The 144179-nt window shown below is 39.8% G+C and overlaps 1 pseudogene; it reads left to right on the forward strand.

Moving 5' to 3' along the window:
• Positions 1-36312: 36312 nt before the first annotated feature.
• On the forward strand, positions 36313-91944 carry LOC149258817 (bax inhibitor 1-like; annotated as a pseudogene).
• Positions 91945-144179: the final 52235 nt, after the last annotated feature.

The following is a 144179-nucleotide window of genomic DNA, read 5'->3' on the forward strand; positions in this document are numbered from 1 at the left end:
AAAGATAACCCAACAAGGTGGGGCTTGGTGGATGTTTGGTTGGAAGGTGGGGTGATGGGGCCCCATCAAGGAGGGGTCTCCTGTCAAGGTGGGCCGAAGGCTCAAGGCTCAAGGTGGGATGAAGGCTCAAGGTTGGTCAAAGGCTCAAGGCTCAAGGTGGGGCCCTATCTTACTATACGATGCAGGCTCAAGGAGGGGCCCATATTACTATATGATGCATGGTCAAATCTAGGCATATCGCTCGGCTCGATCCCTATGTTATCACTCGGCCCAGCCACTGCATAAATATTTCAGATCTGGCTAAAGCCATTGTTACGAGATTTTTACGATGTGTTAATTTGTTTTAAATATAAAAGGAAATCCACAAAACAAGCGGGATTTCAGGAGGACCCAAAGGCGGTAAGTGGTTTGGGCTAGGCTCCGGATGAGCCCATACAATGGCTACCACGTGTCCAGGCTGAGGATAGAGAAAACTACCCTTATCGGGTGGTTAACCCCCGTACGAAAGGGTCACCCAAAATGAACCACCACCATTGGATCTAGATCTCTCAGATCAACGGTGGGGATGCGAGACACGATTTAAAAGGCGGGGCTGAAGGAATATAAGGCAGAGTTCATAGTTTTAAAGTCTGATAGACATGTTTGGGCAGATTTTACAGGCTTTCTGTGTATTTTCCTGTGTAAGCAGAGAATGGTCGTTTCAGGGATTTCAAAGGCCCGATTCACTCATCCATTGCAGAACAGGTGGTCACCTCCCCAAAAGGCGTTATGCCATGATTTCTAACACTTAGAAGAGGGATTTGAGTGGACAAAGGCTGGAAGACAGAGAGCCCGAAAGGGAAAATGAATAGGCAGCGCCGATTTGGCTTAAAAGCCATGAATGTCAGAAACAACAGGGTTGTTGGTTGCTAAGGTTGTTGTTGGGGTTTTGTTGCTGAAAGTGAAGCCAAAGCAGGAAGCTAAGGTGAAACAAAGCTGAAAGAGGCAGCACAAAAGGAAAAAGAATAGTCAAGGGAGTCACTTGGAAGTCAAGTGAAAAGCCAAGAGAGTTGTAAATTGATAGAGAGCAGAAAGGAGCCAGAGTCAGAGCCGAAGAGCCAGAGTTAGAGCCAAGATCCAGAACCAAGAACCAAGAGCCAGAGCCAAGAGCCAGAGCTTCAAGAGCTAGGGGATTAAATGGTTTTTGCACGCACTATTTCTGTGTAAAACATCAGGAGTTGAGCCAAGAGCTTGTAAAAAGGACTTATACCATAATCCCAAAGAGCCTAGTTGAGTTGACTAGAGCTCACGGAGATGTAGCCCAAGAGTTGTGGGTGAACTCCTAATTAAATTTTTGTTTCTATGTGATTGTTTATTGCTACATTATTTACTGTTATATGTATTTATAAATCAGTTTTAGCACATTAATTTACAACACCTTAACAATTTAAAAACAAATACCAGCATACACCTATATTTTCAAGCATTTCTTAATTCCGCATTGGTTAATCAATAAGACTTGGAAATATTTAAAGCTTTGGATGTGGGAGAGGTTCTTGTAAATTAGACAAGAAGCCTAAGAGCCCCATTTTCAGATCAGCGACAGGCCAACCATGTGACTATTTCTCTAATTGCACCTCCGATAGAAAAACCTTCTGATCCTCCACGGAAGGTTAAATTTCCTTGTAAGTTGTGCAAGGGTGACCATTTCCTTCGAGATTGTCCTGGTATTACAAGGATCTTACAAGTATGGTCTCGAGATATGATTCGACCATCCTTATCGACCTCTGAAGATCATGTCAATGTTACACCTTCATTAAGAAGAAAGGAAAGATTAGATTCCCCTGTAGGTTATGTGAAGGCGAACATCTTCTTCACCTTTGTCCTCTCATAAAGCTTCCATACTTTTGGAAAACCTTATGGCTTCTTGCCCCCATCTCCCTATTGGTTATCAGAAAATTTTTTTTGACCCTCCTCTGGTTGGTGCAGAGATTGACTTAGATTCATCCCTTACCGACCCTACTCTTACTGAACTTGACCCTCTAGTGTCTGTTCCCGACCAACCATTGGTTAAAAAGAGTGTCGACTTGGTTTCGCCACCAGTTGTTCACTATGTTCTAGAAGAGCATAATGATCATACTGCTCATGTTATTCTCATCTCGTCAAATTCTCCTGAATCAAAGAGTTACCCTCCTATACCAGCTGATTGAGAGAGTCCTTCTCCGATTCCTGCAGAGCATGGGGGTGATCGTACAATACCCCTACCAAGTAGTTCTGTCGTTTCCTTCGATTGGGGTCTCTTGACTGCTTTCCACCTCCCATCTTATGTGCCTTTTCAAATCATAGTACATGCCTACAATATGGCAGTACTTGGCACTCTAGTGGATGAGGGTGCATCTGTTAGCCTCATGTCTTCCACTACTTGGCAAGCTTTGGGCTTCCCACATCTTGTGCCTATCACCCAGAATCTGTTGGCTTTTGATGGAGGAACCAGTTAACCCTTAGGGATCCTTCCAAAGTTTCCTATTACTTTGGGAGGCAAAACCGTCTATATAGACGTGATGGTCATCCAAGGTGTGTTAGATTTCAATCTTCTCCTTGGACGTGACTATATTTATGTCATGGGAGCTCTTGTTTCTTTGCTTTTCTGTGTGTTTTGTTTTCCACATGATGGAAGAATTGTGACTATTGATCAATTGTCGCTCATTAGTCACCAGATACCTCCTTTGCAATCATCGTCCCCTATCGGCTCTTGCTTGCAAGCAGTACCTTCCCTACCATGGGTCAATTATGTGGCTACCCATTCCGTCTCTGCATCTGTTGATAATCACATAGATGGTCTTGTACATCATGTACTAGGGGCATTGGAACCCAATCTGTTGTTGGTGCCCCATGACATGTATTCCTCCCAGAGCATGGTTCTTCCATCTAGCGAAGACCTCTTGGGAGTCATGTTCTCGTATGGCCCACGAACAGTTTTTTTAAGGAGAGTTCCTTTTTCTTGTGTCAACCTCGTTAAAAAATGGAGCAAGAGGCGGAGCATAATTCCTTCTCTTGTGTCAAGCTCGTTAAAAAAATGAAACAAGGGTCTTGAGGAGAGTTCTTGATCTTGTGTCAACCTCGCTAAAAACGAAACAAATGTCTCGAGGATAGTTCTTTCACTGTGTCAACCTTGTTAAAAAAATGAAACAACTCCCTTTTCCCAATCGATTCTTTGATTGAAATCTTGTAAAATCCCAATCGAGTCTTTCCTGGATCTTGAAAGTGAACCTTCATTACATCCACCTAGTTTAATGCAATGAAGCTTGGGGGGCATGTGCCTCAATTGAATCATTATGTTGGGGGCATGCAAAACTTATTCAAGCATAGTTTTTCGTTTCAAGCTTGTGTAAACATGAAACCGAATCCAAGCAGAGTTCTCCATGGTTCGAGCTTGTGTAAAAATGAACCCATGCGCTGATGCACCTTTTTGGCTTGGTGTGTAAGCAATTTCTCGCTTATTGTGTTCTTTTGCCTCTTATGTAGATATCTGAAACCATAATTTTCTAAGGTTGTCTTTATGTGTTCGCTTACTGGAAAGGAATTTTGATTATATCACATATCGACACATTCCTAGAAGACTAAATACATTAACTAATGCATTAGAAAACCATGTATTAGATAGACATTTGTGCAATTTATAAAAATCATAAGCAATCATTCAAACACAATAAGTAGATACAGTAAAACATAGATAGGTATATATCATGTGTTCTGCACCGTGGCGCCCAAAAATATATATATGTCCAAAAAATATATGTGTGTTTAGTTACATCGCGAGATACATGTCTCTCAAAATCTGCAGAAAACGAAACCTAGAAGTCTATTATGCATTATGCTCTCTGTAGCAGACTACTGCCCGCACCACGCATCTAAGCAGCTGGTGCATCCTGTTCGACACCCTCGCAGTATGTTGCTAGTACTGCTTAGGAATCTCCTTGAATCTTGCATAGTCTGGGATTCCCTCAGTTAAGCCCTCTAGGTTACAAGCTATCTCGTCCTCGGCCTCTCCACTCGGAGGTGGTAAGTCAATCTCGTTGTCAACCCTTAGGGCGATAGGAGATAGACCTACAGGTCTCTCAGGCCCAACATCTGCAAAGATTGAACATAATAATTAGGACATATATATTTAAAAGCTCAAAAAATTGCAAAAGCTTTGTTGGTCAAGCTAAATATCTTACCTCTCTCATTCCACTGTTCACCAGGAGGAAGCAACATGTCCGGATCACCCCTGAAGTCCATCCCAGCATATGGCCAATCCTCAACTATAACTTGTTGACGGTTCATCCACTCAACAAATTCTGGACCCCATGATATAAGCTGGCCACTGCCACCTTGCGGCATCACGAGAGCCCAACAAGTAATCTGTGTCTGTCGTGGTCCTGGACATACCACCATTACATCCCGTCTCTGGAGGATTGGTACTCGTTCCAGCATGAGAAGTACTAAGATTGAACTGTAGCCGAACTATTTCATCTCGCCCCGATGGTACTTGGTCAGTTGTCTCTTCATATTGAGAGACACATCTTCTGCCCAATTAAACATGGTAGGATTCAAACAGTCTTGGGCTAGCCGTAGTTGAGTCTTAGTTGCCTCATGCTAGGCTTGGGAGCCAACTGCTCTGGTAATGTTGAACAACAATACCCGCAGTGACAAATCACTAACAGTGGCAATTTGTAGATTTCCACTTGTTGGTGATTTCCATGCTCCTAGGGGGTGCACTCTTGCAATAAGTGTGTCCAAAGAGTCTCCAGTAACCCAAGTTCCCATCATGCGAGGCATCTCCCCTCTCCGTGACAACCCAATAAAAAAGTAGATATTCGTGGCATTGAACTCAATTTCTTGACCACAGATTATGAATTTGCCTTCTGTCGGATTCCATACTCAGATCAAGTACTCTAAGAGATCCAATTGTGCTCTTAGAATTGGTGTCAAGAAGAATTTTAACAACCCACAATTTCATAGGATGTTCAAATAATGAGGATCTGCCACTCCCATCACATCATCATTGTCATGAGTACGTTCTTTCCGTACAAAATCCATTTCTTGTCCCTGCATGCACAAATATACCTTTTCCAAATGCCATCCATCCATTTTCATCCTTTGAAACTGATTATAAATGAAAATATTTTGGTTCTGGCGCTCGTCGCAACTATTTTTAAAATAGCTGCGACGAGCTGATTTTCATAGTGTAAAAACTTTCGGGTCGTCGCAGGTGTACATCAATCTCTTGCGACATTCCTGTTTTCGCACAGTGTAAATTTCTCAGTCGTTGCAATCCCGAGAGAGAAACTTGCGACGATCGAGGCAGATTTTTAATCCAAAAAATCGCTCTAAACCATGGTTCAAAACATGAAATTGAATCCTATTTTGGCATAAAAACATAGGTAAGGCTATGGAATTTACCTGGAAGTAGCGTGACGAGCAATGGATCCCTGAGCCTCCTAGAATCGGTTGCCAAATTTCACGAGGTATGCAATGGTAGAAGTTTTTTTTACCATAGTCAAAACACAAGTAAATAGATTTTTTACCAAAGTGTTCCTTTTATAAACTTTTTTTCAAAACTTAGGGTTTTCATTAGGGTTTTGAATTAGGGTTTTGATCTATATTCACATATTTTTGTGAGACAGATCTTATGCTTGAGTTTTCTTGTGCAGCGACAGGTGTTTCGAACACTGGCAATGATCGATCTATGAATTATATACTCAGTAAATACCGAAAAGTCCTTTTTGAGTCAACTTTAAGCTCTTTTCTGACTCTTGAAATGTGAAAAGATTACTGAGCCATTGTCGTTTCAAGCTCGTTAATGGTTGTGAAATGTCATGTATCTAGTACGTTTTTTACTTTTTCAGACTGGAGGCACTATTTTCGAAAATTACTTCTTGACTAAAATGGTCAAGCAGTTCTCTCAAGTATTGTTTTTTACCTTTTCGGGCTCAAGAGACACAAACATACGAAAAGGGCCCATCTGGAGTTTTCTTTTCCGTGTCTTTTCAAACTCTCTAAGTATGAAAAAGACTCTGAGTTTTACCTATGTTGGACTTGTTAAACCCTGACGACATTGGACTCGTCGCCATGATGAGACTCGAGCTTCTCCTCCCTAGGGCTCATTAAAATTTCACTAGGTTCGATTTGTCCGAAGGACAAACTTATATTGCAAGAATATGATATCCCCTTCAAGATTGTGTTTCAAAAATAGTTGGGGTACTCACCAGTAATGGTGGGGGAAAATTTGGAACTATTCTATTGATTACCTATGGTAGCGTGTCGCTCTTGAACATCGACACTTTTTTGCTTCTCACCGGGTTTCGAATATCCTCACTTCGTCATTGGCCTTCCGAGATTTGGGTTCTTCATTTTGCCTCATTCTATTCGATCCCTGTTGTCTCTGCATGACCTTCGATCTCTTGGTACCAAAATGCTGCTGCATTCCAGAGTCGTGTTGCTGATATGTTCAAGAGCTTAATCCTTCTACAGTTTGCACCCTTACATACTTCTTTGATTCTTTGTTTCATCCATCTTCATCTTGTTCCTTTGTCTCGCATCATTGATGTGGGAAATATTATGGCCCTCCTACGACGGATCACTTCCTGTCAACATCAACTCATTATCTAGGAAGTTGATCTAAAGATTCCTTTCAGGTACCTTGGAGCTTGCATGCCTCAATGGCAAGTTCTTCGTATTCAACGGCAGGCTTGCATCATTGGTCTTCGATCAGGTGATTTCACAAGTGTTCGACTTAGATCATTCTTCACACTTTGTGGATTGTACTAGTAGTACGTTGAGAACCATTAACATTACTGGTGGTTTCTCTAGCGCTTGTTAACGGTTCACATCATTGGCCGGTAATCAAGCGATTTTCTAGTGTGGTTGACTTCAACACATTTATTTCCATATTAGAAATTGTACGATGGACAGGTCGGGATTTAAGACCTTCGGCTCAGATTACACAAGTCCAAGTTGCGTGGATTATTTATACATGACTCTTTTGATTGGATGGTTGTGACCATACCTGAGTCTTTCTGGATGGTTGTGACCATGCCTATGTTTTCATATGGTATTTTTGACTGGATGGTTGCATCCATACCACAGAATAGTTCTATTTGTCTTTTGGATGGCTACGCCCTTACCTCGACTACGTGTACTTCTTTCACTATCAGAGATATCAGTTGTACTTGTGTCTACAGGTTCTCCATGATGGTGTTTCGGTTTAGTTATGGTTTTGTAAAGCATTTCACCCCTCCCACACTCTCGGCCTTCATGCTTTAGGGGGCATCTGTTACACAGTATTTTGTCACCGACTTCGCATCCCATGATCCTGGATAGAGTCGGTCCCTGAATGACATCTGCTCTTTGTCATATACCAAAATATGTGTCCAAATCTTCCATATTACTCAAGAATATTGCCTAAGCTCATTAATCCTGAAGTTGACCCCTTTTTACCCATGTTTCAAAATTGTCGTAGGTCATCAGTATCTTGCCTGCAATGATAGCCCAAAATGAACTAATGCCTTGTGATGTCATCTCTGAGTCTCAGTGTTTACCCATGACAACCCAGATATGGCGAATTAGTTCAAACACAATACTTATGGGCAGTTCTAGAGCTGGTTATTGGGTCAAAGAATTTCGCCTCTCCTCATTTGAGATGGTGGTTCCACCTTTTGAGTAACCTCCCATGAAGATAAGCTTCCTTTCCCATCATTTATGGACGCTCCTCCTCTTATAAAAGCATCCTCCATGACTATGATTAGCTAGTTCTTAGTTAGCTAGTTCTTGGTATGTTGGATTGATAGCTTATAGTTTGGATTGCTGATAGCCTAGCAATAACTTTTGAGGTATGAGAATAGCCTTTCATGTTGTGGATTGATAGTGTGAAATGGTTTTGTAAGAAGGAAGCCTTGTTGTGATTGCCTTAGTTTCATACTTGTGCTTTTGGGTGAGAGAGAGTCATCAGTATTTCTGGGAGACCTTTGAGAGTGAATGCTTATGGAGACATACTGATTGGACCCTTCAAGGAAGCTTGCGACGTCAAGGCGTGGTTGTAAGCTTTACTATTGTTTATATTAATACAATCAATGGTTATTTCCTATATCATGTATGAAATGTATGTTGATAGCTTATGGTTCCTTGACTCTATAAGTAGATAGTTCGTTGTTGTGCTCTATTATGTGTTTTGTCATTTTCATATGTTGTTTCAGGTGAATCATTCATTAAGGAGAAGAAAGTGATAGTTGAAGCGACGTGACAAAGACTTCATCAAACACCGGTATAAGGTAGGCCTCTTTAATGATAACTATTTAAGGAATTAGCTATTTTCTTTTTCTTGTTGTGACTAGACCCACTCTAGGGCTAAAAGGGTTGTCTCTATCCATAGAGGGAACTTATCTGCATCACAATCCTTCTTTGTGGCCTTGTTCAATTCCCTATAATTGACACAAATCCTTCACTTCCCATTTTTCTTGGGCACTAACACTAAAGGAGAGACCCACTCACTGTCAGAGATAGGGTAAATGAACCCCACATCTAACAGTTTCTGCAGTTCTTCTTTGACTATGTCTTTGAGGGCTAGATTCATTCTCCTTTGTGGTTGCCTTATTGGCTTGCAACCTTCCTTGATGTATATGTGGTGAGTACACATTGAGGGGTGTACTCCCTTCATTTCCTTGTAGTTCCAAGCAAAGGCTTCTAGGTTCTCCCTCAACAAGTTGCATATTTGTTCCTCCTCTGAAGTAGAGAAAGATGGATTAATATTGAAGGTCTTATCTGGCCCAAATTCTATGGTTTTTACTCGGAGTTGGTTGGAATCGGCCAAGCATAAGTCAATTTGATGATTGTTTAGTGTTTCTTTTACTTCTACTTCTAGGGGTAATGAACTAGGAGTTGGACTTTGGAGCAGGTGTTCAATTAAATCATCATCATCTTGTTGTCCTCCTCCTATGATGGCTTCCAAAGTATACGGTTCGATAGAATAAAGGTCATCTTCTTCCTCCTCCTCCTCCAACCATAAAGGTAAGTCCTGTTCTAGGGAGGGTTGAGCAGGAGGGTATAGGACTAATTGTTTGGAAATATTCCCATTCTTAATGGTCATATTCCTAGATCTGCAGCTAATGTAGGCATCAATTGTGGCCAACCATGGCTTCCCAAGGATGAGAGGGTAATCGGTAAGCTTAGCCTTGGGCTGGAGAACAAGGAAATTTGTAGGGTACTCCTAGGAATCAATGGAGAACATCACATCCTCCACAATTCCATCAGGGGTGACTATGGAATGATCTGCAAGTTGCGGCACTGTTGAGGTCTTCCTTAATGACCCTTGGAGGTTAATCTTGAGCATGGTGTCCTTTTTCATCACATTAATGGCGGCCCCAAGATCAATCAGAGTGTGTGGGACAATGGTTCCATTGATGTGGACATCAACTACTAGGCTTCCAGGGTCTAAGTATTTTGGACATATTGCCTTCCCCAACATTAAGTCAAATAACTACCCAACGACATTAATGGTAGGGGCATCACTTTTTCTTCTTCCTGGATGCTTAAAACGCTCCTCCTTAATCAATTTATTATAAATAGGCACATATTTGATTGCCTAGAGAAGAGGGATCTTTACACATAGGTTTTCCAATTCTCCCAGAAGTTCAGTTTCTTCTGGGGTAGGTTGGTGTGGTTGGGCTAATCTTTCAGGAAAGGGTGGATTTTCTATAAGGTTGCTTTCCTTTTTCTCTTCCTCAACCTCCTTATGTGGAGAGGGAGGTTGGTTATCTAGGATAATTCTCCCAGATCTCAGGTTGATCTCCTGAATTTCAACAAAATAAGCTATGTATGATGTCTCTCCACCATATGTTTGTTGAGCCTACCTATTGTTTGGGTTTGGATTTGGCTAGGCAGGCATCTCGGGTTTCCTAGGTGGAGCATAGTGCAGGACTTGTGGTTGGGTAGGGGATGGAGGAAATAGAGTTAGAACATTATTGAATTGGGGCCTCCACCCCTGGGGTGGGGTATTCCACTGATGTTGTGGCTGATTGTAGGTTTGAAATGACTGGCTGACTGGCTGGGAATGATATTGAGATGCATAGGCCCAAGGAGGGGGTGTAGGCCAGGAAGGATGAGCAGGGGTCCCCAAGAAGGTGTAGTTGTGGTTTGTTTTGGTCTGTAATATGCATGGGATGATCCTTGCATACCCTATTAGAATGGCGTAGGCCCAGGAATTCTCCTTTCGTTAATGTAGCAAAGCTGCTCAGTGACCCCTTCAGCTCCTTGGTATACAGCTTTGAGTCTAGGTAAGGAAGGGCACTTGTCTATGGATTGGTCTTCTTCACAAACTGAGCAAACCTCAATACAATTTAATGGGCATTCATTCCTAGGATGCCTTTTGGTGCACTTAGGATAGAAGATGGCCAAGGCTCTCTCTTCTTCCTCTTCCTTCCTTCTGATATTAATGGTATCCAATTGCAAGGCAAGGATTTAGCGCATCTCACTTTTGAATTCCTCCAGCGTATTTCCAATTTCACCCTTGATGGATGAGTTGGAAGACGAGGTACTGGCCATAGGTTGACTACCTCTACCCTTGTTTCTGTTTTCCCTAGAATGGTTTCTAAAGACAGTCTTGACGTCATCATAAGGTAGTTGGTAGATATCTCCTCCTGATAACATGTGTAAGGTGTCTACGACATCTTCCCTTATTCCTCTAATTAGGACCATCATTAGTGACTCAGGGTCAAGTGTGCACCTGGCCCTTTTGTAACTGAGCTGGAATCTTTCTTCATAGTCTTCTAGGGATTCATCGTGGCCTATGGTCATCTTGAAAATATCATCCTTGGTGTCCTTTGACCTACAGTAGTCCCTATATTTGTTGTTAAAGGCCTGCTACATCTGAGCCCAAGTTGTTATGCTATCTCTAGGTAAACCCATGAACCAGCGCAATGCCGCCTCCTTGAGGGTAGATGGAAACAGTTTCAACTTCTGCACATCATCTGTGTAGTCATAGGTTCGGAAGACAATGGAAAACTCAAATAGAAAAGTGTCAGGGCCTCTGTGGTCAAGCCATGGAAATGAGGTAGAGCAGAGGGGCTTATGTTCTTCATTTTAGTGTCCCAATTTCTTTCCCTGATGGGGAAGACACTCCCAATTCTCCCTGTATCTCCTACGTCATTTAAGTGTTCAGCCATTGGTTCAGTAGGAATGGGTTCTTCCTCTTCTTCTTCCCCTATAGGTTCCTCAAATATATCAGGTTGCTCACTTAAAGGGGCTTCCAATTCACCGTCAGTGAAGAAGAAAGAAGGTTGACTATTGGATGAGGTGGGGGTATTTGGCAAGAATTTTCCTGAATTATCCCTAATCCTAAAAGGCATGAAAGGAAATGTTTTTGGGTTTTTGTGAGATTTTATTTAAAGCTGGAAAGTACTCTGCAGAAAGGGAATTGTTGATTAAATGAAAGACAACTAGCAAAATGGAAACTACTTGCAGAATGAAATTGCTGAATTGAATGAAAACCACTAACAAAAGGAAACTACTTGCTGAATTGAAACTGCTGAATAAAAGACTATTGACAGAAAGAGAACTACTTACTAAATTGAAATTCTATTTGCAGGAAAGGAAACTAGATTAACTTACAGAATGGAAAGGAAAGCAGATAAATGACAAAATGAAAGAAAGAAACTAGATTACTTTTGCAGAAATAAACTAATGGAAGAAAGTTGGAAACTAGAAAATAGAAGAAAAGAGCAGTAACCACTACTACTCCGACACCTCCCTGGCAACGGCATGAAAAAGTGATGAGCCTAGGTATTGCAGTAGGAATGCTACAACTCTTAGGGCTACCAGCTTTACTTCTCAACCCGAGGTTCTTACAAACTTGGAGGTGACTGTGATACATACACAAGTAGAAGTGAAGGTACTTCTTGTTGTCACTACTCATCTGGAAAGAGACCCTAGGGGTTCCAAGCCAGAATTCTATAGGGTCATAAGAATCTTGATTTTGATGGAAGGAGAGCAAACCTAGTCTAGGGGAGAGATAATCTACTGCAGAAATGAAGAAAGAAACATGCAATGTTGAACTCATACCAGACCCTAGCTAACCAATTAAACACTATGTGAAGGTGAAAGCAAATGGAACTAAACCAAGTCTGTGTTTAAGTGAAGAAATCAATCAGAGGTCAAACTAGTGAAAAGAGGATTTGAAGGAGCAATAGCGCATGAGGACCGTTGGATCAGGCAGGCGAAAGGTAAATGAACGGACGAGATCGGATTGCAGGAAGGTACATAGGTAGATGGGCAAACATGGCCAACTAACAGGCTAGACGGTTAAGATTATATTGCTGAGGCAATCAATAGATGGATGGCAGAGATCAGCCAATCCAATTGGAGATCGGGTGAAGCGACAGACGTCAGATCAAAGGATAGATCGACGGTGGAGATGGAAGCGGGTAAAAGAAAACGTACAAAAATGACGAGTGGGTTTGGAGGGCGGTAAGCGGGATATCGTGTGCCCTTCAAGTTGTAAGAAGTTTTTGGGAATTTCATGCAATTAGCATCCCTCACCGACACATAGCACAGGATATCACTCATATTGTGTGCCCTCAGCCCGATAAAGGTCAGACGAAAATCTATGCGATATTGCGCGAAGGCTGTCAGATCTAGCAAAGCAGATCTACGGCAGAGATGTGGCCAAGCAGGTTGGTGAGCGGGTGTGCGATAACCGTCGGATCTCACAAGGTAGATCGATGGTGGGGATTTAAAGGGTGAAAAGTGGATTGGGCAGTGATTGGTCAGTTTTGCATGTGAAAGGCGATCGACGGTTAAAAACCATTTGAACGTGGATGAACATATTTTGCTAAGATTTTCATGTTGTAGGAGAATGAAAGGGGTATGCGAGTGAGGTCTGATGACAGAAAGAGAGCGAACGAGTAGATGACCATTAGAGGAATAGAGCAATATGAAATGACTTTAGTGCCTGGATTAAACGACAAACCCTCTGTGAAAACCAAAACCCTATGTTTTTGGGGTTGTTGCAAGGTTTCTTCCTCACATCATGGTCCTAGAGGGAGGAGGGGAGGTCAAGACACCTATGAGAAACCTTGTGGATATTTTCTTTGTCAACTTACTGATTAAATGAAAGCATAAATGGAACAAATTGAAACACAACCAATCTGCCCTGCACTACTGTAATGAAACTACAACTACTCAGCAAATGAACAGAAAACAGGAAGCCACTTCAGTAAATGAATAGGAAAGCCATGAATTTGTGTTGAACCACTGTGATGAACATGCATCTACTTAACCAAATGAATAATCAAACCATGCATCTATGCTAGTGCTATAATGGAAATGAACTACTTGAGTAAATGAACAGAAAGCAGGATTCTATGCTAGAATACAATACAAGAAAGAGGAGCTTTGGCTGCTAGGGTCGGGCCCTAACCCAAGATCTTTAGCCCTCTGAGTTAACTCAGTGTTGGCTCAAATCAAAACTCATCTTCATTATCAAAGAACATTGTATTACATCAAATTGTTACAAGTCAAAAGGTCTAAATACTTGCTAACTGACTGACTGGCTATTGGTTAACTTAAAAAACTGAGGTCCTGTAATTCCTCTCTCTTGTCCCATTTGAGTTTTTACAAAGGTATTTTACCATCGTTCCTTGCTTTTACCTTTTATACCTGCGTTTCCTTTGCTTTTATCCTGTATTCCTGCATTACATGCACATTAGACCACAAAGCAAAATATCCAACTCTAACTCAACCCATAAGAAAAATATAATCAAAAGTATGCAATAAGTTGTGAGAATATTTGGTTTGGCTAAGCTAGGAGGTGATTTCAGGCCAATTAAGGCCCATATAATTACTCAATGATGAGACTCATCACCCACCCACCCCCCATGATAGAACATAAAAAGTGAATAGATATAGGTGATATTTGCTTAAATAGATTAATTATGAATAAATGACAAATAGAGATAAATGAAATAGAATATAAAGCAATTGCCCGCCCAACCACCCTATATCAAAGAAAATTAAAAATATTGATGCATGAGCATTATTACGTATAATAATTCCTTTATGGTCTCACCCAAAAGTCATTCGTAAGGCGTGAGCGAATGCTACTGAGCTCTTAAAGGAGCTAGTTCACGTAGAACCCCTTCCGGTGAGTTTAGTAGGTTGTAGTCGGAACAAACCTTCTGAGTCAAGACGGTTTCTTAATTCTGTCGTCAAATAGATATGTGAGAATCTCTAATGAAGTGAGATGAATGGTTATTCAGCTAGGCAAAATAAGCCTTAATATGGAAAAAAGGACCTGTCCGCTAAGTCCACATGCCAATCATACCAGTCATTGCAATAAATAAGCTCTAGTCATTGAAGTAGATAGTCATATAGTAGCTAGTAATCATAGCCAATCATAGCCCATAAGCAACAGTCAGAGCCAGTCTCTTAGCAGCCATACCACAATAAGCACCATACATAACAACCATCGGTACACAATTGAAAATTCCGTGGCTGGTACTGAGTGAATAGATGTGCGAGATCCAATTTGATAATGCGGAATCTTTTGGGAAGGGAAGAACATTTGATTTATCGATTCATTTTTTGATTTTTGAGTATGTTTCCCGAAACAACAACACTGATGATTGATTTATCACCTACCAGGTTCAGCCCAGGCAACAAGTTGAGTTCGAAAAGATTCTAGAAAACCTCACCCTCGACTACTAATGGGGAGTCCCTCCACGTCCTCGATCTCCTAGCATTTGATCGAGTGGATAAATCCCCTTATGATTTTACGCTTTTATTTAACAAAATCTAATTTTAATAGGGTCGGATAGGACCAACCTATTTAGGGTACTTAAAGTGCTTCTTTATTACTAATAATTGTTGGCATCTCATGATGTTTCTATATGATTGGTTGTAGGAATCGATTGCTTCGAGTTTTAGCACCTTTATGCTTGTTGGGAGAAGAACCGAGGGCTAGTCGAGCTAAATAAATTGAGGTTGGGAGAACTTAAAGATGGGGATGGATGAAAAGATGGCTCACTAGCTGGAGGGTGGACTATTTAGAACACTAGCTAGATGGATGTGTAGGTGGCTGGGGGCAAGGCACGATACACGAAATGACCTCATACGGGTGGGGTGGACGCTTCAATCATAGAATGCTGTGCTTTTATTTATACTTCAATGCTTATATACTTTGCGCCCAGTCAATGTGCCTTTTTTTATTGAGTTGATTGACGAGGAGTTAGATTAGGAGTCTTCAGCCAACCGAGAGAGGAGGAGTTGGACGAGGAGTTGGAGGAAGGAGTGTTTGATCAGTCTTCCCCAAAGAGCCACAAACAGACTGGGAAGGGCTAAACAAACATTCACCAGAAGCCTAGAAAGAGATAAACCTCAGGGAGAGGAGCTAGGTAGTTTCGTTCATGCATATTAGGTTGAGCCAGCCACGCAGGTCTGATAATGCCATTTCACGAAGGTTAAGTAGCCGGTACTTCTCAGGTATGCTTTGAAAGGGTCTGCTGGCTCATTGGCGGCATTACTTTCAAAGGTCTCTACTTTCACAATTTACTTCGTTCCAGCCAATAAGGCCTTTCAAATTCATTAAGGGCCAAGAAAATAAGGAGAAAGGGTCGGTATTCACTCTTACTAACCTGGGTAATCCAACTACTATTGTTCACTAGGATAGATCCGTGCTCTTATACAAGAGCACATCGATAACACAACTCTAAGTTCTCCTACCATCCCCACGTCAAGATTCCAGCTATTGGATTAGTTGGATGTGCGACTTGAGAGAGCGATAAAGAAAGGGCTCATGTTTTCAATCTCAGGGTGCTCACCCTTACGAATCGGAACAGGGCGAACCGATGATCAACCCATCCATCCATATAGGTAGGCCATCCTTCCTTATGGATGGGTCTGTCTAGTGGAACATCTACTCAGAGTGGAACTACCCATCCACTGAAGGGTAGGATTAAGGCACGCCACTCTACTGGTAAGGATTCCCATATAGGCCTTCCTTATGTATGGGTCTGTCTAGTGGAATGTTTACTAAGATCTCATGAGTTGAGGCAACAATGAACGTATTTCCCACGAAACTACGATCTATAATCTAATTTCCCTAATTGGTTGGGATCTGAGAATGAGTAATGTCAATTTCCAATGGACTACTACTTGTTTGTAAGTGACCAATCTTGCCTGGACAAAGTGGATGGAATGGACCATGTATTACCCATCCTTGCCATGCAATCCAATGCATTCTCTTGTTATTGTGACAGAACAATCCTTATCGTGAATGGCCAAATGGACCCTCCCTTATTATATGAATCCTCCATTGCACCAATAATTTCATTCCCTGGACCCTGGCCCTGGTCTCTATGAATCCTTATGATAATGATGCCCAACCGCGGGTCATGTTAATGACACATTAGAGAATCGTATTGAAAGGGCTTAGACTAACCTACCTTATGTATGTCCCCAACTAACAAAATATCCCCAACCTACCAATGAATCCTGTACAGGGCCAATCCCAGCATCCTTAATTGCGCCCTTAAACAAACATTTGAGGGGTAATAGCAAAGGATTGAGGCATAGCTTGGGAGCTAGTGAAACCGATAGCTCTTGCGTATATAGATTTTATGATTCAACTAAATGAAAGGTTGTAATAATATAGCGTCTCATATAGTGAAAAAAATTGGCATCTGTAGCATTGTTGAATAGGAAGCATATTTATTGCCCCACCACCCATAAGTAGGGAGGGGAAGGAAAGAACTCCCATAGATCCCCAGGATCAGTGTCTGAACATCCCATTCAATCGAGTTCCTGTACCATTCTTTCTGTATGGTTGGTGTGGTAAGTTACTAGCCATATGAAGGCCCATGGCCACTTGAAGGATCCACAGGCAGAAGGATGGAGAAGGCTTCCTTCTCATCTAGGATCTCCCTTCCAGTGATGGATCAAGCTCCCCTTAACTTAGTGAAAGTTAAACCCGCATCGTCTTTCTGGCTAGATGGCATGTTTGAATGTATAGGGTTCTTTCTGATCCTATCATTCCTCTCTTTGGACAAAGACAATTTCAAGTCAATCTTTCCCCAGCCAGGGTCAGTCAGACGGGAAGGAGAGGATCCATTGCCAGCTACGGGTAGGTTCTCGGTAGGTGTTAGGTGGGCCCAAGTCTAATCGCAGTGATTGGACCTGACTTGAAAAGCTCATTCCTCCCTAAATGGATAGTCTATATGGGAAGGAAATCCCCAGGGTCCTAATGGGGAATAAACTAGTGGGATGGCCCTTGAGTTATTGGTATAGTGTAGTTTTGCACCATTCATTCTATCTTTTTGGATGCTTTTACCTGTTTTTGTTGATGATGTCGCTGCAACTAAACCTTCAACACAAAGGTCACTCCAACTGTCCAACGTTTCGAATGGCCACACCAATTACTTTATCTACTGTGCATACCAATAGGTAAAATCGGGCTAACCAACATCCATCGATAACATGCATCAGATAATAGCATCTATCACATTTTCATCTTGTTGGGGGTACCTTACACGCAAATCATAGGAGGATAGTTGCTACGTTATGGGAGCCCAACCTTGAACTTCCACTAAGATACTCTGGGGAGCCATAGTAGGGAAATGATCAGGGCAACAAGATATCATGTGCTTTCAAGGATTATAGGACGAGAAAAAAGGATCCTTCTCAACCTGATCAGACATCAAGAGAAGCTTTTGTACTAGCTTCCCTATTGGAGGGTACATACCTAATATCAAAACTCTTCCTTCACTTTAGAATTTCCCAGTCGCTTACTAAGAAAGTCACCGGGCATCCTACCTTCCTGACCTTCTAGCTCTTTTCCCCAGACCAATAGCGTATGTTTCCTTTCTTTTTAGTCAATTTAGTCGATCCAGCTTGGGCTGCTTACATGCTCGTCAGTAATATGATGGATGATTACCACCCTAATAGCTAATGAAGGTTAACCCGAACCCGCATATGTGTTTTTTGCTTCTTTTGCATCTATTGTATCACTCCCAGTCAAAATAGCTTATCGTAAAGTAGCAGCACATCATACATAAATAAGTGGGTCTTTAGCAGCTCTGTGCTTAGAGATTTGGCATTGCCTTTCTGTCCTTAGGTTGGGTGAGCTACTTCTGATACATAATTTCGCTACTTCCTCATTCGTTGGGGAGCTGTAAACCAGCTAAATGTCAAAGCAAGCCATCAAACAATCCATCCTTGTTCTTCGAATGAAATTACTAAACTGTACATTTCATTGTACTTGCCTCCTCCCATAGAACCACTATCCTTCACTGTAAAATAGGTAGGTGTGACGTTGGCCCACATCTCTATGATTGGGATTACTCTCTCCTCTCTCACCCACTAACTCTGCCCACACCCACTCATCTCTGGCTGGCCGGCCCTATTCTCTGTAACGATGGGAAACTTGGATGGAATGTGTGAGTTTGGGTAGTGGGTGCTGCTAAGGATCACCTTCTCGGTCAGTAGCATCAGAAGAAGATTAATTTCTCAATCTATTAAACTCAATCGATCTTATGTATTAGGAACACGGCTTACTCAATCGATATGCTCCATATGTAAACAGCATCAACATGGCTCAACCTCATCACTTCTGGTGGGGACATGGGAAACATAATCAATCCCATTCAGTGGATCGATGGGGTCCTTCACCTCTCTCACGTATGGATCAAAAGGGTCCTTCTCTTTCCCATATGGCAACCCTTGTGGTCACAATCGATATGTCTATGACTGGCAATGATCAACTATGATCTATGGCTCTGACTGGCATATGAAGCTCAAATTGTGAATCAATGTATGTAATGCTTCATTCATCATTGCATCCATTCCCGGTAGGAACCGATGTTCCGTAGTGTTAAGGGTCAGCGGAGGTAGTCACATTTTCCCGTTTAGTCTGTGTTGACAAGGGGGGTGTCAAGGTCCCCCTGTAGTTAATTTTGGCAGGGCCCCAAGCTAGTCCATATCAATCAGCTTTGTTCATAATTCCCCCACCCCCTTCATTAGGTGCTAATCGATATATCCAGCCAGCCATTTGTTTTAACGTTTCAAATTGCCCTTATTCTTCGATTGCATAATGACATATATAATGAGATATATCTTTCTTTGTCTATGATATTAGAAAATATTATGAATTTCCTTTCATTCGGGGAAATGAAGTCCTTGAAGTGGAGTGGGGTTTCAAGGTGGCACCATCTAGGACCCAATACGCCACACCTAGAGATCTGGGAATTTCAATACTTTCGAGTGCCCTTGTCATACAAGCAAGACCAGTTGTACCACGTCTTTCAATGGGGTCAATTAAGTAAGTAAAGGTTGCATTTCAAATCCAACCATACCAACAAGAAACGTCAGTGGTACCATGCCTTTTAATTGGATCAATTCACTACTGAAAGGTAGCCACCAGATCAAAAAAGCCAAAGAAGAGAAGAGATAAGGCCGGCCAGGTTCTGGAATGTTAATTGACTAATCGCTCACGTGTGACCAAAGACGCCAAACATCCAAGAAAAAATTCATTTATTATAAGCTAGTTACCTATACCTACAAGCTAATCTAGTTACCCAAGCTAGTAGAAATAGTTCAAGTATGTTCCCCACTTCCAAATGGTTCCTTTGAAGCGATATATTGATGCTTCCCAAGCTACGTCAAGAGTGATGAGTCTCATCATTGAGTAATTATATGGGCCTTAATTGGCCTTAATTCACCTCCTATCTTAGTCAAACCAACTATTCTCACAACTTATTGCATACTTTTGATTATATTTTGCTTATGAGTTGAGATAGAGTTGGATATTTTTCTTTGTGGTCTAATGTACATGTAATATAGGGATAAAAGGTAAAAGCAAGGAACTATGGTAAAGGACCTTGGTAAAAACTTGGATGAGATAAGGGAGAGGAATTACGGGAGGTAAATCCTCTTCATTTACTGCATCCATTTGAATATCCCTCCATCAGCTAAAAGTACACACAACCAAATTAGGAGTACTAAATGACAGCCAAGCAAGTGGAAGTACGAGCAGCCTCCCTACTAGAAGGCAGCCGAGCTAGTGAAAGTGAAAGGATAAGTTATCATTAAGTTGGGAGTTGTACCTCCCTAATTTTGAGGTAAATCGTTGAGACTTCAGATGTATAAATAGAGAGGCTTAAGACCTCAGTTTTTTAGCTAGTTTTTTAGGCAGTTAACCAATAGTCAGTTAGTCAGCTAGGTAGTCACCAGTCAGTCAGTTAGCAAGTATTCGAACCTTTTGACTTGTAATAGTTTGATGTAATATAGTGTTCTTTGATAATGAATATGAGTCTTGATTTGAGCCACCACTGAGTTAACTCAGAGGGCTAAAGCTCTTGGGTTAGGGACCAACCCTAGCAGCCAAAGCTCCTCTTTCTTGTATTGTATTCTAGCATAGAATCCTTCTTCCTGTTCATTAACTTAAGTATTTCATTTCCATTACAACAGTAGCATAGATGCATGGTTTGATTGTTCATTTGGTTAAATAGATGCATTTTCATTACAATGGTTCAAAACATATTTCTGGTTTCCTGTTCATTGACTTAAGTAGTTCTTGTTTTCCATTCATTTGCTTGAATAGTTGCAGTTTCATTACAGTGGTCCAAAACATAGTAGTTGTGTTTCAGTATGTTCCATTCATGCTTTCATCTAAGCAGTAGGTTGGCAAAGAAAAATATCCACAAGGTTTCTCACAGGTGTCTCGGCCTCACCCCCCCCTCTAGGACTATGGTGTGAGGAAGAAACCCTGCAACAACCCCAAAAACACAAGGTTTTGGTTTTCATTGGGTTTGTCATTTAAACAGTCACTGAGTTCATTACATTGTCACTCTGTTCCTCTCATAATTATCCACCCCTTCACTCTCTCTTTCTGTCATTTAGACCTCCACCCTCTTCCCAGATCTCTCATGCTGTCAATCTCCTTCAACCTAGAATGCACATCGAGAGTTTTTAATTCATGTTTAAAAGTTTTTAATGGTAAAATGCCTTTCACAAGCCAAATCGTACAATCATCGCGTAAATCCACTTTTCGTGTTTGACTTTCTGCCTTTAAATCCCCGCCGTCGATCTACCTTGTCTGATCCGATGGTTAACGCGCACCCGCTCACCAACCTGCTCGGTCACCTCTCCACCATAGATCTGCTTTGCTAGATCCGACGACCTTTGTGCCATATCGCGTGGATTTCTATCTGAACGTTATCGGGCTGAGATCATGTGAGATGGGCAGTTTCCTCGTGCTATGTGTCAGCCGAGGAGGCTAGTCGCGTGAATTTTCAAAATACAACTTATAGTTTTGAGGGCACGTGAGATACATCTTACTGCCCTCCAAACCTGCTCATCCTATCCACACTTTTCTTTTTGCGCGCTAACCTCCACTGTCAATCTACCCTGCAAGATTTGATGGTTGTCACATCACCCGATTGCTTTATTGCCTTGAACTCTCCACCGTCAATATGTCTTTTGATCCGATGGCTGTTGCTTCACCCAATTTCCACTTGGTTTGGCATATCTCCATCGTTCATTTGTTGATTGCCTCCGTGATATAATCCCAACCGTCCACCCTGTTAGTCCTCCATGTCTGCCCATTTTCCTATGTACCCTCCTATTGTCTAAGCTCAACCGTTCATCTACCCTTCACCCACCTGATCCAATGATCCGCATGCGTTATTGCTTCCCCACGTCCTCTTTTCACCATATTTATTTCTGACCCTTCTTTCGCTTAGACACAGACCTAGCCTAGTTTCCATTGTTCAACCCTTAGCTTAGTTTCGATGCTTTTTGCTTCTGCAACTTAGATAGTAGCAATAGGTTAGTGTTAATCTCTGATTCTGCTTAGCATAGTTGTGTAATTGGTTACCTAGGGTTTGGTGTGAGTTAGGCTTGCATGTTGTTTTCTCCATTTCTACAATAGAATAGCTCTCCCCTAGACTAGGTTTTCTATCCTTCCATCAAATCAAGCTTCTTCTGACCCTATAGAAGTCTGGCTTGGAACCCCTTGGGTCTGTTGCCAGATGAGCAGTGACAACAGGCAATACCTTCACTTATACTTGTGTATATAGCACAGTCACCTCCAATTTTGTACGAACCCCGGGTTGATAAGTAAACCTGGTAGCCCTAGGAGTTGCATCATTCTTGCTGCAATACCTAGGCTCATCACTTTCTGGCACCGTTGCCGAGGAGGTGTCAAAGTAGTAGTGATTATTACTCTTTTCTTCTATTTTCTAGTTTCCAACTTTCTTCCATTAGTTTATTTCTGCAAAAGTAATCTAGTTTCCTTCTTTCATTTTGTCATTTATCTACTTCCTTTCCATTCTGCAAGTTAATCTAGTTTCCTTCCCTGCAAATAGAATTTCAATTTAGTAAGTAGTTCTGTTTCTGTCAGTAGTCTTTCATTCAACAATTTCAATTTAGCAAGTAGTTTCCTTTTGTTAGTGGTTTTAATTCAATTCAGCAATTTCATTTTGCAAGTAGTTTCCATTCTAATTAGTTTCTTTCCACTTAATCAGTAATTTCCTTTCTACGGAGTACTTTCCAGCTTTAAATAAAATCTCACGAAAACCCAAAAACATTTCCTTTCATACCTCGTAGGATTAGGTATACTTCAAGAAAATTCTTGCCAAACACCCCCAACTCATCCAACAGTCAACCTCCTTTCTTCTTCACTGATGGTGAATTGGAAGCCCCTTTGGTTAAGCAAACTAACATATTTGAAGAACCTATAGGGGAAGAAGAAGAGGAAGAACCCATTCGTATTGAGCCAATGGTTGAACACTTGAATGACAGAGGAGATAGAGGGAGAATTGCAAGTGTCTTCCCCATTAGAGAAACCAATGGGGAACTTAAATGAAGAACATAAGCCCCTCTGCTTTACTTCATTTCCATCGCTTGACCACAGAAGACCCTGACACTTTCCTATTTGTGTTATGAAACTAGCTCACAAAAAGATATAAAAGATAGATCAACACCTTAGAAATAAGCCTCTTTGAGGGGGAAACCTCCTTTACATTACACAAATGAACAATTCTTGGATGATACAAATGACAAGACCTTCTTTCTTTATATAGGAGTCTAAGGGGTCATAAAATAATCAAAGCTGACATAACAATAATAATGTAAGGGCACAATAATAACAATAGTGGGCTTCTATCTGACACAATAATAACAATATGGGGACTGCATGGGCACAAAAATATAATAAGGGGGTTGTACTAATAACAATAAGGGGTTAGGAGTGCGCCCGTCAAGCCCCTGCTAGGTCAAGACTACTTACGCGCATCGCCTTCGGCTCTCTGCCATGGCCCCTTCGGAAGCTTCACCGGAGGTGGCTGCTGCTCAATAGTCATTCTCAAATCTGGTTAAGTCCTTACCTCCCTAGAGACCTCGCCCAGCAATCTCCAAGTTCGTGAAGAAGCTCGATGTTTTGCAGGAAGTCAATCTCCCCCCAGCTCTGCCTCGTATGGTTGCTCTTGCACTAGCAGAACGAGGACTCATTGGGAAATTTACTGGGCTCTGGCCATCGCCGAAAACAATTCAAAGATGGGTTGAAAGGAATTGGTCTGATAAAATACAAGGCAAAATCTCCATTCAATTTTGTGGAAAAGGGTACTTCACCTTTCATTTTGAAACTAGAGAAGACAAAGACTTGATATTCAGGAATGGGCCCTATTTCATGGATTCAAGAGGGCTATACCTCAACAAATGGACTCTGGATTTCGATCCCGAGTTGGATATTCTGAGCACTATTCCTGTGTGGGTTCGGCTTCCACATCTCCCTCTCCACTGCTGGGGAGACGAATCAGTCTGAGCTATTGGGAATGTTGTGGGCAGATACATTGATTGCAGTGAAGCAAAAGACAATATGCAGGCTTGTGCCTGCATATGCGTAGAAGTGGATCTTGGAAAAGGACTTCTAGACGCCATCAAGCTCAAGGTGGATGATTGGACCCACATTCAACAATTGGACTACGAACAGATTCCCTTCAAATGCAAGGTATGTCACAAATATGGACATTTTGCTAATCACTGCACTAAACTAGTTGATGTAGAGTATACTTTGCAAGATGAACATTAGGAAATAGTTAAGAAAAAGTTAGCAGCCCCAACCCCCAAGTCAAACCCTGAAGCTGGCTCTGCTCGTAATCCTCCCATTCCATCCTCCTCGTCCCTCTCTCATTCCTCCCTTCCTTCGTTGGACCAGCCCCATCCCCAACCACCTCCTTCATCCTCCAACCCTTTCCATATCCTCACTCCCCCAGAGGATAAGGGCCCCCCCCCCCCGTGGCTCAAATCGATGCCCTTGAATCTCCTCTCCCTCTGATTATCTCCTCCACCCTCCCTCCTGATCCACCCTCAGCTAGAATCACCAGAAGTAACTCAAAGGAGCATGGTGAAACCTTAGACAATCAAAAGAGAAATGGGCCAGGAAGGAAATCCGCCAAGAAGCAGAGAGATGAAAATATCCAGAAGGATATAGCCATGGGCACCCAAAACCCTATAGAGTCCTACATCTTGGGACAAATTGATAAAGATACAGCAAACAAGGAGCAGGGAGGGCGAGCAACTCTCCGCAGCCCCCACATGAAATGATGAAAGTCCTCTCTTGGAATAGTAGGGTACTAGGGAACCGCTCCAAAATAACTGCCTTAAAAGATCTAATAAATCAAAAGAAACTAGGAGTTGTATTAGTTCAAGAAACAAATTAAGGGCAGCAAGAAATGAAAAAAATGATAGCATACCATAAAGAGTACAAAGGCAGCGTTTTTGAATCAAGAGGAGCCTTTGGGGGAGTCACAACTCTTTGGGACCAAAACACTTGGAGTCTCATAGTAGAAACAATCAGCCAACGTTGGATAAAGACTTCTCTGGAGAGCACTACAAATAATCAAAGGATATTCATTTATAAAGTATACGCTCCAAACCATTATAGAGACAAGGAGCAATGATGGGGCACACTCAAAGAAAATATAGATGAAGAAGAAAATAATAACATTATTCTGGTGGGAGATCTAAATCTCATTTTGCACTCCAATGAGAAGCGAGGAGGCTACTTCTCTTCAGATCCATACAGAAACCAGGTGGAGACTATCATGCAGGACCATGACCTTATTGATGTAGTCCCAAAAAACCACAGATTCACTTGGAATAATCGCAGGTTAGGGAAAAACAATATTATGGAAAGGTTGGATAGAATCCTAGTGAATGTTTCACTTCTCTCCACTTTCTCTGCAGCTTATGCCTTCATCCATCCCTCCACAGCTTCAGATCACTACCCCACATCTCTGACTCTTGAAACCCACTGCTCATTGGGACCTATTCCCTTTAAGTACAGTCCTCTATGGAATGATAACTCAATAGTCAAAAGTACTATTCAAAGTAGTTGGCAGCAGCACATAGAAGGAGTGCCAGGTTATATATGGGAAAGAAAAATTAAAAGAGTCAAATGTGCACTAAAGGACTGGGCAAAAAACTGCTACACTGAGCCGGAAAAAAAGAAAAGAGAGACCAAAGCCAAATTGGAGGATCTCCATAGCACAATTGAGGGGCGTGAATTTTAGCAGGAAGATAAAGATAGTGAAGATAAATTGTATTTCCAACTATATCGCATCAATAAAGAAGAAGAGGAGAAATGGAGAATTAAGTCTAGGTAGTTATGGCTGAAAGGAGGAGACAAAAATTCAGCTTTTTTCCATAAGCAAACTACAGCCCAGAAAATTAGGAACAGCATTGCATCTATCATTGATAGAGAAGGAAATCTACAAACCAGCCAAGGTGCTATCAAGCAGGTAGCTTTAGATCATTATAGAGAACTTCTAACAAAAACTAAGGAAGAGGAAGACTATTCAGACCTGTTGCAATACCATCCAAGTGGGATCAGCAAAGAAATCAATGACAACTTGAGTAAGGAGATAGAAGAAGAAGAAATAAGAGGAGCCATTTGGGCTCTCCAACCAGACAAAGCTCTTGGACCAGATGGCTTTCCAATCTGCTTCTACAGAGCTCACTGAGGTATTATTAAAAAGGATCTTATCAAAATGATGAAATGGATCCTGTTAGTGTCGGTATCTTCATCCCTCCGTCAGTGATCAAATTCTCTTGTTGCATTGCATGTTAGGTGTCTCACTCAATCAGTTGCATTCCATTAGGGTCATGGAGCATCTGATGGTAGTGGTTTATTATACATTTTCCCTCATGTTCTTTACCTGCTGACCCATTTTCATTCATCTAGATCATCTGTAGTCATTTTTTGTTTTTAAATCTGCAAAAGTTAGTTTTAGGGTTTTCGATTTCATTAGGTCTAGGGTTTCATCAAAAAGGTCTTCAAAATGCTCAATAATGGTCAGCAGGCACATGAGGAGGTCAAATAAAGTTCCAGTAACAATAAATTCCATAATCACATGCTCAGTGATTGTTTTTTCCTCAAAACCCTGTTTTGAGGAAAAACAGAGTATTCTATGTTTTCATGTGTAAATTTGATGTAATTTTAGTTTTTCATATGAGGAAAAACACAGTATTCTATGTTTTCATGTGTAAATTTGATGTAATTTTAGTTTTTCATATGTAATAACTTAAGTGGCAACCCTGGTCACCTTGCCAAGCTTCATCAACTCCATCACCTGCAAGGCAAACAAAAAGTCAAAGAATTCAGTTCATTAAAGGAAAAAATAAAGCAAATTGCCCAAAAACAGAGTTTTAAAAGCAAGTCAAAGGCAAACATTACAAAGTGGGTTTTTGATAAGTGAAAAATTAAAATCCTTTGTATATAAACCATTTTTCATGTTCAAAGAGCTCATTTGCATCCAAAGGAGAAGGAGGGAACAAGAGAAAGGTCGTGTTGGAGAAAAAGAGCAAAATCGCAACAACTTTGGCAAGTTTCAGGGGCACGGCACATTAGGTTGTGGGCGCGACGCATTCATTTGGCATGGTGCATTGGGCCGCCCTCTATAGTGTAAAATTTACACAGGCGCGGTGCATTGAAGTGGCGTGGTGCATTGGGTTTGTGGCGCGACACACAGGGTTTGGAAACCGATTTTACCCACAAACTCTCCCAAATTGCAAATTTTGCTCAATCCTCAGGTGTTCAAGTAAGTCAAACATTCCTCCATGATCAGTGAATGAGTTTCTCTGTATGTTTATGGTGATTTAATGAGAAAAACTTGAAACCCTACCTCCTTGCAATTTTGGTCAAAAACAATTGCTTAGGGTTTCAAATTGTGTTTTTTGCTGCCAATTCCATTCCTAGCTATCTCTCACTCCCTCACTCCTTCATTCCCTCTTTCACTTTCTCCTTCTCATTACATTTTCATCTACCCACTTCCTAAACCCCATATCCCCAAATTATTAATCCCAAATCCCTAACTCCCACTATCCCAAACCCTAGTTAAAAATTCCCAAACCCTAATTGTTGTCCCAAGAGCCTAAATACTATTCCCTAAACCCCCTATTCCCCAAAAACTTGTCAACAACATTCCCAAAACCCCTCATACACTTTCCCTCCATAGTCCCTCATACATTCTCACCCTTGGCAGCAAAAACCTAAAGATACCATAAAATCTCTTCATACTCATCTAAGAAAACTCAAACATTGGCAAACATGGAGTCAGATTCTTCCTATGACAGAGATGAGGAGACACTCAATGATTCTTCTAGAGAAATGCATGCACCAAGGAGACCTCACAAGGGTGGTAAACATAATCGAGAGGAGCCTACTTCACTTGCCGAGCTGCTGGCCTATCCTCTTGCTGTCACATGATTTCAACACCAATCATATTATCAGTTCTATGAGATGGTAGAGAGAGTCAGGTACCATCATGAGCTGGCTAGATTGTTTGTGCTCCATCTTCATAATGGTCAAGTCACTTTGGCAGGTGTGACATTCACCTTGACACCCGAGACTATTTCTCAAGCAACTGGCATTCCAAATGTCAGTGAGCAGTGGAATAAAAGGCAGTTGATTGACAGAGAGCATTATGAGCCTTACATCAAGGCTGGTTATCAGAGACATGTCAGTAGAGTTTTTCCCTTCAGGTATCTGAAGGACACATATGCTCCCTTGATGAAACTCATAATTAAATATTTCAGCTGTGAGGGCCGATTTTCTCGCCTGTATGCCTATCACATCAGATTGTTGATGCACTTCACTAGGGTGAGAATGATGAATCTCCCCTATTTTATTTGCCAGAACATTGAGAAGATGACCACCTTAGTGCATAGGAAACCTCCTCAGCAGCAGTATAACAACATATATCATTTTGCACTAATCAAAATTGTGGTCTTGCATCAGCTTGGTTTATTGAACATCTCATGGGAGGATTTCATTTCACATGAGGTCTTTACAGGTCCTCAAGTACCCCCAGCAGTTTTTCATGAGGCAGGAGGGCCTTCACATTAGTAGGAGATTCATGAGACACAAATCACTAGTGTGCCTATGTTTGTCACTTACCAAAAGGGCACTAGAAGGTTATTTGCAGCAGCAAAATGAGTACTATCTCCACCCGGGGTGGAAGGGGTCTCGTTTCCTCCATCAGCAGAGCAGGTACAGGACAAGGGCAAGCAGCCATTACATGATGAGGGGCCTTGAGGAGGTCAGGAGGCAGATTTCATCCTCATTCAGGATGATGACACCGATTTGGGCTCACAAAGCTAAAAGCTTAAAGAGATCATTTGGGAGCAGCAAAAGGACATTCATGATTTGTCTCTAAACCTAAAAAAATCCAAGTGGATAATCAAATATCTGGAGCAAATAAATAAATAGCTAGAGGATCATCAAACCATTATGGAGCTACAAAACATACGAGAAAACCGGCAAGCTGCCAAGAGGAGGAAAACCAAGTTTACACCACTTGAACAAGAAATTGATGTTGATCGTGAATCTTGGCTTGAGAGGATAAACTTTCACTTAGAGAAGATGTTGGAGAGGGCCAACAAAGAGAAAAACATGTTGAGGCACATGGCCTTCCACTACTTGGCGAGAAACAAAAGTTGCAAAGCAAGAATCAAGACTTTAAAGGCCAAGTTGAAGAAAGCATCGAGGAAGCGAAAAGAGCAAGATAGACTCCAGATCTTGGCTGAGGCTTCCTTAGCCCAAAAAAGCACTTAATGAAGGACACTTAGCCAAAATTTCAAGAAATTTGGGACACTTTTTGCGATTTTGAAATTTTTGGCCTAAAAAACAAGTTTTTTTGCCTGATGCGTCGCGCCACCTGGCGCGCGCTTTTGCTAGGGAACTCCTTTTGAGGAAAAATCAGAATTTTTGGATTTTTCATGGAAAAATATGAATGCCCACAAATGGCCAAGAAATTTTGACAGGTTTTGAGCTTCCAAAAAGGTCAAAAACACCTCAAAAATGACCTTTTTGCCCTTTTTTGGACACATAGGAAGCAGTGTTGGGAGAACTCAGTTTTGGAGGGGAAAATGGAGTCCAAAATCAGAAACTCCACTTTTTCTGGAAAATAGACAGGTATAGCTTTCCAACAAGCCCACTTGGAGAAAATTTGGTGCACGGGAAGCCTCCAAAATCAGCTGCAAAAAGGCATTATGCATAGGGAAATCAGCACGACGCATAGAAGGAAATTTGCTCATTTTGGTCAAAAAACTCTGTTTTTCGCCTAGTTTCCTCACAGTTTGAATTTCCTCTTTCTAATAGTAAAACTCATGATGTAATTTAATGTGACTTGATGGAATTTGATGTAAGTATGCTAAATTTTCACTCATAGAGGTAGATTCATCCATGAAAAGGTAGTTTGCAATTGAATGAATCAGTTCCCTAGTTTTTAGAGGCAAGCTATTCCGCTGCCTACTTTTTAGTTCTCAGTTTAGACTTTATTGGAACAGCTCCTAAACTTATGAGCTCGACCCCTAGAGGCTAGGATGAGTTTTTTATTACCTGTATCTACTCGTTTTTCAGTCATTAGCAAGGGTTGGACTTCTGGGAAAGCTTGGAGCTTCATTGTATTTTCATTTTTGCTGTTTGGCAAAGCAATAGACCAAGGTTTGCAGCACTTTATGGGATTCTTGTGGCATCTTGATTTAGTATTGTGTTTCCTTCTGTAATTGTAAGTTTACATGTGTTTTATGTATGCCATCATCTCTCCTTGCTTCATCTTAAGTAAAATCAAACAAGGGTAAAGGTAGAATTCATTGATTTGTAGTGCTCTACCCTAGGTTTGTTTAGTTATTTATGTTTTCAACTGTTTGAAGAGGACCCCTGAGACTTTCATGCCCTCTTCAACGCCTCACCAGTCAAAAATCTCTCCATGTCACTCAATTTTAAGTACCAAACCATTTTCCTACCTCGCCCCATAGAGATCTCTGCAAAACTGAGCCTCATTCCTCGGACCCAAATCTGCCTTTCACATTTGAGCCAACAAAACATCATCAAATTCAATCAAAATATTCTGAAAACATACCTAGCCTAAGATCAGTATTCACATCAGTCATCTCAAGCCTCATTGATCATATTTTGCTGAGATTGACAAGGAGAGAGCCCTCTCCCGACCTGGTAGGGCTAGCTACCAAGTTAAGCGTGGTTTGATGTTACCCTAGAATTTTCCTTTCTCAGCCTGAGGTAGATTTAGGCCCTAACAGATTCAGCACAAAGGGAAAATTGGAGGCTATACCAATTCCACCTACCTAGCCCTCATTCCCAAAGAGAATCGCCCCATGACCTTCTCCTGCTTCCGGCCCATTTCTCTTTGCAACTTCTCTTACAAAATCCTCACAAAAATATTAGCTACTTGTCTCAAACCTCTTCTTCCTTCACTCATATCTGAAAACCAAGGTGGATTTCTGGCCAATAGGCACATCTCTTATTTAATCATCCTTGTTCAAGAAGCAATTCATTCCAGTCATTCCATAAAAGAAAAGGGTTCATCCTGAAGCTGGATTTGGCCAACGCTTTTGATAGGGTAAGGCACTCCTTTCTTATCGTTGTCCTTAAGAAAATGGGTTTTGCTAAGCCCCTCCTTGATCTCATCAAAGCCTGTATCATGGGGCCTTGGATTTCCCCCCTTGTCAATGGTAGACCTGGACCTCCCTTTCAATCTTCGAGAGGGCTGAGACAAGGTTTCCCTCTCTCCCCTTACCTATTTATCTTGATGGCAGAATCCTTCAGCAAAGCTTTAGATTACAAGAGATGAACTGGTCTCATCACTGGCATAAAATTCGAGAATGGAGTCAAAAACATAAACCATTCCCAATTTGTGGATGACACTCTATTAATTGGAGGGGAATCTGTCACAATAGCTCGTCGCTTCAAAACTCTTCTGGACAAATATATGAGTTATTCAAGAGGCATGATTAACCATTTAAAAAGCTGCATCTATGGTTGGCATGCAACAGCCCAAACCCTTCATAATATAGCCAATACTTTTGGGGTCCCTTGCAAATTGAATTGGGATTGTTTCACCTATCTGGGAATTCCTGTGAGCATTGGGCCCTTAAAAGAAGAAATCTGGGACATAATTATAGAAAAAATGAAGAGGAAAGTGCAGCAGTGGGGTTCTACATGGCTTAACCCGACATGCCGCCTTGTTCTTCTAAAATCAGGGCTCTCATCTCTTCCACTCTACCAATTCACTCTAATGCAGGCCCCAGCCATATTCCATAATAAAATGGAAAGTATTCTCTGCCATTTTCTCTAGCAAGGGGGGAAAATGAAAAAAATAAGTTCAATCTTGTTAACTGGAAGCAAGTAATTCAAGGCCAGGATTGTGGAGGACTTGGAATCAGATCTCCCAAGCTCTCAAATTTGGCTTTTGGAGGCAAGATCATGTGGAGACTAATCAGCGAGCAACCAACATGGTGGAAAAGAGTTCTAGAAGTCAAATATCTAAGCTGCCCAAGACAGCAACTCTTGGACTGTGAAATACCTACTAGAAATAGTTCAAAAATTTGGAAACTATGCAAAAAAGTAATCCCTTTTTTGGCCCAAAACACCTCCAAAGTCCCTAAGGGAGGCAGTAGTATCAAAATTGGTGCAGAAAAAATTATGGGGAATCAATCTATCAATAGTCAACCAGGTACGGATAAAATCCTTCTCTTTCTTTGCAATAAAGGAATTCATTATCTGGACCAAATCTTGCAATGGGACACCCACTCGCAGATATGGATGGGATGGACCTTTCCACCCATACCCTTAGACCTTAAGGAGAGCTTTGACATCCTTCAAACTCATCTCCATAGCATTTCCCCCATAATAAAAAATGACATCAACAGTTTTCAATGGGATCCTACAGGCTCCAACTACACAATTCAAGCTGGCCACCATTACTTATGTAATAAAGAATATCCTGCTCCTTCTTGGACTCACTAGAAAATTGTCTGGAAATCTGAGGCCATCCCCAAAATCAAATTCTTCATATGGACCCTCTTGAAAGGGAAAATTTTCACTACTGATAATCTGCAAAAGAGAGGTATAGCAGGACCTTCACGATGCCCAAATTGTAAAGAAACAGGAGAAACCATCTAGCATCTCTTTATCACCTGCCCTTTTGCAATTTCCTACTGGAAAGGAATATTTCCCAACGATCATCTTCCATGGAATTCCCAAAACTCCATTGGCGAGGTTCTGAATCTATGGAAGAAGAGTTACCCTTGGCAGCATAAGAAGAACAATATAGCCAAACGGGTTTGGGATGCCCTCCCCTATGCCCTTTTGTGGAAAATCTGGTTGGAAAGGAACTGTATGATCTTCCAAAACAAGGAAACCATCATAAGGCATCTCTGTAGCAAGGCCAAAAGTTTAATGTTAGAAACTATTTCTGCCAAAAATTTGAAGAAATTTGATGTCGCTGACCTCTGTGTTGAGGAAAGGGATTTTATTAGCTATTTGTTAGATAAAAGCAATAGCAATCAAATTGAAAGTAATTCCAACATCCAGTCTAGCGTCCCCAATCATAATTGGAAAATAAGAAACAAAGAAGAAGAATTTTCAAGCTGGCTCCGAGGCAGCAATCTCCATTATCTCTTCTTCGATGGAGCTTCTAAGTCTAAACCAGGAACAATAGGTGTAGGCGGAGACATCCGCAATCCCACTGGTAGCATTATAGCCACTTATGAATGGGGACTGGGCTCGTTATCCAAAAACAGGGCAGAAGCTCTTGCCCTCTATCAAGGTTTAAATCAACTCCAAATTTTTGGAATTAGAAAAGCGCTGATTTTTGGAGACTCTACCACAATCATCATTCTCATGGTTTGCAATTGAAAGGCATCCAATATCTTCCTTCAGCAAACAATTAATAGGTGTCAAACTCTAACCCATCAAAACATGGAACTTAGATTTTTCCATGTGCTCCGCTCTCTCAACAAAGAAGCCAACATGTGTGCCAACAGAGCTTGTTGCAAACCCAAAGGTAATCTTCTCTGCAATAATACAGAATCCCATCATCATCTCCCGTAGTATTTTCCCTCTTCATGAACGGTGGAAACTCATTTGCCCTTCTCCTCCACAGCATCTTCATGGGATTCTCTGACAGACATCTGCATCTCTCTTCTTTTGTCAAATATCTGATTAAGATCTTCTCTCCTCCCATCTATCCTGTCACCCCTTCCACTCTGGCCCAATTGACTCGATTCCTTCACTCTCGTTAATTCCTCCTTCCCTCTCTCGTGATCCCACGCCTCCACTTCTGTGGCCTTCATCTTATAAATTCGAGCATCCCCCCTCAACCTAGTGCTCAGTTTTGTTCACTGGTTTTCGTGATCCTCTACATTTGTTCCCTAACTCCCGTCTTGGCTGGGACCTCGGTCTTCGCTGTCTCCCCAGCTCTCTGCTACTCTCTGCTTCTCCCTCGCCTGCATTTCCCTCTGCTCTCTAATCTGCGCTCTGTCCTCATCCCTTTTTGTGTGGCACCTTCCTTTTTTCTCCCTTTCTTCATCTCAAAAGGATTATCCTCTCAGTTCCTCTGCTCACCAGGATGTTCTCCTTTATAGTCCTTCTTCTTCCTTATCTTCGTCGGCTAGATAGAACTCCTTAAACATTCCAGGTCTTTCTCATCCCAAGCAGAGCACTAAGGCAGCTCCCAGCATCCACGATATGGCAAGATCTGAAGACTGCCTGCATTGTGTTGATCTACAAGTGGAACTGGAACAAATCCACGCGCATCAAAGACTTCTGGACGCCAAAATAGATTCCCATGCTACACTGACCAGTGAGAAATATGAAGCAGATATCAATTTATTTCTACATAGAGTCTCCTCGCTCCAGGAACAATTTAACGATCTGGCCAATAAATGCAATCATGTCCAGGAATCAATCGAAATCCTGAAGTACATGATGGAGAAAAGGAATGCTCCCAGCACCAGTTCTTCAAGCCTTAGGAATGCTGAAGTCGATAGCAAACCAGAAGATTCAACAGCACGCCAGATCAACCATGTTAGCATAGATTAAAGATGTGTTGCAGATATTGCTTACTTTTGTCTCAGTTTGTTAGAAATTTTACATACTCTTGTTTTCCAAAAGACAAAAATGACAGAATAAAAGGGAAATTTTGTCTTCCCAATCATCTCCTAGCTTCGCCTTCGGGTTTAAAACTTTGTATCACAGGAGCTCAGTCTCCCAATATTTTTTTGGAATACAAATAGAAACCAATTATGTGAAAAAAAAAAAAACAATAAGGGGTTACACTAGTAGTATAGGGACCTAACATGCCCCTCTCCTTCATAAAGTGTTGTCCTCAATGCTTGAGTAGTTCTTGATGCTTCTGTATAAAATCTTGTCCTCCCTTGTGGAATCTTCAGTGGATAAGTTCTTCCACTTGATGAGATACTCTGAAATTGATCTATTTTGTAGCTTTTGATTTTTTTGGACACCTAATCCTCTATGGGTTAGTTTTGAAGCTGAATAGACTAAGGAAGTCCAAGAGACCTTGGGATGTGGAACCCAATGGTCACACAATGTACTATAAATGTATATCATTTGTTAATAAAAAATGTACTCTCATGTTTTATCTTTCATATTCTGTTGCTACCATGTGTGTGTTTAACATGGTATCAGAGCGGGCTATCTCTTGCCCTACTCAAATTTGAGCCATTGTTTTGTGGCCTTTGTAGATCTGAGCACTTCTCCTTATTGGTTTTGTGCCTTTCGAAACTGCTTCACTGAAACTTTGGTTCTTCTCTGCTCTGGATTCTCCTTTACCTGAAAATATGGTTGTTCTCTCTCCTACCCAATGGCACAACTAAGCAGCAGTTGTCATCTTCCATAAACACCCCTGCATGAAATTATTTGCTATCCAAGCCATTTCCCTAGGCTACGCCTACTTTAACGCTATGAAATTTGTGCCTACTCCCAGCTCCAGCATTCTCTACCATTGCATAGCTCTGCCATTCTGGATGCTCTCTGACACATTGCTTTGTTGCTGGCATCAGTCGTGGTATTCATTCCATTCTTAGTCTCAATGTTGCGTTTGGTTCCATATTCCACCTGCTCAATTCCGTTATAGTTGAACAAGTCAGGAATAGATACAATCCCTTTCATCCTTACAAACCTACCTCTCCACATATCAAGTATTGCTGCCTTTGTCTTCCCTGTTTGTCAAGATGCCAATTTATTGATAAAAATTTGATCCCCTGGATGACCGCTCCTCTACCTGCAATCTACAACTTTCATCTCCATCTTGATGTGTGCATGCACTGTCCTGGGCTTCCTTGACGCAATTCGAACAGTTGATCTCCGACGGCTGTCGGGGTCACTTGAAAAGACTCAGATCATCGTCCTTGATTGGATTTCCTCGCTTCAAATTGACTGGAACGGCTTGCTTCTTTGATGGATTCTTGCATGATGATTTCAAAATATGATGTCTTAAGCTCGAGAGATTGGACACTGTAATGGCCTTGGGCTCCTTGGGGGAAGCAGCGGCACCTTTGCAGTTTTCCAATGTAGAATCATCGTCACGTTGCTGCGAGGCTGGTTTGCTGGATTCGTAAAGCATGAAATGCAGCTGCAAGCATCCATCTTGGCGATTCACCTTCAAGTATTTGTGAGAGGCAACTTCGATGGCTTTGAGCATGAATCTTCCATCTTACATGCAAGATTTCATGTAGATGGACGGGCTGCTGCAGCTAGAAAGTGAAGGAAGCGACAGAGTGAAAGATCTCAGCATCCAGATGTTCTTTTGCATGTGCGTTGATTTTATTATATATTGAATTCCCTTTATCAATCATTGATTTAAAAGGAGGATATATTTTTGAAGGTCGTGGGAATGAATGGTCGGTAATGTTTCACATATATGATGGGCATATAATATATTAAGGAGAAATATGAAATGCATTGAATGCTGGTGACTTCGTTGAATGCTGGTGACTCTGTTGAATTCTGGTGACTCCACTCCACCGTGCGGCCCTCCGAACAGTCGGCCATCCTCACAGTCCCGTTGCGGTATTGATGTCAATTCATTTTGCATCTTTGTATGTATTAAATCATCGATTTTCATGAGAAACCTCCTTCTAAAGAAAAAACACAACTAACTGGTAAAGGCACTCCATTCTGTGAACTGGGCATAAAGCGAACATGGTAGAATGGTCGAAACAGAGACAATGTGCATTGTTAATTCCTATATAGTTGTTCTAGCCTTTGAAGCTTTGTTTTAAGTGCTTCATTATGTTCATCCTTGAAAATATTTTCCTGTACAAGAGAAGTTTTCTTGTACTTCCTTATGCGTGATCTTTGTACAGACTATCTGTTGGCAATAATCCTCTTGATTCTTTTTATCTCTTGCATTTGGTGCATTTGAAACCAGGCCACAATTTCAACGGTGTTTGAGAAAGTAGTTAGCGATGATGTCCCTCTCTTGAACTAGTTACGAGAGAAGGTACAATATTATTTACCTGATCTTCGTAGATATCAAGCATCATGGAGGCACATCTAAGAGGGACCATAGCTATCATATTGGTTTGAAGATTGGAGTTAGCACCAAAGTTTTTGATGTTGGCATTGATTGCTCCCTATGTGACCTGCATTTGATTCATGTGCAGAATTTGATTTATTACGTTGCTATATTCAACATGAAGTTCCAAATCAATGTTTTGATGAACCAAGTCCTGTCACTGCTCAGATTTCTGTGTTTTACAGTGTGAAGTTCAAGCCTTTTTTAGCACATTTCTTGATGCTTGGGTATAGGCTGAGGTTGCAGTAGGAGCAGGCTAAGATTTTTGGGTGAGTAAGCCCAGAAAGGAGTAGTCTACCTGCAAGAAAAACCTTGTTCTTGAGCGTGTATTAGCTCACTGTTTAGGGAGGAAACACTTCTATTTTGGGTGTGTACATTCAGTTAAGTGACTGTCTAGTGGACTAATTTTCTGTGTGTAAAAAAAAAAAGGTGCATTTTTGGTCATTTGATTGTTTCTACAAATACATTGTTGATTTGATTGTTTGAATAATGGAGAAAAATCATGAATTATTAGAGTTATTAAGCACTCTAATCTTATCTATTGATGGAAGTACAGTTAAAGTCAACAAAAACACTCTCGGAGATATTCAAACATATTTACAACTTGCACAAGATACCATTGAATCTTTGTAGCTTGAATCTTAGCTATAGCAAGAAGAATTACAGCAGTGGAGTCATCTTTCTGAACCTGTTTCTGTTCAGAAGATTGAAACAAACTCCCATAAACAGCAAGACAATAATGTTACAATTGATTCAAATCTAGTGTCAAATAAAGCAATAGTTGTACATGTAGATGCAGAAGTTCAGTCTGCACTTCCCAAGTCGGTCATCAAACCTTGGGAAGATCTTGTCCACAACAAGCACAGAACTGGTCTTGGATATGACAAGGATGTGTCCTTTCACATTCCAGACTACTCAAAACCCATTTAGTTTCAGAGTTCCGGATTCATTCATGACAGTTCACCTCCAGCTGTTCCAGATTCTGCTCCTCTTCCAAAGCAACAGATTGTGAAATGCCAACACTGTGACTGAGTTGGCCATCTGAAAGATCACTGTTTTGATATTCATCCATGTAATCACTGTCACAAAACCAGTCATTCTTCAAACAGATGCTTCAGAAACAAACCTCCTGCATGAACAAAGATTCATCTTGGATGGATTGCTTCTTGGCAATGGGCATCAACAGCCAAGAAGATATTTTAATCACATGTCAGAACTTGTTCAAGAGTATTGAATAGTATTGCAGTTGAGTTTTCTCCATCATCTCACCTTGTATCTAACAGGGGGGGAAATGATGGTCATCTTCAAGCTTCAAAGTCACATCAAGCAAGCCTGAGCCACAACTTGCCACACCAGTTTCAGAGTTGTAGCCAGAGACAAGGATGCCCCTGAGCATGCCCTTCAGTTGGTAATATGGGACACTTCCTCTAGCAGAAGACTTCATCTTCTTTCCAGACTTGGAAGAGTTCCAGGAATTGCATTAAGCATTCCAGAGTTGTTGGTCATCCTTAAACCATCACAGGTTGAGACTTCCCTTTTCAGGTTGAAGTTCTCCTTTTTATGCAGGGTGAGACCTCCCCTTATTGGTTGAAGGTTTCCCTCTTCAAAACATTAGGAGCACTTCCTCTAGTAGAAGACCCGAGCTTCATGACAGACTTGGAAGAGTTCTTGGAACTGCACTAAGCATTCCAGTGTTGGTGGTCATCCTTAAACCACCGCCCTTTATACCAACATTTCAGAGAGCACATTCAGCCTAGTGCTGCCATGCATTTTTTGCGCATTTTGTATTACAATTCTCTTCTTGGACTCATACATAACCCTTCGGATTAAGGGGGGGGGGGGATTTTGGACACCTAATCCTCTATGGGTTAGTGTGCAAGCCGAATAGACTAAGGAAGTCCAAGAGACCTTGGGATGTGGAACCCAACAGTCACATAATGTACTATAAATGTATATCATTTGTTAATAAAAAATGTACTCTCATGTTTTATCTTTCATATTCTGTTGCTACCATGTGTGTGTTTAATAGAATTCTCAATTCTATGACTGCTTCAGGTTCAAATATGACTTTTCCTTCCTTGTCAAGTTCTCGCAATGTTGTTTGAACTGGGATCTTCTGCAACTTTTGAATGAGTTCCCACTCCTTTGGGCATATGGATATATGTAAGGCCTGATGTTTGGAGGAACACTTCATGGAATCAAATGAATAGTATGATCATGATCACAAATAGGTAGGAGGCCTTTGGGAGTCTCAAATACCTTGGAATGATTGTCCAAAACTTTTTGGAGATCTGGAGAAATACATGATTTCAATGTCGAATCCTCTAGTGAACATAATTGTGCAATTACAGCCGATTGTTCTTTATTTAGAAGCTTTGACATGCTGTTAGAGTTGATTATCTTTCCAGGTTTTCCTTCGATACCCCTCAATTCAACTTCCTTTCCTTCCCAAAAAAATTTCAAGAAAATTTCTTGAAAATTAAAAGTTATTGTACCCAAAGATTGTAGCCATTAGACTCCTAGTAAAACATCAGCACCACCCATTGGAATGGAAAGCATTGGGCTATTCAATCCATATTCTCCCATGGATAGCTTGATATTATGGCACTTTCGAGAGCAATTTATGGTTGCTCCACTTGCAACCATCACTTGACACTCCGGTGCTGGATATAGGAAGAAATTAAATTCCTTGGTTATCTTACAATCAATAAAATTATGGGTACTGCTCGAATCAATCAACACTCTTATCTTTTTCTTCTTGATATGTCCTTCTATCTTGATAGTTTTAGGAGTGGTAATTTCTTCCAATGCATTACAATATATGGTTGGATTGATTTCTTGAGACTCAATGTGATCTTTCAATTCTTGAACATTTTTTTCTTGATATGTCCTTCTATATTGATAGTTTGAGGAGTGGTAATTCCGTCCAATGCATTACAAGATATGGTCAGATTCATTTCTTATTTCTCGATGTGATCTTTCACTTCTTGAACCTTTTTCTTCTTGATATGTCCTTCTATCTTGAGAGTTTTAGGAGTAGTAATTCTTTCCAATGCTTTACAAGATATGGTCGGATTCATTTCTTCTTTCTTTGGGGTTTCTTCCTAGTGTATATACTCTTCTTTTGATGTTTCTTGTTCATTTTCTTCCTCCTCTCCACAATCAATGTAAAATAATTTCTTCTCAACACACTTATGACCTTTAATGTATTTGTTATCACAATTGTAACAAAGCCCTTTTTCTCTTTTTTCTTCCAATTGTTGTGGTGTAACCCTTGTAGGTTGTGGAAGGCTAGGAGAAACAACACTTCCATTTTTATAGTTGTGAGGGGTAGACTTCCTTGTTGCCATAATTTTGCTTTCCACTTTGTAACAAAGCACTTTTTCTCTTTTTTCTTCCAATTGTTGTGGTGTTGCTGTAAAGAAGGTATTGCTCTTTGTATCCTCATAATGTGCTATCATTTCCTCCATGAAAATTGACCACGTAACAAGTTGTTTATGAGAACAAAGCCCTTTATACCATAAAAATTGATCTAGTTCTAAATATGAAGATGCAATACATACCTTTTTTAATAGTGGTACACCATGTAGATCAAAATATTGCTCCATCTGTAGTATCCAATTTATTGGATCCTTTCCATCAAACTTCCTCATATCACCTCTTCTTGATTTCAGGAGCTCGATCTTAAAATGACTGTAACTTTGTACTTTCAAATCTCAAAGTTTTGAAATTGTCTCTTGCAGTAGCTCTCTAAGTCCTCTTTCTAACCCCATAAGTTTGATTAGAATTTGTTTCTCCAAGAAATAGTTATGCCCAATCTCCTTAGATGACTTGATTATATAATGTTTCAGTAGAGCGAACTTGTATGGTGTGCCACGTGTCTCTGTTTCAACCTTCATATCTAAAAACAATGCACAGAAAACTAAAGTCTATCCTCTTTTTGTAACTTCTTACGAAAGTTCAATTTGTTGCTCAGAGAGAAAGTTATGACGATTTTCCCAAGGTCACCTATTTAGGATGTAATTCGAGAGTCTGCAAAAACCCTAACTTCCTCAAATCATAATATCCGAAAATATAGCGAGACAAGATCTGAAATTTGGACTCAAGATTCAAAATTATTTCTTCTCAAATGAGTTTCTTCTTTAGCTTCTGAAACTTCGTAGCAAAAGAGTTATAGTGAAAATCTCACGATGACCTATTTTAGTTGAAATTATGGAGCTTGCAAAAACCCTAACTTCCTCAGATCATATCTCCGAAAATATAGCAAGACAAGCTCTAAAATTCAAACCTGAGGTTTAGTGCGAGTACGTCTCAAATGGGTTTTTTTCGCTTCTAAAATGTTGCAGAAAAAAAGTTATAGCGAAAATTCCATGATGACCTATTTGGAGCAGCAACACCCTAGAATCCAAAGCTCTGATACCAAATGCTATGAAATCAGCTCACAAAAAGATAGAAAAGATAGATCAATGCCTTAGAAATAAGCCTCTTTGAGGGGGCAACCTCCTTTACATTACACAAATGAACAATTCTTGGATGATACAAATGACAAGACCTCCTTTCTATATGTAGGAGTCTAAGGGGTCATAATATAATCAAAGCCGACATAACAATAATAATGTAAGGGCACAATAATAACAATAGTGGGTTTCTATGGGACACAATAATAACAATATGGGGACTACATGGGCACAACAATATAAAAAGGGGGTTGTACTAATAACAATAAGGGGTTACACTGGTAGTATAGGGACCTAACAATTTGAGTTTGTTGTTGCCTGCCAAACCTATGACTACACCAATAATGAGCAGAAGTTGAAATTGTTTCCATCTACCCTCAAGGAGGCAGCATTGTGCTGGTTCATGGGTTTACCTGGAGATAGCATAACAACTTGGGCTCAGATGTAGCAGGCCTTTAACAACAAATATAGGGTCTACTGTAGGTCAAAAGACACTAAGGATGAGATTTTTAGGATGACCATAGGCCATGATGAATCCCTAGAAGACTATGAAGAAAGATTCCAGCTCAGTTACAAAAGGGCCAGGTGCACACTTGACCCTGAGTCACTGAAGCTAGTCTTGCTTAGAGGAATAAGGGAGGATATCCTAGACACCTTACATATGTTATCAGGAGGAGATATCTACCAACTACCCTATGAGGACATCAAGACTATCTTTAGAAACCATTCTAGGGCAGCGAGAAACAAGGGTAGAAGTAGTCAACCTATGGCTAGTACATTGTCCTCCAACTCATCCATCAAGGTGAAATTAGAAATATGCTGGAGGACTTCAAAAGTGAGATGCTACAAACCCTTTCCTTACAATTGGATACCATGAATATCAGAAGAAAGCAAGGGGAAGCAGAAAGAGCCCTGACCATCTTTTGTCCTAGATGCACCAGAAGGCATCCTAGGAATGAATTCCCATTAAATTGCATGATTTTTGCTCAGTATGTGAAGAAAACCACTCCACAGACAAGTACCCTTCCTTACCTGGACTCAAAACTGTATACCAAGGAGCTAAAGGGGTCAATGAGCAGCTTTGCTACATCAACTAGAGGAGACCTCCTGGGCCTAGACCATACCCATAGGGTATGCAAGGATCATCCCATGCATATTACAGACCCAACCAAACCACAACTACACCTTGTTGGGGACCCCTTGCTCATCCTTCCTGGGCTACATCCCCTCCCAGGGGTGGAGGCCCCAATTCAACAATGTCCCAACTCTATTGCCTCCATCACCTACCCAACCACAACTCCTACACTTTGCTCCACCTAGGCAACCCCAGATGCTTGCCTAGCCAAATCCAAATCCAAACAATAGGCAAGCCCAACAAACATACTGTGGAGAGATATCATACCCAACTTATGTTGTTGAAATTCAGGAGATCAACCTAAGATCTCGGAAAATTCTCCCAAATAACCAACCTCCCTCTCCACATAAGGAGGTTGGGGGAAAAAGAGAGGAAAGTAACCTTAAAGCAAATCCACCCTTTCCTAAAATATTAGCCCAACCACACCAGCCTACCCCAGAAGAAACTAAACTTCTGGGAGAATTGTAGAATCTATGTGTAAAGATTTCCCTTCTCCAAGCAATCAAAGATGTGCCTATTTATAATAAATTGATTAAGGAGAAGTGCTTTAAGCATCCAGGAAGAAAAAAAAATGGATGCCCCTACCATTAATTTCATTGGGTAGTTACCTGACTTAGTGTTGGGGCAGGGAATATGTCCAAAATACTTAGACCCTGGAAGCCCAGTAGTTGATGTCCACATCAATGGCACCAACGTCACACACACTCTGATTGATCTTGGGGCTACCATTAATGTGATGACCAAGGACACCATGCTCAATCTTAACCTCCAAGGGTCATTAAGGAAGACCACAACAGTGATGCAACTTGCAAACCATTCCACAGTCACCCCTAAGGGAATTGTAGAGGATGTGATGGTCTCCATTGATTCCTGGGAGTACCCAACAGATTTCCTAATTCTCCAGCCCAAGGCTAAGCTTATCAGTTACCCTCTCATCCTTGGGAGGCCATGGTTGGCCACATCTAATGCCTATATTAGCTACAGAGCTGGGAATATGACCATTAAGAATGGGAATATGTCCAAACAATTAGTCCTATATCCTCCTGCTCAACCATCCCTAGAATAGGACTTACCTTTATGGTTGGAGGAGGAGGAAGAAGATGAACTTTATTCTATCGAACTTTATACTTTGGAAGCCATCATAGGAGGAGGACAGCAAGATGAGGATGAATTAATTGAACACCTGCTCCAGAGTCCAACTCCTAATTCATTACCGCTAGAAGAAGAAGTAAAAGAAACACTGAACAATTATGAAGTTGACTTATGCTTGGCTGATTCCAACCCACTCCGAGTCAAAACCATAGAATTTGGGCCAGAGAAAATCTTGAAGATTAACCCATCTCTCTCTACTTCAAAGGAGGAATAGCTATGCAACTTGCTGAGGGAGAAATTAGAAGCCTTTGCTTGGAAATAAAAGGAAATGAAGGGAGTACACCCCTCGGTGTGTACTCACCACATATACATCAAGGAAGGTTGCAAGCCAGTCAGGTAACCACAAAGGAGAATGAAACCATCCCTCAAAGACATAGTCAAAGAAGAACTGCAGAAACTATTAGATGCATAGTTCATTTACCCTATCCCTAACAGTGAGTGGTTCTCTCCTTTAGTGTTAGTGCCCAAGAAAAATGGGAAGTGGAGGATTTTAGCCGATTATAGGGAATTGAACAAGGCCACGAAGAAGGATCACTTTCCCTTACCCTTCATGGACCAAGTGCTAGATGGCCTGGTAGGGAAGAAGTTATTTTCTTTCCTAGATAGATTCAGTGGGTACAACCAAATCCAAATATGCCCAGAAGACTAGGATAAGACCAATTTCACCTGCCCATGGGGTACTTTTGCCTATAGAGTCCTTCCTTTCATCCTGTACAATGCTCTTGCCACTTTCCAAAGAGCAATCCTAAGTATTTTTGCTGAATCAGTTCATGACATTGTGGAGATCTATATGGATGATTTTACACCTTATGGTTGTGATTTCCAAGAGGCCCTAACTAACTTAGGCAAAGTATTACGCAAATGCATTGAGATGAACCTATCCCTCAGTCCAGAAAAATGTGAATTCTTAATGACTGAAGGGACTATGCTAGGTCATTCCATATCTCAGCAAGGACCACAGGTGGACCCAAACAAAGTAACAATCATTCAAAGGGTCTCTTCTCCATAAAAGCATAGAGATGTTAGGATTTTCTTAGGGCTAGCTGGATATTACTGAATATTCATAAAAGACTTCAACAAGCTAGCCTCTCCTTTGTTTGGTTTATTGGCCAAAGATTCTGAATTTATATGGTCAAAGAGTTGTCAAGAGGCCTGAGACATTTTAAAGGGTAAGGTAACCACTGCACCAATCCTTAAAGGCCTAAACTATGCCCTCCCTTTTCACATTCATGCCAATGCCTCACAAAAAGCCATAGGAGCATCCTTAGGAAAGGTAGAAGAGAAATTGCCTTATGCCATCTATTTTACCAGTAAAGACCTGTCAAAGGCCGAGCTAAACTATACTGTGACAGAAAAATAACTCCTCGCTGTTGTGCATTCATTGAACAATTTTAGGCATTACATCACAGGCTATCAGACATTTGTGCATACTGATCATGATGCAATTAAATATTTAATGAAAAAATCATATGTAAATGCTAGAATCATAAGATGGTTACTCTTATTGCAGCAGTTTGATTTAACTATTGTTGATAGGCCTGGTAAAGAAAATGTTGTTTCTGACTTTCTGTCTAGAATGAATCTGCCTTCAGGTGAAGAAGGAATGGTGGATGATTAGTTCCCAAATGAGCATTTGTTTGCTAAGTGCTCCCCCCATGGATTGTTGATATAGCAAACTATCTAGTGTCAGCAAAGTTCCCACCAAACCTGCCCCCTAGAGAGAAGAGCAAGATAATCAGGAAGAGTGTCCCCTTCACCTAGATTGGGGGCAATCTGTTCGAACTTGGTCCAGATCAAATCTTGAGAATATGTGTAAGGAAGAGGAGGTATTTGACATCCTTTTGACCTGTCATCATGGGCCTTGTGGAGGTCACTTTGTAGCAAAAAGGATAGCATTCAAGGTGTTGCAAGTAGGCTATTATTGGCCTACTCTTCATCAGGATGTGAAGAAATATGTTAGTCAGTGTGATCGGTGCCAGAGGATGGGAAAGCTGACTCCAAGGGATGAAATTCCCCTACAGCCTCAAGTGACTTTCGAGCCATTTGACAAGTGGGGCATTGACTTCATTGGGCCTATCAACCCTCCTTCCAAGCAAAAACAACACATCATTGTGTGCACCGATTACTTGACTAAGTGGGCAAAAACCAAAGCAATCAAGGCAGCAACAGAAGAAAAGGTGGTTGAGTTCCTAAGGGAGAACATATTCTACAAATTTGGGTACCCTAGAGAGCTAGTCACATACCAAGGCAACCAGTTCACCTCCAGCATGATTGAAGAACTACTCAAGCATCACAAGATCAAACATAGGACCTCCACTCCTTATCATCCAAAAGCTAATAGGCAAGTGGAGGTGACCAACAGAGCACTGGAGAACATCCTGACCAAGGTAGTGAACAACAGTAGAAAGGACTGGGTTGAGAGACTAGTTGGCTAACTGGGCCTATAATACAACATGGAAGACCACCACTGGATTCACACCCTATGAGCTGGTCTATGGAAAAAAGGCTTTGCTGACCATCGAATTTGACTATAAAACATTGAGGATGGTAGTCCAACTACATCTAGACCTCAATCATGCACAAAAAGAAAGTTTGTTCCATTTGAATGGCCAAGATGAATTCAAAATGTAGGCCCTCCTTCATATAGAGATAGTTCAGCTTCAGAGGAAGATATGGCATGAAAAGCACATTAAGAAGAAGTTGTTTCAAGAAGGAGACTAGGCACTATTATATGATTCAAGGTACAAGGACTTCAAGGCAAGCTAAGAACAAGATGGCTTGGACCATATGTTGTGGGAAGATGCCATGACAATGGTTCAGTGCAGATCAAAACTATAGATTAAGAATCCATTCCATTACTAGTTAATGGACACAGACTGAAAATGTACAAGAGGCCTTCATCTAAAAAAGAGTTCACTAATAGCATCAATAAGACAATGATGATGGTGGAGCAAGTTTCAGCTCCTCCCTCATTAGGTAAATAAATAGAACAAAAAAGGATTGAGGTGAAAACCTCCATGAGGTGCCTGAGTCCCATATTTGGATTGAAAACCTCCATGAGGCGGCACAAGGATGAGAAAAATGGAAAGAAAACGAAGATCCTTGGGTGAAAACCTTCCTTGAGGTGCCCAAGGCAGATACCTAGGGTGAAAACCTCTCTAAGGTAGCCTACATGTTTTTTAAAAATATATATATAAAATAATAAAAGAAAAAAAATGTTTTGCAGGTGGATGAATCAAGGAGCAAAGAGAAGATCAGAAGGGAACCCTACCTCACATGTACTCATCACCTCTGCTCCTTACCATGCATCCCTCCATAAATTCCATTGTTCTTTTCACTTCACTACTTCAATTCAGGGGAAGATTATGTTTTCCACAACATCACCTCATCCATTACCATCATCCCTGCCTTCACACACACTCCTACTCTCTTTGTATAGTAGATTGTAGAAGAGGTAGAAAGGTGACCACATAGAAGCAGTAACAACATCTGATCTGCAGTCAAGAAACCATCAACAGACAGTAGAGGAGGAAGGAGAATGATCATCAGCAGCACCTCTGATCTTTTACACTTGCAGTGTGGCATTAAGGCCACAGGTAAGTATCCTACTCACTAACTCATTTGTATCATGTGATCAAAAGTTGTAAAGGTTAAGAGGTAGTTGGTTTGTAAGTAAAGATGTGGTTAGTTTCCTCTAAAAAGGCTATGACCTCCAAAACCTCAGGATCCCAATAACATGGACAATCTTCAATGACTTACCAGTAGAGGACGACATCAAAACCTTCATCTATGGTGTTAGTCCTTCTGTCACTAAGGAGGTGACAAAACAAGAAACAATAGATTCAAAGCTAGATGGGGAGGAGATGAATACAGAAGAAACTAATACAGAGGGAGATGATGAAGGAGAACACAAAGAAACATGATTCTGAAACAAAAGAGAAGGAAGGAATTGAAACAAAAACAAAAACAAAAAAAGAGTAACAAGAAACAAAAGAGCTAAGTGGCCTCAAGGACAGAGAAGCAGTTGAACAATCAAACCCCATGGCCCTAATCAGCATCTAATTGCAAGTAATCAACGAGTACACATTATGAGTATTTGTTTAGGCTGCTAAAGAAATGATCATATACATGCCTGCTAAAACAGATAATACACTACCACATAGCTTGAAGCATGAGATGTCAGAGAGGCTGCCAGCGCCACTAAGTTGCTTAGAGGATGAGCAACACTTTCAGTAGGGGTGTGATGATGAATCTCATCATTGAGTAATTATATGGGCCTTAACTCTCCTCCTAGCTTAGTCACACCAACTATTCTCACAACTTATTGCATACTTTTGATTATATTTTGCTTATGAGTTGAGTTAGAGTTGGATATTTTTCTTTGTGGTCTAATGTGCATGTAATGTAGGGATAAAATGTAAAAGCAACGAACTATGGTAAAAGACCTTGGTAAAAACTCGGATGAGACAAGGGAGAGGAATTACAGGAGATAAATCCTCCTCATTTACTACCCATCCATTCGAATATCCTCCCATTAGCTAAAAGTACACACATCCAAATCAGGAGTACTAAAAGACAGCCAAGCAAGTGGAAGTACAAGCAGCCTCCCTACTAGAAGGCAGCCAAGCTTGTGAAAGTGAAAGGACAAGTTACCATTAAGTTGGGAGTTGTACCTACCTAATTTTGAGGGAAGTCATTGAAACTTTAGATGTATAAATAGAGAGGCTTATGACCTCAGTTATTTTTAGCTAGTTTTTTAGGCAGTTAACCAATAGTCAGTTAGTTAGCTAGGTAATCACCAGTCAGTCAGTTAGAAAGTATTCAGACCTTTTGACTTGTAACAGTTTGATGTAATACAATTTTCTTTGATAATGAAGATGAGTCTTGATTTGAGCCAGCACTGAGTTAACTCAGAGGGCTGAAGCTCTTGGGTTAGGGCCCAACCCTAACAACCAATGCTCCTCTTTCTTGTATTGTATTCTAGCATAGAATCTTGCTTCTTGTTCATTAACTTAAGTAGTTCATTCCCATTATAGCAATAGCATAGAAGCGTGGTTTGATTGTTCATTTGGTTAAATAGATGCATTTTCATTACAGCCGTTCAGCACAGATTTCTGGTTTCCTGTTCACTGACTTAAGTAGTTTCTTGTTTTCTGTTCATTTGCTTCAATAGTTGCAGTCTCACTACAGTGCTATAGAACAGAGTAGGCGTGTTTCAGTTTGTTCCATTCATGCTTTCATCTAAGCAGTAGGTTGGTAAAGAAAAAGATCCACAAGGTTGCTCACAGGTGTCACGGCCTCACCCCCACCCTTTGGGACTATGGTGTGAGAAATAAACCCTGCAGCAACCACAAAAAGCCAAGGTTCTAGTTTTCACAGGGTTTGTCATTTAAACAGTCACTGAGTTCATTGCATTGTCACTTTGTTCCTCTCAGAATTATCCACCCCTTGACTCTCTCTTTCTGTCATTTAGACCTCCACCCTCTTCCCAGATCTATCATGCTGTCAATGTCCTTTAGCCTAGAACGCATAGCGAGAGCTATTAATTCACATTTAAATGGTTTTACTAGTAAAATTCCTTTCACAAGCCAAATCGTCCAATCATCGCTCAAACCCACTTTTCGCGTTTGACTTTCTGCCTTTTAAATCCCCACCATCGATCTGCTTGTCAGATCCTACAGTTATCGCACACATGCTCACCAACCTTCTCAGTCACCTCTCCACCATAGATCTGGTTTGCTAGATCTGACGGCCTTCACTTCATATAGCATGGATTTCTTTCTGAACGTTATCAAGCTGAGAGCACGTGAGATGGGTGGTTTCCCCGTGCTACGTGTCAGCCAGGGAGGCTAGTCACGTCAATTTTCAAAATACAACTTATGGTTTTGAGGGCATGCGAGATACATCTTACAGCCCTCCAAACCCACTCGTCCTTTCCGTACATTTCTTTTCACACACCAACCTCCACCATCGCTCTACCCTACCAGATCTGATGGTTGTCACATCACCCGATTGCTTTATCGCCTTGAACACTCCACTATCGATCTGTCTTTTGATCTAACGGTTGTCACTTCACCCGATCACCACTTGGCTTGGCCAATCTCCATCATTCCTATGTTGATCACCTCCGCGATATAATCCCAGTCGTCCATCCTGTTAGTCCTCCATATCCACCCATTTGCCTACATACCCTCCTACTATCTGATCTCAACTGTTCATCTACCCTTCACCCGCCTGATCCAATGGTCCTCATGCGTTGCTGCTTCCCCACGTCCTCTTTTCATCATATTGATTTCTGACAATTCTTCTTCTTAGACACAGACCTAGCCTAGTTTCCATTGTTCAACCCTTAGCTTAGTTTCAATGCTTTTTGCTTCTACAACTTAGATATTAGCAGTAGGTTAGTGTTAATCTTTGATTCTGCTTAGCATAGTTATGTAATCAGTTAGCTAGGGTTTGGTGTGAGTTAGGCTTGCATGTTGTTTTCTCCATTTCTACAGTAGAATAGCTCTCCCCTGGACTAGGTTTGCTCTCCTTCCATCAAAATCAAGCTTCTTCCGACCCTATAGAAGTTTGTCTTGGAACCCCTGGGGTCTCTTGCCAAATGAGCAGTGACAATAAGTAGTACCTTCACTTCTACTTGTGTATACAGCACAGTCACCTCCAAGTTTGTATGAACCCCGAGTTGATAAGTAAAGCTGGTAGCCCTAGGAGTTGCATCATTCTTATTGCAATACCTAGGCTCATCAAAGAGCTACTCAATAGTTACATCAATAGCTTTAAAACGTCAATAGTTGTTTTAGATTGTTTTTATGAACAGTGAGGGAAGTATGCCTAGTAGAGGCTCCTATAGCCCAATTTATATAGCGTTATAACCAATTCTATAGCTACCCAGCTTCTAGAGGCGGCTACTTATTTATTCCTTTGAAGTAGTCTATTTTCTTCCTTCGAAGTGCTTCAGTCTTCCTTAGAAGTGCTTCATACCTTTCTCGTTCGGTAACTGGTCCTTTCATCTGGATCCAGAAGTACACTAGTCCATCTTCGTTGATATGAACAAGAATTTTCTTTGTTATTTGCAACTGAGCACTTATTCCACAGAATAAGCATACAACATCTACATTCCCCGAGGCTTGCCAACGAGAGCCAACCAGATGAATGATGTTGACAAGCTAGACCTGTTGGCCTTCTTCTAATCTGAAAGGTCCTACGGCAAATAAAATGACGAAGATCGGGGCTACTAGAAAAATGATTGAGAAGGAAGGTATTTCTTGCTTGTCTGCAGCCCCCCCACCCAATAAGTAAAATAGGAGCGAGGTACTAAGTTTTTTTTCACCCTAACTTTACGTTTGTTAAATACTTGGTATAAAGTAATAGGGCAAGCATAATTACATATATAATGTATAATTACTGGGAGAACAAAGAAAGAAAGTGAAGGATCATATCTGTAGGGTTGGCTTCGCGTGAGAAGGGTTTATAATAACTTGACTGGGTAGGGACCTTACTGGGCAGGATCTTACTTACCGCCCAGCAGCATCCCCACGACGGTAAGACCCCGTGCACTTTGACTTACTATAGTTTCGGAATGACTACCTTGCGGGTAGGTGCGAGGTAGAACTCTAAATTGACGATTCTGCTGGAGGTAGGGGGATACCCACCCCACCCGATATGAAACCAGCATCTATTTTGGTTCTCCGGTCAGCCAGAGGTTATATTTACATTCCGCCCGGATTCGTTCTAGTCATATCGTATTTCCTTTTCGGGACAAGGAGACCAGCCTATTCGGGTATCCAGGCATGGTTTATTCCTCCATCTAAGTATGGGTGTTCCTGGATCTCCGGGCTCATCATATGTATACCTACTGTTGGGCTCGCTCGTTTCTCCGCGTGCTAACTATCCCGCAGCTACCATGATAATAGCTGTACCTACTGGAATAATAAGATTTAGTCGGATCACTACCGGTCGGGTTCGATATTAAACCCAACCCATTTTGGCCTGCTGCAGGGCCCATCTCATCTTTCCGTCCACAATAGGGAGGACTAACCTCCTCACTGGAATGAATAGTCCTGGAAAATCCTAGGCTAGACATTTCTCTTCTTTTCTTTACTCAATCGCTCTTTGAGGGGAAGAAAAGTCTCTTTACCAGGATATCCCCCATCCATTCCCATTCAATGAGCACAAGACACAAGAGCCCTAAGCCTCCCCCTAACCTAGGAATCTTTCTCCAGCAAGAACGTTGCTATCTGTAAGTAATATATTTCTTGTTTCCCTGTTATGCATGTCATTGTTGAGCCTTAGGGTTGTTGGAGGGAGGGAGAATGACAAGCAAGCCACCCTTAGTTGGTTGGTTGATTGGTGTAGTGATAAGGGTGATGCCATTTAGTTTTTGGTCGAGTGGTATTAATGATGACTCTACTTGTTTAAAGGGATTATGGAAATAAATGGGCTAGTAGCCTCTGCGAATGAAGATTCAACAAAATAAGAGTGTGATCGATGCGATATTGTTCGAGTCCATGAGAGAGATGAGGAAGAGGCCTTGAGGAATGTACTTTCTTGTTTGGAATGGGATTGATTTTTTAGTACCCGTCAAGTGTGGTGTCGGTTGATCCCTTACCTCCATCTATGAAATTGATCCAGGTGGATGTTGGTGGCCACCCACCTATCCCACTTGGACCCCCACAACTGTCTCTGTTAGTTTTTCAGTTTCCTTATTTGTAGCACAATTTACTATTTTTAGCAGCTTTTCGGGTCTTGAACTTCCGGAGCCATTTTGAGGCCCTAAACAATGTTTTTTGGGAAATCTAGGAGCAACATGTGGTGAAAAACCATGTTGGTCTTTCAAAATTTGTAGTCCTTAGATAGATCTTTCTAACGAGCTATTGTGCATGTCAAAAGGAGATCGTATGCCAAAGTTACGACCTTGGGAATTTGATGTACCAATTTACCCGAAACGGGGCCCATAATTTGGCGTTTCATCTTCTAGGGTTTGGTTTTTGGATGTTTAGAGTTTTCCATTGTTTCTCAACAATAAATAGGCCTTCGAGCCTCATTTTAACACAGTTCAGAGGCATGTAGCCGCCACATCTCTTCTCAGAGGTAAGCTAGCATCGCCCTAGCTAGTTTATTTCCATTTCTGTTTTTAAGCATATTTCAATATTTTATAATAATGAAATGAAGTTTTATTTCCGCTGCATATCTGTATTTATGGTTATCTCTGTAATTTTTTGCCTTCTTGTTTAAATCTGGATCAGTGGTATCAGAGCGATCTGCTCTTTCTCTGTTTTTCTTTGCATGTCCCCAATGAGGTCGGGATATAAGGAGTTAGGGCTTAAACTGGTCGAGCCTTTGCAAGACCATCCTCACAAATCTTGATAGCCTCCCATGGCGGATGAAAAGAAAGACAAGGGGGCAAGAGATCCTATCAAAATATTGCTCGAAGAATCCCTCGAGCGACAAAGGAACGTGATGATGGATAACTTTGCCCAGATCCTTCAGCGGCTACCCAGAGGCGATGCATCGGCTTCCAACAACTACTTTGGAAACGCCACACCCTTTAAGGTACAATTAAATTTTGAAATCCCCATCTTTGAGGGTAAAATAAATGCAGATGTCGTAGATAAATGGTTAAATTTTCTAGAAGGGTGTTTTTCTGTTTATGATCTTTCCAGTCGGGAAAATATTATTTTTGCTCTTCTCAAAGCAGCCCCCCACGTTAAGGATTAGTGGGAAACCTACTGCAAGTAGAAGGATGAAAGTACGGACTCACTATTTTCATCCGCACCCACTTGGAATTCATTCCGGGATGCCATTAAGGAGCAGTATTAACCTATCAAAAGCTATGAGGACAAATACATAAAGTAGACCGCGCTGCAACAGGGAAGGGACCAAGACATGCCAGAGTTCATAAACATTTTTCATACCCTTCACATACAGCTGGGTATCAAGGACTCTTAGCTACATTTGGTACTTAAATACCGCGGCTGCCTACACAGTTACATCCAGGACGAGATGGAGCTCCTGATCATCTCCTCGCTCGGCACGGCGTACCGATACGTTGTAAAAATCGACCAGAAGTTTAAACAGAAGAAGTGATACTTTGGATCTGCGAATCCGAAGACCAAAGGACAAAGCCAAGGCAGGGTGACCCAAGACAACCCGTCAAAGCCGTAAGAAAAGACCAACACCACAAAGTCGAAGAAGGACACAAGAAAGTGGTGTGAATTCCATAAGAGCCCCACTCATAACACAAGTGAGTGTCGAACCAAGCAGTAGTTGGTGGCCGAGTTGAAGGCTTCTGAATCAAATGCATGTTCCAACCCTAAGTCAGAACCCGACAAGGGGAATGCCAAAGGGAAGCAGATCATTGACGCAGAGCCCAATGCCACTATTGCCACCACAAAGATCTAGAAGAATGAGCACGAAGATCCAGAGGAGGGGAAGCGCCTTTTCCACTCACAAATGTGGGTGAAGGGTTCGCCGCTACAATTCATTATTGACAATGGTAGCCAAAAGAACCTCATTTCAACAGAGGTTGTGAAGCAGTTGGGCCTACCGACTACACCACACCCGCAGCCATACAGTATCGGGTGGCTTCACCAAGGACGAGATCTCTGAGTCCGTCAGCAGTGTCGCCTTCCCTACAACATCAAGCCCTTTACAGATGAGGTATTGTGTGATGTTGCACCTCTTGATGTTTGTGATGTACTATTAGGCCAACCATACTTATGGAGGCGACATGTTATGTATGAGTCAAGGCCTTGTGCTGTTATTATTACTTTGGGTAATTCAATATACAGGATACCGGAGGTAGCCCCACCCACCACCACTTTGATCACTGCTAAGAAAGGCAGCAAGCTCATCTCCCAGACTAGGGAATTCACTTTCTATCTGGTTCACTCCCAAAGTAAGGGGAAGATCATCACCACATCCATGAACCTCATGAAGGGTTCCTCCATGCAGCAGCAGCAAAGGGATACGGTCATGAAAGAACACAGGAATAGCTTCTCCTCACCCACAGGGGTACCACACAAGTTTCAGGTGGGCGACAAAGTCTAGTTGCATCTGTAGAAAGAACGCCTTATAAGAACCCATCAGAAGCTCAGAACACTCCGACATGGCTCTTACACCATTAACAAGGTTGTGGGAAACAATTCCTTGGAGCACAACATTCCCTCATTCCTTCGCCTGCACCAAGTGTTCAATGTGTACTACCCTTGACCATGCTTCCCACTATTATCGCACACATTAGAGATTGTAGTACAGCTCACCAGGGATCCAGCTCAGCAGAAGTTTCCTCATGTCACAGAGGAACTCAATGCAATGGGGACCATTGCTTCCTAAGGGGGGGAGAATGATACAAGTGGTGGATGTTAGTGGCCACCCACCTATCCCACTTGGACCCCCACAACTGTCTCTGTCAATTTTTCAGTGTCCTTATTTGTAGCACAATTTACTATTTTTAGCAGTTTTTCGAGTCCTAAACTTCCAGACCCATTTTGAGGCCCTAAACAACGTTTTTTGGGAAATCTGAGAGCAACATGGATCCATGGACTATGTTACTCTTCCCAAGGTTGTATTCCTCGGACAAATCTTTCTAACGAGCTATTGTGAACGTCAAACAGAGATCGTATGCCAAAGGTACGATCCTGGGAAGTTGATGCACCAATTTACCCGAAACGGGGCCCACAGTTTGGTGTTTCATCTTCTAGGGTTAGGTTTTTGGATGTTTAGGGTTTTCCATAGTTTCTCAACAATAAATAGGCCTTCGAGCCTCATTGTAAAACAGTTCAGAGGCATGTAGCTGCCACATCTCTTCTCATAGATAAGCAACCATCGCCCTAGCTAATTTATTTCCATTTCTGTTTGTAAGGATATTTCAGTATTTTACAGTAATGAAATGAAGTATTATTTCCACTGCATATCTGTATTTATGGTTATCTCTGTAATTTGTTGCGTTCCTTTTTAAATCTGAATCAGAAATGGTGGTGAATGCTTGGCCTTATCAGTAAGTTCAGTTGCCCCATTTCATTTAATACGTGGAATTCCCGAGGGAGAGACGAGTTCCACAATTTGTGCCATAATTCCATAATATCTTGTAGATTTATTATTTAATATTGATCCTCCTATAGTAGGGAGAAAGTCCATAAATTATCTCCTCCAAATCTTCATAATCTGCCCAATATTTTTATAATAATACACAAAAATAAATAATATTAGGCACAAATATGCAATTATTCATAAACCTTCCTAATGAATATATTAAAATTAAAAATACATTATCTAATGCAAAAAGAGAGGTTTAGTGTGCTAAAGGATGGTCATAGGCCTTAATTTATACTTAATTTAGAGGCCCATCATACCCCTTGCTGAAAGTGTTGCTCATCCTTTGAGGACCTTAGTGACCTCATTGTGCCTCACTCATGGCCCTAGTGGTCTCTCTCTTATGCACCCTTCGGTCCTTTCTCTTAAGAATCTTGGTTGTAAGTTCTACAAGGACAAGCCCAAAAATATATTTGTGCATAGAAAAATCATTGTTTCTTGAGACCATTAGCTTACTTTCTTCCCCTTTTTCAAGATGGGTTCTTGAATATTTTTCAGTTTGGCAAGGTCTTCCACATCCTTATCAACCTTCTGCTACCTTGTTCCACCATTTGAACACCTTTAAAACCTTCAAAATGCCTTTGGATGAGAACGGGGACATCCTGTAGTAATTCCTGTCAAAACTACAGGAAACCCTGTTAAAACTATAGGGAACCCGTTTTGAGCATAAATGATAGTCTGAGGTTAGAGCAGGGCCTTAACTTGACTTCCATGCATTTCTCCCATTTCTATAACATGTTTTATGCGTTGGAAAAAATCTAGAAAGAGATTAGAGACCACTTGGAAAGCCTCTTTTTATCACTACAGTTTGAGTTCTGTTTTGATGGTGAATGTCTCATTTCTTTTTTTTGCCTTCTTCTTCTCTCTTGTGGCCTAGATGATTCTCTAATGGCCTTGGAGTTTTTTGTTTTGATTAGGTCTATCTTAGGCACTGTCTTTTTTAGTTTTAGCACCAATTGTTCCTTTCTTCCTTTTTGTAGCAACATTTTGTCTTCTTGTAGCAGCCATTCCTTCTCTTTTAGAGTCTTTTAATTGTATGGTAGTGATGATAAATGATGTAGAGGGTTTCGAGGATGATGTTATGGATCAAAGGGAGTAGTGTAGGTTTGTGAAAATGGAGAGGATGCTATGTTTGGTTTTTTCACGATATTTTTAGGGTGAGACAGAGTGTAGGGTTTGTTCTTGAAATTATGAAATGGGATGGATGAATGATGGATAGATAGTGAATATAAAGTGGATAGAGGTCTTGGAGTGTTGTGGTGACTTGAGATTTGCAAAAAAAAATTCTTGTAACTGTTGTCCTCATTCCTTGAAATCATCACCCTTTATAATTTGACTTTTCAATATTGCATGAGTGAAGGAGTGAGCTACAATTAACTAGTTGAAGGTGTTTGAGACTGCTGACCTATCCTTGGCTTATAAAACCTCATCTCTCATGCATTGACAACAAATTTCTAACTATAATATGCTCAAGAGAAGAGGTCAAGAATATTGCATACTTGTACCTACCTAATGGTTGTTGGAGAGACATACATGCTGCTGCGGAGTTGATGTTGTTGTGCTGCTAATGACTTGGGTACATCTTCTTGACTGCCTTTTTCTTTTTTGTTGATCTCATTTTGTTGATGGGTTGTCTTCTTGTTGATGTGCAGGTGTTGGGGGACCTATATCAACCTTCCCTAAAGAATACTTGACCTTCTGACCCACTTCTCCATCATATTACCTCTTGTAGCTTCTTCTCGGCCTTCCTGTAGATATCCTATAGTAATTCAGAGCTTCCTGTAGAGATCCTATAGTAATTCAGAGCTTCCTGTAGACATCCTATAGTAATTGAGGATAGTGTCTTGTAGCAGACTTTGTTTGTCCATATCTCCCCAATGGTAGAATGGATTGACTTGAAATTTTCTGAGCATGTTTCCATCATCATTATGCACCTCCCCATAAAAAAAATCTTGGCTAATCGATGCACGAATCTCGAGAAAAACTAAAAATGTCTGAAGGTGATGGAGGCTGATTTCTTGGCAACCGTGCACTGGAATTTGCTGAAATTGCTTGGGAATGTTACCATCATCCATATGCATATCCCATGAAACATCTTTTTAAATGTATGCATGGATATCGAGAAAAATCAGAAATGGTTGTAGGTGATGGAGGTCAATTTCTTGGAAACCTTGTACTAGAATTTGCTGAAATTGCTTGAGCATGTTACCATCATCCATATGCATCTTCCTATGAAATATCTTGGCAAATGGATGCATGGTTTTCAAGTTATGGAAAAAATAAATTTCTTCTCTATGTATTTTTGTTTCCTGTAGTAAAACAGAGCATTCCTATAGTTTTTTAGGACAACAAGCAAATTGAATGGGAAAATCTTGAGAATGATGGGTGGATGATGGATTGGCATGGCCTTGGCCTTGTTGGAGCATTTGAGCAAAGGAGGATATAGTCAAAATTTGACTTCTTTTGACTAGGCTTGACCAATTTTTTCTTTTAGTACCAACTTGTTTTTGTTGCTTGCAGATGTTGGATAATACATGCATTCATTAGAGAGACACATGGAGCAAAGATTTATTATTTTTTCTTTTCTTTTTCTTTGTAGGCCTACTAACCGCCTCAAGGAGGTTTACTAGTAGGTTTGCCTAGGCGCCTCAAAGGAGGTTTTCACCTAGGATTTTTTTTTTTCTCTTTTTTTCTTTTTTCCCAACCCATTGACCACATCATGAAGGTTTTCAATCAATGAGCCAATCTGAGGCACCTCAAAGGAGGTTTTCACCAGATATTTTATTTTTTTCTCTGATTTTTCATGTTTTTTTTCTACTCTATTCTACTTGAAAAACAAAATCACTTTCAAGTATAAGAATACTTCCAATGGAGCCATGTGCACATCAAAATGACAGAAAAACCGATGTGCAGGCTTGAAATGTATGCTTTGACATGTACCTAAATTTGAGTGATCAAATGCTTTGACTTTGGTGATATCAAGCACAATTGAAGAAGAGAGTATCGTTGCAACTTAGTGATTGTCTGGAACCATATTTCAATATAGTTGTGATGGCTCTGGTCCACTTGCTGATTTGGATCATTTTGGATATCTTCTTCTACCATGATCTTCAAGTCTTCCTCTTTTTGCTAATTGATCTCTTGAATACATGGAGCATTTGATGGTAACCATGAGGTAGTTTTCTCAATCTCTGATTTTGATGTCTACTCTTCATCAAGTGCAGCCCATGATTCTTTGATCTTCTCTTTCGAATCTTCTTTTTCTACATGTTGTCACTTAATGGCATCAAGAGAATCAATTTTTTGTAGTGTCCTTCCTGAGCTATGGTAAATACCATTTATCTCAAAAGGAGATGTTTGGAAGTCTTGTACCTTAGCATTGTAAGTGGGTTGAGCTACTTCAATGTGTGGGTTTGGAAATGGTGGTATAGGTAGTTGAGTGCAAGTGTATATTTGAGATGGATGTGGTTGGGGTTGGGGTTGGGGTGGAGGTGAATGGTAGGGATAACATGGAGTTGGGTATGGAGGATATTGAGGAAAATATTGAAGATATTGTGGATGAATTCCATAAGTTCCTTGCCAACCTTGTTGCCAAGATTAGTTTTGGGGTTGAGATGGCGAAGGTCGCCAAGGAAAAGGTGTGTTCTAATTACTTTGAGATAGATGTGCATGTAGAAAATATGTGTAGGTTAAACTGATAATGAAATATAAATCAAAGCAGAATACTATAACCCACTTCTACTATCAATTTGCAAAACCTTAAAGATCGAATTAAACAATATAACCAGAAGAAGAAGAACCAATGCACAATACACATGAAAATACTTTGGGGAAATCCTCAGCTAAAAACCCCACTCTATTGTATTATCATATATGTGGAAATACATAGGAATTATACAAAGCCTTAGCTCTCATAGCTAGCCAGCTCTCACAGCTAGCCAGCTCTCAGTACAATCCTCACAGATGCTCATAGGCAATCTTGGCTTCTTTCCAGCCTTCCTCTCTATCCTCCAAGCTCCTATTTCCTTGCATTGTTCCTAGTGGATGATTCTCCTTCAACCAAGTGGATGATCTCCTTCCAAAATTGCGCAATCCTCAAGGATTAAATCCTTGACTGCATGCATGAGTTTTCTCTTTGAGAAAACACATGCAACTGATAGTACATTGCCCCTGACTTTAATCTCAACTAGGTATTTCTCAAAATAGACATGCATGAGTTTCTGATGAGGGAATCTTCAGTTAATTGAAGTAGCACTAGTTGAGTGCATGCATGCATCAGCTGACTGTTGACTCACGATTAGTTCCTCAAACAGTTTGGAACTAATTTAACTGGACTTAACTCAGTAAACTGAGTTAACTAATTACAACTCAAATATAACTCAATCTTATTTCCTTAATTCAAGGGATAACTCTTGCATGACTTCAGAAAGACTTCTAACTTTAATTTCTCCAACTAATTAATTCAAATGAATTAATTAATTATTTCCGAGTAGCTGTTAAGACTAAATTTGATTTTAATTCACAATTTAATTCAAGGAGAAATTAAAATGGAATATTCTTGTTTCCATATTTCAACACTCCCTCTCAACAAGAAAGGGATTATCTGTCACCCCGATCCTGTCTCTATGGAACTCAAATTTACACTTTGACAATGCCTTTGTCAAAATGTCAGCATCTTGCTCCTCTATCGAAATACACTGTAGCAACATGATCCTCTCGACCTGTGAAAAGCCATGGAAAACAAATCTTGCCTTATGCTTCTCCACACTATCATCAGTAGCTTGCTTTACCTTGTAAAGCCAACGGGAACTCACAACTGACTTGTTCTCCAGTCTCGGAACCACATCCCAAACACTGTTACGAACTATGGAGTCATACTCCTCCACAATAGCATCAACCCAAATTGGCTGCTGCACTGCTTCCTCAAAGGAAGATGGCTCGGTCTCAACACATTTCCCAACAAGGGCCATGTATCCACTGTACCTCTCAGGTGACCTCCTCTTTCTGCGCTAAGAAAATGGTGCTCCCACATTCTCTCTCGCATCCTCCAACAATCTGTCATCTTCTCTTGTGCGCTTTTGTCCATCTCTGGAAGACTTTGCTTGAGTTGATGTCTCCACTCCTGGAACCTCTGCATGCAGCTTCTCCGCATCAGTCTGAGGCTCCTCCTCCTTAGGAACCAATAGTTCCTCCACAACCTGTAGTTGAAGCTCCCTCTCAAGGGAAACTCGCATGGCCTTTTGCTCATCAAACTTGAGATCTCTATGAACCATTGTCCTCTGACTGGTAGGCAAGTACACCCGATAGTTGTGAGGTGTATCAGCGTACCCCACAAATATCCCCAACTCTGTTGTTGGCTCAAGCTTCTTCCATGCATCCTTTGTCACATGGAAATATATCGATGAGCCAAATATCCTGAAGTGACCCACATCTGGTCTCTTACCGGAGAAAGCTTCTTCTAGTGTCTTCATCCCAAGTATGTGATGTGGGCTTCTATTTTGAAAATCGACCGATGTGTTGCATGCCTCAGCCCACAAGTGAAGTGGTAGGCCTTGGTCATGAAGCATTTCCCGTGCTGGCCCTACAATAGTTTTGTTCTTCCTCCCAGCCACCCCATTCTGCTATGGGTTATGAGGTGTTGTCAACTCTCGTTTAATTCCTTCTACTACACAGAAGTTCTTAAACTCTTGAGAGACATATTCTCCACCGTTGTTGCTTCTCAAGGCCTTGATCCTCTTCCCTGACTCTTTCTCAACCAAAGATTTGAACTCACAAAACTTTGTGAAAGTTTGGTCCTTCTTCTGCATGAAATATATCTAGCATTTACAAGAGTAGTCATCAGTGAAAATCACATAATACATTTGCTTCGTTGTGGATGCCATCGAGAATGGTCTACACACATCAGTATGAACTCACTCTAAGATAGCCTTTGCTCAACTGTCTCGATCATGAAAGGAAGACTTGGTGTACTTTCCCAAGGTACAACCTTTACATGTGTCAACTTGCTCAAGTTTACCTTTGGGAAGTCCTGTAGATATCTGATGCATTATCTTTAAAGCCCCATGATGCAAATGGCCCAACCACCTGTGCCACAACTCACCAATGTCTTGGCTTTGCACCAATTCTTCTTTCGTACTCAATGTTGCACAATCATCTACCTCTAGTTTATAGAGATTCTTCACCCAAATCCCTATACTCTTGGTCTGACTCGTGGTTATGTGTCTTAGGAACGCCTTTCCTTTACTGAAGACAACATCGTAGCATTTGTCCTCCAACATTGCGACTGATACCAAGTTCTTCTTCAGTCCAGGCACATACTTCACATCTATCAAGGTGAGAGGAGCTCCATGCTCCCTTTGAAAAGCAACCTTGCCCACTCCTAAAACACTATGCCTTTCGTTGTCACCCATCTTTATGCGCATCTTGAGGTTTTTCTCCTCCAAGGCACTAAATAAATTTTTATCACTGGTCATGTGGAATGAGGCTCCACTGTCAAGATACTAGACACAACCCATCATCGATGACACCATGCATGCGATGAGGGTAAAGTCCATTTTGAACTGAGAGGCTAATGCCTCACCTTCCAATCCTTTCGAGGGTCCCTTCTTGGACTTCTTCGATGGGCAATTAGTCGCATAATGTCCCATCTTGTGACAACTAAAGCATCTCACTTTAGACATGTCACCCTTCTTCCCTCCATGAGAAGAATTTGATTTGGAATGGGAAGCCTCTCCCTTCCCTTTCCTTGCCTTACTTACTAAGGCTAGATTTTCTTCATCATCATTCATGGATGAAGAACTATCTCATGTGCTCCTCCTAATCTCATCCTGCATAAGATCCGACCACAGTCGTTCCCAATCTAGCAGTTTCTCCCTTCCATTCACAGAGTCTTGGTAGTTATTCCAACTCTTTGGAAGGCCAAGGAGAGTGAGGCTCACCATATCATCATCGGCAGTAGTTATTCCCACACTGCCAAGCTCATCTCTATAGGTGGTGAGCTTGTTCAGATATGTGGAAATCGTATTGCCCTTCTCCATCTCGATTCTTCGAAGCTTATCCTTGAGCACCAATTTCCTCTGGTCGCTACTGTTCTGGTAGAGGTCCTTCAATGTCTTCCACATTGAAAATGGAGTATCCTTCCCATGGAGACTCGAGACAATATGGTCTCGAAATCCCTCAAGGATGATCTGTCTCGCCTTCGCCACACACTTCTTCCACTCAGCCAACTCTTGTGCATTAGTTGAAGCTGGCTTTGGGATTTATTCATCAATGAATTCCTTCAAGCCCTTATCTTCTAATATAGCCTCCATTCTATCTTTCCATGCTATGTAATTCGAGATACCTTCCAAGTCATACTTGAGTCTCAAGCCATAAAATGCCATTGGCCAACCTTGAAGTATGATATGAATTCGATTTTCACCTGCAACCCCAAACTTCAAACTTCGAATTCTCTTCTCTGTATACTATTCACAACTCTAATACCATGTAGAATAATTTCTACAAATCCAGCTCTGATACCATGTATAAAATCTATAGGTTAACCTGATAATGCAATATAAATCAAAGCATAATACTATAACCTACTTCTACTATCAATTTGCGGAATCTTAAAGATCGAGTTGAATAATATAACCAGAATAAGAAGAATCAATGCACAATACACATGAAAATACTTTGGGGAAAGCCTCAGCTAAAAACCCCACTCTATTGTATTATCATACAGGTGGAAATACATAGGAATTATACAAAACCTTAGCTCTCACAGCTAACCAGCTCTGAGTACAATCCTCACAAATTCTCACAAGCAATCTTGGCTTCTCTCTAGCCTTCCTCTCTGCCCTCCAAGCTCCTATTTCCTTGTGTTGTTCCTAGTCGATGATTCTCCTTCAACCAAGTGGGTTATCTCCTTCCAAAATTGCACAATCCTCAAGGATTAAATCCTTGACTGCATGCATGAGTTTTCTCTTTGAGAAAACACATGCAATTGATAGTACACTGTCCTTGACTTTAATCTCAACTGGGTCTTTCTCAGAATAGACATGCATGAGTTTCTAATGAGGGAATCTTCAGTTAACTGGAGTAGCACTAGTTGAGTGCATGCATGCATTAACTGACTGTTAACTCACAATTTGTTCCTCAAACAATTTGGAACTAATTTAACTGGACTCAACTCAGTAAACTAAGTTAACTAATTACAACTCAAATATAACTCAATCTTATCTCCTTAATTTAAGGGATAACTCTTGCATGACTTCAGAAAGACTTCTAACTTGAATTTCTCCAACTAATTAATTCAAAATGAATTAATTAATTATTTCCAAGTAGCTGTTAAGACTAAATTCAATTTTAATTCACAATTTAATTCAAGGACAAATTAAATTGGAATATTCTTGTTGCCATATTTCAATAGTGCATAAGCTTGAAATTGTGAATTAGGCTCATGCATCATGTCAAGTTGAATAGGTTTTCATGGTCCTCTTGTATCTACATAACATATCTGCATTGGCAATGAATTACTCAATTGTCCTCTTGGTGAACTTCCTTCAACGTTGGTAATGAGGAGAAACATTTAACATCATGTGATTTTGCATGGATAACACAAATATCAACATCTTCTTTTTGCTCATTTTTTATTCTTAACATTTCTACGTGTTCAGTTAAATTGCTAAGAATTTTTGTTTTAAATTCATCAAACAAATTTCCAAGTTTAGCTTGACTTACCTATCTTGATGCTGATTGACTTACTCTTGCCCTTCCTCTTGATATGTGTTTGCATGTTTCACAAATTTCATCAAATGATAATTGGTATACATCACCTCTACTTATGAGATCAAGGAGATCAATCCATTCATCCCTAATTGTTCTAAGTAAGAGGGTTTTTAGTGTGTCAGATCCTAAATGATGTAGTTTTTCCCTCTTAACATTATACATGAACCTTTCTATTAGATCCTCTAGACTCTCATCTTCTCTTTGATTCATTTTAAATATTCTTCTTTAAGATCATGATCTTTATATTTTTCTAGAAATATATTTTGCATATCATTCCATGATCTTATTGAATTAGTCCCTAAACTCATGAATCATTTAAGAGCTCTATCCTTCAATGTTGTCGGAAACAATATCAATTTTTGAGTGTTCAATAAGTAACCATAAGATCTACAAAGGATTTCAAATTCAAAGAGAAAGGTTTCCGGATCCTCTCACCTTAGACCATGAAATTTTGGAAGAAAAGATGGAGGGATGTTCTTCATGTTCACACTATCATCAGTATCTTGAATGGGAAATCCAAAAGGATCTTCGTCGTTGTCATTATCTCCATCCATTTCTTCTACATTCTTTTCCATCTCTTCTTCTTCTGCAAAAGTGGATGTTGATGTGGCTCTTACTGCACCACATGATAAAACGGGGGGGTGGGTTGGTGTTGAAGATTTTTTTTGTTTTTATAATCGAATGAAAACACTAATGCAATGCACTTTTCTTATTTTGAAATGAAATATTCCTAATGAAATTATTTTTTGTTATTGCAAAAAGAAAAAATAAATTAATCAACTAGGGAAGAAAACAATGTGTACTTTGACACCTCCTCAGCAACGGCGCCAAAAAGTGATGAGCCTCGGTATTGCAACAAGAATGTTGCAACTCCCAAGGCTACCGACTTTAATTATCAACTCGGGGTTCATACAAACTTAAGAGGTATCGGCACTATATGTGCAGCATACAATGTGTCATTCTTTTGCTGTCATGATGTAATGGAGTGCATGTACTGAAATCAAATCCTAAACTAATTGCAGAAAATGAAATGCTCGAAATGGAAACCTTAACCTATTGCAAAAAATAAAATACAAGGAAAGAAACATATTCTAATTGCATAAATATCATGAACTAAATGTAAAAGAAACCTAACTTAATATTTTATCGCATGTGATCATTTAAACTAACTGAGCATGGAATTTGATCTAGAGAGTGCTAACTGATGTGTGCTTGAATAAATATAAAATAACTTTTTCCTTTTTATCTTTTGCTTGAAAAATGTAAATTCTAATCTTGCTTGGTTCTTTGGTAGGGTAGATGGGTGTGGAGGAAAAGGAGTAAAATGGTTCAAATGGCTTGGATGGAAAGTAGGGGCCTAATCCTCACTTCTAGTGATGATTTTTCTCAATTCGGGCTCAAAACAGGCCACTACAGGTTTTCCTACAGGATGTTTATAGGATCCCCTATCTTATTACAAAAAGTAGGCCGAAAGCTTAGGAAGTGGTCTAGAAGGTGGAATGGAGCTTGGGAAAGGTGGATAATGGAAGAATAAGGCATGGATGTGGTGGACACTACCCAGAACTCAAGCAAGGGCTTCAAGATGGGTAGATTTGCTCAATGGAAATGGCAATTTTTTCTTTGGCAACATGGGTGGATGAGGTGAATGAGATGAGGTCTCCCTGAAATGTATAATCTCCTATAACAACACACATTATTGTCTGCATCTATCCAAAAATTCATCTATACATGGGAAAGATATATTAAATAATGTAAAATTACTTAGTCTAAAAATCAGAAATTCAAGAACTAGTGAGCTAGTAAATCTATCAAATGCGTAACCTAATCAAGTGAAAATTCAATGGGGTAATTTTTTTTATTAAATAGAATGATTTTTTGATATAATTCAAGTGAAACCAACTCTATTGAAACTCATTAGCATGCTCTAAAAAATAGCATAAATTTACTGTTCATTGCTAAAAAGGAGTTCTAGAAATCTAGATTTAGGAATAAGAAGACTAATCCAAGTAGCTCAATGATTACTATGACCTTCCAAAGATTTTCCAAGGATGAAATGATGCTTTTGATTATGCAAAAGAACTTACATCAACCATTTAACCCAATCCTAGAACAAGAAATTATTAACACTAAATGCAGAAATGGAAAGAAATAAGAACAAGAGATGCATGTGAATAAGAAGTGAAAAGAAGAAAAGAAAATGATGCAAAAGGGATCTGAGACTCTTGGGATGGACAAGCCCAAGGAAACTCAGACACCTATGGAGGAGAACAAGATTTATAAGTTGAACATGACACCAATCTTCATTATTTTCATCAATACAATTACATCCCTGCAAGAAAATACAATGGAGCTGCAAAAATATGAGTTCTCTCCACAAGAAGACTAATAAATGTCTCTCCCTAGAGGAATGTTCAACTTGGTACTTATACAAAATTATTAGTAATCATTACCCATGAAAGGAGGAAGCTTTCTCGACCAAAATCCCTTGATTAGTGGATCTGGTTCCCTATACCAAGAATCTGCATTAAATGGCAGGGAACACATTCCTAGATTTTCTCAATCATTGGAGTTCCACAATCTATGTCATAATTCCATAATATCTTGTTGATTTATTATTTAATATTGATCTTCCTATAGTAGGGAGCAAGTCCCTAAAGTATCTCCTCCTCCAAATCTTCATAATCTGCCCAATATTCTCATAATAGTCCACAAAAATAAATAATATTAGGAACAAATATGCAATTATTCATAAACCTTCCTAATTAATATATTAAAGTTAAAAATACATTATCTAATGCAAAAAAAGAGGTTTTATGTGCTGAATGATGGTCATAGGCCTTAATTTATGTTTAATTTAGAGGCATGGGCCTTAATTTATGTCTAATTTAGAGGCCCATCACCAATCTACCCCGAGCAGTGTTGGATAAGGATCCTTGTCTCCAATAATATCTATTACTTTGAAATCTACATGGGTCTTTACCCCTACTACATCCACTTATACATCCTCTAGTCTCCCAATTGGAAGTATACAATATTGATTCACCATCCACAAATGGATTGGCAAGAATTTCAATTGAGGTTTCCCCAATGCTTCCCACGTTTTCCTTGGTAGGATATTGACATCGAAGCAAAGATTTAGCATAGTGTCCTTGATCTGAAATCCTAAAATCTAAACATCAATTTTGAATTTTATACGTGTTCTCTTCTTGTTCCTCCATACTCTCATAGTGTGTATTTCTTTCAAGTTAGTGGAGATAACTCCTCGCCCAACCTCCTCCTCTGGGATGGTCTCCTTTAGAATTTTCTGCAACTGCCCCAACATCTGGTCATCATTCATGATCTACCGGAATAATCTAAACCATTCCTCGATAGGTCGAATAGTTGTGGACTTTGGAAGGTCCAGGCTTTTAGATTTATGAGACTTTGTATGCCCCTTTAGTGGTCCTACGCCCGCCAAATTGTCAAAACAAAAGTGCCTTCGTGTAATATTGCTTCTGTTGCTTGAGGTCATATGAGCGCTTTGGGGAGGCCAGTATGATGATCATGGGCTAGTCTGCGGTTCCTCGATCAACCCTGGTATTTTTTCCTCCACATGTGACTATATTAATATTTGATAGGGGACTACCTTCATTACTCTTAGCTCTACGTTAATCAAGTTTTCTCCCCTCCGTCGGTTTCACTCCTCCCTTCTTCCAATTAGCTCTGTACAATCCTTTGTTGTGTGTGCCTTAACCCTACATTGAGAGAACCAGGGTGTTCTTGGTAGAGGGAAATCCCATGCAACATGTCTTTCTTGGTCATATAGTTGTAACATCGAACTTGTTCTTTTCTTCCTGGCCTTTCACCCCTTGTTCTTCCTTCTCACCCTCCTCAAGTAGTCTCATTAACTCAGAAGGTTGAGCGGTCTAACCTATCTGCTAGAGCATCCAATGCTCTACATTGGTCAATGTGGTGAGTTGTGGAAGCACATAACTCACAATAATTGTTATTTGGAACATTGGAGTATTTTTGTAATATCGGGCATAGACGAGGAGAGTGTCCATACCCCCTGCATACTTCACAGTACTTCGAATGGTTGCGTCTAAGATACAACCCTTGTGATCCTACCTACATGACTCCCGCTATGGGTGTAGGCCCAAGTGATCCCCCTGGAGTAGATGCAGTACCTGTGCCCCACAACCTTGGGCGTTATGTGGCAACATGAGCTTCCACCAAGAAATTTGTGCACCACACATTCGATCTCGCCAGTGGGGCCAGTTGCAAATCTTTTAACTTCTCTATTAGACTTCCAATTTTATGTTGAAGACCTAAGATAGATGGATCATGCGATGTTTCTCCCCCTTGGTTTTCATGCAGGCATCCTACCATAGCTTCTATTTGAGTTACTTACTTGATAGCATCTTGCAACGTGTCAATCTTGTGTTGCGTCAATGGTGTACGGGTGATGAGTAACAATGCTTTGATAAACCAATCTCTTTCATGATTCGGGTCTATTGGGTAACTAATTTTACTGATTGCATGCTTAAATATTCACATCATTTCCCATGCGGTCTCTCCCTCCTGTTGCTTTATCTCCCACAGCTTCGACAACCCTTGTTGATCAGTTTGGGGAAGTTTGAATTCTTGTACAAATTCTCTTTTAACATTGTCCACAGTTGGGTTTTGGTGTAAATCTGACCATTTTATGAACCACCTCAAGGCTCTTTCCCTAAGAGTGGTCTAAAATTTGATTAGCTTCACATTATTAGGCATTTGGCGTGCTCTCCAGATGGCCTCACATAGATACCAATGTTGTCCTACGTCTTCGCTCCCCCTATTGGAGTACTTGGGATACCTTGTGAATGATCCCGCCATTTTTTACTGAGTCTGTGCTAAAATCACAAATCCTTGTGATCCCGGTTGTAGAGATCCTTGCAAACCTGTATTACTGCTACTATTTCCACTGCTACTAGTACTAGCTTTATAATTAACATGCACACTATGAACTCTTATAGTTTTGATCAACTTAGAAAGTAATTTGTCAGGATTGTTATAGAGTACCAAGGGAAGGTTGGGGGAGACACTACCTGAGCTTCAGGGGGTGGATCATTGATTCTTTTCGACGCATCATCTTCAGCAAATAGTCTTCGTATAGTAAAATGCATGTCATCCTCTAGGCCTTCCTTTGAGTTGACATGGCCTTTTCCATCCAACCTCTCCCTCTCCACTGGTGAGGGAGGTTCCCTATCGCCTTCTGAACCCACAACAGTTTCGTTTGTCTATATCCCCTCCGCCGAGATTTCTTCCATCATGTCTCCTTCCTATGGACTTCTCAACACTGCTCCTGCTTGGTCCAATCCCTCTTGTTGCCTTTTAATCATCTGCATTGCCCTTTCCTACCATCTCTCTGCTATCCACACTTTCCTTTACACTCTTAGATCCCTAGCCTTTCAAGAATCATCTGCATCCATCCTCCTAATAGCCTCATAGTTCCCTGATTGGTAGCATCCCTCACTTTAGGTCATTCCCCTAATACTAGGTGTTTATGCTACCATGCTTGGTCCTTGGAATAATAGTAAGCCATCTTCCACCATTAAGACCTTGATCCAGAGGGTTACTTCTTTTAGCAACTTCCCTCGCAACCCTCCTTGGAACACAGCTTCAGCTTTTGAAAAGGATTGATGGCTTTCTGCCACAAACTCAATAATATATCCTCCTAGTGTGGATTGTACCAAGAAATATATCACCCTCTTCAGGTTCATGTTAAGACAATGTAGTGCAGCGAGATATGCTTGAGTCCAGTTCCGACAAGACAACTTTTGTCCACTAGACCTCCCTTTCACCTACAATCTCTGTAACCAGTTGTAAAGTTCTTCTAGAAATTTGCACCAGAAGATCTCATATTGATCACTCACTAGTTCTGAATACAGGATTTTGTCCTTTAGTTTCACAATAATCTAGCAACGGAGTTGAGCTTGCTGATAAACAAATTGTTCCACTTTCTCATCCCACCAATTTCATAGTTCTTTCTTAAATATCTTCGATACCATATTCCAAACCCTCTTTTTTTTCAAGTCCTGGAAACTGAACCATTTGTTGGCACATAAATAGTAACAAGGTTAAGACCCTGCGTTCGAGCATAGGGGGACAACAAGGCTCTATTGTAGCCTAACACAACACCGACATTTTCACCTTACCCGATATGGGTAAGGAGTCTCACGTAAGGCATGTCGCAACCTAAGTTAGAGGAGGGTTGGAATCCGATACCAGGGAAACCATATCAAAAGATAGAGAGCAAGGAACAGTAACTTAACATCCAAAGAAACCAGATCGCAACAGTCTATGCATGCTATAACAAGTGCATATAAAAAATTTTGAATAACCAGAATAAACACACCATGATCCCATAACAAGCTTCTTCAATACTATCAAAATAGGCACATTACATAATTATCACGACATGTTCCTCAGTATCAAAAATCTTGCAGATGGGATACAAACTCATACAAAGATCATCATGGAGTTATTCTCATAGCTCTGCAACATAGGATGAATGGAATTACCGAGAACACAACATAACCAACCGCTTCATGGTTCTCCGTTTTATTTTTTATCTTCTTCTTTATTTTCCTGCATGCCAACCCGAACTGCCAATTCCTTTTCCCCTACTCGGTTGCCTTCATCCTCAGCGACTCCTACTCTTTCCCCGCTTGGTTGTCTTTGCTTTTTCCCATCACTCCTCTGCAACTTCTAGTCTTCTACCAGTCTCTTGTCTTTCCTCAGTTGTCAGTGCCGCAACTTCCCAACGATCGTTTCCGCCACTTGTCACTAGCCTCTTTCTCTACAAAATATCATAAAAACGAAGGCCCCAACATATCAACATGACTATGAGCCATGGAAACATACACTCACAAAGCTCAATATTGTACTGTCCAATAATGGGAACATATGTGATGGAATATATTATGTATATTCTACAAACTTGATGATCAAACTAGTAATAGTAGGTATTGTTGATTACATAGATTTTCCAAACTTTAGACATTACAATGTAGTTCTACAAGTTGATGTTTCAATGATGGTGTTAGTATGAATGAACCTATGTACATCATGCATCTAACTAAATATTTTAATTTTCATCCTTTGGAAATTCATCTAATCTGCGTGAATATTAATGGTGACACTATATATTAAACGTAATCAGTCGGGTCCATTATATTGTAGAATTTGTGGTGTTTTCACTGTCATTGCTAAACATAATCTAGATGGAATTTTTAATCAGTTGGCATTACTGATTTCTTTGACTAGAAAAGTCTGCATTATTGTCTTCAAGTTAGTAATGTTGCATAGTGACTTATGGTTGGACACATGTGCATGAAAATGAAATATTATTTTGCATGAATTAGAACTGTGGTGGATGATAATGTTTAGATCATAATGACTATGTCTATTAGAAGGTTTTGTTCCATCAATTGTTGTTATGGAAAATACCTCCATGGAAACTTTTCTTTAATTCCATTATATGTATTGTCTGGAGAATATATCTTTATTCTCTATGCTTACTCTTAATCCCTGGAAACTTTTTATGTAAGTGAAAAATTAACAGGACCAATACTTTTTATTTTATTGAAGTATTGAGAAACATTGAAGCATGTGAAAATTGAAATGCATTTTGAGTATAAACGACAAGATGTTTTGTATGTAAATAACATGTTTTGGTAAAGGTTATGGTTTTATGAAGTATATTTATGACTAATGTTGTTAATATGAGTAAGTAGGGTAAGGTTAATGTCTGCCAATGATGTCACTAAGATTCTGACAACACGAAACATAAAAACTAGTGAAAGGTGAAAAGGTTACAATGCCACTTGCGACTAAAAATGGGAAGGTATAATGGTTACTATTATGCAAACATGACATGCAAAATTTGTTCATAGAAGATAGAATGGTTTTTTTTCTAAAATGCATGTTTGATTATTATGTGAAAAACTCGAAATGAACACCACCCGTAAGACATGAGATATCAGTCATGAATTGGTGGATTTTGGGGGATGCCCTAATTAAAGGCCAAAACCATGAGGACCCGAACACATGAAATGTTTCAAGAAATCATAAGCTAATAGCAATCATGAGTTGGTAATTGAAAATTATTCAAGGAAGCATTCAATGATAGTGGAGATCAAATTGTAACTTGTTTTTTTATGGTTGATCTTTTGTTTTAATAAAATAAAATGCAGATTGATAAGCAATGTCAAGGAAAAGTAGATCATGACTTGTAAAGGAGAAATCCAAGCAACTGTTGAAATGATGAAAAACTGAGATGAAGTGGCAAGGACCACACATGGAGAAGGCCATGAGTTTTTATTCCCAATAGGAAAATCCATCTAACATAGATAGGATAGGTCATATAGTGGAATAAGTCCTAGGAAAAAGTGGTAGGGTTCTTATGCATGCTACGAGACCTGGGAGGAGGTGATTAATTGTAGTTGAACGGAATAAAAAGGATGGTTTGAGGCCATTAGAGCATTGAGGGATGCATGTCTAAGATGGATTTCATGATTCCACTATTTATATTGAAAGAAAGTTGGATACAACCCATAAGGCACTTGGGTGGTGAAAATTATCATAGTAGAGTTTTGGAAGCAAGTAGGTTGGATTCGTCTCTACAAAGTCATGATACTAGACTTATGGATGTCTTTAGCAAGGGCTAAGACAATATGTACCTTGTGAAGTTATGACTACTTCGATCATTACTATTATTAGAGAACTATATTCTCTCATAGTACTATTGTAAATGTACTGTGCTAAATGGTTGCACCTGGAATTACGTAAATGATTGATAGTTAAAATTATTGTGATTGAAAATAATGTGATTATGATTTAGAAAACACTAATTGTGTTTCCTTGGTCAATATGCCACTTTGTATTAGCTTTGGGATGATAAACCACCCAAGGTGCTTGTTCTCAAGTTGATAAAGAACTCTTAGAGTGCATGTCGCAGTTGATAAACCACCTGTGATTAAAATATTGTGGAATTGACATGGTTTCCAAGAATATTGGTAGGTTAAAAGGAAAAAAAGTATAATGATGAGGAAAGGAAGAAGAGAAGAACATCGAGGATGGTGTTATTTTTTAAGGGGGGAGTATGTAATATCCCTAAAACCCGAACATGCATATTAATTTTGAAATCTTGATAAATGGTGTGTGATTTTTTCTACCATTAAAATTTATCTTTAATCACTCTACAAATTCTCATTCATTCATGGCTTTAACTGAATGAGCACTTTGTTCTATTTTTATTGATAAAGATAAAGATAGTATCCTGGTGTGTAACTTTTGTTTAGTTTAATTTTGAGCAACTATGTATAAAAACTAATTTGAGATATATAAATATTGATGTTAGAATATTTAATATATTAACTTAATACGTAAAAGAAACGTTACACAATCCCTTGATTATTTTGATATGTTAACATTTGTATTAGTTTCTAATTTATGTTTTCCAATTACTTTTGTAACGGTAATGTAACATACAATATTTCAGAGACAGTAGCATTAAATACCTTTATTAAGGAATTGTTTGTCGTATGGTTATACTTGATTATTTCCCAATTGTCTCGCAATGTTCTATATGTTATTTGAATCCTTTAAATTGTGTTTATTACATTAAAATTCGATCACAGAATCCACAAGATCATATACATTATGTTTTTATTTATTTCAATAATGAAATGGAGATGGAAATCCAAGGTTTAAATCTCATGAAGGAAACAGTTCTTTCTACCAGTGCCACGTGGAAAGATGTGAGTGATTTAGATATGCCAAGTTAAACTATAGACTTGTTCGTTAGTTGTAATCAGAGTTAATACACTCGGTGTGCTCCAAAACGGGAACCAAATATCTAGTCATCAAATGCATGCACCCAACTTTAGTTGTCATTCAATTTCACATCAAGAATCAGTTGTAGAAACCCATGCTTGGTTCTGGAACGTGTTAGAGTCGGTCTTGTCAGTCCTCCATTAGAGATCAAAACTCTTTCTGCATTTCATTTTTAGGTGTCTTGCTCCATTCACTCAGCTGCATTCCGCTAGGGGCATGCCATTATCTGACGGAAGGGCCTCATAATTCATTCCCCTCATGTCTTGTACCTAATAGCTTAGGTCTTTTCATCAATGTGTATTAAAGTCCATCACAGTCAATGTTTGATCTTTTAGTGGATGAGAGTCATTTCGGTCATTAAGTCTAGGGATTAGTCATTAGGTCTTCAAACAATGTCTAGTAAAGCCAGCGAGGCCAGAGGGAGGCTCTTATAAAGTTGTGATTCAAAGATTTTCATCGTCATATTGATAGATTACGACTGTTCTTCAAAACTCTGTTTTGAAGAAAAGTCAACAGTTTGCCATTTGTAATAATTTTCAAAAGTTTCTCAGTGGATTTCTCCAAGCGCAGCCCTGGTCTCCTTAGCCAAATTCCATGTCAGCTACCCCTGCAAAAAATTGCCAAAAATTTCATCATTTTAGTCAAAGAAATCAAAAGGAAGTGTGAAAAGCACAGTTGTATTAATTGTGAAAAAGTGCCAAAGTGAAAACATTACAAAATGGGTTTTGGAGGAAGAAAAAATCAAATCCAACTCTTGCAACATATTTCTCCAAGTTATATAAATCATTTGTGACAAGTTACATTCATGAAATCTTCTAGCAAAGTCGAATTTGGAGGTTGAAGAACAAACCGCAGTTGAAAGGCCGTGACTGTGTCAAAGGATTGGAGTGCGGCGCACAGGTGGAGGAGCACGGCGCACATAGAGCGCGCGGCACACTGCGGATTTCCGCCCAATGCTAATTCAAACAGGTGCGATGCACACAGAGGGTGCGGCGCACTGGGTTCTTGGCACGGCGCATATACACAGAAGCCCGATTTTGCTCTAAATTTGCAACCAATTGCCTTCAATCCCTTGAATTTGCCAAGTGGGGTCAATCTCTCAGTGTTTCATCCATTTTTATGTTAGTATGATGATAGTTCATGGCGGCTTATGGTTGCACAAAAACTCTTAAACCCTACCACTTAAAATCACCAAAGCAAATGCTGTTAGGGTTACAAACTCAGTGTGTTGGTGCCAAGGTTCTTCCTCCATTTCATTTTTCCTTCTTGCCCTCATTCCCTTCTTCCCTATTCCACTTTTTCCATTTCTCCCTATCCTAAATTGCTACTAAAATCCTATTCCCTATCCCCTCCGCACATTTGTCAAAGGTAAAACCCCAAACCCTACCCCATATAAATTTTCCTAACACCCCAAACCCTACCCCATATAAAATCTCCTAAACTCCCTAATCCCTTCATATTATTCCCCTTCCTAATAGCCCCTTGTTGCATTTTCCCCTTGGTGACAGATTTCAACACCAAAAAGAGCAGTTCAAGCACAGTTCATACACAGCAGTCATCTTGTCTTCAAGGTATCTTGTATAGCAGCCATGGCATCTGAGCATTCATCAGACTATGAGGTGGAAACCCAAAGTGACTCTCCCTTGGAGGAACAGGCACCCTGGAGGCCTCATAAGAGTGGCAGACATGTTAGAGAAGAATCGATCACCCTTACAGAATTGCAGGCCTGCCCTCTTGCTATGTCCTATTTTCAGCATCAGTCATGCTATGAGTTTTGTCAAAAGGTGGCTAGTGTCCAATTTCATCATGAGTTGGCTCGTCTTTTTGTGCTGCACTTGCACGGAGATCAAGCTATCTTGGCTGGTGTCACCTTCACACTTACACCAGAATCTGTCTCATTAGCAACCGGAATACCGAACATTGGTGAACCACGGCACAAGAAACAGAAGATTGACCAGCAGCATTATGAGCCTTACATCAAAACCAGTTTCTTAAGGCAGCTCAAGAGGGTGTTTCCATTCCGGTATCTGAAAGATGAATATGCTTCACTAATGAGATTGATAATGAAATATTTCAGCTGTGAGGGGCGATTCTCTCGTCTTTATGCTTATCAAATCAGGTTTCTCATGCATTTCACCAGGGTACAGATGATGAACATTCCGTATTTCATTTGCCGGAACATAGAGAGGATGACCACCTTTATACAACGCAAAACACCTTAGAAGCAACTTAACAGTGTCTATCATTTTGCTCTTATTAAGATTTTGGTGGTTCATAAACTTGGATTGCAGGGAATCACTTGGGATGATTTCATCTCGCATGATTTCTTCAGAGCTTCACGGGGAGTATCAAAGGTTAAGAATGAGGGTGAACCTTCTCATCAGTATGAGCGCCATGAGACTGCTAGTATGTCGATATTCATCACATATCAGAGGGGTGCTAGACATTTGTTTGCAGCAGCAAAGCGAGTGTTATCTCCACCCGGGGTGGAAGGGGCCTCGCTTCCTCCATCAGCATCACAGGAACAACACAAAGGCAAGGATCCAATGCAGGATGAGGGGCCTTCAGGTGAGCCATCAGGTGAACGAGAGACCGAATTCATTCTCCTTCATGATGATGATACAGATACGGGTCCACAAAGCGCCAAACTTAGAGAGATAATCCAGGAGCAGCAATCAGAGATCGAAGCCTTATCCCTTGAATTGGAGAGGGCTAAGTGGAACATGAAATATCTGGAGCAGAGGAACAAATAGCTTGAGGATCAGCAAGTGATCATGGAGCTACAAAACATTCGCGAGAATCGCCAAGCTGCGCAAAGGAGAAGAGTTGAGCTCATGTCATTGGAGCAAGAGATTAATGAAGATCGGGAGGCCAACCTCGAGAGAGTTAACATGCAATTAGAGAGGCTATTGGACAAGTCTGACAAGGACCATGCATTGTTGAGACGCATGGCTTTCCACTACATGGCGCGAAACAAAGTGTGCAAGGTCCGAATCAGGAATTTGAAGGCGAAATTGAGGAAGGCAATCAAGAAGCAAAAGAGGCAAAGGGAGCTCGATCGACTTCAGATATTGGCTGAAGCATCTTTAGCCCAGCATAACACTTGATAAGGAATCTCCAGCCCAAATTTCAAGAAATTTGGGGCATTTTTGGGATTTTTGGAAATTTTTGTGCAAAAAACAAGGTTTTTCTGCCTGTGCGCCGCGCCACGTGGCGCGCACTTACAATAGGGAGCTCCAAATGACAAAAGGTTTAAATTTTTGGATTTTCCATGTAAAATCATGACTGTTGGTGCATTTCCAAGAAGTTTGGGCCAATTTTGAGTCCTCAGGAGGTCAAAAACACCCAAAAAATGACCTCTCTACCCCTATTTTGACACACAGGAAGCAGTCTTGGGAGATTGCAATTTTGGAGGGGCAAATTGGCACCAAATTAAAAAATTAAACTTGGGTTGGAAAGTAGATAGGCAGATCTTTCCAACAAGCACACTTGGGCTCAATTTGGACTTCTATAGGTGCCTCAAAACCAGCTCCAAAGTGGCGCGACGCATATAGTTTTTGGCGCAACGCACAGAGACCCAAAGGCCAAAATCACTCCCGCTTCACAAAATTTCGATTCGCAATTTTCTCCAAGTGGGCCCGCTCATTTACAATACATTTTTCCCGGCATCGAAGGCAAAGTTTAAAAATAATTTTTGGCTTCTACCCAAGTGGCCAAATGAAGGCGAATAGCCACCCAAAACATCTGCGCTCATATTTGCTTTTTTCTAATTGGTCCTCATAGAAAATTGAATGTAACTGCTGATGGTTGGCTCTTCATCTCCTGGGTGGATCGAATTTCTCATGGCAAAGATTATTTATTGTATTGAGAGTCATTTTGTAAAGGGTTGGAATTTCTGGGAAACTGTGGGAGATAAACCCAGTCACTCACTGTACATTTTGACAGAGAATTAATGAAAGATTGCAGCTCTGGTTCATGAAATTCCTGTGCGGTGAGTTTAGAAAATGTATCTTCTTTATGTTTCATATGTATTTCGTTATGTTTCATATTTTCATTCATATTCATTTCCAGTGAAAGCTTTCTGAGAAAAAAATGTAGAATTCAGTGTACTGCTCTACCTTGGGATAGTTTTCACGTTCTATGTTTTCTTCTGTTGAAAAGGATTCATGCCCTTTTCACACTCTTAAACAATCTCTCCACTTCATATTATTTCGAATTTAATTGCTAGACTTTTCGCCTGTCTTGCCTCACGAAATAATCTGTGTCTTTGAGTTAAATTCTTTGCTCATGTTGTTCCTTGGCCCCACACATCCCAGAAAACTCAGTCATTTTTCAAAATACCTCCATCATATTTGTTTACCTAGCCTAAAATCAGTATCCATTTTTGTGTCATCTCAGACCCTATTGTTTATTTTCCTGAGCGTGACCCGGAGAGAGCCCTCTCCTGTTCTGGTAGGGCTAGCTACCAGACTGAGCATGGTTTGTGGTTACCCTGAATTTTGCCTTCCTTCAGCCTAAGGCAGATTTAGGCCCTAACATAGTGGCGACCGTACTGGGGAAGAAATTCTTCATTTGTTAGTCTTCTCCGTTGCGTAAAAGGCAGGCTTAACCTACAAACACCGCATACTTCTGATAGTTCTAAGCTTCCGGATGATAAGTTTAGGATTTGATAGGCTGAGTAAGTTGTTCATGTCCTGTTGATTTTTTGAAAATAGCACGCTGGCTTCAATAAGATATACCAGAGCCAATCCAAATCCTGATCCTCCTCATATCTATGAAAACCCCAATTTGATTCCAAGACTCCTTCGTCAAGAGAGCACTATAACTCCCGTGTTCAAATCCCATTCATGTCCTGACATTTTTTAGTATCTTGAAGAGCTTGAGTTTGATGAGCAATTTGAAATATCATTGTTCGAGACCAAATCCGAAAGGGCTGTTGACTATACTGTCCCCAATCCACAGTTTCTTGTAGACCTAGAAACTGAAAGGGCTAATCGGTCAATTGATAATTATATTGCGACACAGCTTCAAACTCAAATTGTTAATTCCCTACAAACTGCACACACCCATCCAACACCTCCAAGACCAAACCCACCAAGAGTGATGGCTGCTCGTTTTTCACCTCTTGTGCTGCCTCAAGTTCTAGATGATATGCCCACAGATTATCAAAGCAAAATCCCTTTGTTTGATGGCGCTCCTAACAGCATTACCGCTCAGCAACATGTGGACAGAATGGCAGATTTCTATGACCTTCATGAGATTGATGCAGAGAATGTGACAATGAGACTCTTTGTACAGACATTTGCCGGTGAAGTTAGGAAATGGTTCAGAGGTTTTCCGGCTGCACGTATCACTACCTTGGCCGAACTGCAAAGACAATTTTTAGACCGCTGGCAAGTAAAAAAGAATCCTCTTCAAATTCTGGCTTAATATGAGCAGATCAAACGAAACGCTAGTGAGTTGGTCCATGACTACTGCATTAGATTCAATTCCATTTATAATGAAATTCCTGATCATCTAAGGCCACCTGTGGGACTAGCCATGATGAAATTCCCGGATGGTTTTGATGCTGACATGGCTTATAAACTAAGAGAAAGAGAGTCGACCACAATGGAAGACATGCAAAAAATCAAGGTCAGCGTTGAAGCAAATCTGCTGTCCAAGAGGGCTAGAGAAAAAGCAGAAAAGAAGGTCACAGTCAAGTAAGAGTCTTCCTCGATGGATCAATTACTCAAGAAGGTAGAGCAGATGCTTGAAAGGATGAAACTGGACAAACCTGAGCCACAAGTTAGAAATTCTAACTTCCGTGGCCAGCAGCAGCCACAATATAGGATAAGACAGAGAGATCAGCGAGCCCAAGATCAAACAGCACAGCAGCCATTACAGCCACCTCTGCAGCAAAATTTTGTGAATGGACTGGAGTCTGATGAGGAAGGGAAGGTAATAGGGGAAGAGAACCACTTATTTACTCTGGATGATTTGCCTACTTACATTACTGAAGAGGAGGAGTATGCGGAAAGTTCAGCTGCACACAAAGACGCATATTTCATTCTAGTAAGTGACACCATTTTAGAAGAATAATCAGAGGAGTATCAAAGAGGCTATATGAATGCTCTGTCCGCTCAGCAACGGCAATATTTACTTAGAAATAGAGATGTGCCAGTTAACCCAATTCAGAAGAGGAAGGAAGTTTCGGCATCAAAGAATGATTCGTCAGTTGCACAAAGGAAAGGCAAAGAGGCACTTGGACCTGACATCAGCAATTCACCATCAACAGAAAAATCAAATCAGCAAATTGTATCAAGAGAAAAGGAAAAGAAAGAAGCCCCAGTCAAAGAGGTAGAAAAGACTTCCACTTTTAGTTTAGAGAATGAAATTTCCAAATTGAAGGTATCCATTCCCTTGACTGAAATAATGAAGAACAACAGTTATAGGGGGCAGGTTTCTAAAATTTTAAACTGTGATCCAATGTCTGATATGGTGAATGTCGAAGATGATCAACCCGAAATGATTTTTGGGCTAGCATTGAATGGTGAGTCTCCAGACAATGACGTGCCACCTTTTTATATCAGTTTGAGATTGCATGATTTTGTGTTACACAATTCCATGTTCGATTCCGGAGCTTCTCACAATCTCATGCCCAAGGCTATCATGGATAAGCTGGGTTTGGACATCACCCGGAAATACCATGATGTCTATTCGTTTGATTCCAGCAGAGTAAGATGTATCGGGCTCATCAAAGACTTGGTTGTAAGTCTGGATCAAATCCTAGTAAAGAATGTTTTGATGGATATTGTGGTAGCAGATATACCTCCCAGGTTCGACATGCTTCTTTCCAGATCTTGGGTAGCAAAACTGAAAGGGACATTACAACTAGATTTCTCCTATGCAACAATTCCAGTGTTTGGTCAAATGAGAAAACTGTATCGGGAAAAAAAAATGAAATACATGATTACAAGCAAGGAGAAACCCGTTAATCATCCAATTAATTATGTACATACAGATCTAGAGTCTTTTGTTTTGTATTCAGATAGTTTTAATGATGTAGATAGTCAGTTAGTTGAAGCAGAAAGTATTCCAGAAATAGTAGAAAATTTCACAGAAGTTTTGAAGAAAGAAGGACGAGAACAACAAAACACCGTTGAGAAATTAGCTGAAGGTAACGGACAACAAGCAAGAAAAACAGAGCCAGCAGAATTTCGGCACTTGGAAGAAGAGGAAGAAGGTTTGTGGACCATGGATTTTGATGGTGCAGTGGGAAATGATGGTGTCGGAATTGGTATTTGGGTACGCAGTCCTTTCTCCGCCCCGAACAAGGTGCCTAGTAATGTGCGGGTATGCTCCTACAAATTAGCTTTTGATTGTTCGAACAATGAGGCTGAGTATGAAGCTCTGATTGCTGGCCTAAAGATTCTAAGAAAGATGAATGCTAAGAGGATTGTAGTATATGGCGACTGCGAATTGGTGATTAAGCAGGTCAAAGGCGAATATCAAGCAAAACATCCTCGGATGCGGGCTTACCAGAACGCAGTCCTAGACATCCTGAAATTATTTTCAGAATATACCTTGACATGCGTGCCTCGTATTAAAAATAGCATTGTTGATGCTCTTGCTAAGGCAGCCAGTAGTTTGAAGATTCCAATGAACTCCAGTAATAAATTCGAAATCCATGTCAAGCATCGTCCGACTGTCCCCTGTTGGAAATAATACTGAGAGGGGGGGTGAATCAGTATTATCAAGTTCTTTTAACAAATCTTCCTTATTTACACTTTGAATTATTTTTGCATATCAGTACCATAAAATAATGAGCATGAACAAGAAAAACAGATAGTCACACCAAAGAACACCAGATATAAGGTGGAAACCCAATGTGGGTGAAAACCACCTGCTGCAATATGTCTCTATCTTCTTTCAAATTAGAAACTCCTTTTACAATGATTTTGTACTGGTGCAGTCCTTTACCAGTACGCAGGCTGCAACCTGCAGAGAGCTACAACTCTCTCTCGTTTTCCAGTCTCTCCTGGAAGGGAGCTACAACCCCCTACTTCTTTTCTTACAAGGACCACTTTTCATAAATTTTCAAATGATCATCAAGTACATGTAAATTACACAGTCAACTGCAGTAACCAGATCAACAATAACAGAACTAAACCCAGAACACCTTATCAACAGAAAAATTCAGTCAACAGAAGATCTTAAGACAGATATGCAGTTTTTCTTTCTCTGGCCTGCGTCGCTACGCACTACACCTTCTGCTTCCCTGCGTATACCCGCAGAAAGCCTTCTGCTGCACCGCGTACCCACGCACTGCTTCTTCAATCGCGTTGCGTACTGTTACTACAGGTACGCACCCAGAGACACTATCGCGCCACGTACTTCTACTGAAACCACGCATTCATAAATACTATCGCGCCGCGTACTTTTACTGTGCGTACGCACCTGAACCTCTGTTGCGCTGCGTACCCACGCAGTTCTGCTTCTTCTGCTCTGCGTACCCACGCACTTGCACCGTTATTCCCCTGCGTACTTCTGATTAGGGCCGAATTGGCAATTCACCAGTGTGCCACAGTTAGTCGGATGCCTAGATCTGATCATGCGCTCGAGAGATCACCCTTCACAAATTCGCTTTCAACTTCACTTTCATATAGATCAAGCTTTTAAGACAATAACCCAATATTTCAGATCTTAAGATATTCAATTTGCAAAGATGCTTAGCCAAGTGATCTCCTTTGCTTTATATAGGCAAGCTCCTCCTAAAATCATGGATCAAAACCATAGATAACCAATACCAGGGGCCCAAAAACATGAGGCTCAATAATAATAATAATATAAAACAATACCACGGGCCAAAACCATAGAATCAAGAGCGGCGGGCTAAATACCACGGGCCAAACATAGGAAACCCCACGTGAATGCGCTTCTCTGCCTTGAAGTAAGTGAAACTGGGGGTACGCACCTTCTAAACAGGTGACCTGCGTGTCTAGCCGCGGTCCCTTCACGGAGTACCGGTGTGTACGCATCTTCTGAACTGTTCTCCTGCGTACTTCTTAATTTTCAACATTTTGAGAGCCTGATCAGAGCATTGCCACTTGGGGGTGTTGCCATCAAGTACAACATCTGTAACATAGAGCCATACCAGAATCATAATGCCAACATCCCCGACAATCAGAGGTATTGGCAAGTTTTCCAAGATGATGAAGAGATTGATGATTTTCTGCAAAACAAAGGTAAGTTCAAAGAGACGTCAATTGATGAAGAAAATGATGATGGCAAAGATGAGGTGCAGATCAATCAAATGGATGTGTTACAGCTAAAGGATAACATTATTCCTAAAGGCTTGATACCTTTAGAAGAACTCTTTGATCAAGATGACATAGCCCGCAAACCAACATTGCAACCAACAGAGAAGGGTGTTGAAGAGGTCAATATCAGAACAACTGCTAATCCTAAAATGGTTAAACTATCTAAAGCATTACCACAAAAGATGAAAACCAAATATATCAGTTTGTTGTCTTCATTTTCTGACGTGTTTGCTTGGGACTATTCTGACTTGAAGACATACGATACCAATATAATTCAACACACTATACCCATTAAGCCTAATCAGAAACCTTTTAGACAGAAGTTGAGAAGGCTAAATCCAAAACTGCTGCCATCAATTGAAAAGGAGATAAACAGGTTGTACAAATCAGGAATCATTGTTCCCATCAGATTTTCGGATTGGATCTCCAATTTGGTGCCCGTGCGGAAGAAGACGAGTGAGATTCACTTGTGCATTGATTTTAGGAATCTCAATAAAGTTTCATTGAAATATAACTACCCACTGCCCAAAATGGATCATATACTTCAGCGAGTAGTTGGGGCATCTCGTATGTCACTACTTGATGGTTATTCTAGATATAACCAAATTTCTGTCCATGAAGATGACCGAGACAAGACAGCATTCACCACTCCGTGGGGAACTTTTCATTACGCTAAAATGCCTTTTGGTTTAAAGAACGCAGGTGCCACCTTTCAGCGGGCAATGGACTTGGCTTTCGCAAATGAGAAGGATGTATTTCTGGTCGTATACCTTGATGATCTGACAGTGTTTTCCAAATCTGATGAAGAACACATGTATCATCTGAAAACTGTCTTTCAAAAGTGCAGAAAATATGGTCTATCGCTGAATCCGAAAAAGAGCTTGTTTGCCATGGAGGAGGGTAAACTACTTGGGCACATTATCTCAAAAGATGGCATTCGTATTGATCCAGCACGTGTACAAGCTATTCAGCAAATTGATATGCCCCGGAATAAGAAGGAGATTCAGTCTTTCAATGGTAAAATGAATTTTTTATGCCGCTTTATACCTAATCTTGCTGAGCACCTAAGAGAGATCACAAACATGCTTAAGAAGGAAATCCAAGTGAAGTGGACGGAAGAGGCTGTAAAATCTTTCAATTTAGTCAAATTGGCTCTTTCTTCAGCTCCAATTCTAATCAGCCCGGAATACACTTAAGATTTTATATTGTTTTCATTCGCTTCGGAGCACACTATGGCAGTGGTGTTGATGCAGAAAAGAGATGATCATGAAAGACCCATTGCTTTCTTCAGCCGAACTATAAGAGATGCAGCCTTAAAGTAAAACATAATTGAGAAGTAAGCCCTCGCACTTGTGAAAGCATTGAAAGATTTTCAGGTATACATTCTGCATTCTCATATTTTGGCTTATGTTCCTAACACTGCTGTCAAAGATGTTTTAGTGCAGACCGATCTGGAAGCAAGACGAGGCAAGTGGATTGCAGCTTTGTTGGAATATGACGTGGAGATAAAGCCCACAAAGCTAGTTAAAGGACAGGGATTGGCAAAGTTAATGGCCGAATCAAACTTGCACGCCTTAGACATAAATCTGATCGCTGCTATGTCTGATGAGAATGAGGAAGGTTCGTCAATTCAGGTATCTGAAATGTTTGCTCTTTCTCCGTGGTATTCAGACATCATATATGTGCTTCAAAATTTGTCACCACCACCCGGCATGACTAGAAACAAAGCTAGAACTCTCAAATTAAAGGCTGCCAAGTTTTGCATTCTAAATTTTTCACTTTATTGGAAAGATCCCGGTGGCGTTCTTTTGAATTGTTTGGTGGAAGAAGAAGCAAAGCAGGTCATGGAGGATTTCCACGAAGGAGATTGTGGTGGTCACCTTTTTTGGAAAATAACAGCAAATAAAGTTCTGAGAGCGGGATACTATTGGCCAACATTTTTTGCTGACGTATATAAGGTTGCCAAGAGCTGTCATAAATGCCAGATTTTTGAAGGAAGGCAGAAAGTACAGCCCTTTCCGCTCAAGCCCATTGAGGCAAGTGCCCCTTTTCAGTAATGGGGGTTGGATTTCATTGGTGAAATTCATCTCGCTTCTTCCGATCAGCATCGATGGATTCTTACGGCAACAGATTACTTCACGAAATGGATCGAAGCAATTCCCACCAGACAAGCTACAGATGCGGTAATTATTCCATTCCTTGAAAATAACATCTTGTCTCGCTTTGGTTGCTCGAATAAATTAATCACTGATAACACAACAGCGTTCAAATCGAAAAGGATGGTAGAGTTTTGTCATAAATATCACATCATTTTGGGTCACTCAACTGCCTATCATCCGCAAGGCAATGGATTGGCGAAGTCTTCTAACAAATCTTTGGTCAACATCATTAAAAAGCTGCTGGAAATCAACAAGAAGAGTTGGCATAAGAAGTTGGTCAATGCACTTTGGGCAGATCGGGTCAGTCAAAAGAAATCCATTGGTATGTCCTCCTTTGAGCTTGTGTATGGAGTTGATGCCTTGTTTCCTACCTCTCTTGTAGCCCTGGTAGTCAAACTTCTTCAGGAAGCCGGCAGTGAAGATGATCCCATGCAGAGAAGATTGAATAAAATGATCCATTTGTAGCAGACCAGAGAAGAAGTGTTCCAAAACACATCCAAGTTGCAGGAGAAGATTAAGAAAATTTATGACAGAAAAGAAAAGGCAGAAAAATTTCAACTAGATGATGTAGTGCTAAAGTGGGATGCAAGGAATGAGGAGAAGGGTAAGCACGGTAAGTTCGAGAATCTCTGGAAAGGTCCCTTCAAGATTGCAGCATATCGGGGTCAGAATGCCTTTCTTCTGAAGGAAATGAACGGGGAAGATTGTCCAGGAGGGCCGATCAATGGTCGGCTGCTCAAGCGGTACCACTTCTGAGTTGTTTCTACTATCTCCATTGTCACTGTAAATACCATTTTATTTCAGTTTTGGTTAGAGTTTGTCAAGTCAGTCTTCGAGTCATTTTAAGATCAAATTTGAGTCAGTTTTTCGGTCATTTTGGTTTCATAATCGAGTCAGTTTGAGTCAGGTTTTAGTCAATAAATGAGTCAGAGTCTGGTGTTGTTTGTCGAAATAATGACTCCATAGCCCAATGGACGAAGGCATTGTCTGCTCTCCCAAAGATCTGCCGTTCTTGGCACCTCCAAGGAGCTACCATCCCCCATTGGAGCCAATGTTAGAGTTGGTCTTGTCAGTCCTCCGTCAGAGATCAAAACTCTTTCTGCATTTCATTTTTAGGTGTCTCTCTCCATTCATTCAGCTGCATTCCGCTAGGGGCATGCCATTATTTGATGGAAGGGCCTCATCATTCATTCCCCTCATGTCTTGTACCTGCTGGCTTAGGTCTTTTCATCAATGTGTATTAAAGTCCATGACAGTCAATGTTTGATCTTTTAGTGGACGAGAGTCATTTCGGTCATTAAGTCTAGGGATTAGTCATTAGGTCTTCAAACAATGTCCAATAAAGCCAGCAAGGCTAGAGGGAGGCTCTTATAAAGTTGTGATTCAAAGATTTTCATCGTCATATCGATAGATTACGATTGTTCTTCAAAACTCTGTTTTGAAGAAAAGTCAACAGTTTGCCATTTGTAATAATTTTCAAAAGTTTCTTAGTGGATTTCTCCAAGCGCAGCCCTGGTCTCCTTAGCCAAATTCCATGTCGGCTACCCCTGCAAAAAATTGCCAAAAATTTCATCATTTTAGTCAAAGAAATCAAAAGGAAGTGTGAAAAGCACAGTTGTATTAATTGTGAAAAAGTGCCAAAGTGAAAACATTACAAAATGGGTTTTGGAGGAAGAAAAAATCAAGTCCAACTCTTGCAACATATTTCTCCAAGTTATATAAATCATTTGAAACAAGTTACATTCATGAAATCTTCTAGCAAAATCGAATTTGGAGGTTGAAGAACAAACCGCAGTTGAAAGGTCGTGACTGTGTCAAAGGATTGGAGCGTAGCGCAGAGGTGGAGGAGCGTGGCGCACATAGAGCGCGCGGTGCATTGGGGATTTCCGCCCAGTGCTAATTCAAATGGGCACGATACACACAGAGGGCGCAGCACACTGGGTTCTTGGCGCGGCGCATATACACAGAAGCCCGATTTTGCTCAGAATTTGCAACCAATCGCCTTCAATCCCTTGAATTTGCCAGGTGGGGTCAATCTCTCAGTGTTTCATCCATTTTTATGTTAGTATGATGATAGTTCATGGCGGCTTATGGTTGCAAAAAAACTCTTAAACCCTACCACTTGAAATCACCAAAGCAAATGCTGTTAGGGTTACAAACTCATTGTGTTGGTGCCAAGGTTCTTCCTCCATTTCATTTTTCCTTCTTGCCCTCATTCCCTTCTTTCCTATTCCACTTTTTCCATTTCTCCTTATCCTAAATTGCTACTAAAATCCTATTCCCTATCCCCTCCGCACATTTGTCAAAGGTAAAACCCCAAACCCTACCCCATATAAATTTTCCTAACACCCCAAACCCTACCCCATATAAAATCTCCTAAACTCCCTAATCCCTTCATATTATTCCCCTTCCTAATAGCCCCTTGTTGCATTTTTCCCTTGGTGACAGATTTCAACACCAAAAAGAGCATTTCAACCACAGTTCATACACAGCAGTCATCTTGTCTTCAAGGTATCTTGTATAGCAGCCATGGCATCTGAGCATTCATCGGACTATGAGGTGGAAACCCAAAGTGACTCTCCCTTGGAGGAACAGGCACCCTGGAGGCCTCATAAGAGTGGCAGACATGTTAGAGAAGAACCGATCACCCTTACAGAATTGCAGGCCTGCCCTCTTGCTATGTCCTGTTTTCAGCATCAGTCATGCTATGAGTTTTGTCAAAAGGTGGCTAGTGTCTAATTTCATCATGAGTTGGCTCATCTTTTTATGCTGCACTTGCACGGAGATCAAGCTATCTTGGCTGGTGTCACCTTCACACTTACACCAGAATCTGTCTCATTAGCAACTGGAATACTGAACATTGGTGAACCATGGCACAAGAAACAGAAGATTGACCGGCAACATTATGAGCCTTACATCAAAACCAGTTTCTTAAGGCAGCTCAAGAGAGTGTTTCCATTCCGGTATCTGAAAGATGAATATGCTCCACTAATGAGATTGATAATGAAATATTTCAGCTGTGAGGGGCGATTCTCTCGTCTTTATGCTTATCACATCAGGTTGCTCATGCATTTCACCAGGGTACGGATGATGAACATTCCGTATTTCATTTACCGGAACATAGAGAGGATGACCACCTTTATACAACGCAAAACACCTCAGCAGCAACTTAACAGTGTCTATCATTTTGCTCTTATTAAGATTTTGGTGGTTCATCAGCTTGGATTGCAGGGCATCACTTGGGATGATTTCATCTCGCGTGATTTCTTCAGAGCTTCACAGGGAGTATCAGAGGTTAAGCATGAGGGTGAACCTTCTCATCGGTATGAGTGCCATGAGACTGATAGTATGCCGATATTCGTCACATATCAGAGGGGTGCTAGACATTTGGTTGCAGTAGCAAAGCGAGTGTTATCTCCACCCAGGGTGGAAGGGGCCTCGCTTCCTCCATCAGCATCACAGGAACAGGACAAAGGCAAGGAGCCAATGCAGGATGAGGGGCCTTCAGGTGAGCCATCAGGTGAATGAGAGACCGACTTCAGATACGGGTCCACAAAGCGCCAAAACTTAGAGAGATCATCCAGGAGGAGCAATCAGAGATCGAAGCCTTATCCCTTGAATTGGAGAGGGCTAAGTGGAACATGAAATATCTGGAGCAGAGGAACAAACAGCTTGAGGATTAGCAAGCGATCATGGAGCTACAAAACATTCGCGAGAATCGCCAAGCTGCACAAAGGAGAAGACTTGAGCTCACGTCATTGGAGCAAGAGATTAATGAAGATCGGGAGGCCAACCTCGAGAGAGTTAACATGCAATTAGAGAGGTTGTTGGACAAGGCCGACAAGGACCATGCATTGCTGAGACACATGCCTTTCCACTACATGGTGCGAAACAAAGTGTGCAAGGCCCGAATCAGGAATTTGAAGGCGAAATTGAGGAAGGTAATCAAGAAGCAAAAGAGGCAAAGGGAGCTCAATTGACTTCAGATATTAGCTGAAGCCTCTTTAGCCCAGCATAACACTTGATAAGGAATCTCCATCCCAAATTTCAAGAAATTTGGGGCATTTTTGTGATTTTTGGAAATTTTTGTGCAAAAAACAAGGTTTTTCTCCCTGTGCGCCGCGCCACGTGGCGCGCACTTACAATAGGGAGCTCCAAATGACAAAAGGTTTACATTTTTGGATTTTCCATGGAAAATCATGACTGTTGGTGCATGGCCAAGAAGTTTGGGCCAATTTTGAGTCCTCGGGAGGTCAAAAACACCCAAAAATGACCTCTCTACCCCTATTTTGACACACAGGAAGCAGTCTTGGGAGATTTCAGTTTTGGAGGGGGAAATGGGCACCAAATTCAAAAATTCCACTTGGGTTGGAAAGTAGACAAGCAGGGCTTTCCAACAAGCACACTTGGGCTCAATTTGGACTTCCGTAGGTGCCTCAAAACCAGATCCAAGGTGGCGCGATGCATACAGTTTTTGGCGCGGCGCACAGAGACCCAAAGGCCAAAATCACTCCCACTTTGCGAAATTTCAATTCGCAATTTTCTCCAAGTGGGCCCGCTCATTTACAATACATTTTTCCCGGCATCAAAGGCAAATTTTAAAAAGCATTTTTGGCTTCTACCTAAGTGGCCAAATGAAGGCGAACAGCCACCCAAAAAATCCGCGCTCATATTTGCTTTTTTCTAATTGGTCCTCATAGAAAATTGAATGTAACTGCTGATGGTTGGTTCTTCATCTCCTGGGTGGATCGACTTTCTCATGGCAAATCTATTTATTGTATTGAGAGACATTTTGTAAAGGGTTGGAATTTCTGGGAAACTGTGGGAGATAAACCCAGTCACTCACTGTACATTTTGACAGAGAATTAATGAAAGATTGCAGCTCTGGTTCATGAGATTCCTGTGGCGTGAGTTTAGAAAATGTATCTTCTTTATGTTTCATATGTATTTCGTTATGTTTCGTATTTTCATTCATATTCATTTCCAGTGAAAGCTTTCTGAGTAAAAAAGGTAGAATTCAGTGTACTGCTCTGCCTTGGGATAGTTTTCACGTTCTATGTTTTCTTCTGTTGAAAAGGATTCATGTATTTATGCCCTTTTCACACTCTTAAACAATCTCTCCACTTCATATTATTTCGAATTTAATTGCTAGACTTTCCGCCTGTCTTGCCTCACGAAATAATCTGCGTCTTTGAGTTAAATTCTTTGCTCATGTTGTTCCTTGGCCCCACACATACCAGAAAACTCAGTCATTCTTCAAAATACCTCCATCATATTTGTTTACCTAGCCTAAAATCAGTATCCTTTTTTGCGTCATCTCAGACCCTATTGTTTATTTTCCTGAGCGTGACCCGGAGAGAGCCCTCTCCTGCTCTGGTAGGGCTAGCTACCAGACTGAGCATGGTTTGTGGTTACCCTGAATTTTGCCTTCCTTCAGCCTAAGGCAGATTTAGGCCCTAACAGAACGATTTGAAACTACCAATTCAAGGAATATATGATGGATGTGTGTGATAATTTAAAGTGGGAGGATGATCTCACCAACTAAGGTTTTGGTTATGCTTCATGGGATTACCATGCTCTTGAAAACCTGAGAAAGATCATCCCTATTGTTTAAAATCATATGGAAAGGCACTTAGCGTTTTTTTCATCACAACAACGGTGGGGGTTTATTTACATCTTCTTTGGAATATTTGTGGTCTCTGCATATGGATTGCTTTTTTTGATTCTATAATATGGCTTATGTCCATCCCTACTTATTCATATAATGGGAAAAATCACATAATGTTACTTATGGCAATTACTCTACTCAATGGAGTTACTTCTGAACCACTTGTTAATATAGTTATCAACATCAACCTTTATTGGCATAGGCATGGAATTTATGTGCTCTTTGAGTGTTGATATCCTTACTCGGCATAGGGAATTCACATTTCTGGGAGGCTTATTGGGGCTAGGTATTACTATCTTGTTATGGTTGTAGTTTACATTGGCTCTTTTGATGGCTCCAGTTCTATCTACATGTCTGAGATTTATTTTGGCCTTCTACTCTTATTTGGGAATACTATAGATGTGGTATTATTAATGCACTTGAAATATAGACAACAAGAATAGTTTTGTTTTATATTATTTTGCATATGTTATTGCATTGATAATAACAAAGAATGGTTTTGTATTAACAAAACAAGTAAATTGGTACCCATGGTTTTTCAACCAAAAGAATAGTTCGGAATTAATACCATGGTTTTGTGTATTTATACTCATGGTTTTACATTATGTTAAATACAAAAATATTATGGGTTGCTATACTAGTTATGGTATTTCATGTGTTAAATTCGATAATAGTTATGGTTTTGTATTTGATAATGCATTTAAAAATACAAATGTTAGTTGTGTTTATGATTTTATTTATGCATTTGCAAGGAAGTGCTTTTATGCAAAGTTTTATAATACGTAGAAGTTATTATTGATTTTGACATGATAATGATAATCGGTAGAGATTGAATCTTTGCAATAGAGATATATGGATTCTCTCACATTTTGTTTGGATGAAAAGCCAAAATATTTCGGGTTTTGATAATTTGATATTTCAGGAATTATAGGTAATTGTGACATTAGAGTGTTTGCTAACAATAGTGTTTACAGTGAAGAAATCATGACTTTTGCAAAGGAATTTAGTGATAGTTTTTAAACTAATCTCTTTTACAACAATCAAATGATGGATTATAACTAATACTATTGCAAATGATGAGATCATTATATATAACTATTGTTACATGTAGGGTGAAAAATCGTTAGACACAGAGTTACAATGGGTAACTTGGTTTACAAAAATATTTTACTAACTTAATATGGTTAGACAATGGTGATGTGTGATGGGGAAGAAGGTTATTGCAGTAGAAAGTCATGCCATGAGGATATTTTTCTCTAAGAACTATTGGGTAATGTGTCGAGAAATATGGCAACATGACTAATGTATTGGCCTCTAGTTAATAATGATTGAATGAAAGTTTATGTTTCTTTTGTAAAATCTCCACAATGAACAAGGGATGGACTTCCTCATTATCATTGAGTAAGGGTTGAACCCCCTCACGAAACATTTAATAAAGAAAAATGTTTGTTGGTTTTTCCCTTCAAGGTTTCCAAGGTCATCTCGGTGTTCTTTTATGTGCTTATCTATTTGGTTTATCCTATCATTAATGTCACCTTACTTTTGTTGGGAATTACCTCATTCATCATGTTCTTAATAAGCCTTGAATAATTGAACGATGTTAACGATGCAAAGTTGCATCAAAATGCATTATATTAACAAGTTGCACTAATGAATATTCTTTTACGCAAATAACTACTCTATTTCTATGGTTACTTCACTTTATGATTGTGGTTATATCATTTGATGGTTAATTAAAGAGTATGTGATAAGTCATTTTAGGGATGCTACAAGCTGATAAAACTTGTAAAAAAAATCAATCCTGTGTATTTTGTGCAAGGTATAAAGAGGGATGTTACAAGTCATATTAGAGCTCAGATTACAACATTTTCACCTCTTGGGTTATGTAAGAATGTGAAGGAGTAGACATATGATGATATTGGATGAAGCTTAGGTATGATACTAATGAAATTATATTGTAATGCATTACATTGCATTTAATATGAAATGCGTAATAATGCTAATGACTACTTTGAAGAATAATAGTATTAATGATTGCTTTGAAGAATAATAATGTTGATGACATTGAGTTCTCTTGTTGATAAAAGATAGTTCAAAATCATATTACTTTTGATTATAATTAAATTATGGACAATCTTGATTGTCCATAATTTAATTTAAAGATTAAATATTTTTTAACTTAAGTGTATGTGTGTATTCAAAAATAATAAATGGCAACAAAATTTAAAGATTAAAATGTTGTTTTAATTGCCATATAATGTGAAGATATTAAACTTCTATTATAAAAATATTTATAAATATCTAAATTTATATAATTTGATCGTGTATTGTATAAATAAAAAATTAACAAATATATGCCAACAACAAAAATTAAAAATTAAAATATTTTTTAATATGCATATGTTTCTTTTATATATTTAACTTTTATATTTTATTAAAATATTGCACTTATATTACAATTGTTTATAAATAAATAAATATCTATATATATATATATATATATATATATATATATATATATATATATATATACATTTATTACGTTGATAGACATGGTCTATATTGGAAGTGAAGTAAGAGAATTTTGTTTTTTTAATTAAATGAATAATTAAGATTTGCTCTCATGGGAATATTCTTTGTCTTATATATCATCCAACAAACAATATCAAAGATTTACAAATTGTTTTTCAGTGTTAATAATAAGTTTCCACTTGATACAAGTATCTTATTCTAAAATATAATTAAAAATATTATAAAACATTGCACCCTCCCCTCCATTCATTTCATTCCACTCTCCATCCGTGTGTTTCATTCCCCATCTGCCTGATCCATTCATTTCATTCCCCATCCGCCCGATTCATTCATTTCATTCCCCATCCGCCCATTTCATGGTTTAATAAAACAAACCATGTAAAGATGGATGCATCGTCACTTACCCAAAATTACACCCGTTTGAAGTTACATTATCGATCTCAACCATTGAATTTGCGGCAAAACCCTAACTATTCCGTGCCACAAATTGGGTTCTGGCAAAACCCTACACAGGCTTTCAAACTACGAAGGAGAGAAAGGTAGGCCAGAAGGTGTCAACTATAGTTGAAAAGGTCTTCTTTCCACATCCACATATCTGGACACAATAGTTAAGTAGCAATGTTAAGACATGTACGTAATAATTTTTGTTTTAACAACGAAATTGTTTTTAAGGTAATGTCCATAAAAAAATTCTCTAATACAATGTAAAGCATTATATGTTATAATATTCCATAATTTTTTATTATTTAAACTTAAATGTTTATTATTTAATGAAATATTTGTCTACTATAACTCTGTTTGGAATCTATTGTATAAAAACATGTTTGAATTATTAATATTCTGGTTGATTCAATAATTTTTTTGCATCGTTGAAGTTGAATTAATATTAAGGTTTAATAATAGGGTTAAATCCATACCATGCACTTAATAATTTTAGACAGTAATGATCCAATGACTAACCAAGAGTTGAGACATCCTGTATTGACCACAAACGAAGTGAAAACTCTTTGGGGATGCCTACTCCTTGAGCATAATCAATACAAGCTAAGCATGTCATTTCGAGGAACCAAACACAAGTGGTGAGGGAGTTAACAACCCATCTCAAACACTTGGTCTACCCTTACTTGTCTAATTTATTTATGGGGAACTAGCAACCTCCATAGATATATGCAACAACCTGCAAGCCACATATCAAAAATTCATAGTTAAGCCTAGAACCAAGACGTCCGGAGACCACTAGAACAAGAGCCAGGGTCTTAGACTCTAACGGGATGCTCATCCCTCCAACCTTACTATCATGGGCCATGGTTGTCATTTTTTGGGATTCGACCTGGGCGGTGAGGGAGTTAATAGCCCACCCCAACTACTTTGTCTATCCTTACCATACACTTAATAATTATTAATGTGTTTAATATACACCTGTTAGCGTATATAAACCACATTTACTAATGTTGTTGTGCTAGTAAACAATTACAGTAGGAGTGTATATATTTTAATAAAATGTAATTGTTTATCAATATAAAAAAATTATAAATAAATTTATAACTTTATAAATTTTAATATTTGTTGACACCTAATCTTTAGGATTAAGTAAATCCATATAAATATTGTAAATTAAAAAATAAAGAAAATTGGAAGACGAAGAAATATTGGGACATGAAACCCAATAGTCTTCTTCTCTATGTATATATTCATGTTCCATCTTAATGCAAAACACAATTCAATTCAAGTTACCTCTTAACCTAATATGGTTTAGAGAAAACCCTTTTTTAGCTTCTTTCTCCTATTTAACTCCTGCTATTTTCTTACTCCGGAGTTGTTATGCTCTATCCTTTGGTTCTGTTGCACACTGTCCCATTGCATTTTATTTGTTTCTTCTCATTCTCTGCATTGGTCTCCGGTGAAATGAATATTATTCGATGCATTGTTATAGGTATATATTTTGCATGTGTATGTGTTCCAATGTTATTGTGCGTACGTATCAGAGGCACCATAGTTCGAATGTTGTTGTGCTACAGTGTATGCAAGCTTAATGTTGTTGAAATTATTAATTATTTATTTGTTGTCGATACTCTAAGAGGAGGATAGAGGCACTAACAAAAGCCAAGGAGAGGCCATTCAAGGCATTGCCATTGTCGTCATCGTCGAGCAGATCAAACAGATTCTAAGTTTCCATTGTCGCCTTCTTTGAACTGGCTCTTCTCTAATGCCAAAATAAATATTTTGTATATATGTTCAACGCCATCTGCAGCTGAGAGTGACCTGTGTTGGCTGTGGGATGCGTTAAACTCTAGTGTGTTAACGGAGTTTTGAAGGGATGCCTAATTTGAAAGCGTAGTGTGTATATATGGTACATACGACATATAATGTGCGTTCAACTTTTTTATGAAGGCAATGTATGGTGGAATATGAGTCGAATTCTTTTTTTTAAATTTGCGTGCTTTGGAAACATATGGTATAAAATGTGGTGTGTGTTTTCTTTATAGTGTATATAAAGTGAAAGTTCATTTTATATATGTGTAGCGCTTTTAAAACGAGAACGTATGATTATATTTTGAGTGGTTGGTATATATTCGCATGAAATATGAAAGTGGGTTATATGGAATGAAATATAATGGGTATGATATGGAAAGCATAATCATCCTATCCTATACATAAATTTTTTATGTTAAATCTATATGTTAATTTATCTGATTATGAAATACACATATGTATATGTTGTAAATATATTATGGAGATGTTGTGAGTAGTAGTGAGAGTTGGACCTTTGAGTCGAGTTTTTTTTGGATACATAATGCATTTCGTAATATCTATAGTGGGAGTAGTTCCTATTAGTTGATTCAAGTGGATCTTCAGATACAATGGTATGGAAAAGCTCCAAAATCAAAGTGCTCATAATGAAGTCAACGACTAGAGCGTAGATCTCATCATCTTGATTCTAACAGCGTGAACGGCACTTCAATCCGAGTCCGAACGATGAAGTTATCGTGAAAAGAAAGTTACCTTGTTCCTTTGGAAAATGAGGATTTTCCCAAAAAAATGGACTTTTAAGCTTTAAAAGGAAAAATCGCAATTGGCACATCCAAAGGAGCGAACTTAAGGAGCGCAACAGAACCCCCCCCCCCTTCCCCCGATCACCGATCTCTGAATAGATCGGATCGATGATCGAAGGGCGATTAGATCAGTGGAATCGGTGTCGACGATATTGGGGTAATCGGCATCAGCGATCAGGGGTCCAATCGGGCGATGCTAATATCGGCGATCGGCAGTCGGCAAAGTTCCCTGATATACAGGGCCTTGGACCTCAGTGACTTGCGATTGCGATATCGGGCCCAGACCCGATAAGTATATATGCCCGATTTAATATTTTTTGAAATCCGGGTAAATAGTTTTTGGTTGGATTTTAGTGTTTTACGGGGTTTTTAGTGTATTATCACTTCAACGATAAAAAGACTATTTTGAAGGCTTCGTTGCACCCGCCGACCCTTCCATTCAAACAGCCTCTATTTTATGCCAAACAACCCCGATTTAAGAGGGATTTTTCCTAACAGAGGCACTATAAAGTCCGATGATTGGAAAAAGCAAGGGGGAGAGGAATTTCAGCACATTGTTTGAGGCAGGAGAGCTTTCAGGTGGCCGATAGTGCATTTTGTCTGTTTTTGACAAGTTTTAGAAACAAAGCCACATCTGAAACCTTACCCACTTGGATGGATTGTTATAGACATATTTGGGCACATCAACCCCAAACTTATATGTTGATATATTAGGGCTCATCAACCCCTAAAAGAGTTGTTTCATACCCTAAAGGAACATAGTCATCTGAATACATCATTCCCCAAAAGTTCCATCTGAGAAACCATCCAGAAATTGCCTAAATTGAACCATACTAACTGCTCCACTGGCAAAGTGCGATGCATACTGAGTGGTACACTACCAGGGTGCGATGCATACTGTTTAGGCCTTCTATAGGGTGCGATGGGCGAGGATGGACAAATTTCCGGGACAATTTGTTAGTTGGTTGCTCATGGAATCTTCTAGAAACTTCTCCTGTGCCACTTGCCTCTCTAAATTCGCCCAAGGATGAACAAGGGAACCAGGTGTTGGCCAGATAAATCGATCTTGTAGACAAGGCCGAGCTCCCTAGTATCAGAAGATAGTCTAGCAACAAACAGACAAACAAACCTATCTTTCTCTAGACATATGCGATTTATAAATAAATACTATAGAGGTGTTAAGATCCTACCTTAGATCCAATGCTTGTTCGTAGTAGTCATCCCCTGGTCGTTCAAAAGAGTTACCTTTGAGGACCTGTAATCATAAACAAGCAAACATTAAATAGCACCTGTATCGCAAATATCATAAATCATGTCTATTATGGTGATCAAGGAATCCATAAAATAAACCATGAATTAACAGTGTATTGAGAAAAACGAATTTACTTGTATTAACTTTGAAGTAGAAGAACCTTACAACCTTTTTAGCCTTGATGTTGAACAAGCTCTTCCTGGGGTCTGAAACAGGAATTTCCTTTACTTTGACAAGCCTTGCACTCTTCCAAATGAGATCTTAGAGGTATATAATCTCTCCTCATAAAAACTCAACTAAAGAAGACTAAGTTCCAGCAGCATTTCACCTCAAAAATATTTAGCTTCTCACCTCCCCAGTAACCAGCCCAGTGCTTCTTTTTATAGTACAGAGGAGGAGGTTACTGGTCCATCTATGAAGGGATGAAATCCTCCTTCAAAGGGATAAGCTCCTCATATCAAGGGGTTAGCTCTTTAAGGTATGGGATGCATGAAACTTAAGAGAGCGAACTTGCCACCTCAAGATTCCTTCTAGAAGCTTCTAGAAATGACTGAAAGTGAATTTTTCAGAGTATACTCGCGCCTTTTTAACTTTTACAGGGGTCCGCACCTTTAACATAGAGATAGTGTGGTCAGGTGCACAGGAGACATGACCATTAGGTGCGGGACTGCAGGTAAGACAAAGATAGAGTGTGGAACCAGAGTTTTAAAGACTTTTGAAGGCTTTCCTCTTATTTTCCAGACTTGATATGAGGAACTGATATTTTAGACTTGCAGAGGAGGAAAGTATGAGAGGTAATGAACTCACACAGATAGTAGAATGTCAAGGTGACAATTTTTAGTGCAACAGATTACCCCCTAAAGTGCGAAGTCTGTAATAGATGAAGATAGAGTCTGTCATGTATGAAGAGTGAAGTACTTTATCATTTCAAGGATCATCTTGTAGACATCCCAGTCGGAACCTGTAAAAACATTCAATGCAAAATATATATATACGTAGACATATCATCGCTGAGGTAGGCATTCCCATACTCAGATCAAAATTGACTAAACTGTTCTGATACAGGAATGATTCTGTGATACATCAAGAGTATAGACATGTGTAGACACAGTATGGATGCATCCATCTATTTATGAATAGTCCACTGTATAATGAATAACAAAATTCCTCGCAGCCTGGATGGTAGAAACTAGATGCAGGGTCTTGATTTCCGCTTCCTGAACTAGTACGATTCTATCCATGTGAATGAATGTGTCGAAGTTGAACATGGTAGAAACCACTTGATTACCAGTCAATGATGTGAATTGTTAACAAGTGTGAGAGAAACCACCAGTAATGTCAATGGCTCTCAAATTACCTAGTACAATCCATGAAATGTGAATAAATGAGCTGAAGTCGAACATGTCATAGAATCATTCGATTGAAGGTCAATGATGCAACCTATCATCGAAGACGAGAAAACTGCCATCAGGGCATATAGTTTTCAAGGTACTGACGATTTCTAGATCAACTTCCTAGATAATGAGCTGAAGTTGATAGAAAGTGATCCGTCGTAGGCAAGCCCACAACACAAAATCATAGATCAAGTTTTGAAGAAATATATTGGCAAGGACTGACTCAGGGATGGTCAAAATGGATGACATATATCTTGCAGATGAATGGTTTGTTTGAACTGTTCTCTTGAACACATAATGACACTGTAGATGGTTTGGTGACAATTGACCCAAAGCTAATACCCAGAAATCGGCTGAAGACTTTCAATGTGGTTTGATTAACTGTTAGGCAAAGGATTTTCCCAACCCAGGTGAACAAAAAGTGTCGTGTTCAAGAGTGGTTGACGGCTTTTTACAAAACAAAGTGTAACAAACAGGTTCATTTTTCTCTCTTTTCCCCCACCATTTCTGGCAAGCACCTCTTTATTTTTTACAAGCTTGAGGAGGATAACATTTGCTTGTTTATAAGCTCATCCTTCGGATGAGTCCAACTTAGTTTAAAATTTGAACCCTGAGAAGGAGTGGTTCGTTCCTGTTTAAAATTGAACAGGTCCTTTACTGTTAAATTTTAACGAGTCCAGTATAGGAAAAACTCGGTGTTTTTCAATTTTAAGGAGTTAGAAGAAAAACTTAAGAAAACTCCATGGGGGTACGTTTTCGTAAAATATTCCCTCAGGTCCGAAAAAGGAAAAAATAATACAGGAGGGATGACATTTCCAATACTTTAACGAGTTGGAAAAGACAAGCGCTCGATAATCTTTTCATATTTAACGAGTCCGAAAATGGTTTTAAGAGGACTCTATTGACCGTAATTAGTCAACGTATACCTTTTTTGTAAATAGTCCATTTCAGTCCATAAAAGGGGTAAACTTATACTGAAGGGACGATTATTCATTTATTTTAATGAGTTCGAACAATCAAGTGCTCGACAATCTTTTCAATTTTCGAGAGTCTGAAAAGAGCTTAAAGAGGACTCCAATGTTTCGCTTTTTCGTAAATTTTTGAAAGAGTCCGAAAAAGTGATAAAAGTATGCTCTTTGTTGAAAAATGATCAATTTCCCTGAAAAATCCAATATTCTACACAAAAACTCAAAACATTACACATACCTATTTAAAATAAATGAAAACGATTTAAAAATTTACCTTTTTAAAGTGAAAAATAAATAAATTAAAAATTCATTTATTCGAAAAAACTTATAAAAAGGGCTTTTCTAACTTCATTTTTACCATTTGAGTTCAGAGTGAGAAGTGAGAGCTTTTGGGTAAAAAAATTCCTGTGAAGATTCTAGAAAATCTGTCCGTTGGAATCAAAAACCGTCAGCTCCAGGTAATCCACGTCCTCCTTAACTTACATTTCATCCATTTACATTTTGATTTTAGGCTTTAAATTTGATTTTTAAAGGAAAAATAGGTTTAAAAAATTGCTTGCGAGGGTCCGTAGGTGCAACACGCGGCCCCTGCAGACCCCAACTTTTTTCTCCAAAGGAAAAAGTCGTGGGTCTGCACCTATTGCTCACAACCCATGTGGACCTACGCACTGTTTGTAAGCAGTGGGTGCAAACCCCGCGCAATGAATTTTCAAACTTAAATTTCTCCAAATTTTCTCAAAAATTTTTGAACTAACTTGTTCTAATATGTTTTTTTATGCATTATAGGACATTCAAAATGCTTATTTGGTGAGAATGCAAGCACGAGGATGTAGATTTTTCCGCAATGAATCATATGCCCACATTGCAGGCATTGAGAGCATGCAGATTGTATAAGTTCTGGGCCATACAGGGCATGAGGGCCCAAGTAGACCTCTTGCAATGGCTGGTAGACAGATGGAACACACAGGACCATTACTTTGTGATTGGTGGCCACCGGCTCGAAATCGAGCTGGAGGACATATATTTTCTAACTGGTTTGTCCAAGAGGGGTGAACAATTATCTCTTTTCGGGACTAGGCCAGGTGGCCAGTCTGTCGCTAGTCTCCGATTGGAGTTTTGCGATGATCAAGCAGACCCCAAGGATAAATGGATTGATATTAAAACTATCAGCCGTCCTGAGCTTAAAGTTATTGCATTCACTGTTACCAGACTATGCGAGAATGCAACATTGCATGTGGCTACTAGATCCCAAATGCAAATGGTTGTAGACTGTTTTTGAGGCACCATATACAACTGGTGCGAGGCTGTGTTGGCAAATGTGAAAGGCCAACTAACTAGAGCAAAGAATTGACAGCTGAAAATTTTTGGATATGGATTCATCATAGTCAACTTTGCTCTAGAGAGGATCCCCATGTTAGCCCCGTAGCATATTCTTGTTGATGCTAGTCTTCCTCGAGAGCCTAGAATGGTTCGCTGGGTTGCTTTGATGGCCCATCACCCTAAGGAGGGCACAGAGGTTGTTTGATTTCCACCTGAATATTTTCGTTGGTTGAACAACCAACTTTTTGTGATTCAGGATTTTCCATATGCCGGGATGGATTATCATGCTGACCCAGACATGATTCTTCCACCAAGAGAACAATGGGATGATTCAGGTAAAATCATTTTCAACACTTTCTAAGTTTTAATTTTTTTATGTTTTAAACCGTCCAAAACTGATAATGAAAAGTTTAAATGCAGATGTGGGTCCACGATGACCAGCCGCTCTCCAGCCTTTCGAGAGGAGACACCCAGCTGTAGCAGCACCAACCCCAAATGACCAATCATCAGAGATCCTAACCGACTTGGAGCATCATCTAGAGTGCTTGACACTAGATATTCCAGAGACTGATATAGATGATATTCCACTTAGGTTACAGAGATTTGTGATTGGGGTCCTAGGACCTTTTAGGAGGTTCCTATGTAGGGTGGCCCGAGCAGTGGTTTCTTATCGTGATCATCGCCAGGGATAGGATGATTGATTTTGTAGACTCATGACATTTTTGTCTTTTTGCATTATCATTTTTGCCGATCATAAGGTTTTTTTCAACCTATGATCGAAGACGATGTATATTTTGTAACACACCTCTATGCTATGATATATCATTATTACTGGCTATCTCGTGTAACATGTTATCGAATGTTATTAAATTTACTGTTTTGATTATTGCAAATGTCTATTTATCATACTAGAAGAAACTACATCTGCTAATGTATTTAAATGTCTTGGAATATGCTGATATTAAATGTAATCAAATTCACGTTCCAAGAGACGAACTCTCAAAAATAACCTTAATAACACTGGATTTCTAATGGCATAAACCCTGTTAAGATGTAATACAATGAGTTCAGAATCCATCATAACAATCAAACTCCGAATCCCAAATGAGATGGATTCATATAATAACTCAATCACTGCAGTATACTCTGTAATGTTATTCATTTTTTAACCGAGGCTTACCCATGCATAGACACTAACTCATCAGAGGGTGAATAGATAACCCAAGCTGCGGAAGAAATGTTCTGTGTACTACGACAAGCACCATCAGCAAAACCAATGTATGTTTGAAGATACGTCGACATCTGCAATATCAAGAGTAAAATCAATATAAGCAGGAATAATGATAAGAGCACTCTCTAAACTAGGCACACTTTCTAATCTAAAACACACCAGCTGTAAAGAAACTAATCTAACAAAAAATCTCCACATAGAATTTAAGCATAATATCTCTTCAGATAAAGTCCATTTCTGGGTTTACCCAAAGAGACACCATCAAAATCTATCAATTCATAAGCCCCTTTTGCCAGCTTTCGCTTAACAATGTAAGGACCATGCCACATAGGTACAAATTTTCCAATCCCTAGCTTATCGTCCGCTTGATCATATAGTAAAACTAGGTCTCCTTCTAAAAAATTACGAGGTGTAACACTTCTATCGTATTGAGCTTTTATTCGTTTCGCACGAGTCTTGTTTGCTATTGCAGTAGTGCGTCGATTCTCATCTAGCTGAGCTAAGTACAAAAAATGTTTCTCTTCTTCAGAAGTAGCTAGGAGTAATTCTATGGCTAATTGTAATGACAAAATTTCACATTCAATAGGTAACACTGCTTCCAAACCGTAGACCAGTTGAAAAGGAGTGAAACTAGTTGATGTTTTTACTGAGGTCTAATATGCCCAAAGTGCTGAAAATAGCATGGTATGCCAAATCGACTTATGAATACCAATGATTCTTTTGATCATAGTGACTAAAACTTTATTGATAGCTTCAACCAGACCATTAGCTTGCGGGTAATACGGAGTAGAACTATCATGGCGGAGGCCAAGTTGATCTGTCAATTCAGTCATCATGATGTTTCAAAAGTGACTTCCATGATCAGTAATAATAGCTTGGGGAACACCAAATCTAGCAATTATATGATTGAATACCAAAGTTGCAGCAGTCTTGCTATCTGCCGAAAATGTGGGCATCGCCTCGGCCCACTTAGTAAAATAATCTACCACTAGGATAATATACGCATGCCCCCTGGTCGAGTGAGGGTTACATGTAATAAAGTCAATACCCCACTTTGCAAAAGGGCCGACAACAATTATATGGTGAAGATCAGTTTCGGTTAAACAAGAATCGGAAAACGACTGTACATATTGATATGCAATTTCAAAGGGACTCAAAGGCATCGTGCCATCAAATGAATCCACCTCAAAATCGGAAGGTACGATCCAAGGATCATCAAAAGTAATAGTATTTGATGAAATCATATGAATAGTTGCAATAGAGGGCAATACGTTAGGAGGAGGAAAGGAAAAAGTTCCCAGTAAACCAGAATCTTTAATCAAACATACTCCAACATCCTTGTAAGGGATAGTTGTTTTACCGATGTGTTGAATACTATCTGTAGAGGCTGGGTTGGATGAGAAATAAGTCAGCTAGTCAATCGTAACAATCTTTCCATTATGAGGAAACTTGATAAGCCGAAAAACTGATGAAACAATAGTAGTCATAGCATAAGACCAACTGCGACCCAGGAGAAGGTTGTAATCTAGAGGGGCATCAACCACTTCCACATCTAGATTTACGGTTTTGCCTTCGACCTCTATAGGTAAATCCTGCAAAATACCAAAAGGATGGAACCCTCGGCCATCAAAATCCTTTAGAATTGTCGGAGATTGATTGAGTGTGGGAGAACCAAGCGATTTCCAACACTGGATCGACATAATACACTTAGAAGCCCCTTCATCAGTCACAGTCTGAAAGCAAGGTCTGTTTTTTACTAAAACTGGAATCTGGAAAGCCATTTGATGAGGGAGGCGGGGTGTACTATTCTCTAAATCTAAGATTATTAGGTTCGAATCCTGAATATCAACAGCTCCTATAGTAGACAATAGTAATTTACACTGTGCTAGGCAAGATTGCAGCACTTCCAAAGCTGACATTGCTGAAGGGGAAATAGCTAGGTCTTCAACAATGTTGTAATTTTGAGTAACTCTCGCATGTGGATTGAAAGCTTATTTCCGAAGTACACCTTTAGCAGGCTGTTTGATTACTAAGTCAGGGTTTGGTTTCTCGATCTGTAGTGGACTGGAACTAGGAGGAGGTGTAGTTGATGTGTTTGAATTAGAAGATTCTGCTTCTTTACCACCAACAAGATTTTTACTACCATAATATTGCGATCACGTCGCAATCCTGACATGAGACATCATCGTAATGGGTTCTTTTGAGGCATTCGAGGAAGAACCAATCATCTTACTATCTTGAGTAGGAAAAGGATCCTTCAAGACAGCAGGCGTTTGAGAACCTTTAACGAATTTCAAAACCTCTGCTTGATGTGGGCATTCTTTGGTAAAATGATCCTCATCGCAAATGAAACAAGGATAGCGAGGCTTCCTTTTTTCGTCAATCGATTCATTTTTATCCGTTTTATCTTTTGAATTTTGTTTTTTTTTCTTCTTTCCCTTCTTTTTACTACCGAATTTTAACTTGGTCGTAGATGATTCTATGACATGGATGTCGGCAGAAATTTCAGCAGAAGAATCTCCTGTCGGGGAATCAGGTAAAGTTATTATAGGAGAAGAATTCTTTGAAGATTTCTTCTTACTTTTAGTACTAACTAAACAAATCATACCATCAGCAACATGAGACCTTGAAGGAGCTGCAGTTATTTGACCGTGGTTTGGAAGATCAAGGATTTTTTCATGTAAAGTACCTGACTGCGTATAGACGAGGCCAAGGTACTGAGCCTGAGCAGGGACTTGCTCTTCAGTAAAAACTCCTCCCTTAGCTACATCTTCATTGATTTTGGGTAACAATGATTTAATGAACCATTCCACTAAAATTTGATCTGGAATGAAAACTTTCACTAAACGCCTTCTACGTCACCATTCATGAATATGATCAGAAATATATGTGGACATGGATTGTTTCAGTGAAGTTAACAATTTTTTGCCATTGTTGTATCTGATAGGCAACTGAAAATGAGTTAAGAAAGCAGTGGCTAACTGATTGAAATTATTAAATGAGGCTCATGGTAACTCAATGTACCATCTGGCAATAAGACTAATAAGAGTTCGTTGAAAAAGACGCAATCAAATTGAATCATAAATGATTGAATTAGATGCACACCAGAGGTGATAAGTCATAACGTGATTTGACGGATCCTCTCCCGACTTACCCTCGAATTTTGGGATATCACTAGGAAACTTACTAGGCATTGGCAACCAATATAGAAGATAGTAAATCAAATCGTTCGTAAGGCGCGACAAATCAGATAAATCCAAAGTTGCAATAAATGGTAACTAACGGTTAGGGTCACAAAAACCTTGAGTAATGAGATCAGTTCCAGGAGGAGGATATCCAGGATAACCTGGAATCAGATTTGCATGAGGAATGTTATAACCTCCTGGAAAACCAGGATTAACCGGACCAAACTAGGGTTGTTGAGGCTGTTGATAATTATAGCCAGGATATGGTTGATACTGATAAACTGGGTTTTGTACAGTAGGACCGAATTGATATTGTCCCTGGTACGGTTGATATGTGAATTGTGGTTGGCTTGTGGCAATTGTAGCAATCATACTTGTACTAGCTTGTCCTGCAGGCATCTAGACCGAAGTTTGAACTATAGGTCCTGACTGTGGCACAGAGACTTGAGGAATTTTCACTGATGCAGGGATAGTGGAAACCGGAGCTATATATACTCCAAAAACAGGTGTTGTAGGTTGAATAGAAGTTGCAGTAGTTGTAGCAGTTTGAGGCAGAGTACTAGGTGAGCTAGGCCCAGGCTGCTGAACTAAACTAGGTGTAGGGATTTGAACAGTAGGTTGGACAGGTTGCTGGGTTGGACCAGAAACCAAAGATTGTCCAGGTTGTTTAAGTAACTGCACATTAGGTTGCAAAGTATGTTGTGTTTGAGACGGATCCCACACCATGTTCATTCTGGAGTATGGACCCAAAAAAGGTTATGCATATGGAAGACCATAAACTGGTTGAACGTAAGGCTAGTAATTAAGCAGTACATTTCCAGCTTCTTGTAAAAATGATTGACCAGAAGGTGGTTTGAAGCCTTGAGTTGGGTACTGACCTTGAGGTTAATAACCCTGAGGCACGTACTGAATCTGGGGTTGACCTTGGGGTATGTACTGAGTCTGGGGTTGACCTTGGGGTATGTATTGAGTCTGGAGTTGACCTTGGGGTATGTACGGTCCTAAAGGTTGAAAACCTTGAGGTAGATCTCTAGGTGGTAACTGACTACCTTGAGGTTGCCCCCCAGGCGGTAATTGACTACCTTGGGGTTTCCCCCCAGGCGGTAATTGACTACCTTGGCGCTGCCCCCCAAGCAGTAAGTGACTACCTTGAGGTTACCCCCCAAGAGGTAACTGACTACCTTGAGGTTGAGAATTTGGAATACTACCAGACATCATAAGGATTTGCTCTGTGTTCAACGTTTGAGTTCCATTACTACCAGATGATAACACTTGTTCAATCAGTCGAGGAGTTGCTCCTGAAAAAGTACCAGAGAGTGACTGGTACCCCGAAGGAACAAAAGGACCGCCGGATAAAAATGTTTCCAGTGATTGGGAAAACATAGATGACTGTCTTGACATGATCGATGAAGGATAATAACCTCTTGGTGTAGGATGAAAAGGAATTCGAGGTGGTGAAAAACTAAGACCGGGTTTTCTAAAAAAAATGTCAATGATAAATACCAAGCGTCACTCCTAAAAGGACTATAGAATATTGATTCACGCTCCCTAAGATTTAAAATCTATTGGTTTTCGGGAAGAGTTACGTCTTCATCTGGACTAACAAGTTTTTCAATAGAAATGAGGCCAGAAGGAAGATTTTGAGTAATGATATTTCTTACCCTATGTGAACCAAGACCACTAGAAGTTAGAGAAGTAAATCCTGAAGTTGGAGTAATAGCAGGTTCAGTGTTAGGCTCAAAAATTTTAGGTTCTTTAGCGAATTCACTGGAAGGAGAAATATTACCAATAACTTCGGAAAATGAAATTGGCTCTTGAATATGCTCTGTTGTTTGTATTTGATAATCAGGTTGAACAATTAAAGATGATTCTCCAGCTTCTGGTGATCCAACTCTATTGTCACTAGGTGATACAAGAGCTCGTAGCCCTTCAAGTTGGCTTGGTGTATACTCAAGAGGTTTCCCCTGAAGTCTACGAGATTGTCTTGGTAATTCGGCCATGATTAAATATTAATTAATCACATGCAAACAAAGAAAATTTCAATGAAAACACCTAAAGTCTCTAAAGAAACAAACAGTTGAATCATGCGCCTAAAAAATCTAAGAGTTTAAACCACACACAAACAGTAACTTCCTGTACTAAAAACACTAGTTGGTGATGAAATCCAACTTAGTAGAAGTTTAACACAGAAAGGGCGGTTGGAATAGTTACCCTGACAACATGCTTAATGAAACAGACTGGCACAAGTTTCTTCACAAAACCATCTCAAGTGAAGAGAACCCCCCAGAGAGTCCAAGTGAGTCTAGTCGACGTCTGCTCCAAGTACAATGAGATCTTTCCTTCACCGTCACCTTAGGAAATAATCTTAAGTTTATGGACACTAAGGTTACCAGTAGTAAAAAAAAATACAACTGGGGGAATAGTCTACGATCCGATCTACGCGCAAAGGTAGAGTAACAAAGCTCAATCCCCTTGAAGGCTCCTCAACATGGTTAATCCGAGGTTTACGAACAAGTGACCTTAGGCTCCTCGACAATGGTTAATTCGAGGTTTACCGTTTATAATACGTGCAAATCTGTAAAATTTTCTATTTTCCCACCCTGGTTTTCAGTTTCTCCTTATTTCTCCCATGTAGTTAAATGCCCATTCCCATAACCATACATCTAACAGACTGAAAAAAAATAAATATTGCTGAAAACACAAATTCTGGAAATTTTTCAGAATGCTGGAAATTGCAGAATTAAAAATCAGCAATAAAAAACAGCCATTAAAACACATTAAAACACTGATATTTTTGGTCAACTTGACCCTGGAAAAACCCCCTACAACTCTTGGGGAAAACCAGTTTGAGAGCTCTTCTTTATTTCTGGAAAATGCCTTTTTACAGAGAGAAAAATTTTCAGCAAAAATCAGCAAAACAGAAATTTTTCCAGCAAGCAAACTTATCTGTTTTTCAGCTAACAGACAATCTGGAAAATGGCTGAACGTGTTGTACGGACCGTACAGATGTACGGACTGTACGGACGTACGGGCGTACGGACCGTACAGACTGTACGGACTGTATGGACGGCCGTACGGACAGTCCTCGAAAATCGTGCAGAAAATCGCCTCCTCGATATTCGTGCTGAAAATCAATTTTTCCACTGTTTTGCTCACAAAAACTGCCTTTTTCTGCTTGTTCTTTGAGCTGTACGGATTTGCTGAAGTGCTGCCTTGGTATGTGTGCCAAACTGCTGCCTCTTTCTCCTCCTTGTCCAGAAATCTCCTTTGCTCTCTTGCTCTCCTTCTCCCAATCTGCTCATGAAAGAATGAATGATCTTTTTCCTCCTTTTCCTCCCTTAACCCAACCCTAAATGACTTTTGGGTGATCCCTAAATCCAATGGCTGAAATAGATTTAGATCAATGGCTGAGATTAAATGCTCATTTAAATCTCACTTTCTATTTTTTAATTCACCCCACTTTAATAAAGACCCACTTAGTCATTTATTTCCAAAGTCACTTTTCCTTTCTAATTTTTCATTGACTTTATAAAAGTCACTTTAAAATTAGACTTAGTAACTTTATCACTTAAAGTCACTTTCAAATTAGATTTAACTTTATAAAAAATTATAAAGTTACTTTAGGAGAAAAATTAAATTCTTTTGGACACTTTTCCCTAGGCCAAAGATCAAAGCCTTAGGGAACCACCTGTCCTCCGGTACCAAATTTCAACACTCCCTCTTACCGAGGAAGGTGTTCCTCACCACACCCATCTTGTCTCTGAAGTAGACATGCTTGCCCCGTGGTAAGGCTTTGGTAAGAATATCTGCAACCTGCTCATCAGTGGAAATATACTCAAGCTTCACAGCTCCCTTCTGAACATAGTCTCTGATGAAATGATATCTGATCCCGATATGCTTTGACCTGTCATGAAATACTGGATTCTCCATGAGTTTAATGCAACTCTGATTATCACAGTAAATCACTGAAGGTCTCAACGGCTGACCAAATAAGCCAAACAACATCTTGCAAAGCCAGATGGCCTCACAACTAGCTAGACTGGCTGCCATATACTCTGCTTCCGCTGAACTCAGTGCTACTGACTGCTGCTTCCCGCTGAACCATGACATTACTGCTGAACCCAACCCAAAACAACACCCTGAAGTGCTCTTCCTATCAGAAGCACAACCTTCCCAATCAGAATCAGTGTATCCTGCCAATCTCACTCCATCTCCCTGCCTGTAGTCCAGACCATAATCCACTGTCCCCTGCAAGTACCGCAAAAAGTGTTTTGCAGCCACCCAGTGAACCTTCCTAGGCTCACACATAAACTGACTCATCGTGTTGACTGCAAAACAGATATCTGGTCTAGTGTTGACCAAATACATCAAGGAACCAATCAGCTGCCTGTACAATGTGGGATCCACTGACTCGGAATCCGAAGCATGAAGCTTCTTCCAGTTGGTGATCATCGGTGTCAACATGGGTCTACAATCCTCCATGTGGAATCTGCTAAGGATGTCCACAATATACTTCCCCTGCCCCAGGAAGAAATGCCCCTCCTCCTGCCACACCTCCAAACCCAAAAAGTAATGCATCAAGTCGATGTCCTTCATCTCAAACTCCGCCGCAAGATCTCTCTTGCAGTGCTCTATGAGTCTCTCTGCACCTGTAATGATCAAGTCATCCACATACAGCACCAGAATGAGAGGCTCCTCACCAATCACAATAAAGTAAAGGTTCAGATCTGCCTCACTCTTTGTGAAACCCATCCCCTGCAAGTATGCATCTATCCTGGAGTACCAAGCTCTGGGAGCTTGCTTCAGGCCATAAAGGGCCTTCTTCAATCTGCACACATGGGACTCCTTCCCATGCACCTCAAAGCCCTGTGGCTGCTCAATGTACACCTCCTCCTGTATGAAGCCATTGAGAAATGCGGTCTTCACATCCATCTGGTGGATCTTCCAACCCATCTCTGTTGCTATCGATATAATGGAGCGGATCGAAGTATATCGAGCCACGGGAACGAAGGTCTCCTCATAATCAACTCCCTCTACCTGGGAGAACCCTCTAGCCACAAACCTCGCTTTGAATTTCTCAATGCTGCCATCTGCAGCATGCTTTACCTTGTAAAGCCATCTGGAAGTAACCACGGATTTGCCCTCAGGCCTCGGCACCACCTCCCAAACATCATTCTTCATGATAGAAGAATACTCCTCCTATATGGCCTCTCTCCAGACCTGCTGGCTAGCTGCCTCCTCATAGCTAGAAGGCTCAGAGTCAAGGATGTTGGTAACCATCGCCATATAGCTACAAAACCTCTCAGGTGGTCTACTCTCTCTGACCGGCCTCTTCGGCTCAGCAACAGATGTGGCATCTCTCAAGGTGTCTTGAAGCCACTTGGGCTTCCTCTTCCCTGAGCATGCTTCTCCCATAGGAGAATGAAACTCCTCCTCCTCATCACCATCAGTAGCCTGAACTCCTGACTGTCTGTCTGCTGTCCTCCTGCCTGCACCTGAACATGTAGAAGCTGAGGTACCATGTGAACTGTCCATCAGTGGACTCCCTAGTGAACTGCTATGTGAACTGCTCGGAGCACCACCCCTCTGGCTCGGCGAGCCACTGCTCACTGATGGACCTGACATCCTCATAGATGTACCTCCGGATCCTCCTGATCCCTGCCCACTGGATCCCTGCGACTGACTCAACTGCTGCTGAGGGTCTGGCTGATCCAGATACTCTAACTCCCGTGACCTCCTAAAGACCCTGTCCTCCTCGAACTTCACATCCCGTCTGACAACAACTCTCCTCTGTGCAGGAATGTAAATCCGAAAGGCCTTTGAGGTCTCACTGTAGCCCACAAAGATACCCTTCTCTGCGGTGGGCTCTAGTTTGGTCCTCTTCTCCTTAGGTATATAGGAGTATGTAATGCATCCAAAGATATGAAAATGACCAAGATCAGGCTTCTTCCCAGAGAAAGCCTCCTCCGGAGTCATGTTCCCCAAGGCACGATGCGGACTCCTGTTCTGCAAGTAAACAGCTGTGTTGCAGGCCTCTGCCCACAAGAACAATGGCAACCCCTGATCATGTAACATGGCTTTGGCAGCCCCTATGATGGATCTGTTCTTCCTCTCCGCAACCCCGTTCTGTTGGGGGTTGTAAAGAACAGTGAACTCCCTCCTAATGCTTGCCTCTGCACAATAGTCAACAAACTCTCCAAGGGTGTACTCTCCTCCATTGTCCGACCTCAGGGACTTGATCTTTCGACCTGTCTGAGTCTCCACAAGAGCTCTGAACTCCTGAAACCGCTTGAAGACCTCACTCTTGGTCTTCAAGAAATAAATCCAGGTCCTCCTGGAGTGATCATCAATGAATAAAACATAGTACTCATATCCACTCAAGGAAACATGAGACATCCGACCGCTCACATCGGAATGAATCAAATCAAGTATCCCCGTCGCTCTGCTGTCACTGCTGGGAAAAGGGGATTTGGCAAACTTGCCCATTGCACAACCTCTGCAAGTATCAAAGTGATCAGTACTGAAATCTGACACACTTGTGGTGATCTCTCGCAATGTCCTCAAGGCTTGATACATGTGTCCCATCCTGCGGTGCCAAATCTCACACAGCTCAGAACTGCTAGCTCTGTTGTCGGTACTACTGCTCAATGCCAAAAGGGGCTGGAATGCAAACTTGTACACCTTTGCATGGCGTACACCTATCACTCTAGCTGAATCAGCTGGAGTGCCCCTGGGATACATCAACACCTGTCCTCCCCTGAACAGTACCTCATATCCTCTGTCCTCCAAAGCTGAGACGGATATGAGGTTCTTCCTCATCCCTGGCACATAAAGAACATCTGACACTTTAAAGGGAGGTCTGGACTCCCTCTGAAATGTCAGTGTACCCACCCCGACTGCTCTAACAACTCTGTCATCACCGAGTACTACCTCAATATCAGTGCCACTCTCTGAAAGCTCTGAAAAGTACTCCCGGACTCCTGTCATGTGACGTGAAGCCCCACTGTCCACATACCAGATACTTGTAGATGCTCCGCTAATCGAGGGAAAAGCATGCTCCCTCTGAACCTGTGTGGCAAGTGATCCTGCACTAGAGGACTCACATGTAGTGAATGCAAACTCCCGGTCAAAATGACCTGCAAAGTCCTCAATCTCAGCTGAAGCTGCCACATCCTGGTTCTTCCCCTTCTTCTTCTTCTTCTCCGGACACACAACTGCATAGTGTCCCATCTTCTGACAATTCCAACACTTCACTTTGGAATAGTCCTTTTGTGAGTTACCCTGTTTACCTTTACCTTTGCCTTTGCCTCCACCACCGCTTGTGGAAGCCTGCTTCTTCCCTTTGCCTTTCTTGCCTCCTGCCACCAGTGCTACGTCCTCATCCTGCTCAACTGGCTTGGGTGCCCCAAGCTGTCCTTTCCTAATCTCTGTCTGATTACAATCATCCCAAAACCTCTCCCATGTGGGAAGGGTCTCACGTGCACAAACCCCATCAGCAAAGTTCAACCATGAACGGGGGAGGCCATTCACTGCAATACGCACCAACTCAGTGGATGGAATGGCCTCTCCAATCGCTGCCAACTCATCTCTCACATTAGTAATCTTTGTGAGATATCCAGCTGCACTATCATTCCCCATCTTAATGTTCTTCAGCTTCTCCTTCAAGACCATCTTCCGATTCTCATTGGTACTCTGGTAGAGATTGGACAATGTTGTCCACATCTCATGGGCATTGCTCTTTCCTCTCACATGAGGAATGTAATGGTCTTTGATTCCGTCTAGAATCAGCCTCTTACCCTTGTTGTTCTTTCTATTATAAGCTGCCAACTGAGTAGCATCAGTAGGCACAACAACAGGGTGCTGTGCTGTATGCACCATGATATCCCAGACTTCTACCTCCTCAAAGATACTCTGCATTCTTTCTTTCCAAACGCTGTAATTTGTATGCCCATCCAACCTATCCTCCACCCTCAATCCCAATGACATATTGCTGTCCTAAAACTGAAAAATAGCACTGTTGTTGTAAAGATAAAACTGCTGTTTATGAAAAATCAGCTTGCTGGAATTTTCTGAGTGAAAAAATCAGCAGCTGTATTTTTTTTCTTTTGCTGTCCCAAACTGCCCTTTAGCACTCAAGCTCTGATACCATGTAAAATTTTCTGTTTTCCCACCCCGGTTTTCAGTTTCTCCTTATTTCTCCCATGTAGTTAAATGCCCATTCCCATAACCATACATTTAACAGACTGAAAAAAATAAATATTGCTGAAAACACAAATTCTGGAAATTTTTCATAATGCTGGAAATTGCAGAATTAAAAATCAGCAATCAAAAACAGCCATTAAAACACATTAAAACACTGATATTTTTTGTCAACTTGACCCTGGAAAAACCTCCTACAACTCTTGGGGAAAACCAGTTTGAGAGCTCTTCTTTATTTCTGGAAAATGCCTTTTTACAGAGAAAATTTTTCAGCAAAAATCAGCAAAACAGAAATTTTTCCAGCAAGCAAACTTATCTGTTTTTCAGCTAACAGACAATCTGGAAAATGGCTGAACGTGTTGTACGGACCGTATGGACGTACGGATGTACGGACCGTATGGACTGTACTGACTGTATGGACGGTCGTACGGGCTTGTACGGACAGTCCTCGAAAATCGTGCAGAAAATCGCCTCCTCGATATTCGTGCTGAAAATCAATTTTTCCACTGTTTTGCTCACAAAAACTGCATTTTTCTGCTTGTTCTTTGAGCTGTACGGATTTGCTGAAGTGCTTCCTTGGTATGTGTGCCAAACTGCTGCCTCTTTCTCCTCCTTGTCCAGAAATCTCCTTTGCTCTCTTGCTCTCCTTCTCCCAATCTGCTCATGAAAGAATGAATGATCTTTTTCCTCCTTTTCCTCCCTTAACCCAACCCTAAATGACTTTTGGGTGATCCCTAAATCCAATGGCTGAAATAGATTTAGATCAATGGCTGAGATTAAATGCTCATTTAAATCTCACTTTTTATTTTTTAATTCACCTCACTTTAATAAAGACCCACTTAGTCATTTATTTCCAAAGTCACTTTTCCTTTCTAATTTTTCATTGACTTTATAAAAGTCACTTTAAAATTAGACTTAGTAACTTTATCACTTAAAGTCACTTTCAAATTAGATTTAACTTTATAAAAAATTATAAAGTTACTTTAGGAGAAAAATTAAATTCTTTTGGACACTTTTCCCTAGGCCAAAGATCAAAGCCTTAGGGAACCACCTGTCCTCCGGTACCAAATTTCAACAAAATCTTCTATCTTTCCCAATGAAACAGAATTGATTGTCTCAAAGGTTCGGACATGATCTCGTGATTGAATCCTTTAAGAGAAGCTTCCTGGAATGTATCAATTACAATTGGATTTATTTCCTACTACATGATGTATCTACTTGTTTTTTTTAACTATCTTGGAGAGTCAATTACTCCCTACTCCAAGATACTAGCCTAAGCTATATTGGTGATAAGAGCCCTAGAAATAGAAAATATTACTAGATCAATTTTAATTAAGAGTTGCTTTTATGGGTTTTTCTTTAAGTTAATAGGTATGGAAATGAAACTTTGATGGTGTGAAGACTAGACTCCAAACACACTAAAAAAATGCACCTAAAATGATAAGCAATTCATTTTTCTTTCAATGAAATTCTAGCTAAAAGAAAGAGTTCGAGAATGCAATTCTTTAAGAAACAATTCTTCCTTTCAACATGGAAATGGAGAGAAAATATTTTGTCTTTTCAATAAGAACTCAAAACGAGACAAATAACTAATGCTCACAATAAATCCCTTTTCCTTTTCAAAACTCGAAACTACAAAAAAAAAACAGCTTGCTTCAAAAGAGATCTACAAATTCTAGAAAAACACTCAAAACTACAAAAACTAATTTTGAGATCTAAAAACTTTAAAAATCTAATTGAATAAAAGCTTCAATTCTTTTTGAGGACGTTTTGCTTAGTTTTTCAGTAAACTAAGGATTCATTTTCACAGAATTACAAACCAATCAATAAACATCCAGATATGTTTTCTTTTGTAAAAATGAAATTCAGAACTTATAACAAAGTTTGTTCAAAGATTTGCAACGAGAAAACTAAATCTATTTCTCACAAAGGATAGATCTCACAACCAATTCAGACTCATCAAGAAGACAAAAAGACACCAGGGTGATCTAAGGTTTCTCAAGCTTCTGATCTTTGAGTCACTATAGAGACAAAGTGAAAACCACTCCAAGCATGCAAAACTTCTAGAAAATCATTCAAAACAAAAATACTATCAGAACTCACTCACAAGAGATTTTTGACAGGAAAAATATAGATCTGGGTAGACTAAAAATCCTAAATTAAACCTAAACCTAACTGGAAGAAGATATCTTAGGTTTTTCAAAAATTTTAGCAGGGTCCGCAGGCTCCAGAAGTAACAAGTGCGGTTCTGCTCTGTTTACTAAAGGAAAATACTCCCAAATTTTGAAAGCTACCCAAGCCAGTATACATCAATTAAAAACCAGAAAACAAAACAATTTTCTCAATTCAAAACAAAGGAAAACCAAACACCAAATACCATTCCCCAGTGGAGTCGCCAATTTGTTGGCCGGATAAATCGATCTTGCACACAAGGCCAATCTCCCTAGTATCAGAAGATAGTCTAGCAACAAACAGACAAACAAACCGATCTTTCTCTAGACATATGCGATTTATAAATAAATACTACAGAGGTGTTAAGATCCTACCTTAGATCCAATGATTGTTCGTAGTAGTCATCCCCTAGTCGTTCAAAAGAGTTACCTTTGAGGACCTGCAATTACAAACAAGCAAACATTAAATAGCACCTGTATAGAAAATATCATAAATCATGTATTATGGTGATCAAGGAATCCATAAAATAAACCATGAATTAACAGCTTATTGAGAAAAACAAATTTATTTGTATTAACTTTGAAGTATAATAACCTCACAACCTTTTCAGCCTTGATGTTGAACAAGCTCTTACTGGGGTCCGAAACAGGAATTTCCTTTACTTTGACAAGCCTTGCACTCTTCCAAATGAGATATTAGAGGTATGTAATCTCTCCTCATAAAAACTCAACTAAAGAAGACTAAGTTCCAGTAGCATTTCACCTCAAAAATATTCAGCTTCTCACCTCCCCAGTAACCAGCCCAATGCTTCTTTTTATAGTGCAGAGGAGGAGGTTATCGGTCCATCTATGAAGGGATAGAATCCTCCTTCAAAGGGATAAGCTCCTCACATCAAGGGGTTAGCTCCTTAAGGTATGGGATGCATGAACCTTAAGAAAGCGAACTTGCCACCTCAAGATTCCTTCCAGAAGCTTCTAGAAATGACTGAAAGTGAGTTTTTCAAAGTATGCTCGCTCCTTTTTAACTTTTATAGGGGTCCGCACCTTTAACACAGAGACAGTGCGGTCAGGTGCGCAGGAGACATGACCATTAGGTGTGGGGTTGTAGGTAAGACAAAGATAAAGTGTGGAACCAAAGTTTGAAAGACTTTTGAAGGCTTTCCTCTTATTTTCTAGACTTGATATGAGGAACTGATACTTTAGAGACTTGCAGAGGAGGAAAGTATGAGTGGTAATGAACTCACACAGATAGCAGAATTTCAAGGTGACAATTTTTAGTGCAACACTACCACGAACAAGAATTGGATCTAAGATAGGATCTTAACACCTCTATAGTATTTATTTATAAATCGCATATGTCTAGAGAAAGACAGGTTTGTTTGTCCGTTTGTTGCTAGACTATCTTCTGATACTAGGGAGATCGGCCTTGTCCGCAAGATCGATTTATCTAGCCAACGCTAGGAAACCATTTCCAATCCATTCTCTTGTGGAACCAATTGTAACAAGTGGAATGACACTAATCAAACCCCATGGATGACTCACACCCTTGCAAAAACCTATAAATTGATCTCCCATCCAAGAGATCAGGAGGCTGGAATGTTGTGAATTGCAAGTAAGTGCTGATAGTTTGTAATTGAGGAGAGAGAATTGTATTCTTGTTGGTGTGATCTTGTTATTTCATGAGGTGAAGAAGGATTGAAGCTGGGAGGATGGCACTGGATCAGATAACTGGGTTGTAATTATCCTTTCTATTAATAAAGCTCTTCAAGTTTTCTCCCATATGATTGTGCAATTGTGAATGATATCATTTGTTCATTATATATCTGATTCTGTAATGTTTATGTTGTAATAGATCACAATGCTTTGACAGTTCTTTGTTGCTGTACTTGTGCAGGTACTCTCCAAGCATGTTAAGAATGGGGAGGAGTTGCAGGATCTACCAAAGGAGAGAGAGATCAAGAAATGGATTAAGCTTAAGTTCCAGGTTGGTTCCACTATCTTTCTCTTATCTGTTACACATTGGAAAAATCATTGAATTGCTTTAAACTGTTGTTTCTAGGGTAGCTGCCAAACCTAGAGGGTTAGTCATTCGAGACACTAATTTTCCCAGAAAAAAATTGGTGGCTCCATTGGGGAATGAACAGATGTTTGTTTGTTGTTATTGTGTGTTTTATCTTCAATTTGATAAACTATAAACAGAGTCTGAAGCCAGCCAGGTAGCTTTTGAACTACTCTTGCTTTGCAATTGCATAGTAGATGAATGCTACTTCAGTCAATCTCTGGTTTAGTTTATGAATTAAACATTTGAATTGCAAGCACATATAGATGCCTTTTTGGTAGCTCAGTAACCTCTCAAGACATTCCATCATACTTTGCTCATCATTGTTCAGCAAAGCCCAGCTTAATTCATTGAAAACAGCTCCACATTTGAGCCAAAACCCATTTCAGTAGCGCTCCCTAGACCATCGCACTATCTTCCATTGTGACTCGGTATGCATAGCACCTCCTGAATGTAGAAAGTGTGATGCATCTCAATTTCTGTGAAGCCTAGGTGCGATGATTGACTGAACTCTTTTTCCATCTAGAAATTGAGGGTTTTTGACCTGTTTTCAGTTTTGTTTTGTTGTTTTGCTACAAATGAACAGTGCCTTTTCATTAAAGCTTACTTGCATCACTTAGATCAGCCTCAATTACATTAGGATTAGTGAATATTTTTGTGTATTTGTTCCTCATTTACAATCCTTTGTCAAAAAGTTGTTTTAGTAGATTTGTCGCTTTGATACAAAAAGTGTCATAATTGTCGTTTTTTGTCGAAAAGAGAAGTTTCGTAAATTCTTCCTTCCCTTGATAGTCGATTAAACTTTTCTTGATGCATTTGATTTGATTTTTTTACATTCAAAGTGTTGAAAGCATTTTTATTCAAAATTCAAAGTGTCGTTTTGAGTCTTCCTTTCCCTTTTGAAGAAAAAAATTGTTGAAAATGTCATTTTGAGTGAAATATTTCAGATCTTTGTTGCATTTAGTTTTCCTTTTTGCATATTTCACATTAAGGAAGGCAGAAAACAAATACATGCACTTGCATTTAGCATTTTATGATTTGTGTGCAAAAAGATGATTTAGGGAAATGCACTAGTGTGTGCTCTTTGCTTAAAAGCATTGTTATCTTCTTTCCCTAGTAGCTAGGATTTTCATTGCTCAAATAAATAAAGATTGTTTATCATTGTAGATTGCATCTTAGGAATTTCAGATCGTTATTACGCGGTGAACTATTGAAAGGCAAACTCTAAACAAGATCAAATTGAAAATGAATTTCAATGAACCTAACAACGCTTTGGAACTTAACGCAACATATCTAGAGGTCTAGGCTAGTGATGTGTTCCGGCGTCGTTAAAACTAGTGGCTATCGTTTTCATTAAAGGTTGGTTGATTCCTCCTCCTTGATACAACAAGTGCTAGCACGGACTTGTGCTCCCCGTACCGTCACGTATATATTGGGAGACCACAATAGGCTTAAATCCTTTATCCATAGGAACTGAGTCTGCCACCTTATTGATCACAATGCACTGAACACAGCATTCAGGAAGATTGATTGTTGTACATAAGTCCTTGGTAATTTCTCTTTAATTTATCACCAAGGTGTATATTGTAGTTTTGTGATTGGTTTGGTAATCCCTTTGTCTAGATTTTCCAGAGTAGTCACTTTCGTTCCCTTTCAACTGTCTAAAAGAAAAGGTCCATCTGAGCACTTGTCCTTTCAGGCTCATTAAAAATCGAAGGCAACTAGAGTCATCTTTAGCTTTTTCTCGACTCTTTAAAACTGAAAAAGAAAAGTTGCATCTAAAGCGTCGTTAAAATTAATTGACCATGAATAACATCCCTTTTCCTTAGTTGATATTAGGTTGGAACATATGGTGACAAATCCAGAGTCCACCGATCAAGGAATTCCTTTTGATGGGAATCCTAGTCCTTTTCCTTTTTTCAAAAATATTGGTGCTGCATATATGGCTACATTGTCCCTTCTGGGATTTTCCATTGGCCTACCAATATGGCTGTTTTCAACCTCTTTGGTTCAAAATGTCGTGATTTCTCCGTAATTGAGTACACCTCCAACTGGACAAAATCAACCTCCAGTTGATCCTAGAGTTGACCCTTTGCCTTCTTCCTCGGTTGTTTCTTCCTCCCCTTCTTCCTCTTCGCCTGATGAAAGTATTGGTACTAGTAACTAGGTGGCTAAGAAGAAGAAGAAAGGGAAGAAGAAGAAGAAGAAGCAAATTCAATAGAGGGGCAACCAAGCAGTCATTGCTTTGAATGCAACCACTGATGAGAAACCATCCGTTAAGCCACACAAAGTTCGATATCCATGCATAATTTGTGTAGGAGACCATCTTCATCAAAATTTTCCTTACATTCCTCGGATCTTGGAAGAATGGTCTTCCCGTTCACACCATCCCATGTCATCAACCTCTGGAGATCATGTTGGTAACACACCATCAACTAGTGATAGTAAAGTTCATGGACAGAAGGGAAAGGTCAAGTTTCCATGTAGGTTATGTGAAGGGAATCACCCCATTCACCTTTGTCCCTATCTGGATGAAGCCAAGAAAGTGTTGGATAATCGTCCTGCTTCACTGCAGCGACTTCCATCTGGTTACAGGAAACTCTCCCTAAATCCTTCACTAGTTGATAAACCGACTAACCAAAATCAACCGTCAGTCAAAACCACTCTCTTTGAAAGTGAATCCAATGAGTCTATACCTGACCCAAATCAACAGGTTGAGGCAAAAGTTGACCTGATTTCACCTTTAGCAAATCATACCTTTTCCGAAGAGAGTGAAAATGATACCGCTCAAGTTCTTTTTGTTACTTTGGATTCTAACGAGCTTGGGGGAAATCCGCTTGTTCCATCAAGATAGGAGGAAAATCCTCTAGTTCTCTTAACTCAAGGGGTTAATTCTCCCATTTCTACGATACCCCCTCCAAGTAGTCTAGTCACTTCCTTTGATTGGAATCGACTGGCAGGATTTCTCCTTCCTTCTTATGTGACTTTCCAGATCATAGTACAAGTTTGTAAAATGATTGTATCTGGCACTATTATAGATGAAGGTGCAATAGTGAGTATCCTTTCCTCAACTGCTTGGCAAGCACTCGGTTCGCCATGGCTTGTGCCTGTTACACAAAATCTATTGGGCTTTAACAAAGGAACCAGTTGACTGTTAGGGATCCTTCCTCAGTTACCTATCACTTTGGGAGGAAAAACTGTAAAGAACCTTCATTCCATCCACCTGATAGCCATGAGTAGTCTACTTAGGTGAATGTAATGAAGCTTGGGGGGCATGCACGTAATGGTAAAGATAAGTTTCCCTGTAGGTTTGTGATTGGTATATCACACCATTCACCTTTGTCTATCTAGACAAAGCCAAAGAGGTGTTCGATAACCGTCCTGCTTCATCACAGTGACTTCCATCTAGTTACAGAAGACTCTCCATTTCATCAAAGATGAGGGAATGCAAACCAACTCAAACATAATTTTTCGTTTCAAGCTTGTGTAAACATGAAACTGAATCCAAGCGTAGTTCCCTATGGTTCAAGCTTGTCTAAAAAATAAACCCATTTTCAATTATTAACCCTTGTGATTTCCATTCTATCAGCCTTTTGAGCCTTGGTTGTGTTCATCCCATCACCACCATCCCTTTGGCCAATCATACGCTTTCACTTGGTGTTTTACCCTTTTTGAGGAACAATTACAATGAGTGGTCTTATTAGCCAGCCTCTTCACATAAATCAACATGTTTTGAGAATTTCCAACATCATCAGAACCAGTTGCTACCCTAGACACCACTCGTTCCTCGAAATAGAGTCCTCTTTAAACCCTTTTCAGACTCCTGTATTATTTTATCCTTTTTCGGACCTGAGGGATTACTTTACGAAAAAAGAACTTATGGAGTTTTCTTTTCGTCCCTTTTCAAACTCTCTAAACATGAAAAGGACAGAATTATCCTTGGCGTTAAACTCGTTAAAATAATAGCAACAAACTTGTCCATCTAGACGAGACTGAGTTTCACTGTCGCTAGACTCGTTAAAACATTAAATAGCGACAAGTTTGCCCGAAGGGTGAATTATAGAACAAGAATATGTTATCCTCCTCAAGCTTGACAAAAAAAAAAAAGTTACTAGTCAGCAATGACTTGAGGAAAAGGGGAAAAAACTTGAAGAATTTATGGTAGCAAGTCGCTCTTGAACATGACACTTTCACTTCATCTCCATGATTGAGTTGGGTTGGGTTATTTCATTCACCGGTCATCATACCATTGGTCTTTCATACCATCCATATTTTGGGTTAACGCTACCAATTCATCTCAATGTCACTAAAATGTTCAAGAGAAGTCATCCAGTTAATGTCTCATACACTGTAATACCTCCAACCTTCATTTTTTCATGACCACCATTCCTGAAACTTGTGTCGTCAATTCATTTTCACCTGCAGAAATCATTTGCTTCGTTTCATGTCGTAGATGTGGGATACATCAAGGCCCTCCTACGACGAGTTGTTTCTTGTCGACATCAACTCATTATCCAAGAAGTTTACTTAAAAACAACCCTTTCAGTTCTTTGAAGCTTGCATACATCAATGGCAAGATTCTCACTTCCGGCGACAGGTTGACGTCAATGGCCTTCGACCGAAAGATTTTGCATGGTGTTCGACATCAGATCATGTATTCGCACCACGTGAATTGTACTGTAGTACCTTGAGGATCATTATCATCATCGGTGATCCCTATCGCGTCTGTTAACAGCTCACATCATTGGCTGGTAATCAGGCGATGTCTTTCTATGTTCGACTTCAGAACATCTCTTCACATAGATTGACTTGTACATCGAGCGAAGATTGAACGAGTTTGAAGACCCGGGGTCTAGTTTCATCCATCCGGCCTGTGATATATTCAGGGATATAAAAATATCAAATGTACAAAGGCTCTACACAGATGGTCATCCTAATCATGGATAATGACTCTATATCTGTAGAATCACCAGTCTGTATCTGCAGACTATCTGATCTATGTACATGAAATGAAATTTATAAAGTTGAGCATGGGAATGCCTCCCTCAGCTATATCATGAAAATCATATTATGATGATGTATTGTATTGTAGCTTATGCAGGTCACCTTCCAGTTCGAAACTTCGGATTCTCATGATAAAGCATTTCACCCGACATGAATATTTACGACCTCATGCTTTAGGGGGAAACTGTTATAGACATATTTGGGCACATCAACCCGAAACTTATATGTTGATATATTAGGGCTCATCAACCCCTAAAAGAGTTGTTTCATACCCTAAAGGAACATAGTAATTTGAATACATCATTCCCCAAAAGTTCCATCTAAGAAACCATCCAAAAATTGCCTAAATTGAACCATATTGACTGCTCCACTGGAAAAGTGTGATGCATACTGAGTGGTACACTGCCAGGGTGCGATGGGTAAGGATGGACAAATTTTTGGGATAGTTTGTTAGTTGGTTGCTCATGGAATCTTCTAGAAACTTCTCTTGTGCCACTTGCCCTCTGAATTCGCCCAAGGATGAACAAGGGAACTAGGAAACCATCTCCAATCCCTTCTCTTGTGGAACCAATTGTAACAAGTGGAATGACACTAATCAAACCCCATGGATGACTCACACCCTTGCAAAAATCTATAAATTGATCCCCCATCCAAGAGATTAGGAGGCTGGAATGTTGTGAATTGCAAGTAAGTATTGATAGTTTGTAATTGAGGAGAGAGCATTGTATTCTTGTTGGTTTGATGTTGTTATTTCATGAGGTGAAGAAGGATTGAAGCTGGGAGGATGGCACTGGATCAGACAACTGGGTTGTAATTGTCCTTTCTATTAATAAATCTCTTCAATTTTTCTCCCATATGATTGTGCAATTGTGAATGCTATCATTTGTTCATTATATATCTAATTCTGTAATGTTTATGTTGTAATAGTTCACGATGCTTTGACAATTCTTTGTTGCTGTACTTGTGTAGGTACTCTCCAAGCGTGTTAAATATGGGGAGGAGTTGCAGGATCTGCCAAAGGAGAGAGAGATCAAGAAAGGGATTAAGCGAAAGTTCCAGGTTGGTTCCACTATCTTTCTCTTATTTGTTACACATAGGAAAAATCATTGAATTGCTTTAAACTGTTGTTTCTAGGGTAGCTGCCAAACCTAGAGGGTTAGTCGTTCGACAAGACACTAATTTTCCCAGAAACATGGATACATGACAAAGTGAAACTGAATGTAACCAAGCAGTGTAAAGTCAAATTTGTAATCGCTTCTAAGCTAGTAGAATTGGATGTAATACCATTGGATATCTATGGCATGGTGTTATGGAGCCCATATATGTATGATAGAAAGGCAGTCTTTTTCTGTGATGAAAACAAATACCATATCACAAAAGATGGGGTAGAATATAAAGGGCTCATCAATTTGAAATCAATGCCAGCGTTGTCAGCGCTGGAAAAATGAAAATACTGGTGAATTCCAGTAAGGGTTGCATGCTTATGGTCATAAGGGAAAAAGAGGCAGAATTTGTTGATGCTTTCCAGGGCTACGATCAAGAACATAAACAGGAATTATCTGAATTAATTTCTAACTATGCTGAGTTGTTTCAGGAACCGAAGGGATTACGTCTGAAGAGGGAAATCCAACATGAGATCCATTTGCAGCATGACGCTCCTCTGCTAAATATTGGCATGTACAGGATGTCGACTATTGAGATGGAGGAAATCAAGAGACAAGTGCAAGAATTTCTGGACCAAGGGGTCATCAAGCCGAGCACCTCTCTGTGTGGCTCACTGATTGTCTTAGTGCCAAAGAAATACGACACATGGACAATGTGCGTGGATTATCGCGCGCTCAACAAAATTACAGTGAAAAATTGCTATCCCCTTCCATGCATAGATGATTTATTAGATCAATTAAAGAATGTTGTTTATTTCACCAAGTTGGATTTGCGCAGTGGTTATCATCAAGTCCGATTCGCAAAGCAAGACATATGGAAAACCACCTTCAATACTAAGCAGGGGTTGTTCGAATGGATGGTGATGCCATTCGAACTTTGCAATGCTCCACCCACTTTTATGAGGGTCATGAATGATCTCTTTCTGCCTTTCATTGATGAGTTTGTTCTTGTATATTCAGATGATATACTTGTCTTTAGTGACAATTGGATTGAACATGTGTGTCATGTATAGAAAGTGCTTGAAGTACTGAAAAAAGAAAAACTCTTTGTAAAATTATCAAAGAGTGAGTTCAAGAAAACCTCTTTCGGTTACCTAGGTCATATTGTTGGTCATGGTCACTTAAAAATTGATCCCTCTAAAGTTGAAGCAATTTTAAATTGACCTAAGCCTACTAGTGTAACTAAGTTCTGTAGCTTTTAAGGTGCAGTCCAATAGTGGAGGAGATTTATTGCTAATTTCTCTATTATTGCATCACCTTTGCACACGTTGACAAGTGTAAAACAGGTCTTCCAATGGGGAGGATGACAGCAAAAGTCCTTCGAAACATTGAAGGAAAATATCAGCACCACGCTAGTCTTAACCTTACCTGGTCTCCAACAGCCATTTGAGATCGAAACCGATGCCAGCATTTATGCCATGGGAGTTGTATTGATGTAGCAAAAGAAGCTAATTTGTTACCATTCTGAGAAGTTTTCTCAAGTTGTGATAAACTATCCCACTTATGACAAGGAGCTTTATGCCTTGGTGCAGAGTGTGAAAAAGTGGAAACACTACCTAATTGGCAAGGAGACCATCATCCATACAGATCATCATCCCTTGCAGTAACTTTAGTCACAAACCAAGTTGCAGCAATCTCGTCATTTCAGGTGGATGGGTTTTCTTCAACAGTTTCATCTAGTAATAAAGTATAATAAGGGCACTAGCAACAAGGTGGCCGATATGCTATCTCGCCCTCCTATTTATGCTTCTATTATTTTTCATAATTATTCGTTATCTTCTGAAAGTTATGTTGAACAATATGCTAACGATGATGACTTTAAGGAGGTTTATGCAAAACTAACCCGTGGTTCACAGGTGGACAACTATCACTTGCAGGGAAAACTATTGTATCACCTTGGTAAATTGTGTATTCCCACAGGCGAAAGAGTACATGCAATTCGAGAGGCCCACACCTCTCTTGTGTTTGGACACTTTGGTGTCGAGAAGACTTTATGTCATGTACAAAGATTTTGTTTTTGGCCTCATATGAAAAACATTGTGACTCTCTATGTAAAGGGTTGTGTGATGTGTTCTGTTTCAAAGCCCTCTAATAGAAAACTCGGGCTCTACACACCACACCCTATTCTGAGTCGTCCATGGGAAAGTGTGTCAATGGACTTTGTAGGAGGTTTTCCTTTGTCCAGAAAGATTCACGACTACTTGTATGTTTTCGTTGACCGTTTTAGCAAGATGTGTATTCTTATGCCTTGTAAAAAGAAAATTACTGCAGAGCAGACTGCTTCTCTTTTCTTTCAGCATGTTTGGGTCCATTTTGGGTTACCGACATCTATTGTGTAAGATCGGGACTCTCGCTTTCTTGGAGAGTTTTGGACCAATTTATGGAAGATGATGGACACCAAACTGAAAAGAAGCACGGCATTCCATCCACAGACTGACAAACAAACATAGGTTGTCAACCGTACTATGGTACACTTGCTACGAGGCTATTGTGGGAAACATCCCAAGATGTGGGATGAACATCTCCCATATGTACAACATTCCTACAAATGAGCAGTGCATTCATCTACATAGCGTTCACCATTTGAGACATGCTTTGGTTACCTACCAAAGGACCCTTTTGATATGGTCTTTGGAAGGGAAGATGGCTCCAGGGGGCGTAATGATAGGGACAAAGCTTAGCAGTTCATTTAGCGAATCCAATTGATTCACCAAGTAGTATAAGAGTAGTTGGAGAAAAGTCAAGCCCATTACAAGGCTCGAGATGACAAACACTGAGTCAACCATCAATTCCAAGTGGGCGACAAAGTGTGGTTCCACATCAGCAAAGACAGGATGAAGGGACAAGGAAAGAAGTTGCGACCAATCCAATATGGACCATTCATCATTTTGGAGAAGATTGGGAACAATGTCTTTCGTCTTGACTTATCGGTATATATGCAGATGTACTCAGTAGTGAATGTGGATAACCTAAAGTTGTATGAACCACCTTTGATTATGGATACTGAGTAAGTGGGCACAATTCCTATGGTTGATGATTTTGCACTAGAATATCTCGATGATTTACCTGAAGACATCATCCTCGACAGAAGAACCAGGACTTCATGACGAGGATATGTGGAATACCTTTGAGTTGGTTTCAAAGGAATGCACCCCAGCAAGGCCAAATGGCTGGAGAAAGGGAGATTGAGGGAACAATTCCCTCACTTGCCAATTGACTAATGAAAAATTTTGGTGGTCTAAAAGCTCCTCAATGGGGAGGATTGATCCAAGTGGATCTTCAGATACAATGGCATGGAAAAGCTCAAAAACCAAAGTGCTCAAAATGAAGTCAACCCAGGACCATAGCGTAGATCTCGTTGTCCTGATTCTAATAGCATGAACGGTACTTCAATCTGAGTCTGGATGACGAAGTTATCGCAAAAATAAAGTTACCTTGTTCCTTTGGAAAATGAGGATTTTCCCAACAAAATTGACTTTTAATCTTTAAAGGAAAAATTGCAATTTTCACATCCAAAGGCGCAGACTTAAGGAGCACAGTGGAACCCCCCTGATCAGTGATCTCCGATTAGATCAGATCGGCAATCAGAGGGCGATCGGATCAGTGGAATTGGTGTCGGCGATATCGAGGTAATCGGCCTCGGCGATCAGGGGTGCGATCGGCCGACACCGATATCGATGATCGGCGGTCGGAAATGTTCCCCACTATACAGGGCCTTAGACCTTAGTGACCTATGATTGCGATATCGGGCCCGGACCCGATAAGTATATATGCCCGATTTAATATTTTTTGAAATCTGGGTAAACAGTTTTTGGTCGGATTTTAGTGTTTTATGAGGTTTTTAGTGTATTATCGCTTCAATGATAAAAAGACTATTTTGAAGGCTTCGTTGCACCCACCGACCCTTCCATTCAAACGACCTCTATTTTATGCCAAACAACCCCGATTTAAGAGGGATTTTTCCTAACAGAGGCACTATAAAGTCCGATGATTGGAAAAAGCAAGGGGGAGAGGAATTTCAACACATTGTTCAAGGCAGGAGAGCTTTCAGGTGGCTGATAGTGCATTTTGTCTATTTTGGACAAGTTTTAGATGTTTTTCAACCCCTCTCAATGCCACAGATGCATTGGTGCTGCCCACTTCTCCATCTGAGTTCTCCTTTTCTCAGTCGTCTTTCAGAATGGAGGTATAAGCCTCTTTTGATGTATCAGATGATTGTATTCTCTTCTTTTCATCCCATTTAATGAACGAAGGCCTCTCCATTGATTGAGTAGGGCCGGGAGATGTAGTCTGAGTTGGACAAACTCCGTTATCAAGTCTTGGTGTCTTCTTGACATGCTTTTATGTGTTTTTGCTTCTTTTCTTGTGTGCACCTTAAGTTTCTATGTTAAGCTGCAATTTTCACATGTGATTCTTTTTATACATCTATAAGCAGAAGTATCCTAGATCATTAGTAAAGAGAACTACCTTGAGTGGTCCTGAAGGATAAAACACATCTTCATTTTCAATGATTTGTGGAAGGGGGTTTGTCAAGGAGAAGGAGACAATGCACTTGAAAACCTACTTTAGATAATGAGCTTGCCATTTGGGAAAAAAGAACAGCAAGGCCTATGCCTTGATTGTAGCATCAATAAATGAAGTGGTAAGTCATCATATTTCTCCATCTTCAAATGCATTTGAAGCCTTAAAGAAGTTGACTATGACTCACACTCTAAAGTTGAAGTTGTTCAATTGATGATCAAGTTGTTTAATGTTGAGTTGAAAAATGATGACCCTCTTACCTTAACATCAGAAGTAAGATCCATTATGCATGACATAAAAGCCACTGGTGTTGAAATAGATATTCCTTTCATAGCTTATGTCAAGGCACTATATTCCACCTATTCACATTATCTTGAGTCATTGCAAGAAAGTAGAAACCTTAAGGAGATTAACTTTGACTCCCTTGAGAAGAAATTTGCTGAGAGAGAGAAGGAATTTGGGAAAAGGACAACTCCTCAGTCTACTAAAGAAGTTGTGTGCCTTGCACAGAAAGAGAAGAATCATGCACAAGATTCTTCTAGAGGAAGAGGTAGTTGAAGAGGAAGAGGAAGGAGGAATTTTAGAGGTAGGGGGCAGAGAGTTCCAAGGACAAAAACTCTGATCTTCATTGCATATGGTGCAATAGAGATGGGCAAGATGATTCCACTTGTAACTTTCCTTGGTACCAAATTGAGAAGGGAATAAATGAAGGGAAAGGTAAAACAAATGACAAAGGGAAAGTTAAAGCACCTGAATCCACTCATTATGTTGTGGCACATTGCAAAATTGAAGTAACTGAAGATTTATTCAATGCTTCACTTGCTTCATGCAAATATGATTGGTTGCTTGATTCAGGAGAAACTCACCACATGAATTTTAGGAGAGATTTCTTTGAAGAATTCACTGATAATGTTGATAGAGTAGTATACTTTACAGACAAGTCAAACTCAAGCCATCAGGGCTTGGCACCATTAAGCTCAAATTGCCTAGTCTTCTAGACTTTCTTTTGCCTGAGGTTCTACATCTCTCAGATCTGAGGAGAAATTTGTTGTCTTTGGTCCACATCCGTCAACATGGACACCCCATTCATATATTTGATGGCAAGGTTTAGGTCAAAAATGCATTAGATCACTCACTTGTCACGACGGGGATAGAAGAAGAAAGACTTCTGAAGTTACAAGGAACCTTTGACCATGCACATAACTTTTCATATAGATATCACTATGATGAAGGTACATTTCCATCAATTCTTTTATGGCATGCTAGATTTGGACACTTGAACTATGTCAACCTTCGTTTGGTGAAGAAAAATTGTGTTACTGGTTTGCCTCCTATTCCTAGGAAACTTAAGCAATGTGATGCTTGTATCTTAGGAAAGCACATCAAACATTGTTTTCATGATTCTCATTCCAGAGAAAATAGACAACTTAAACTCATTCATTTTGATTTATGTGGCCCAATGCATGTTCCTTCTACAAATGGTGATAAATATATGATGATTTTTATTGGTGACTACACCAGAATGTGTTGGGTTAACTTATTGAAAAACAAATCTGAAGCTTTTGAAAATCCAAGAACTTTCATTTATGGATTGAAAGTGATGCATAATAAGTCTTTTCAAGAGTTTGAGAATGAGATTCCACATCCTAAAGGGGGGATTCATATACTGGATCAGTCTGTGGATTCTTCTTCTGAAGCAATATCTCCCCCGCATGAACCTCCAACCATTGATGACACTTTCAATGATGTGATTGACATAATTGGGAGACTAAATCTTGATTCAGCCCCAAATCATTCAACTGAGTAGCCTGGGACATCTTAGAAAGGTCCTCCAAAATGGATGACAAAGACACTTGAAAGTGTTCATCCTAATGAGGTTAGAAAGACAGGAACAAGAAGCTCAACCAAACAGAATGGAGGTGATGTAGAAGATTTTGATTCACCTGTTGATATGGATGTTTCTTATGATTGTGAATTGAATTTGTCTATAGATCTCGAACCAACTTCCTTCAAAGAAGTCACTTCTCATGATGAATGGAAAGAATCGATGCATAAAGAATATGATGCCTTGATAAAGAATGGCACCTGAAAGATGGCTGATCTTCAATTGGAAACCAAACCAATTGATTGCAAGTGGGTCTTCAAAAAAAAGTATCAAGCAGATGGCTCACTTAACAAGCATAAAGCTAGGCTTGTGGAAAAAGGTTTTGCACAGAACAAAGGGGTCGACTATGAGGAGACTTTTTCCCCCACAACTAAATGGGCTACCATTCGAACACTCTTTTCCTTGGCAGCTCAGAACGATTGGAAAGTATATCAATTGGAGGTAAAAACTACTTTCTTGAATGGAGATCTAAAAGAGAATGTATTTATCTCCCAACCAAAAGGATTTGCTGTGAAGGGTAGAGAACAAAAAATATGCAACCTTGTAAAATCCTTATATGACCTCAAGCAAGCACTGTGAGCCTGGTACAAGAAATTAACTGGGCATCTTCTAAAACTCAACTTCAAACATTATGATCTTGATGATGCAATATTTTTGTAAAGAAGTTTGGAGAAATAGTTGTATAGGTTGTGGTGTATGTAGATGATCTTTTGATGAAATGGAACAATGAGAGATACATTGCATCCATAAAGAAGGAATTGAGGAAAGGTTTTGAAATGACAAATTTGGGCTATGTTCACTACTATCTTGTTATTTAAGTAAATCAACATCCAAAGTTTATATTCCTCTCTCAAAAGAAGTACATTGGATATTGGGTGAACATTTGTAAATAATGTAAATGTAAATTGTTGCTTCATGAGGAGAGAAGGGATTGAAATTGGAAGGAAGACACTGAATCAAGCATGAACATTCACGGGTTGTAATCTTTCCTTTTATCAATAAAGAATTTAAAGCTTTTTCCATTCATGTTCTTATATGATGTATATCATATTCTCGATTCTATGATATGTTTAATTAACAGATCTTTATTGTATGCTTTGATTGGTTTCTGTCTCGGCTTGTGTGCAGGTACTTTCCAAGCAAGTTAAGTACGGAAAGGAGCAATGGAATCGGTCAAAGGAGAGAGGGAGCAAACGAAAGCTACAGGTTGGTTTCTCATCTTACCTCTCTTATCTGTTGATTAAAGAAAAGGTAGCGAATTACTTTGACTTTTTTTTATAGACTAGCTACTAAGTCTATAGGGTTAGGTGTTTGTAGAAATACTAAATTTTCCCCAAACATAATGGAGAATAGGAAAATGAAGAGACAGTGGGAGGTGAAGCCCAAGAGTCTCTCCCTCCTTGTATATAACCATGAGAAATATTAATGAAGAAACGCAATTGGCATTGAGTTACCTCCTAGCCTGACATGGTATCAGAGCCAACTCCCAAAATTAGTTTTCTTCATTGTAACTCCTATTCAGTTTTCTGCCTCCACACAATTTTTTGCCATATTTTGTCCCAAATTTAGATTTATGTTTCTCAGTAACCCCTCTACCATCGGTTCTTTACTTGAGTTGTCTCCCTGATTTGATAAAAATTCTACATTTTGTTGTGTATTCAAAATTCTACGTTTTGTTGTACACGCAGTTTCCTATCTGCATAATTCAGTTTCATATTGTTGCATTGTCAGGTACTCATCATGTGCTTTGGACTCTGGTTTCCATTTGGGTTGTAAATAGTTACAAGATTCGACCCATATTTTTTCGTCGACCACTCAATTGGCATCCACACCCCGCAAGCCACTATCCACCTCTATGAGAACACCATGGACTCTGTTTGAATGACTCTTGCAAATGACCAAGCATTTTGCCTAATGTTGAGGTATGCGATGAACAATTTTTCTGAAGATTTTGCATGGTGAATAGAAAGCCAATATAAGCTTAAGACCGATATATGCAAATATCTATTGAATTTTTTTAATGGTTCATATGTGCATTACCACTGTTGAATTCTACCGAAGTATGAACACTCGAGACCATGATATATGTTGTTGTTCCTCCGCTGTTGAACGTTCCAATACCGCTTTGGTATAATCATTGTTGCATATATGTTGTTGCATATACCTCCCTAACTCTTATTACATATATCGTTGAATCCCCATACCACACTGCCATATGAAGGATGATGTTACGGTGACTGTTGAATGACATACTTCTGCTCCTCAATCACCTCATACCTGTGCTCCAAATCACCGCTCCAAAATAACCATGCGTTGTCATATGCATATTTTAATATCTTGCATACCATATATAACGTGTCTCGACAATTTTTAATATATAATGTGTATGTGTTGTATTAATGTTTTTAATATATAACGTGTCCACACATTCATAACTGTGAGGCCCAAACCTGCCTCCCTCATATAAGCCCTCCCCCATATATACCTCTGCTATATACATCAGTTTTGTAGTTTTTACAACTACAAGTGAAATTTCTTACATCATATTGGCAGCATAAGTACATTTTTTTTACAGTACACACATTTAAAATGCATTCATTGATATCTCTTGTTGGACTAGTACTCTCGAGAAAAGAGAACTATCATGAATGGTCAAGAAATATAAAGCACACTCTCATTTTCAATGAGTTGTGGAAAGGGGTTTGTGTCAAAGAAGGCGATAACGAACTTGCAAAGCCTACCTTAGACAAGGAATTCGCCATTGGGTAAAATAAGAAAAACAAGGCATATGCATTGATTGTAGCATCTGTAAATGAAGAGGTTAGTCATCATATTTCACCATTTTCAAATGCTTTGGAAGCCTTATAGAAGTTGAAGGAACTCTATGACTCACACTCTGAACTTAAAGTTGTCCAATTGACGATTAAATTGTTTAGTATGGAATTTAAAAATGATGATCCTCTTGCTTTAGCATCAGAAGTAAGATCTATTATGCATGATATCAAAGTCATTAATGATCAACTAGACATTCCTCTTATAGATTTTATCAAGGCATTTTATCCCACTTATTCAAATTACCTTGAGTCATTGCAAGCAAATGGAAACCTCAAATAGATTACGTTTGACTCCCTTATGAAAAAATTTACTGAGAGAGAGAAGGCTTTTGGGAAAAAGACAGCTCCTTAGTCTTCTGAAGAAGTTGTGTCTTGCACATAGAGAGAAGGATCATGCCCAAGATTCTTCTAGAGGAAGAGGTAGTTGAAGAGGAAGAGGAAAAAGAAATTTCAGAGGCAGGGGGGGTAGACACTCGTGTAACACCCTCCTCCCACATCTACCCAAGCAACCGGCCAGCCAGGGTAAAAATGTGATGAGAGGCCACTATGATAAAATTCAACCTCCTTGGTGGCTTTAAGGAAATGGAATCGACAGAACATCAAATACAATCATCAAAATAACCTTCAAGAGACAAGTCAGCCACTCAAACTTCCTATCCCTGGGTCTCACTGTTGTTTGAGAGACTTAAGGGCAGGGTAACGCTCCCTAGACATTGCCCAGGCGAGTTAGTTTCAAGTCTAACACTCCCCAGGTGCTTTATAACGCTTCCCAGACACTGCCCAGGCGAGTTAGTCTCAGCACTAATGCTAGCATTCTGGGATTTGAGCCACCTTTTTTGGCCCAAAGCCCGGGACACTACCCAAAATGGAATGATCACTTAGAATTAGTAAGGATGCAAGGAAACAATGATGCAAAAGCAATAATATGAACAATATCATCACCAGACCCCTACTAGCCATGACAGGCATTTCGTCAAACATATCATCAACATGTAACCTACAGGTGTAAATAACATAATTAAGTGTAGGGATCTCATACTTATCTGAGAATCACTATGAACCATTGTTCCCTCATGCCATTTGTTGTATTATCCTCCATTAACTCATAAACACATTATCCATTCATATACAAGTAAAAACATGTTGAGAGCCATACATAGTTGTTGTCATGAAATGTGCATATAACCAGCATAATAGGAACAGAAATACAATAAACATATTAGCCATCAAATCCATAAATACATTAGTACCTTTACACATGAAAATCAAGGGAATGGATTTCTCATTAATGAATAAAATGAACCAACTGGAGATGGGACTACCACGTTCCACCCGACCGTAGAATGGCTGAGCCAAATCTCTCTTCAGCCATTCATCCCCGTGCCATATTCCAAGCATGAATGTGGGATCTCATAGAACACATCAATCAAAACTCATCCAGGGCTTCCAGAGGCCATCCACCTCAACCCATCAAACAATGATTCTACCTCACGGTCGGACATCACTAAAAACCATCATCAGATTGGTCTCCATCCAAGCCTTCCAGGGCTTCTAGAGAATTTGCCCAAGCAAGGCTTCCGGAACTAGTAACTCAACCCACAGCTTATGCAGAGCTTCCAAAGCGTTTGTCAACCAAGGCTTCTAGAACTAGTAACTCAACCCATAACTTATATAGGGCTTCTAGAGCGTTTGTCCAACCAAGGCTTCCAAGACTAGTAACTCAACCCACCAAGGGATTCCATAGCATTTTTCCAACCAAGGCTTCTAGGACTAGTAACTCAACCCAAACTGTTACAGGGCTTCCAGAGTGTTTGTTCAACCAAGGCTTTCAGGACTAGTAACTCAACCCAAGCCATTACAGGGCTTCCAAATCATTTGTTCAACCAGGGCTTCCAAGACTAATAACTCAACCCAAGCTAAGGAAACATGAGAACCACCAAAACAAAGAAATGAAAGTAAACCCACAATCACCATGGCTATCCAGGAAATGGCAAGGCTAGACAATCCACTGTCGATCCAGGCAATTCTGCATGCCAATGACATATCACAACCAAGAAACCACATGCATATGCCATGCATGCCAAAACTAGGGAAGAAAGCATGCATGAAACTCGATACCTACAAGAAAATTTGATGCAATTGCTGATGAAAATGACCTCTTGCGCTATCCTACTCTTCCTTTGCCTTCTTGCTCCAAGAATCAAAGTATGCCACATCCTCCAAGAGTGCTCTGAGAAAACTCTAAGTAGCCAAGAGTATGAGAGAGAGAGAGAATAATGAGAGAACTCCAAAATTGAACTAGCAAAAGCTTCCCAACTGATCCTCAGAAGTCTTTTTATGAATGAGGCCTCTATTTTCTTCATTTTCCATTATTTTCCTTCATTTTCCTCCTCACATGCAACCCGTGACCTTTCACCTCCTTTTTCTCCTAATTCCCATTATTTTAATAAATATATGTGTCAAAATTCCTTTTAATGCCTTAGCCATTGCCTTTGCCAATTTCCTTATCCATAAATAATCAAATGAACACCCCCTAGGATGTCTTGCCCAACATTCAGCTTGGAATACGTGTCCCAGTCATCCGTGGTTATTGTTTTTAACTGTTGAGAATGCAACAAGATGATGGAGCTTAGTGGAAAGAAGTCGCCTTCACTAAGTGGGCCTGCAGGCTATTTTTGGCGCAAAGTCTATTTTTAGACTATGTCTATTTTTAGACATATGGATCATGGTCTATGAGTTGCAGTATGTTATTTGTGGATGATTGGTCATGTTGGTAAAAATAGATGGACTTCTATTTTTAGACATATGGGCAGGTTTCTATTTTTAGACTGCCAGGCTAAAAATAGAACAGTCGAATATTATTGTCTCATAATAATATTTGGACTATAAACTTTATCTTATCCTCTTGGAGCACTTCAGTTTGAGCTACAGATGTGGCACATGCAGCTGTCAGAAGGAAATACGCTTTCTTTGTGGGTCAGTTGAGCTATTGCATGCAGGACTTCAGTTAGAACTCAAGCAGTTGAGTTTGGTGGAGTTGGATGTGGAGTTGATGGAGTTGTGTTCAGTTTGAATTGGTTGAACTAGTTGTATTTAGTCTAACTACAAATAGACTAGTGATGAGTTGTGTGAATTAATTGTTAAACTAATTCACTAATTATTAACTCATAAAGCAACTAAAGAATACATCAGTTAACTCAGTTGCATGTCAGTGCATGTACAGTTCAGTGGAGACAGGTGTTAGAGGTTGAGATTGCTATCAGTTGTGACTATAGTTGTGCATGAGATCTTGCACAATCAATGGATTGAGTATGCCCATGAGGATTGCATAGTATATGCCCAGTGAAATAGCCTGTGCTCACGTGATTTTTCACCAGGCATTGTGCAATAGAGGCAAGCAAAGCAGCGGAGAAGATTTGAACCTGTGACTTGTTCGGATCTGAGCTAGTTTTGTGTGTAACAGGTGGAGATAGTACTGAGTACTTGTGAGGAGTATTGTACTATGTATTGTTACATGTTCTCAATCATTAATATACAGATAGTGTGGGGTTTTTAGCTGTAAGCTTTCCCGGGTTACATATTGTGTTAATGTGTGCATGCGATTGATGTTTCAATGTTTTTTATGCTGCTAAATTGATGATCAACGTAGAGGAGATTATGTATTGTGCATGTATTCTGCAATAGTGTATGATCGGGATAATCTCTGTGAATAAGTGTCATATTATTCAAAATTTCTACATTAACATTTATTACATGGAATTTTCACCAGGGCTATTACAGAACCCTCCCCCTTGGGGGACACCGTCCTTGATGTTCAATCACACATATACCTCAACGACCTACTGACAGAAGACATATTGTTTAAGGAGATTTATAACCTAGCTCGATGTAGTATTTACAATGAAAGATCTACTCAAGACATAACATCATGAAAACATGACAACATACCGTATAGTGGAGCTTTATAACATAGCTCATTATGGTATTTACAATGATCATCCTGCTTAAAAACTCATATGACATCATAACATCTTGATAACATAACCACATGATAGCATAATAACATAACACCCACATCGCATAGTGGAGCCTTATAACACATCTCGTTACGGTATTTACATCCATACACGGGTGTACATATAACAACCTCATAAAAATATATATACCAAAACATATGCCAAATCATATACCAAACAAATATCAATCATACACTAATCATCATATAGCATATATCAAAACATCATATAGCATGTATCAACCAACATAAAACATATATCAAATCATCACAAAGCATATATCAACCATCATAAAGCATATATCAATCACCATAAAGCATATACTAAAACAACATAAATCAAATACTAAAGCATCATAAAGCAACTACCAAACCACCATAAGAAACCACCAAACCACCATATCAAACTGCTAATTCTTATAGTTGATTTCTGTAGAAATTTCACCATAGATCACCTGATAATGCAATGTACTAAAGCAAAATACTTGATCTACTTCTACTATCGAACTTTGCAGAAGCTTAATCAATTTGAGCAATATCAAATAGAACACATATAATAGAGAAGAAGAAATCATACACATGAAACACAGAAGAATAACCCGGGGAAAGCCTCAGCCTAAAACCCCAACTCTGTATTATCATACAAGTGGAAAAGTAGTCTGGATTACAAAAAGAATCAACTCACATGCTATCCTACTCTCTCTGCAATCCCTCTGCTGCTCATAGACAGTCAAAGGCATCTCTCAAACCTTCTCCTCTACCCTCCAAGCCTCCTATTTCTTTGCGCAAGTTTCCTTGGGGTCCAGTGTAGCCACTTGTGTGAATTGGCCTCTCCACACACTCACTAACCTCTGATCCAACTGCATAATCGTAAAGGAGATAAATCCTTCTCCATGGATGAGCTTCCTTTATAGGAAAAATCCATCCAACTGACAGTACATTGTCCCTCCTTTGATTGCAACTGGGTCTCTGTCTGAACTGACATGCATGAGTTATTCATGAGAGAATATTCAGTTATCTAAAGTGCAGTAGTTATATGCAAGCATGCATTAACTAAATGAACTCTCATTAATTTAAACAAACTTTTTAAATCAATCTAACTGGACTTGACTCGGTTAATTGAGCCAACTAATTATTACTCAAATTAGAACTCATCCTTATCTCTTTAACTGATGGATAAATTCCTCAATTAATGGAGAAACTGTTGCATGTCCTCACATAGACTTCATGTTTGATTTTTCACAACTAATTAACTCATGGTGAATTAATTAATTTATTTTCAAACAGTTGTTAAGTTCAAATTCCAATTTTACTTCCTATTTTAGTCCAGGGACTGATTGAAATTGGAATCCATCCTGAACTACTAAAAATAGCAATGTTATTTTTAGCACTTCCATTTTTCATTCCCTATTGCTCAATCCAGCACTAGTACCCAAACTGCTATTTATAGCAGTGTTATTTTTAGCACTTCTATTTTTAGCATTTCTTATTGCCATTTTCAACAATTTCAACTACCCAATCGGGCATGTTCATGGTTCCTGTACTATGCACATAACTTCCATCAGTTTCAAAATAAATTAAAATAAATTCACATCATACTTCATTGGTAGCTCGTCAATAAGGTACATTTGAAATCACGTTCGCTTCCTATCACAATAAGTCAAACTAGCATATTTGACCAAATCAAAATTTATAAAAATATCACATTAGTTTAACTCAAAACATAACCATCAAAATCATAAATGACATGTAACCATCACAAATCAAAATCATAGATCACATGTAATCATCATAGACCATAATCATAAATCACATGCATACTAAAACCAAAATACAATACCGATACTTATCCTTTCATCAATCCTTAGCTTCTACCTTCGTCTTTATTCCGTACGCACTCTGGATCAGTTGCTACACCCGACAAACACCCAGTGCCTTCTCCTCAACCATGTGCATAGACACATAGTGTGCAGAACACACATACAACCACATGGCATACCACACCATGCAATACATGCATCTACACCTGACATACAACACATACACCTACACCCAGTATATACAATACAATGCATCCATCTATACCCGATGTGCAATACCACCCAATACATGTACCTACATAGAATACAACACAATGAGTACACACGTTGCAATTCCACAACTACATGATTCCTATACATAATACCGTATGCCCATAACACAACATGGATGACATGCACACAATACAACACGTACACTAGTACCATATGTACAACATGTACATAGTACCATCGGTACACCGCACCACCTGCACAACGTGTGCACAACATCACATGTACATGGCACCACCTGCACAATGTGTACACAATGCCACATGTACACTATACCACTATATAATGCGTACACAATACCACACGCATGACATGTACGTGACACCACATGTACACAATGCCACATGCACGACATGTACATAGCACCACATGCACACAACGTCACTTGTACAATATGTACACAGCACAACATGCACACGACACCTCTTGTACAATCATGCACACCACACCATATGTACATAGTACCAATGTACCACATGCATGCAACACCAGTTGTACATAGTACTGCATATCCAACACATACATAACATCATCTGTACACAGCACTACATATCCAACGTGCGCATAGCACCATATGCACACAACACCACATATCCATCATGCACACAGTACAATATGTACACAATACCACATATCCAACATGTACATAGCACCATTTATACCCAGTATTGAATATGTAACATTCATACAACACTATATGTACCATCTTGTACATAACACTGCATAAACAACATGTACACATGCTATATATACACAACACCACATGTGCACACATCATATATGAAACATGTACAACATATATAGTATATGCACAATAGTAGTACCACACATCCAAAACCATACTGTCCTTACCAAGAAACCTTGCTTCCCATGTCTTATCCATGCTTACCCTAGCATGTCGCAAACCACACTACTTTCACTTTTTTGATGTATCCTTCAACATTACCTATCATAACATAAACATAGGCATAACACAAGTATACAATACCAAATCATATCCACATGATACTGACCTCGTATATTTGTGGTCACTACTCTTCCCAATTGATTTCTCATGAACCAAGAATCTCTTCATGCCATTCACCTGCATAAGAAATCATTTCGCCACAAGAATGATCCTGACAACCATGTCAAACAATGACATAGATACATAGATACATACATATATAATCATTAGCTTTAAAAATTCATCATACTGTCAAACAACAACATATACACATATATACATGTATACATAATCATGATCATAACAAAATTGCCAGATAACATAAGGTCTAGGTTAAGAGAAATTCCTTTATTCATGCAGCACATGCACAACATTGAGAAGAATAGTTCCCAACATAGCCAAGGCATATGATGCCTCAAATCCATTTACTTTACCTTTTCATGTTACCTTTCTCATGACTATACTGCTACTATCCATTTACCACAATGGACCCAGCCAGTCCAACCGACAGTCATAGTCTTACCTTCTGCTGTGCTTACTCATGGACAGAGCTTCATCTGAGTCGTACATCACCTATCGAGTACCACATATCTCTCCTCAAGCTACATTAACTCTTCCTCTTTCCCAACCAATTCCCAAGACTCAAAACACGAAAGGTAAGACAAGAAACAAACAAGAAGAAGACCATAAAAACCAATAACAACATGACTTCACAAACAAAGTGGCATAGCTATGCACCAGACACAATCAAAATTCCAAATCAAACGCAACAATCGCAAAAGACTAACAACAAACACCATGACTCAATCCCGTGGTTCCCAGGGAAAGCTCAACCTGATCCTTCTTTAAGATTTCATGGCAGTCTCTCTTGCCATGCAACTCCCTGCATTATATTTCCATAAACACATAACTATAAGTGCATATATAACATAACAATACACAAGTTGCCTTATCTTGTTGTGCCAAGCACATTGCTTGCGAACGATCACATCCATGCCATCTCTCAAGGGACTCCAATCCTTTAACAGATCCACCTATAGCTAGAGACTAGCTAATATACCTGTCAAGTACATGTCCATGAATATAACACATGTCCACATAATGTCAAACAAAATCAAGGTTAAGAAGACTTCCTGCATGCAAAGCAATCATTCATTTGGAATTAGGGTTTCCAAACATATCCAAATGAATTCTTGCCCAATTCCTTTCTTTTACCTTGCTACAAGCGAGTCTTATGATGTACTGTCACATCACACAATTGTTAGTTATATAAATACATCAATTATTACCTTGTCACGCTAATACCAAGCATGTTCCCTACAACTACCCACACATGTAAACCACATGTTCCAAATATCAAGACAATCATATCTATCAATTTGAAATCAACCATTACCAAGACTAAAAATCATGTCATAATCCATAGTCAACTCATAGTCATCAGTCATAATACTACAACTATCACCTACTATACTCAAGTACATATCAACTATCTCAACACATATATATTAGTACAATCATCTTAAAACAATATCATTTGAACACATACTCATATTATGAAATTCATCAAACATTCAACCAAATTGCAAACATACCATGTTAAATAAATCAACTAGACACCAAACACTCAAACACCAAATAGATGTCATAGTCAAACAGTCAAGCGCCAAGTAGATGACATAAGCAAGCTCATACCTTAATGCATCTCAAGGGAGGAAATCTCATCTACACAATCAATCCAGGTTAGCACAATACAACTTCACAACATATCAACTCAAACATAAATCATGATATCCCTAACAGTAACTAACATGTTCATGTCATAATCTCATAAGCATTTGTCATTCATGCATAACAATCACATATGTAAAGTCAATCTAGATTAGTATGACACCATCTCACAAATATGTCGGTTCATACCTAAATATCGCAACCATAACCATCTACATAGGTCAAACCAGGTTAACACAATACATATAACAAAAAGATATTCAAGGCAATGAACATAACCATCATGCGTATGACCAATCCAAATTATAACATCAATATCTCAATGAAATGACCCTAATCATCATATAACAACAATAATCTATACATCATACTCATCAATAATATATAACATAATCATCAAGTCATCTAACATGAACAACAAAAGAAATGCATACAACCATATGTTACTATCATTCATGACTATCTCACATGTGCATATAACTATACTAACCATCTAACATATATTATGAATGTAACCATAACATCAAAAGACATGTACATAAACCTAATGTATGTAAACCTAATGCATATAAAAATCTTTAACTTACATATCTGCATGCCCATGTGCAATACTTATATCATGATTTACCCTTGCCTCGAGGTCCAATGCTACAACTTCACTTTGATGATTTGCATCTCTTGCTTTATCTCAGCCAACACATTAGCATCATAACAACCAATAGCATCATGATGACCTAAATTGCATACAATGACTTCAAAATGCATGTTTGACCTACTATACACGCATAATCATAACCAAAATCATACATGCATAGAAACTGCATATATGCATGTAACACATGAGTACCAAACCATATACACGTCATTCTAGCTAGAGTCCAGTCATCAATGCATGACCATATCAACTTCACAAAACATGACCTGATGCATGACAACAACAACCACATCACGTGCACTTGAGAATATGAGAATACTAGCGTGCATAACAAATGCATATACAACCATGCACTCATGATGACGTACTCCACAACAACACCTTCAACCTTCACATGGAAATATTACTACAACCATCATCAATACCATGCAAATGCAACAAGCACATGGACTACAAGTATAAGGAACACA

The sequence above is a fragment of the Pinus tabuliformis genome, chromosome 6 (genome assembly GCF_031772625.1).
Source record: "Pinus tabuliformis cultivar Carrire ecotype Pingquan chromosome 6, CPIR1, whole genome shotgun sequence".
In the NCBI taxonomy this organism is placed as follows: domain Eukaryota; kingdom Viridiplantae; phylum Streptophyta; class Pinopsida; order Pinales; family Pinaceae; genus Pinus; species Pinus tabuliformis.